The sequence below is a fragment of the Cryptomeria japonica genome, chromosome 7 (genome assembly GCF_030272615.1).
Source record: "Cryptomeria japonica chromosome 7, Sugi_1.0, whole genome shotgun sequence".
Lineage (NCBI taxonomy): Eukaryota > Viridiplantae > Streptophyta > Pinopsida > Cupressales > Cupressaceae > Cryptomeria > Cryptomeria japonica.
Window position 1 is genome coordinate 14,831,530 of NC_081411.1, and position 144,179 is coordinate 14,975,708.

General features: G+C 37.3%; 1 pseudogene; it reads right to left on the minus strand.

The window, feature by feature from the left end:
• Nucleotides 1–52,531: 52,531 nt before the first annotated feature.
• Nucleotides 52,532–100,307, minus strand: LOC131060706 (uncharacterized; annotated as a pseudogene).
• Between the last annotated feature and the right edge of the window lie 43,872 nt (nucleotides 100,308–144,179).

Consider the following 144,179-nt stretch of genomic DNA (forward strand, 5'->3'; position numbering starts at 1 on the left):
TCGAAGCTGTAAAACTCGACACTCGATGCTCCCTGGGCATCGCATCCTCATTATGCCTCTAGTAATACTCTGCCTCCTTGGCTCTCAAAGCCACCTCTCTCAGGGTATCTCTCATCGAGCCACCTACTGCCGCTCTCTCCAAAGCCTCTGATCGAGCCTCAAATCGACCCAACCGCTCCATAACTGTATCCCACTCAGTGGTTAGCCATGTAATCTATCGCTGATGTGCTAGTATCTATGTCTATAGGTGTTGCAATGATAAATGTAGTGACCTAATCTACGCGTCCTCCCGATGCGTCAGAATCTGCATCTGGATGGGTACCTATGAAGTGGTACCCCCTATCCCTCTCCTTGTCCTTGGTGCTAGTGGGGGTAACACATCAGACCTCCTCTTTTGAGTCAATCATCTAAACTCATCAATCTCTCCCACTGCTGCTATCACCTCTCCCACCCACTCCTCTCCCCCAGCTCCAATAGCTAAACCTCCTCTCCCTCTATCCACCATATCTCGTTGCACTGCTCTCTCCACTTGAATCCCTCTGTCATGACCATCACCACCCCTATCTCCTCTCCTCCCCCAATCTCCACCCCTATCTCCTCTCTTCCCTCTATCCCCTCGCTGACCTTGGCCACCTCCTCTACCATCTCCACCATCATCACCTCCATCATCCCCACCTCCCTCATCCAGCTCCTCTCCATCCTCTCCCCGTCTCCCTAGCCTCTTGGGCTACTCATCCTCATCATCATCAAAAGTGGGAATCATTTCTGCTGGATCTGATATCCTAGCCACAACATGTGCTGCAAATAGTATGGTGAACTCCTCTGTCATCCCTGCATCCACTATCCCATAGGCGTAGTCCCATATCTAGTCGGCTAAGTGAAAGAACTCCTCAACTACCACCATGCTATCAATAGTGGGTCCCCACTCTTGTATATCTTGTCTCCGTCGAGCATATAAGATGCTCACTATGGAACTCCCTGCTGACGACCATACTGCCGCAACACTCGACTATACAAGAATCTCTCAATAGCAAAGGGCATCCGCCCTATCAAAAATTAGGACATGTAGACATAGGGAATCTCCATCCCATCCTCTTCCCATACCTCTCACTCCATGTATGGTCTCCAAATGACCGTATCAATATTGTCTAACACTCTCCTCCAATGCTCTAGTTTTCCCAGCTTATGTTGGACAACTATCCTTGGATATCTGTATGCATAAGCACACCCAACATGCCTATCTCTGTCCACCAGTGGCTTGGCTATAGGAATATGCTCCCACACCCATACCTGTAGCTATGTCACTCCAAAGGATAGATTGATGTACCCCAAGTAAACCACCTGATGCAGCTCCCTGTATAAGTGGGCTAGCATAGCCGACCCCCATGCAAATTGGCAACCCTATGTCACCATGTCCTCCAGGACCAACCCCCATCCTACTGCCAGTCCCTTCGACCTATGGTCAAGACATAAGAAACCACCTATGAATCTTGCCAACACTGATGGTAGAGGGGCGTAATCCAAATCTATGAACTCCTACCAGGGGATCTCATATCTACAAACTGTATCATCCTGTAGAATCTGGTGAAGTGCCTCTATCCCGCCCTCCTTTGTCTGCTCATATGGTAACAATGCACCTACCACAAGAATTCGTAGAATCTGGTAGTAATCCTTCGGTGTCACTGTGATCTGACTTGTCGCCAAATGGAAGGTGTTGGTTTCACTATGTCTCGGCCAACGATGTCAATAAACCCTTGTTAATGATAAACCAGGGCATCTCTAACAAAGATGATAGGCCACACCTATCAATAATATCCCTATCAACCTGTGTCAATCACGGTATAAATGACCATGGTCTCAAAAATTGCTCTCATGACTGAACAACCCCAATGTGCTCCTGTCACAAACAAAGCAAGTCCAATATCAGTTTCCTCATCAAATCAATTCACATCCAAATAAAATTCATATCAACTTGAAACATTGAAAACCTAATCAAGTTCCACATCATATCAAAATCCATTTCCATCTCAAATCATATCAACTTGTAGAACAACTCATGTTCCACAATCATATCAACTTGTAAAACAACTCAAGTTCCACAATCATATCAGCTTGTAAAACAACTCAAGTTGCACAATCATATTAGCTTGTAAAACAACTCAAGTTCCACAATCATATCAACTTGTAAAACAACTCAAGTTCCACAATCATATCAGCTTGTAAAACAACTCAAGTTCCACATATATATCAACTTGAAACAATGCATATCAAATCAAGTTCATATCAAAACATCCATATCAAAAACCACATCAACATCAGATCAACATCAACTTGAAACATTGAAAATCAAATCAAGTTATCTATCCAAAAACCATATCAGAACTCATATTGGACAACTTATCAAAACAATGACAGTAGACACGCAGACTGAAATTCGCACCCATCTCGACAAAACTGACAAAAACCTACCTATTTTCTTCATCCAAGAATCCTACTTTCCCCAAATTTTTCCGCTCATGTGCTAAACAATCTTATCTGCATGCTAGACTGCACCTATGCACTATCTTGTGTTATCAATGCACTACACCATTAACCTGATGCACTAGCCTACACCTATGCGCTACCCTGTCCTATTGACGCACTAACTAGACTACCCTCTGCACCATTTCTATGCTATGCGCTATCCTACATGGTCCCTATGCTGCAAACCTAACCCTATGCATTATCCTACTCTACCCCTGAAAGCCCCTGCTAACCCTATGTGCCAGGTCTTTCCTACACGTTAGCCTTTTTCCCCTACGCGCTACCCTATGCTGCCAATGCGCTAACCTAGTTCTATGTGCTACCCTAACACACCCCTGTGCTATCCTAATCTACCCGAACGCTACCCTACTTCATTAAACTCTACGCACTACACAACTTATCGTATGCGCTACGATTTTTACCCGATGTGCTAAGTCATTTAATCCACGTGGAAAAATTCAAAAACATGCCTAAAAATGACAAAACAAAAATTAAAAAAGGGGTAAAAAATGATGACTTATCAGTGGTCCATATGTGGCGGGCCTCCGATACCTCTGAATGCGCTCAAATCGATGAGAGGCAAAATGAATCGACATTTTGTCTTTTTCTCCAAGTGTCACTTTCTCCAAAGTCAACAAGCACAGATGCGACAAAATAAATCACTTTTTACCTTTTTATAGGGTAAATGAAAATTAGGGTTGTGTGGACGAACACGTAAATTTCTCGTGGTCTCATTTCTAACTCTCGCAAACATTATTATTAGGAGATGAATCAATGTATCGCATTCAACATAGACAAAAATTTAAAATGCCATAAAATTTATCAAAACAAATCAAATTTTCAAAATTTTGATTCATCTCCCAAGGGGGCATTATCAACATCATTTATCAAATCTAGGGCATCAGTTATCAAATCTGGGGCATGGCATGAACATCTCGACATGACATCATATTGATCATAACCAAATCATGACGACACATCATTTTCTTTGAATCAACATGTGCACACACGTAACTTCAAAGAGGGGCAAAATGTAGACGTATAAAAATGACCATATTCCTAAATGAATATTTAATGTTCATTTTATTCTCATTCCTCTATTTTAGTTAAATCTAATTTAATTAAATCACCCACATTCTTCTATTTAATTAAATAAATTATTCAATTTATTTCTTTAAATTCACTTAAGTCCTTTATGTCATTTAATTGAATAAATCATTTTATTTAATTAAATCCCTCCTCTCTACTTTTTAATTAAATTAACATTTAGTTAAATAGTTTACCCCAATTAAATAAATCTAATTTATTTAATTTACCAACTTGCAACCAAATTGAAATAAATAAATTTTATTTTAATTCTATTTTCCCCACCCACTTGCATTTTCCTACATCTCCCACTTGTATCCTAACCTTCTTCCTAATTTCTTCTAGAATCCATCTAATCCTAATCAATTAGCCTAAACCCATCCATTATCCCCTTTCCCTAAATTTGAGGAGTTCACTTCTCAAATTTGGAGTAAAGTCTTCAAAAGGCATTAAAGCCTTTATGCCTTCAACAAGCTAACTTGTTGAATACCCCCAAATTTGGAAGGACTCTTACAAATTTGTCCCCAAAGTCTTCAAACCATTAATGGTTAACTAACCCTTAGTGACATGGTTAGAGACTTTTTTCCTAGCTTAATCCTCATCTAACCCAGGGATCTCATCAAGCATTCATTGCTTTGACAATGGTTATCCCTTTAACCCTTGCACAAGAGTTTATCCTTTGGGTAAAAGCTTTATCCATTGGATAACCCTAACCTAATCTTAGCCCTAACCTTCTAAGGTAACCATGAGGTATTCTCAAGCATTTAATGCTTCTTACCTCTCCTCTCAAGCAGTCTTATGTTGACAATTGTCACCATTTCATTGGTGTAAATTGTAAACATGGATTGATAACTTTCAATCCTGACCCTTGATTAACTCCTCCAATCTTGACCATCCATTGCCCTATTTTCCCTATAAACAAAGCTCTCATTCCTCCATTTTATAGGATCCAAGATTTAAGTATCTCATTTATGCTCAATTTTATCAATACATCTAGCCTCTCTTTATAATAGGAATTAATCTAATATGCATTTTAGAGTATTTCTGTTATCATTAGCTTAAATCATTAACTAGTATATCATATTAGGATAGTATTGCTACTAACCTTGTCATCTTATAATCTAGTTTAACTCATCTATAGAATCAGGCATAAATAAGATGTATTTAATGTTAAATTCAATCTAAAGCATCCCTCGTTATTGCATTTGTCATCCCTAAGTCACTTTGCTCAGTGATCTGAGAGAAAAGGTATTGGCATGAGAGACCTTGTGAGATAGAGAACCATGGGACCTACCTTGGGAAGTTGAGTCATTCCTCATGACTCCATAACTTGCACCAAGAAGTCCTGTGGGTGTGTGGACTAGACCTTTGAACAAAAGTTTTCACATTTGGAGTTTCATAGCCCCACTTTTCCCGCATATAATTACAAATGTATGTCCATAGACAAATATGACATAAACGCCAACTCAAACAAAATGTATGTCTAAATACGTGAATGCATGTCCATATACAAAATATAAATGCCAACTAGACATGTAAGGATCCCAAAACTATCTATAACATCCTAAGCTACTGATGGATCATCAAAATTGATCCTCTTCGTCGTACTGCTCAGCTCTGAAGGATCCTGCACAAGAAAAACAAACCACGATTAATATTAGTTATATTATATAATTCACATTCTAAAAGTTAACATAAAAATGAATTGTAATTGAACTATTCATGTTTACCTCGTCTCCACGTTGTTCGGTGTGGAGCCTGATTAGTCTCCAAGTGGGAGATTGTTGAAATGTGGCGACTGATCAACAAAGTACTGTACACTCTAAAAAGGCCAACTTTGTTTTTTTTGTTGATGAAAATTGACATTGTAATAAAACCCTAAAAAGGTCGACTTTGTTTGTTGCCCTAAAAATGCATGTTATAAGCGGCTGGGATGCTTAAGGCATTGTAAGGTTGATGTACTATTTTTGCTAGATAATAAGAAAGATTGGACAACTGTGTATGGTGGACGTAACCCATTTTGGGTGAACCACATTAAATCTCTGTGTTATTTATGTCCTATTTTATTCCTTTATCTTTTGTATTTAAATCTGCATATAATTGTTATTTCATATTTGCTTCGGATTTGCTTGAAACCCTAACAATTGGTATCAGAGCAAGGTTTTCTATAAATTGGCAGGACTTTCAGATTTGAGTGGGAGCAATGGAGGATTCCAAATTCAAGGTCGAAAAGTTTAACGACCAGAATTATCAGTTATGGAAAATGCAGATGGAGGATTACCTGTATCAAAAGGATTTGTGGCGGCTATTAGAAGTAAAGGCAAAGAAAGTGACCACAATGTCAGATGAAGAATGGGACATTTTAGATAGAAAGGCACTGGGATCCATTCAATTGTGCCTTGCACCGTCTGTAGCTTTCAATATAACAAAAGCAAAAATGGCTGTAGATTTGATGGCGACATTGGCTAAGCTGTATGAGAAACCCTCGGCTTCGAATAAGGTATTTCTTATGAAGAATTTGTTTAATTTGAAAATGAGTGAGGGAGGATCTGAAGTAGAGCACTTAAATGAATTTAATACAATTACCAGTCAATTGTCTTCAGTAAAAATTACTTTTGCAGAAGAGGTTAGGGCTCTCTTGATTTTATGTTCTTTGCCAGAAAGCTAGAATAGCTTGGTTATGGCTGTAAGTAACTCTGTCTCTGGAAAAAATACTTTGGTATTTGATGATATTGTTGGTGTTATCCTAAGCGAGGAAATTTGAAGGAAAAGCATAGGTGAGACTCCAACATCATCAAGTAGTGTTTTGAATGTGGAGAATAGAGGAAGATCAAAGGAAAGAGGAAAATGCCCTTGGAATGAAAAGTCATGAGGGAAGTCAAAGAAAGGACGCTCTCAATCTAGAGGAAAGAAAGATTGCTGGTACTATGGAAAGCCTGGTCATCTAAAGAAAAACTATTGGTCCCAGAAAAATAAAGGAGACAAAAATGAAAATGACAATAAAGAAGCTAATATTGCAAGTAATACTTTACAAGATGCTTTAATCTTATGTTTGGATAATGTTAATGATTCCTAGGTAATAGATTCTGGGGCTTCATTTCATGCTACACCCCATAGAAAATATTTTCTAGATTATGTTCAAGGTGATTTTGGATAGGTATATTTGGGTGATGATGAGACCTGTCAAATTTTTGGAAAAGGAAAGATAAATATCAAGTTGCAGAATGGTAATGACTGGTTTCTGCAGGAGGTAAGACATGTTCCTAACTTAAGAAGAAATTTAATTTCTGCAGGGCAATTAGGTAGTGAAGGTTGCATAGTTACCTTCTCAGACAATATCTAGAAGGTCAGTAAAGGATCATTAGTAGTAGCTAAAGGTGCAAAGGTAGGCATATTATATCTGTGTATTGGTAACAATTACTCTACCTTAGCTGCTACAGATAAAGTTACTACAGGGACAACAACAATAGATGTTGCAAGAATAGATTCGATAATGTGGCACCATAGGCTTGGGCACATGAGTGAGAAAGGGATGAAAATCCTTCACTCCAAAAATCTATTTCCAGGACTAAAGAAGATTGATTTAGAGTTTTGTGAAAACTGTGTTTATGGCAAACAAAAAAGAGTCAGATTTCTCAAAGTTGGGAAAGAGAAGAAGAGTGAGAAGTTAGAGCTTGTGCATTCAGATGTATGGGGACCGACTCAGGTATCATCTCTTGGTGGCTCTTGCTATTATGTTATTTTTATTAATGACTCAACCAGAAAAAACATGGGTATATTTCCTAAAACAAAAGTCAGATGTTTTTGAAACTTTTAAGAAATGGAAAGCTTTGGTTGAGAATGAGACAGGAAAAAGGTTGAAGTGTCTCAGATTGGATAATTGAGGTGAGTATTGTAGCAAGGTATTTGAAGATTACTGCTCCTTAAATGGGATTAGAACGTAGAAGACAGTTCCAGGAACTCCATAGGAAAATGGTGTGTCAAAGAGAATGAATAGGACTATCATGGAATGCGCGAGGAGCATGAGATTGCATGCTGGATTGCCCTTACATTTTTGGGTAGATGCTATACATACTGCTGTCTATTTGATAAATAGAGGACCTTCAACCCCTTTGGATGGTGGTATTCCAGAGGAGGCATGGACTGGTAAAAAGGTAAATTATTCTTTTCTGAAAACCTTTGGTTGTGAAGCTTTTGTCCATGTTGATAAAGAAAACAGAACCAAGCTTGATGCTAAATCTAAAAAATGTACCTTCATTGGATATGGGATAGATGAATATGGCTATCGGTTATGGGATTTTGAAAATAAGAAAATAACTAGAAGTAGAGATGTTATATTCAATGAGAAGGTTATGTATAAAGAACAAATGTAGGAAAAGAAGCATGAACAGGACAAGAAAGAATATGTGGTGTTGGATGAGATTCCTAAAAATGAAACACCACAGGTACCTGATGCTTAGCAACAATAGAATGTCCCACAAACTCCTGCAAGTGTTAGACATTTTACGAGGTCAAGTAGATCCCCTGAAAGATTTTCTCCTTCTTTGTATTCTATATTATTAACTGATTCTAGTGAACTAGAAGAATATGAAGAAGCAATGCAGGTGGATGCCAAACAACAGTGGGAGCTAAGCATGAAAGAGGAGATGGACTCCTTGATGAAAAATAAGACTTGGGACTTAGTCCCTTTACCTACAGAAAAAAGAGCCTTGCCTAACAAATGGGTTTATCGGCTGAAGGAGGAGGAAGGAGTTCAGAAAATATATAAGGCCAGACTTGTGGTAAAAGGTTTTGCATAGAAAAAGGGTATAGATTATGATGAAATATTTTCTCCAGTTGTAAAAATGACTTCAATTAGAACTATACTTAGTCTTGTGGCTATAGATGATTTACATCTTGAACAATTAGATGTGAAAACAACTTTTCTCCATGGAGATTTGGAGGAGGAAATTTACATGTTGCAACCACAGGGATATGAGGTCAAAGGTAAGGAGAACTTGGTGTGCAGGTTGAAGAAAAGTTTGTATGGCCTAAAGAAAACACCCTAACAATGGTATTTAAAATTTGATAGCTTCATGGATGAACACGGTTATCATAGATGTCATTCTGATCATTGTGTAAATTTTAAGAGATTGGATAATGGAAGTTATATTATCTTGTTGCTTTATGTTGATGACATGCTTGTTGCTGGGTCTAACATGGAACACATAAATGATCTTAAATATAAATTAGCCAAGTCATTTTCTATGAAGGATTTGGGTGCAGCTTAGTAAATTTTGGGTGTAAGGATTACACGGGATAGAAAAAATAGAACCTTGAATTTGTCCCAAAGTGAGTATATAAAGAAGGTGTTGAAAAGATTTAACATGCAGGATGCAAAAACAGTTAGTACACCTTTGGCTAGTCATTTCAAATTGACTAAGGATATGTGCCCAAAGGCACAGGAAGAGGTAAAGAAAATGTCTAACATCTTGTATTCATCAGCTATTGGCAGTCTGATGTATGCAATGGTATGCACAAGGCCAGATATTGCACATGCAGTGGGAGTTGTGAGCAAGTTTATGAGTAATCCGGGTATGGAACATTGGAATGCTGTGAAATGGATTCTTCGGTATTTGAAAGGAACCACTACGAAGGCATTATGTTTCAAAGGATCTAATGTTTCTCTGAGTGAATTTGTTGACTCTGATCTGGCAGACGATATTGATTCACGGAGGAGCACTACAGGGTATGTTTTTACTATAGGGGTAACTGCAGTCAGTTGGATTTCTAGGCTGCAAAAGGTTGTTGCACTTTCAACCACTGAAGCTGAGTATGTTGCTACTACAGAAGCCAACAAGGAGATGATTTGGTTAAAATGTTTTCTGGTAGAATTAGGTAAGACACAGGAGGATCACCCATTGTATACTAATAGCTAGAGTGCCATTCATCTTGTGAAGAACTCTACTTTTCATTCAAGGACAAAGCACATTCAGCTCAGGTACCACTTCATCTGGACTGTTTTGGAGGAGGGTTAGTTACGGCTTGAGAAGATTCACACAAGTGAGAATCTTGTCAATATGTTCACGAAGGAAGTTCCATAGGAGAAGCTGATTTCTTCATCAGTTTCTGTTGGTCTTCTTGATTGATAATTGTGGAATGTATACTAGTCGAGTCCTAGTGTTTTTTTCCAACAGATGTTGCATGTATAGTGGTGTCATGTAGTTTCAATCTCCAAGTGGGAGATTGTTCGGTGTGGAGCCTGATTAGTCTCCAAGTGGGAGATTGTTGAAATGTGGTGACTGATCAGCAAAGTGTTGTACACTCTAAAAAGGTCGACTTTGTTTTTTGTTGTTGATGAAAACCGACATTGTAATAAAACCCTAAAAAGGTTGACTTTATTTGTTGCCCTAAAAATGCATGTTATAAGCGGCTAGGATGCTTAAGGAATTGTAAGGTTGATGTACTATTTTTGTTGGATAATAAGAAAGATTGGACGGCTGTGTATGGTGGACGTAACCCATTCTGGGTGAACCACGTTAAATCTCTGTGTTATCTATGTCTTATTTTATTCCTTTATCTTTTGTATTTAAATCTACATATAATTGTTAGTTCATATTTGCTTTGGATATGCTTGAAACCCTAACACACATTTTCTCTTTGGCTTTGCAGGACTCTTGATGTATGTCTTCAATAGAGGAGGTATGTTTTCAATATTTTCATACACAACCTACATATGTTCAGAAACATGACATTGATACAAGTTAGCATATAATTATATCTAATAATAACAAATTATATCTACTAAACACAAAATAAAATAAATACACATGTACTCAAGGCATCTCTTCTTCTTCTTCTTCTTCTTCTTCATCTTCAGGTATACTAGGTGTAGTCATCAAGGATGTGAAGCCAAGAATTCTTTGTACATATACACAACAAGTATATGAAACTATCAATCTATTTCTAGATGTGTATAATCACTATAAGTTATTTAAACTATTCATTCAATCATATTTGCATTGAATTACCTTTTCCTTATCTCCAACTGCACTACCAGATCCTAAATCACACTGCCCAGCACTCGTGCTTCTTGTACCCTACAAGAGTAAAATAAGATATACATGCAAGTTAATACATAATCTAATTAATACCAATATAAATGATGAGCATGTATGTACAATAAAATACAAATGACTAGGTGTAATAATATATGTACCGTCAAGCTATCAAGGCCAAATGAAATGGCCGATAAGGTGCCCTCATGAATCTGTCTCAACTCCTCCTCAGTCATCAACTGTTAAATAGACCATGTAAATAAAAATTAGTACTTAATATTATCTAGATTATAAATATTCATTTAAAATATAGCATGAACTGTGAAAATATGAATCTTACCACTACATCATCAATGTATGATGACGGTTCCTCCTCGCCTCTAGCATGTGAGGACTCCCTAGGGTATCCTCTAGTCTGTGTCATAACATCTGGTGTATCATGCATCTCATGCACCTAGTAATCTGCATTGTCTGTAGGAGGATCAACAGGCTGTCCAACTGGATCCAAGCATATGTTCCCACACATGACACATCTATGGGACATGCATATGTATAGAGCCGAGGATGACGTGTTAGTGCCACCGGATGCACTGCTACCATCAAAAGTAGGCTAAGCTACTGACCCAGCCTGAGAAACCAAAATGCTACTCAAAGAATGAATAGTCAATATGGTCTGTAAAGTTGCCTCACAAATGATATCTGGATGTTGCATTCGAGGTGAGGGATCAATAGGAGGAGGGGGGACATATGGGCTGGTGCAGGAGCACCTAGTTGAGTAAAACTCCCATTTTTGAATATTTTATACTTACTTATTTGTAATGTCTTGTGTTAGGTTGTTATGTGTCATTTTTAGTGGTTTTGATCTCATTTTGGGCTCAAGAGATCAAGTTTTGCCTTTCAGGCTTTGAGTTGACAATTTTTGGCAAAAATGTGCAAAATTGCCAAAAAGGTTTTCTAATGCCTTCAAGAGAATTGAAACATGTTTGTCAAGTGTTTTTAAGAATGTCTAAGTTGTTTAGACAAGTAGATAAGGTTAGATTGTCAAAATTGCCTTTTGGAACAAGAAATGTTGTCATTTGGCTTGAAAAGTTGTCAAAATTGTCATTTTCTTGCAAAATGAAGTTATGGAAGCCTCATGTTCATACTAAGGCTCGATAACCAACTAGAAAAAATATAAAAGGCCTCCCTTTTCCTTGGAAAGGGTTAGTGATTGTATAAGCAAGAGCTTTTTAATAAAATTATGACATTTTGGCTTTTATGATTGGTTTTTCCTTCCTTTGTGAAATAGTCCATACTATAGCTCCATTGTCTATACTGTACCTTTGGGAAGTGTGCATAACAATTGTATAATTCTCTCTAGTTAATTTTTATATTGGTTTTCTTTGGTAATTGGTTTGCACAAAATAGTTTTACTTCTGTGTGCTCATTGCCCTGTCAAAGGTTTGAAGTTCCAAGATGCCACCACTTGACTAATCCAGGTTTGGGATCCCACATAATGGATTTAGTCAAGTTGGAATTCATGTATATACTGTAAATATACTCTATTTTGTGCCAAAAGTGTGGTTGGAAGAAGGACTTGAGCGAATACTAGGCAAGTGTTGATTGTTTGGCTAGTAGCATGAACAAAAACTCAAGATTTGCACCCAAAAGCAATTTGGAGTGAACAAATGAATGGGACAGAGGTTTGGAAATATGGCCAAGGATGTTAAACATCATATTGATGTGTTATAATAGCTTGTTCCATTTAATCATTCTCTTCTTGTAAGCAAAATAGTGAGTTCACTATTTTTGTGAATTGTATTTGTCAAATGCTCATGGAATGCTTCAAAGTATGATCCAAGCCTTGTAACTATGAAGGCTATGCAATTGGAGAGTTCATCAATGTTTTACAGACCTCATGGAAGTATACTTTTCAATTCAAACTCCTTGTCATGCAGGACCAAAGAGGTAGCAGCAGATTGACTGATAAAGGGACAGTTTTGACTGTGACAGTGACAATTTTACTAATTTTTCACTTGTTTGCCAAGTGTTTGGCAAAATGCTTGTATGTAAGAGGCAAGGAAAACATGTTGAAGACATGTTAGAGGTCTTATGAAGATCTAGGCACTTGTAGTGGTGCATAAGAATGCAAACCCAGTGATTACACTCCAAAACCCTCCAAAACCCTACTTTTAAGCCCAATTTTGTGGACAGTCACTAAACTAAGTTGGTGGAACCTAAAACCATGAAAATCTCCTTTCTATGACCTATTACACACCATCCAAAACAAGTTTGTGGGAGGAGAAGCCCATTGTTGGGTAGGGTGAACAAAAATTGGTCAAATAGCCCTCCACGGGCTAGTAGCCCTTGACTGCATAACACATAGTTTTTAGAACCCGATTGCAAGGAGGAGTTTGGGGCTCATGAGACTTTATGTGGACATTTTAAAATAGTAAAACAAAATGAGAAATAAGACCTTGGATAGTGCATAGCCTCAGTTGGAGTTTTTGACCCTTTGTTGGTGTTTTGAGTAAGTTAAGGGCTATGAGCCTTAAACCAAGTGTGACCATCAAACCTTGAACAAATCTTGCTGCTCCACATGTCCATGTTGGAGTCTCCTAATGTACTCTGAAATAGTATGTTGAATGCTAAAAGAACAGGGTTTGAGAATGAGTAGTTGGGTGGAGTGAGCAATTGAAGCAAGTTTGAGCATCGGTGTGAGCTATCACCAAAAGTGGAGGTTGTAGGTGAAGACTTGTAGATAGATCTATCAAGTGAAACTAAACTTGTTATTGTAAACCTCAGGAGCAGACACAAACAATACCTCTTCTTTTCAGCAAAAGTTTAGGTGAACTTAATTAAATAAATTGAGTAATTCATTTAATCAAATAGATGAATGTGAAGAAATTAATCAAATAGAATTTAATTAATAAGGAGAATAGAGTTAAAATAAATATTAAATATTCATTTTAAGAAAGTGGTCAGATTTATACATCTACACTATAATAAATGGGTTGAATGGGTTTATGGATTTTTCTTCTCTCCTTGATACTTTGTATTAATCAATAGTAACCCATGTGATTTATCCATTATCTAATTTGTTTTTGTTAGCATGGTTAATACATTAAGTAGGATGATCACTACTTTGTTCATGTCCAGTTCTTAAACTAGAATTAAAGTGGTTCCTTTGCTTCCCCCATTTTTGCACCATCTTTTTTTAAATGATACAATGGGCAGACCTCTATGGATGAAGCCACATGTATCAAGTAGGTATTGGAAGATTATTTTTTAGCATCTAGACAACACATTAATAAAGAAAATTCAAGGATTTTCTTCTTGAATACAGGACAAACAATGCAAAGGATAATCGTTGCAATACTAGGTTTTACAATCGATAAGCTTTTTACAACATGCTTGGGTGTGCCAGCTTTTTTTGGTTAAGTGAAAAAAAAAAAAACTATGCAATGAAGTGGTGGAGAAATGTGGGAAGAAAATTGAGTGCTAGAATGTAGGTGGCTTGTACCATGGCAGGATGAATAAGAATGATCAAGTTTGTGCTTGTTGCCATACCAATATATATGCTTTCTACTGTGGTAATCATGAACAAATTTGTGAAGGAGATAACCAATCAGCAAAGGAATATTTCTCTGGGATGGAAAAAAATGAAAAGCATAAGATCCCATTAGTAGCCTGAGATATTGTTAAATGGCCCAAGTATGAGGGAGGTGTGGGGATCAAAGACATTATGCTACAAAATTGAGTTGTGGGAGAAAAGCTCATATCGTGAATGTACAAAGATCCTTGTGCCTTATGGTGTTAAGTTATTTCGAATAAATACCTTGCTGAGGATTTCCCAGAATGGATCTTGACCATCACCAACCCACCCAACAGCTCTAGTATATAAAATTTTATGAATAAATGCAATAATATCATTACCGAGCACCTTCCGTGGAGGATAAAGGATGAAAGGAAGGTTGATTTTTGGACACTCTTAGAACATCTATAGATCATTAATTGACCTACTTGGTATGATTATGGCAAGAGAGATTACTATACTAATTATTAGAGAGAAGGTTAGGGATTATATTGTGGTTTCTTGGAATAACCGTATAGCTACTTTCAAGTGGAAGGATTTGGGTATGCTGGATGCGAACCGTAGAAAGATTTTGATGGATGAATTGATATCACGACACCTAGTCTTAGTTAGGAGGGAAGACAAAATATTTTGGTGTGCGGAAAAAAAAGGTAAGTATTAATTACCCCAAGATTGGCTATGAAGTGATAAGAAGAGTGTGGGAGCAGTGTGGATTGCAAACTGAGCTTTGTTGAGATTCACACATTCTCCTAGAGTTTGGTGCCTTTGCATGCTTGGCAGTTTAAAACCAAATCGTACTAGTGATCATCTGATTAAGCTTGGCTTCTTGCACCTCTCCAGATGTCCAATGTGTTGCAAACAAGAGGATACTTTAAACCACCTATTTGTATAGTATGAGGTGGCCCAAGAATGCTGGCAATTTTTTCTCAGGGAAAATAAATTACAGTGGGCCTCTCTCACGGAATTTAAGAGAAATATTCACAAATTGACAAGTGCTTTTAAAAAATGCAATGTGAGGGGGTTGTGGTATGCAATTTCGACCACACTGATTTGGTATCTATGGAAGCAGAGGAACTTCCAAATATTTAACAATAAGGTGACAAGCATGGTGCTAATTTTAAATAAAATTGAGGTGGTAGTCTGTGAGCATATTAATGTCAAGGTGGCAAATAAATATATCCATACATTCACATCTTGGAATGATCACGTGACTAAAGAATGGCCACACTTAATTTCCCCAAGGAGAGACACAATCATGAACTATAATAATCATAAGAATGTTAGATGGTATCTTCCTCCACATGGTTGTTTAAAACTCAATTTTGATAGCACCTTGCAAGAAAACCAGGCTTGTCTAGAGCTGGGTTCATAATGAGAAATGATTCTAGGAAGTTGATTTGGGGCAGATCAATTAAGCCACCCCATGGAATGAACAATGGTGTTGAATAGGCTGCCCTTCTAGCTGGTCTAAATTTATGCAAGGAAAAAGGAATAAAGTGAATCTCTGAATATGGTTTGTGTTGTTATCATAGGGAAAGCCCCAAGTTGGAAATTATGTATCTGGTTAGAAGCCTAGATGGTATTCGTGAGATATTGAATGATCTTGGAGAGTACACTATCAAACATGTTCTCAAAAAGCCTTGAAATACGAACACGAACTTTCCCTCCAATCATGCTATCAATCAAAATGAAATTATCTACATGCTTGGAATGGACTAATCCTTGCAATAAGATTGTAAGAGTAGATAATCTATAAGAGAATCTCTAGTCTCTCCATGCACGCATATAGGTTGAAAATAGTGAGTAGCAATCCACATAGCTCTGGGCCAAAAACAAAATGGCCTGAAGGGACTTATTGACCGAAAATTATTTATGCTTTGATTATAAAATGATATCGTGTATAAAGTATTGATGCATTGTTTGGTTAAAAGAGGCTTTCATTTTAAGTGGTGTTGTGGAGGAGGATTTCGTTCAAAAGATTATAGGGGATAAGATGTTGGATAACTCCCATTCACAGGATGTTGTTATCCTTTGTTTACAACATTGTGAGGGCTATTGGTGATCATGATGTTACTGAGAAGGCCATCAATCACCTAGTGATTCCTAGTCTATAGGAACAGACTGTGAAGGCATTGAAGAAGTTGATATCTAACTCTTTTAAAGGATTGGTGGCAAATTCTTTTAGACTTGAGGAGGTCATCTGAAACAAGGTTATGGTTGACATTATTGCAATCATGAGGAATAGTGTAATGAATAATAATTTAGAAACATCTGAAGTAAATGAGAACTTGGTTTCTCTTGAGCAGTAGGGAAGATACCAAGAGATCAATGAGGCTATTAGAGTCCTTGTTTTTTCTATCTACTAATATATATGCATGTACTCTTTTTTTTTTTAATGCAATGGGTTTAACCCCCTTGGTAGCAATTTGCCAAAGAAAAAGATAGATATTAAACAAAAAACTAACACAAAGGTACATATCTGTAAATGGGATGTAGAAAGGAACCTGTAACTTAAATTTGGGGTTGAAAGTGTTGGAGTATGGAGCTATGATATCTAGACCTAAAGGTGCTTCTGTTAGCTATGCTTTTAGATTCTAGATCTAGATGCACTATAAATTGTTCACCCCCAATTCAGCCAAAAAGTGTTCTACTATAGCTATACTTTTTACCTATTCAAAGTTTGTAAACATGTCTCAATTTTCTTTGTATAATTCTGCAACTTTTGGCTATCAAATCTATAACTTGCAAACAAAGAAGAGAGAAAATGATTGTGCTATATAGGATTTTTTCTAAGTCAAACCCCATGTTGGTGTTTCTACCTCCACTATAGCAACGTTGGATGACAAAGATATTATTATCCTGTGGGAAAAAGCCTGAAAACCTTAAAGAAAATGATTGAATGACAAATAGTACCTTTGATATGAAATTCTTCTCTTGAAGCCTTACACAAAGTTGATGTTTCTTGATAGGTGTTAATGTATGCCTCCATCATAGAGGAACACATAACTTAATCATCATTGTGGAACTTGAATTATTAAGTGCTTGTATGCAAATTTTCACTTCAATTTCCTTGAAGATGCTTGATTGAGTACCCAATTGAAGTGCTTGATGTGAAAAAAAGTGTGATAGGATTTCAAATGGGGGAGGTAGTTGTATTTATATACAGCTTACACCTTTTCAAGTTTAATTTCAATAGAAGGTCAAAATTAGGGGCACTTTCCAACTACTTGCAAACATGACCATCATGATTTAAAATTTGGAACCAAAATGCTTGGGCTAGGACACTATGTACTAGAGTCTAGGAGGTCTATGGTGCTAGGTTTAATAGTCCTAGCAGCATGGGCTAAAATCAAGGTCGATGACTAGAGGATTTCCATTAGCTTCTAGAAATAGTCATGAGCTTAGCACAATAATGCATGAGTCAAGGGCATGAGGTACAACCACCAAAGTGAGCCCAAAATAAATGAAATATTATAGAGGGATAAAATTTATGATACTACATTTAACCCCCACTTTAGTAGGAGTATGACCTTACGCTCATACTCTCAGTTTAGTATAAAATAGCATAAAAATATTCTCATCAAGACATTAAAGAGGTAAGACAACACCAATCCCCCAATTTTTAGGATCTTATCAGTCTAAAATCAAGATAAAAGGAGCAACATAATCAACATAAGTAATACATATAAACATGGAGCATGCAAGAATGGTATAGCATCATAGGACTAGTAAGGACCATAGGATACTTACTAGGATCCATAAGAGAAAAAAGAATGCCCTCAATTTTTATTAGAGAAGAGGGAGTCAAACAGGTCTAGCAAGTTTTGTTATGCTAGTTGACTCATGCTAAGAAATATTACAAAAAATATCCTATACTTACATGATAATCTAGAAATCTGACTACAAAATGGGTGTTGTATTTTGCACCAAGAAAAAATTGATATGAGACTGCAAAATGGGTGTTGCAATTGCACCAAGAACAACATGGCGTTTGGTCAAATTGTACAAATAAATCTTGTGGTCTGTGCACAAAGTGTATGACCCCATGTTAAAGTGGTTGTGTACGCCTTACCAGGAAAAAAATATTTTAGGTAGCATACATGCATCCAAAAGACAAGCACATTAGAACAATGAAATACCCTCAAGCATCGGAAAAAAAAATGCAGTGGTCATAGGACATGAAATATCACATAAGGGATCCACTATCTAGGGTTGGTATGTGCATCAAATAAATCATGTATATTAATATGATTATTATGAATTGACCTCATCCCCCAAATGTAGTATAACTACAAGAGAAATGGAAGAAGATCAACTTAGATGAGCAAAGTTATTTTGGGGTTAACATGGTAGAGACCAAAAATATCTCAATGCTTTGCATTTTCCCCAATAGACAACACAAAAGCATTTTTACAACAAAACAACACAGACAAAAACAATGTATATGACATATATAGAATAAGTGAGATGCAAGTAAAGTAATGTTATGACAAATTTGATCTCTTTGTATCCTTACATCAATGGAGAAATCAAGGGTCATCAAAAAAGTTCTTAAGAAGACATGCCAAATTATGAGAGATCGCATTACATTTAAACAAGCATACAAAATAAAGCTCAACTATTGTATAAATAAGCTAGTCTAGCAAATCTTCAACCTCCCAACATTTCTTATCACTATATACAAATGGTGGAAAAGATTGAAAAGGAGCTACAACTAGTATGGTAGATGGAGCTATTTCTTGTGACAAACATGGACTATACTCTAATGATAAATCACAAAGTGTGTCACTAGAGGCTAAAGTTAATACCTATGAAAACATTCAAGATAAATCAAAATTAACAGCTTCAATTATATCATCAAAATCATCATATAAATTGATCACATTAGGAAATTTGATAGAAGAAGAAGAACAATTGAGCTTAGAATCGATAACATTTTAAACGAGGTTGGCAAAGGTAAGGCTCTTCTCTGCATGTGGGTAATGGCAAGGGAGGTTGAGAAACAAGGATCAAATTAGCATTTGACTACTTAGGAGTGTAGGTCCTGGGGGCAACTGAGATGGGGGGGTGAATCAGTTGTCTAATAGATTCAAACCAAAACCTTATTAACCAACTCAATGCTTAGTACTGGTAAGACAGTTAAGTATGCTGGTAAACAGTGTTAACAGAAAATTGCTATATCGGTAAGAATTAATGCGTGAAACTTAAACATAAAGTCATCCACAACACATGACACAAATATTTGTATGTGGAAACCCTGTAAGGGGAAAAACCATGGTGGGAAACCTTACCCACAATCAAATGTTACTACTGCAGATAGTAAGTGTACAAAAGGGGTCTACACATGCAGAAAGGCCAACAGCCTAGAGCTCACTGCTCAAACATAAATGGGAGTCAAACTGACTACGGTTGGATGGTTAAATCCAATGAGAATGTACTGCACAAAATAGCATCTTCATATGCTGGATTCAATACCAGTGTAATGCTGATGTGCTTTTACAAAAACCTAACTTCACCTTCAAATGATGTCTTCGTGTATGCCTCTTCTTGATCTCGCATATACCTTCACTTAATTCTATTTCACATTCCACACACGATCTTACAAATAAGATCTTACATTTATACCATACCCTAAGACCAATTTTAGTAGGTCAGCTCTACGAGATATTACAATAAAACATTTACAAATAATATAATATCTGATGCAATAACTGATTGAACATGTCGGCTTAATGCATTTACAACAATAATAAATCACCTCCATAGCGTGCCATGCTAATCTGGAAAAGATAAACCTGTCGGTGTAACCCTAGATAACCTGGACCTATTTGTCGGTAAAAGCAAATATGCAAATAAGAATATGTCAATGATTATTACTTCAAAGAAAGGTGTCCACATGATTTCTTTGACATTACCAGGTGTCTTCTATGTCAATACAGGTATCAGTGAACATTATATCCTGCCGGTTAACCATATACCGGTGACTGTTTTGAACTATTTATTGATTGCCGGTGAATGTTGCTGGATCTCCAAAGTAGGTGTATTTAGTAGCTGTTGACATCAATGACAAAACCATACCAAAATACCAACAATCTCCCCCTTTGGCATTGATGGCAACACAAGATGGAAAAACCATCAAAGTGCCAAAACAGAAATGCCAAGTATAGAAACCAATTCTCCCCCTGGGAGTAATTATACCAAACTCTCATACCAATCTTTCCTCAAAAAGATAATGCATTTTTCAATATATCTTTCCTTAATGGTTTTCCATATATCTCTTCCCCTTTGACATCAAACGCCAAAGTCAAGTTCATACAAAATACCAACCAATTCAATATACCAACTACTCCCCCTGAGAAGTAGTTTCCTCATCAAATACCGGAATAAAAGATTTGTCCATTTAATTCTGTCAGTTGATGACAATCATCAACTGTCAAAGTCTCTACCGGTGGAGGTAAGACTCCGAGCTGATCTCTGAGATACTCAAAAGTTTCCTTAGGCAAAGGTTTTGTAAAAATATCTGCAAGCTATTCTTTAGTATTCACATAAACCAGTTTTATTTCCTTTTCTTCAACTTTTTCCCTTAGAAAATTTAGTTTGATAGAAACATGTTTTGTTTTAGAATGTAATATTGGATTCTTAGATATATCAATTGTTGCAGTGTTATCACAATATATAATAATAGGTTCCTTACATTTTACCTTTATGTCTTTCAACATTTGCTTAAGCCAAAGTACCTGTGTAGAGTTTGTTGCTACTACAACATATTCTGATTCTGCTGTTGATAAAGATGTACAACTCTGTTTCTTACTTAGCCAAGAAACTAATCTCTTTCCAAGAAAGAATTCTCCTCTAGTGGTGTTTTTTCTATCATTCACATCTCCTGCCCAGTTTGCATCTGTGTATGCATATAGATCAAAATTTTCATCTTTAGGATACCATAATCCAAGATTTGTTGTGCCTTGTAAGTACTGGAAAATCCTTTTTACTGCTGATTCATGATTTTCTCTAGGATTACTCTAAAATCTAGAAACTATACATACTGTATTCATAATATCAGGTCTGGTTTGTGTCAAATACAGTAAACCTCCTATCATAGATTTGTATCTAGTTGGATTGACAGGTGTAGATTCATCCCTTTGAGATAATTTGTCATTTGTAGTCATAGGTGTGTTTACCGGTTTAGAGTTTTCCATCCCAAATTTCTTAAGTAGTTCTTTCAAGTACTTAGATTGACTCAAAAATATGCTTTTATCAGTTTGTAAAATCTGCAGTCCTAAAAAGAATTTTATTTCTCCAATCATAGACATTTCAAATTCATGCTGCATTTTAAGAGAAAATTCTTTGCATAAACCATCTTCTCCTCCAAAGATTATATCATCAACAAATGCTTCTATAATCAAGATGTCATCATTAGTTACTTTGTAATATAAATTGCTATCTGCATTTCCTTTAGTAAAACCAATTTTTAAAAGATACTTATCCAATATTGCATACCAGGCTCTTGGAGCTTGTTTTAGTCCATACAGAGCTTTTCTTAATCTGCAAACCATATCATTGTTATCTGTCAAAGAAAATCCATCAGGTTGTTCAATATAAACTTCTTCTTCAAGATCTCCATTCAAAAATGCACATTTAATATCCATTTGATAAACTTTGTAATCCTTGTGAGCTGCAAAGGCCAAGAATAATCTAACTGCCTCAATTCTGGCTACCGATGCAAAGGTTTCATTGTAATCAACTCCTTTCTGAGAATATCCCTTACACACTAGTCTTGCTTTATTCCTGACAACCTTACCATCTTCATTGAGTTTGTTTCTAAATACCCATTTGGTTCCAATTACATTTTTATTTTCAGGCCGGGGAACTAATGTCCATGTATTATTTTTCTCAATTTGTCCTAATTCTTCTTCCATAGCTTTAATCCAGAATTTATCTTCACATGCCTCATTGATAGATAATGTTCAATTTGAGAAATAAGACATACCTCTTCATTTGCCAATCTTCCTCTTATCATGACTCCTTTAAATTTACTTCCAATTATCTGATCTTCAGAATGATTCAGTCTTACATACCAGGGTGTCTTAGTCTGTTGTTGTTCTTCAATTACTATGGTATCCTCTGATGATACCAGAGTAACTCGATCATCATTTTGTACCGGTAAATTTGTTGTTGGTTCATTTGTCATAATTTCTGTTACCGGTTCAGAGTCTATATACCTTGAAGTTCCTTTGAATTGTTCATCAATTTTTACATTTGTACTCTCAAAAAAATTTTGTAATCTTTTATTAAAACATCTATAAGCTTTACTCTTAGATGAATAACCAAGAAATATTCCTTCATCACTTTTAGGATCAAACTTGCCAATATACTCATCTCTTCTAATATAACATTTACTTCCAAAAATTCTGAAATACTTAAGAATAGGAGTATTACCAAACCATAGTTCATGAGGGGTCTTACCGATTTCACCTTTGATGTGAACTTTGTTGAATGTATAGACAGCAGTGCTTACTGCCTCTCTCCAATACACATGTGGTAGATTTGCTTCTGATAAAATACTTCTTGCTGCATCCAAGATAGTTCTATTTTTTCTTTTAACAACTCCATTCTGTTGTGGTGTCTGAGGTGCTGATAACTGTCTTTTGATTCCATTTACTTCACAGAATGTATTAAAATCTCTAGATGTGAATTCTCCTCCTTGATCTGATCTTAAACATTTAATTTTCTTACCGGTTTCATTTTCAACCATTGCTTTGAATAGTTTGAACTTCCCAAGTGCTTCTGATTTTTCTCTGAGAAAAGTAACCCAACACATTCTAGAATAATCATCAATAATTAGCATAAAATATCTATCACCTTGTAAGCTTTTAGTTCTAGCCGGACCACATAAATCAGTGTGAATTAAATCAAGAGCATTATTGGATTTTTCTGGAATACTTTTGAAACTAGCTCTAACTTATTTTCCAAATTGACATTCCTTGCAAATTGTATTCTGAGTTTTCACAATTTTAGGTAGATCTCTAACTGCCTTAGAAGTACTAATTTTTACCATGCAATCAAAATTTACATGACATGGTCTTTTATGCCATAGCCAACTTTCATCTATATGAGCAATTAAGCATGCCTTTTCACTGTTATTCAAATGAAAGATATTACCTCTAGTCTGATTACTGGTTGCAATTTCCAAACCAGTTCTATTCATGATTTTGCATTTTCCATTTTTAAATTGTAACTGAAAACCTTTCTCAACTAATTGACCAACACTTAAAAGATTATGTTTTAATCCTTCAACATAGTAAACATTTTCAGTGTTATGTTTACCATCAAGAGATATTGAACCCTTACCTTTGATTGAACAGGCTTTGTCATCTCCGAATCTTACTAAACCTCCATTGTATTCTTGAAAGTTCAAGAATTTACCTTTGTCTCCAGTCATGTGATGTGAGCATCCTGAGTCAATAATCCATTCATCCTTTGATTCCACTTTAGCTGCTAGGGCTTGTTCTACCGGTTGAGCAATAGGTACCGGTTCATCTTTTGTTATAGCAACAAAGACCCATCCATTGTCTGCTGAATCTTCATCAGAATCATCAGTCACACCTTCATCAGCAATGTAACAAGATTTATCTTTGTTTTTCTTAAATCCTTATCTCTGATACTCAAGATTAGGTTTGTATGTCCTTCTAGCTTCTTCTCTTAGTCTAGCATGTCTATCAGGGCATCTTGAAGCCATATGACCAATCTTATTGCAGTTGAAACATTTAAAGGGTGCTTTACCTTCATACTTACTTCCAATTGGACCTTTTGGCATTTTCCTTGCAAATAGTGCTTCAAGTTCTTCAAGTTCTTCATTCTCCTTCTTGGTTTCTTCAAGTTCTCTTGCATAAAAGGCTCTCCAGTCAGATTTATCAAAAGATGGGCAGATGATGTTGATGCTTTGAAGGCCAAATCAGTTTTTATAGTAGCAACAAGACCAAATTCCTCAATTTCAAAAGCTGAAAGTTTTCCAATCAATGTATCCCTAGTTACTGATGTATTAGACATTGTTCTCAACTCATTAATAGTAGTAACCTTCATTTTATATGCCGGTGGCAAACCTCTTAAGATTTTTGAAACAATCTCATCTTCACTCAAGGTTCCTCCACAACATTTGATACCTAAAACAATTTCATTTACTCTTTCCATAAAAGCAGAAATTCTTTCATCTTCTTCCATTTTCAGATGTTCATACCTGACTCGGAAGCTTTCAAGTTTTGCAATTTTGACTATGGAATCCCCTTCATTCGGTGTTTCCAAATGATCCCAAATAGCTTTTGCAGTAGATCTATCTGATAACCCCCTGATTTGTTGATCTGATAATGTGCTCAAGAGTGTTTCTCTTGCTTTGCAATCATTTTCTTCATCTTTAGCTAAAGTAATAGGAGCAGGCTAACTAGCTACAGCAGCAGTATAACCATTCTTAGTAACTTCCCAGATGTCCTTACCAATGCAATTCAGATGTGTCTCCATTTTGATTTTCCATATTCCATAGTTGGTTCCATCAAGTTTAGGAATATCCTTTCTGAAATAATTAGTAGACATTTGATCTCCTCAAGTTGTTAAACTTCTAAAAAAAGGAGTAGGCTCTGATACCAATTGTGGGTCCCGGGGACAACTGAGAGGGGGGGGTGAATCAGTTGTCTAATAGATTCAAACCAAAACCTTATTAACCAACTCAATGTTTAGTACCGATAAGACAGTTAAGTATGTCAGTAAACAGTGTTAACAGAAAATTGCTATACCAGTAAGAATTAATGCATGAAACTTAAACATAAAGTCATCCACAACACATGACACAAATATTTGTACATGGAAACCCTGTAAGGGGAAAAACCACGGTGGGAAACCTTACCCACAATCAGATGTTACTACTGCAGATAGTAAGTGTACAAAAGGGGTCTGCACGTGCAGAAAGGCCAACAGCCTAGAGCTCACTACTCAAACACAAATGGGAGTCACACTGACTATGGTTGGATGGTTAAATCCAATGAGAATGTACTGCACAAAATAGCATCTTCATATGCTGGATTCAGTACCTGTGTAATGCTGATATGCTTTTACAAAAGCCTAACTTCACCTTCAAATGATGTCTTCGTGTATGCCTCTGCTTGATCTCACATATACCTTCACTTAATTCTATTTTACATTCCACACACGATCGTACAAATAAGATCTTACATTTATACCATACCCTAAGACCAATTTTAGTAGGTCGGCTCTACAAGATATTACAATAAAACATTTACAAATAATATAATATACGATGCAATAACCGATTGAACATGTCGGCTTAATGCATTTACAACAATAATAAATCATCTCCATAGCGTGCCATGTTGATCTGGAAAAGATAAACCTGCCGGTGTAACCCTAGATAACCTGGACCTATTTGCCGGTAAAAGCAAATATGCAAATAAGAATATGTCAATGATTATTACCTCAAAGAAAGGTGTCCACATGATGTCTTCAACAGTACTAGGTGTCTTCTATGTCAATGCAGGTACCGGTGAACATTATATCCTGTCGGTTAACCATATACCGGTGACTATTTTGAACTGTTTATTGATTGCCGGTGAATGTTGCTGGATCTCCAAAGTAGGTGTATTTAGTAGGTGTTGACATCAATAACAAAACCATACCAAAATACCAACAAGGAGAAGACTCACTTCTTGCAACAAGCTCATGAGCCTTGGCACGACATCTTCATCAAAATTGTTTTGCACTATAAATTTTGTCAATGCAACTCAAAGCTTCTATAGGAGGAGGTTGGGTATCACTCATCATTGATTATGTTTCTTCATTTTCTCTACGAATACAAGGAACCACTAAAAGTTGAGAGATAGAACATGTCAAGTGTTTACCTCTTTATACTTTATAGGATGATGGAGGTGGAACCATAACATATATAGAAGGAATGTTAGGAGTAGGAGGACTCCCGGTCTAGGATGTGATTCAATCATTACCTAAGGGATAGGAAGAGCTACTTATATATCCAACGAGTTAAACGGCTCACAATTTCAAGTCCTGAGTAAAAAGTTAGGTCTAGTCAAAGTTAGGACAAATTTTGATATAGTTTTTGAAAATTTCATAGGTTTTGATTTTATTATGTAATAAACAAATATGACAGTTGAGTTTCAATTCTCAACAGGTTTTGGTGACCCTTGGAATCTCATGAATTGTTATATGTTGGATTTTCGAATAGAATGGATTACTTTTTGGCTTGCTTCAATTTTGTGTTTACCTTGTTTGTGTAAGCAAATCCACAATACCGCAGGTTCTCACTCAAATGTTGTCATCCGAATCCATAATTCGGATCATCCGTACTTTGGTATTTTCTTTGAAAGGGTTAAGTTGCTAAGAATTCCTTTGTCAGAAATGTTGCACTGAACGGTGTACATGTACTCCAGACTATTTGGATTGAATCTGCACCTTTTACGTTTGGAAATTGCATAAGTTTTAACGAGTTAATATTTTCTTCTGCGGCTGTAAAGCGTGGAGGTAATCACTTGAGAATTTTGACAGCTGATTTGGCAGGTAATTTATGAGTTACCTATTTTGAGGCTTTTGAATACGATCCAGAGCAAGACTCTTGATCAGAAGAATAGTAGGTCAAGTGATACCTAGTCAAGGTCGTTTGTGGCGGACAATTTCACACGTCACATTGTTCTCCTTTTTAGATGAAATACTGATTATCTCAAAGACTGACTGTGAAGAAAATGTGGACCATCAGAGTCATGTGGTGACCTCAACGATTGAGCAATGATGTACATGATGACATCCCCACATATTTCAAGGGTAACCTCTAGTTTGTATGAAATTGTCTTACGTTGAACCTTGTAATAGTACAAAATAATTATATTAGATACATTAATATTTTTAAGGAAAATAATGGAATCAAATGAATATGTGAGTTAAGATAATTTGTCTTATACTAATTACTAATGAAGAGTCAATAATAAGCTAAATATGTTCAAATGATCATGAGTGATGTTTGTTTTAAATCTCGTATTTTAATGTTTTTTTGAAGTGTTTATTTATTTATCTATTATATTTATTTTAAATCTTGTATTTTAATGTTTTTTGAAGTGTTTATTTATTTATCTATTATATTTATGATTTCAGCATAAATAGCATTATAAGTTAAGACATTAGCTAATAACATATGCACATAATAGAGCGTCAGAAAGATAAATGGTCATCTATTATGATTGTAGAATTTAAAATTATTAATAATAAAAGTGGCAAGATGCTAATAATGTTAAGTCCATTTTATCCCTTCTCACACAATAATAGTATTATGTTAAATGAATATGAATTTATTGAAGTTACTTTGCTCAAAATGAATAATCTAATAAACATAGACCTAAGATTAAGAGTCAAAGTCTTGGTAATCATTTTATAATATGTTGGAGTAAATATATTATTTATTCATTATGCTTAAGTTCCACTTGGGTATTAGTTATCATAATTTGATATTTCTTAAGTGTGTATGTATTTGTACCTAGTTAGTTGGATGTTATCTACTCCCTACCTACCCTTGCATCTCATTGGTACTTATCTCTCTTGTCATTGCTTCATAAGCGGGCTCATGTACATTGTTTTATCATCTCAATAGAATTATCTTTTTGGTTAATTATCTACTCTACAATGTGAAGTTTTATAGCTGTTTGCATGTCTTGGGAGGTTGATCAATTCGCTTGAGATCAAATCTAGGAAATAGATTTGTAGTTGATGTTTTTTCTTTGCACCAAATTAATTCTAGATTTTGTTTTTCTTGCTGTTTTTCATTTTTACTTGCAAACATTTGAATTTTCTTTTTTAAGTTTCAATTTTGTATTTTGATGGTTGCAAATTCAATATATTTCCTTTCATTGGTGGACTCTTAATTTGATGTTGATGAAGATTTGGAGAGGACATTTGCCTAAACCAGGAAGTTTATGTCGATGATAATGAAGACTTGGAGATTCAAGACATTTTTCTAGACCAAGAAGATAAGGCCAATATTGACTAGACAAGGTATGAAATTAATTGAATGGTCAACCTTTAGACTACGTATGTAGTAAGACTTCACAAAAATGTGATCTCTTGCACAAATTGAACAACTTAAGATCATTAAATTCATTAGAATCATAATTTTCACTTTTTATAACTAAAACTTAATAATCTTTTTCTGATATTAACTCTCTGCAAGAATTTGACCCAAGGAAAAGAATACAGGTAAAATTGGTATGTTATATTTTGAACAATCATTCAATTAAAATTTTGCATATACGATCATTATATACAAAATCATGGAACTTTGTTCTTTATTCCGCAAAAGAGGAACTCTTGTGCTTTTTAATGCCCTTTACACCTCTCGAGTCTCCACCGAGAAACATGAACATTACGAATTTTTTGAATAAATTATACAGTCAAATATTTAAAATCTGCTCTATGAAAAGAGCAGAATTTTGGTCAAAAGAACTTCTGCTCTATGAAAACAGCAGAATTTTCGTCCAAATAACTTGTCGACATCTTTCAGCAATCCAAACCACAAGAAAACCATTCTTCTAACGCATTCCTTGAATGTGCCCTTAATAAACACACTCCTCACTCTTGTTAACAATCCTCAATTTGGGGATCTGAATTTATTCCTAAAGGCAATACATGGCAGAAAAGAAGATGTTTTCATTAGTGTAAAGGTAAACCAGTGAAGGTCGTTCATAAAGGTGGTGGGAAAGAACACTTATAGAAAAGAATGATTTTGCATTTGATCTTATAGAGGCTTGGTAAAAATATTCCAGACATCGATTAACTTGCTTGCTATTGTTCTCTTATTCAACAAAAGTGAGAAAGGATTCATTACCATGTAATTCTCATTGACAAGTTGTTGGGAGGACCAAGGAAGGGACAAGTTGTTGGGAGGACCAGGGAAGGGAGATCCCCCAAACACACATTTGGGAGACAATTTGTTCCAATAAGTAGCCAAAGCTCTCAATTGCAAAAATATTTCAAAAGAATTTAATTGCTAATTGGAAATGGTGATAGAAGTAGAGGCATACAAAGAGTATTTGAACCATGTGAATAAACCAAGGGTTGAATCCAAGGACATGTAACACGGAAGGGTTGAATGTCAATTCAGTATGGTAATTAGATTTTGCAAATTCAATTTTGATAGAGATAATAGGTTGTTGGGAATAATGAGCCCAATGAATTCCTTTCCAAATGACACTTATATTATCTGAAATAAACTTGGATTTAATGGATTTGGTTTGTTCCACCTAAACAATTAAAAGAAGCATTGTGTAGAGCTTAAGGGCCAAAGTGTTAGTAATTATTTTGTAAGAGACATTGAGTAGTATGATCAACCACCAATTATTAATGTCTTCAGGGTTACTAGCCTTGGATATGAATTTAATATTGCCTTTATTTATAATTGTACCTAAAGAACCAAATTACATAGCTTTAAGGTAAAAATGTGGAGGTTGTTGTCTACCATATCCGAAAAGACTTTGTAGAACTCACATGAAAGACCATTTAAACCAAGTCCTTTGTCATTGGCCATAGAAAAAATGTCTCCTTAACATCTTCTTGAGAGTGGTGGTCCATGAAGAATGTGTTGGGTACTAGATAATTGAAAAGGGATGATAGCAAGACATTACTACAAGGCAAGATGCTTACTCAGAGTAGAATATTGAGACAATAAAATTGTTCATGGTGCCAAATAAATATTGAAGAATGCAAAGTAGCTCTTGGAGAAGTTGTTGGCCTTCCTTAATCTTCTTAATGAAATTAGAGGCATAATGAGAATGAAGAGTTTGAAAAAATGCCTTTGTGGCTTCTCCATGACCTTGAGCCAATGCAACTGAGCTTTAATTTGATCCTCTCAACCTAAATGATAATTAACAATTTGCTTTGTGCAAAAAAATGAGATACATGAAGTTGAGTAGTGAAGTTGAATGATTGAGCTTCTAAAGCAGTGTTGGTTTCATGTGAGCAATGACAAAAAATTGGGAAGTTGCCTCTTGTAAATTAAATGAAACTACAAGTATAGATAATTGCATCATTCCACCAATTGATCCACTTGACTCCATGCAAAGGACATGGCTCCAAATTGTAGATACATTGGATATGAGCTATTGTGGCTTTATCATTAAGAAGAGACATGTTTAGGGAAGATAAATTCTTCATAACATTAGGCTTGGAGATCTCCAACTTGATATGGAAATGTATTAGTAAGTGGTGAAATAGGACAACATGAATTGGAAAGGAGAAATAGTTGGCTAAAATAAAGAAGGAACTTTTTTTAGTTTTTCCATGCTATCTTATGTTTGTGATTTTAGAACTCTTTACAATTTTCATGTTATATTTAGAATCGGTAAAGTTATGGACTTGAAGATTCCAAGTACAAGGAATCACAAGATTGCAAGTACTTGAAGATTGCAAGTACAAGGAATCACAAGAATAGTGATCATTGTAATTGGCTAATAAGTAATTTCTCTTACTGCATATAGTAAATATGATTAGACGCATGTTGATAGAGGAATTTTAGTATGATTATATGTCAGTTAGTGTTACAAACAGACAATGTATATTCAGATTGTGTGAAGCAATGCCATAAGGAGCTAGATGTATAAAATTGACAGGTGTTTCTTGCACAAGAATATGATGCAAATGATCAAACATTCTAGGAAGATATGTACATGTTAATTAGTATAGGAGAGAGGAGGCCAATTTTATAAAGTGACAAGATGACGCAAATTGATGGATATTGTGCATCATCTTTCAATCCTCTTCAATCAAGAGGATAGTATTAGGTTTGCAATCAAAACTATCAGTTTTAAGTTAATAATATTGTGTTAGTCTAATAATTTATTATTAGTTAATGAAACTTTCTAATGAACAATTTCTTTGATGATTAGTTTGTTAATTATTCAATAGAATGATTGTATACACCAATATAAATAGTAAAGTGATTTAAATTACAATGTTCTTCTAGAATCAATTAGATATATATTAGGTTTCTAGCAACACAATCAGACCTACGATGCAAAGGCAAGATCAAAGACCAACATAATGAAATTATTTCTTTCATTAAGAAGTTGTTATATCTAAATGTCGCCTTTCTGCATTTAGCTTGTTAAGAGGACGACAATTGGTTGACTAAAAAATTTCTCTTTTCGTATAGCATTTTTCAAATAGTTGACTGTATAAATTATTTAAAACAACTATAATGTTCACGTCGCTAGGTTGATAGTAATAAAAAGGCATAAAAAAGTATAAAAGTTTCTATCCTAGGTCCCTAACCACGAGGCAAAGACCGATCACAGGAAGCTAAACTATTCTAGGATCCTAACCACAATGCATAAGGAATTACCAAGTGATCCAAAACTAATGGAGATGTGTCACCTCCTACAAAATTTTGTTTGCTTAAACTTGAATCTAGAGCATAAAATTATTCTAAATAGAAGCTTTAGTGAAAACCGAAACAATAGTACCAATAGAGCTATGAGGAAAATAATATAATTTGTATATTCTATAAAAAAAAATAAGAGGCAGTTAGTCCATGTCTTGAATCCAAAGGGGACGGTGGAAATTAATCCAACAATCTCCTCCTCTGTTTTACTCGAGGGGATTCGAACACGTGACTTGACTCTAATATCATTTGCTAGAACACATTTGCCATTGTACCAAAAGATCAACTTGTTAATGCGTGATAAAAATGCCAGACATAAACAGGACCATAGGAAGCAATTAGTCTATTTCCAAAATCCATCGGGGACATTGTTGACTAGTCCAATAGAATCTAACTCCATAGTTGCTAAGCATGATGAGAAAACCAAAAAAGATGTTTCAAATACTTATGTTGGCCACAAAACAAATAGAAAGGGTTTAAAATAACCATATGCTAAAGATCAGAGCCCACAAGAAAGCCTTGAAAAATAATACAAAAGAAAAAGTGGTGAGCTTAGGTTTAGTAACTGTTACTGTAGAATGAATTACAACAGCGGCGTTCACAACCACTAGCATCAAATAAATTTTTGTAGAAAGGAACCATTTTCTCTAATGAGAAATAATAGTGAAAATTTATAAATTAAATTAAATTTTAAAGTGTGAAATAGGTATTTTACAAGAAAAGTTATTGAAGAAAAAAAAAATTGAAATGGTTTGATAAACAATTTAATTCTTTTACAAATGAAAATAAAATAATAAGATATTAAAATTTAAAGAAGAAAATAATTCATTAGATCAATCAATTAGTTAAATCAATAATTTGCAATATATCAAAAGAAAATAAGTGTCTAAGGTCCAAACTTTTACTATGTAATGTTTCGTTTGATACAAATAATTTTCTATTATATAATGAAAACTTTCTAAGATAAAAAGTGTAAAGTTTGAGATAACAAAGTGTTTGAATCTATTCTGTTAGTGGTGATGATAATAATAAAGGATATTTTGTATATTGTTTGTTTAAGATGATTATGAAAAGAATGAATTATGATGGGGAAAATTTGGAAAAGTATGGACAAAGAAATAGAGAATTCATTGAACCAAAAGTGAAATCAAATAATGAAGAGTTTGGATATATTAAAGATAAAGAAAATATTCAATAATGGGCACAGCAATAGCACATTGATATCAAGTATCATTCCATAAAAAACCTAATAAATAATAGAAAATTTTATTTAAAGTTTTGTAGATCTAAGTACTAATTGATAGAAACATTGACAAAGGCATTAGTTAAGGAAAATATGTATCATATGTAATTTCTCCTAGATTATTAAATAAAAAGAGATATATTGAATAATTGTTTTAGATAATTTCTAAAAGAAGAAATATATTGAATATTTGTTAGTGCCTTCTAAAAAAATTCTATATCAAAACAATTGTAACACTTTTATCATCATATGATCAAATGATCAGTAAATAAAAATTGAACACTGTACAATCAAGTCAGAACAAAACTGAAGCATTATAACTTTTTCATATAGTCTTTTTCCACCTTCAATTCAAACAAAGTATTATCATTAAAAAAACATTAAATTTCAAGTTACTGCAACCGATAGATTACAAAGCGTATTTAAACAAAGTTTTCTTTCGGCCTTCTGCAATCCAAAGGTGGTTCCATAGACATAATTATGACGAACCATTATCTACACTATGTAGACAAAGAGTTAAAAAACATTTGTTGGAAACTGATGCTTCGACATGAGTTTGAGAGAGCATGCAATTCCACCGTCGAAACATGCAGTTCCATCTTCCACCGTCCAAAAGGATCGAATAGAAATTCAGTTTAATTAATAGTTTTAATCAAACAAATATCTTTATCATTTCTATCATTTCTTTAAATAAAAGAAACAATCTATCAAAAATTGTATACAAATTAATTATGGATAGAATAATGTATTTCATTTGAAAAAGCCACAATCAGGGTCAAAAAGTTGTACAGGTGTTAAAAATCAAGTTTGAATGTTGAGTTGAAATAATTGATAATTTTTTGTTATAATTGAAGGGAAATTATTTCTATATATCATTAATGAAGCAAGCAATAGCACATTGATATCAAAATAACATAATAAATAATAGAAAATTTTATTTAGAGTTTTGTAGATCTAAACATTAATTGATAGTTAAGGAGAATATTTATCATATGTAATTTCTCTTAGATTATTAAATAAATAAAGAGATATTAAATAATTATTTTAGATAATTTCTTAAAAACAGAAATATATTAAATATTTGTTGGAGTGTTTTCTAATATGTAATGCTAGTTGATTTATTTTTTAAATCTATATCTGTAACTCTTTTATCATCATATGATCAAATAATCAGTAAATAAAAATTGAATATTGTAACATTCTAGATTTGTTGTTTATAATCATTTACAATCAAATTAAAATAAAATTGAATTTACAATCAAGTTAAAAAAAACTGAAGCCTTGTAAGTTTTTTCATATAGCCTCTTTCCACCTTCAATTCAAACAAAATATTATCATAAAAATTAAAAAACATTAAATTTCAATTTACTGCACCAGATACATTACAAAACATATTTAAACAAATTTTTCTTTATGTTTTCTGCAATCCAAAGCTGGTTCCAGAGGCATAATTTTTCTTTCTGTTTTCTGCAATCCAAAGCTGCAGCACTATGCAGACAAAGAGTCAAAAAAATCTGCCATTACCATTGTAACTAAGGTACTCTTTCTAGTTACATTCGAGACCAATTGTGTACATCCATGTTGCTACAAAATTACAGAAGATTATTGCTACAAACATAACTGGCTCCAAAATATACAGACAAATAGTTACATTCGAGACCAATCGTGTACATCCATGTTGCTCCAAAATATACAAACTAAACTTTGTAATATACCTCTTTAACCTCACACTGGTCAAGCATTCGTTCTAAAGTGCCGTGTATTCATAAAACCTTTGTAATAAAAACGAATGGGAGAGGAGTCATGACACATGCGGCATTCATAAACATTATCCTTTTCTAAAATGATCCTAAGGATCATCAAATATCTTTATCATTTCTATCAATTGTTCTTCTATAGATAAAGTTAAAAATGGACAAACAAACTTTCCCTTTTCCCTTATCAGCCAGAGCATTTGTCTCTGTGTATGCTCTGTGGATTGTTCAGAATATCTTTATCATTTCTATCAATTGTTCTTCCATAGCATTTGTCTCTGTGTATGCTCTCTGGATTGTTCAGAATACATCATATTAGCTAATCAAACAAAAACTGAAAAATATTGGCGTCTCCAAGGCTTTCCAGTGTATCAAACATTTGATGGTTATAAACATCAAAAATGGTCTCCTTCTGCTGAACTTCGTATGTAGAAACACCGTCTGCAGGCGTTAGATGAGAAATTGGAGGCTGCGGGCTACTGTTGGGAATTGAATGAAATTTTAAATGACCTTATTCAATCTTTAAATGACTTTCATAAAAATCCTTATTCAATCTTTTAGAAGTAGTTGATGTTGAAGAATCATTAGTAGCAGATTTGGGTGATGGCCTCTTATTTCCAGTGAGGGACTGCACAACAGCAGAAAACTCGGATTCACTTGCTATAACCATTTTAGGGTTTCTAATATAAACCACCTTCACTGGTTTACCTTTAGACATGCAGGATGTTCCTGCTAATGAATTTCATTTCATTTCTGCCATGTATGAGCTGCTAATTAATCTAGATAACACAATTTTAGATCTCAAAATTAAGTAGGGTTGTTAACAAGAGCCAGAGATGTGTTTATTAAGGGCACATTCAAGGAATGTGTTTGAAGAATAGGGTTCTCGTGGATTGGATTGCTGAAAGATGTCGAAAAGTCATTGGAAGGGAGAACGTGTGGGGAAGCCTGAAATAGACTGCTCACCAGTGAGCTGTAAATTAAAAAGGTTGTTATGGATAAATCAAATTTAATAAATCCAGCATTTTGTGTGGTTAAGAGTTGTACTATAAAGAGATAACATTGTCTTCCCAGCTACTCATATGATACGTCAACAGTAAACTAAAAACTTAGCAATAATAATATGCGAAGCAACAGTTAAATCAAACTAGACACCAAAAGTAAAGTAATAGTAAAAACTTAACAGTAATATAAGACACAACACACCAAGAAAACAGTAAAGTGGTTTAAATTACAATGTTCTTCTAGAATCATATATATATATATATGGGGGTTTCTAGCAATACAATCAAACCTACGATGCAAAGTAGAGGCACAATCAAAGCCAAACATTAAGAAGCAGATATATCTAGATACCGTCTTTCTTCATTTAAGTTGTTAAAGAGGACGACAGTTGTTTGACTAAAATTCTTCTCTTTTCGTAGAGCATTTTAAAAATATTTGATCGTATAAATTATTTTAAAAAACTATAATAGTAGAAGCTTTAAAAAGTAACAAAAAGGAATAAAGATCAAAATTTCTAGGATCTGCATGTTCGGTAAATGTCAATTGATTTTTGATCGATTGTTGAAAATATAATATATTTTTTATGAATATGGATGAGCTTCTATAAATAAATAAAAATTACGTACATTCAAAAAAGAAAAGGTAGGAGTATACAATATCACTCTTCAGAGTGGGCAGTGCTTCAAAGTAAGATAATAAAAATAGCAATAAAGTCATTAAGTAGTGTGAGAAATGGGAGGCGGAGGGGGGTTACATCAGCAAGGTTTGGGGTGACATTTGGAATGGACCACTCCTTGTTTGTTTTAACTTCCCTCTCCTCCTTTTCTTTGTCTTCATTCCTTGTAGGTGAAATTGCTAGCATCATCCAAGGGAGTCACTTAGAGGAGTTTGGCCAACCACCATCACCAACTGATAGCCAACCGTTGTCACCACTAGTAGACAACCCCGCCTTACTCAAGGGCCACCCAAAGGGAAAACTTCCAAGCGGAGGTAAGGTAGAGCATCATCAAGCCGAGCCGCTCCTACCACCAAAGTGAAGGCGAGGTGCCTAAGATTGAAGAGCACTAAGAGGAAAAGATCTAGCCATGTTTGTGACCATGAGGTGAAGACCAATTGCAGGAAGTTGAACTATCCTATGAACGCTAACCACAATGCATAGGGCATTACCCAAGTGATCTAGTAACTCGAGGAGACAAGCCACCTCTTGCTCCACTTTGTTTGCTTAAAATTTAATCTAGAACATGAAATTATTACTGTGAGATTTTGCCAAGATCAAGAGCTCAATGAAATGTACAAAATAGAGACACAATATAGGACAAGAATAAACTGTATTCTCATCAATAGAAAATGATCAATAATAATTTAATAGTTACATACAATGTAGATGAGCTTGCTTATATAGGCAAGGCTAGGGATATGTGAGCACACAAACATGACATGTGGCTCAATAAGAAAAAAGGGTAGGTAGGAAATAGGTGTGGGTAGGTAGGAGAAATAATATAATAGTCCACATGAAGTGGATCACCCACTGAATGTGGAGTGTAACAACAAGAGTGGAGTGTAACAACAAGATCAACACCATAAAAGGTGGAATTTCTCCTACACACACTATCCCAATGTGGCACAAACACCCAAGTGTCTCATACCCAAACTACTATGAAATGCATTTCCTAAGTAAACTTAAGTAAGGTGTAATAATATCCATGATGAATAATTATTTACACCAACACCCCCCCTTAAGTGCAACTTAGGGGAATGCACTTAAGTCTGCAATGCAACTAAGCAATGCAAGATGGGTCCCGGCTACGAGGCCATGTTAGGTACCCATGTACAAATGCAAATGCATGCAAACCAATGAAATGAAATCTCTCACAAAGTGGGGAAAGAGAGAAAAACCCAATAGGAAAAAACCCTCCCCCAAAAGAGAGATGAAAAACATACAAGAGAACTCTCATAGAAGAATGTGAAGGGAAAAACCCCATGTGAGGGAAAAGTCCCCCCCATATGAGAGAAGAAGAGAAGCTAGGAAGCCCCCCCTCAATGTGGAATCTGCACCAATGATAGAAGCTCGATGTATGAAGAAACTGCTCCACGAATGTCGAACAACATTCCTCCCCTTAGGAAGAAACAGAACCAAAGGTGTATCCATGAAGTCTCCCCAATCATGAAGGGAAGATGTATGAAGAAAACTCATGATGAAACGAATCTCTGAAAAGTGCTCAAGTGTCCCCATGTCGATGCTGAAAGATACCCCCTCCAAAGGTGGTAAACTGTGCCACACTACTGAAAAAGGCACTCCAAGATCTAGTGGAGATGGATGTAGAACATGTCCCAAAGACTCACATGTCTCCTCAAAAAATAAAGAGACCTCCTCCAACTGTTGTACATAAGTATCCACAATCATGTCAACCTCGAAAGAATGATCATGTAGAGAATGAACAAGAGGGTCAAAGTGTGCCCTCGCAACAATCGAAGAAGGATCACCTTCATCAAAGAGAAGATGAATGTCATCAATGATGTCTCCCAGATCTGCAATGTAGGATTCCATAAATAAACCTACAATATCTGTCAAGTAATCATCCCATGAATCTGAAGTTGGAAGACAATGAATATCCTGCTGCACTGAATCACATGAAGGCAAAACTGTCGCACTATCCACATCATCAAGTGCAATAGGTGATGTGATATCAATATGAGGAGATGAAATACAAGACTCAAGAACGGGGTCACATGTGAGAATTCCCATGTTCAAGTGCCCAAAGTTCTCCTCAAAATCTGAACCATCACAAGAAGTGTGATCATAATGTGTAGAATCATCAAATGTGAAATCATCATCATCAACAAAATTTAAAAAGGAGTATAACCGAGATGCATGATCAACCACCCCAGTCGCAATGATAGCTCTAGTCTCCAAGTCTCTAATGAAAACTGAGTTAGGTGTGAACTCCACAACTCTCTTAGTTGCGCCATGTGTGATTTGATAGATAGAAAGGAGATTGTTTGTCAAGTGGGGTACACACAACACATCATTGAAGGAGTTATCCCCAATGTCAATAGATCCTTTCCCAATCACATCCATGTATGTATGATTGCCCATCAAAATCTGTGGCATGGTGCAAGGCTCAAATGTAGAGAACATAGACTGCGAAGATGCCATATGATGAGAAGCCCCTGAATCTAGAAGCCATCTCTTTGAATCATGACTAGTAGTAGCACATAAAGCTTTTCCTTTTCTTGTTCCAAAAGAGTGAGTCTTTCCACTCGTGGAAGCCATGAATGCTTGCCCTTTTCCTTTTGAATGTGAGGAAGTGGAAGTTGATGAATCATCCTTCTTGTAGACTTTAGGCAAATCAATGTTATGCTTTTTGATGATATGTGTGAGCTCATCAATCTTCTTAGAATGGCAACAATGCTCCTCATGACCAATCTTTTTACAATAAGCACAAGTAGGTCTCTCCCTCTTTGGTGAATTATCTCTCTTGGAAGAGGATGAATCTCCTTGTTGTGGAGAAGATGATGTTTTTTCTTTAGGCTTTGATTGCCATTTCTTCTTGTTTGAGTTGTCCTTTCCTTGATTTCCTTTGTTCCCTTGATTTTCCACTAATGCTTGAGACTTAGAAGCTTTAAGAATGCCCATGCTTATCAACTTAGTTTGTTCCATCATCAACATTTCATTGAAAGCATCAAATGTAGGCATTTTGTAGCTTGAACCCATTGTCATCCTATGGGTTTGGAAACTAGAAACAAATGTTGCATATTCTTGTGGAAGCTTGCCTATCAAGTTGAATATCAATTGAGTATCCTTTTTATCAATGCCACAATCTTTGAGTTGTGCCCTCAACTCATTTGCCTTAGTGACATAATCTTGTATAGTATCAAAGTTCTTGGGATCTAACATGGTGAGATCACTATCAATTTGATATCCCCTAATCTCATCAACTTGACCATACAAGTCTTGAAACTTTTGCCAAGCATCCTTGATTAGAGTACATTTCTCAATATGAAAAATGAGATCCTTTGATACATACTTTCTTAAGGTACCAATTGCCATGATATTTTTAGTGAGACAATCCAAGTGACCAACTGGATCAACCTTAGGATCAGCGGGAGCAACAATAGTTCCATCAATGTAATGAGTGAGTCCTTTTTCCATAAGTTTACTCCATGCATCAATTTTCCAAGTAGCATAATTATGTGGAGTTAAGAGAGGAAACTTAGAAGAACCCATAGCAGCAAAAAGGAAGGATCACAAGAGCACAAAATCACAAAAGACACCCCCTCAAATTCACTTAATCAAAGTACCCCCCCCAAAGTGATGATTTTGGCACTTTATACTTAGTGCAATTAATATGAGCCACTTGCAAAACAAGGCAAAGTGGACTTATGATGCAAATTTTACAACTTCCCAAATGAGATAAAAGAGACTTCAATCAATAGTGCAATGAATCTAACTGAGATTCAAGCAAATATACAAGTACCAAGAGAGCCAAAAATGGCCAAAATCTGAAAGTATAATTTCTACTTACAATGGCATCAATATGATAGAATCATGTGAAAGTAGACAAAAAAATACGCAGTTTCAAAAAAAATGGCACCTGAAAAGGAGGTCGTATGACCCCAAACGAAGCCTTTGAAGTTGCAAAAACTGGGATTACTCAGGTACAGTCACCAAAAACTGCATTTTCTAAAAAATCAGTGCATCAAAATCAAAAAATTCCTTCACCACTGTAGAGAGCACAAAATTATAGCTCATTTCAAAAAAAATTGCACCAAAAAAGGAGCAAAAATGAGCAAGTTATGGCCATTTGAAGTTGAACTGCAAAATCAAAAATACAAATGAGAGGGGCCTACAAAAAAAAATTTTAATGCTGACGTGGCGCTGGCGTCAGCAAGTCACTGTGTTAAATTTGACAGCCATATGACCATCGCAAAAAAAATTCGCCTCCCTGCTGACTGGGCGTCCGTACTGTACGGACTGATGACGTGGCAGATGGCTGTGCAGGCCGTACCGTACGGATTTGCTGACTGGGCGGCTCTGTGTGGCAGATGACGTGGAGGATGACTCGGCTGCCGTACAGACGGGTTTACCCGTGGGCCAGTGGCCGCCTGCCACGTGGTGGACGTGGGTCCTCTGGTCTGGGTGGTCGCCGGCGAAGGAAGCGGCCGGAGTTGAGGGCCGGTGGCGGAGGACTTGGGCGCCGGCGGGGACCTGCGGGCTTCGACAGTGGTGGGTCTCGGTGGCAGCGACCGGCGGGGACCTGCGAGCAACGGCAGCGGCACGGCTCTCGGCGCGGGTGGAAGGTACGTGGACCTCGGCGGCACGGAAAACACTGCGGCGAGCGCGGGACAAGGCGCAGGGTACGGACTCTACAAACCTGCAGGGTACGACGCGCGGGTGGCAGTGGCAGCAGGTCCGAACCTGCAGAGTACGACAGACCTGCAACACGCAACACGCAGGTACGGCAGGTCACTGGGGGGTCTGCGGACCCCCCAAAAATTGCTTTTTTTTTTTCATTTTTTGATTTTTTTTTTTTATTTTTCAATTTTTCTGAAAAAAAATTTTGATGATTTTTTTTTTTAATTTTTTTGACGAAAATTTTTTTCGAATTTTATTTTCGGAAAATAAAAAAATTTCGAAATTCATACAATATTAGCAAAATTGGCGAAAAAAAATTTCTCACCAAAATAGCCGACTTTATAACCAAAATTCATGGAAACGGCCTTCTGGACGCAATGGCGGGGTCGGATCTGGTCTAGGACGCCTCCAAAAGATGCTGCTCCTCATATCTACCTCTTGACGTCACAATAATGCCTCTTCAAGACGAATCAATGAAGCCCCAATGGCTCTGATACCATGTGAGATTTTGCCAAGATCAAGAGCTCAATGAAATGTACAAAATAGAGACACAATATAGGACAAGAATAAACTGTATTCTCATCAATAGAAAATGATCAATAATAATTTAATAGTTACATACAATGTAGATGAGTTTGCTTATATAGGCAAGGCTAGGGATATTTGAGCACACAAACATGACATGTGGCTCAATAAGAAACAAGGGTAGGTAGGAAATAGGTGTGGGTAGGTAGGAGAAATAATATAATAGTCCACATGAGGTGGATCACCCACTGAATGTGGAGTGTAACAACAAGAGTGGAGTGTAACAACAAGATCAACACCATAAAAGGTGGAATTTCTCCTACACACACTATCCCAATGTGGCACAAACACCCAAGTGTCTCATACCCAAACTACTATGAAATGCATTTCCTAAGTAAACTTAAGTAAGGTGTAATAATATCCATGATGAATAATTATTTACACCAACAATTACAAATAAAAGCTTTAATAAAAAGTGAAACAATAGTATCAATAGAGCTATGAGAAAAAATAGCAACATTTATATATTTCATAAGAAAAAAATAATTTCCACCTTGAAATCATTCCACATTTACGTATATTTGTAGGGGATGTAAGGCTCATCCCTCAAAAGAGCTATATGCCAAGAAAAAGGTTATTTCCAAAGGTGTTAAAAAGGTAATGAATCTATTAGAACAATTTTGCCGTTGTGATAAAAGATTGACCTATTAATGCCTAATACAAACTCTAGAGATAAACAAGTCCACAAGAGGTAGTTAATCCATGTCTCAACTTCAAAGGGGGACGCTGGCAATTAGTCCAACAATCCCCCCAATGTCAATTGATGGGATTCAAACCTACAACTAGCCTCTGATACCATTTGTTGGAACATATTTCCCATTGTGCCAAAAGACTAACTTGTTAGTTCTTGATACAAATGCCAAAGATAAGTGGGTCCATGGGAGGCAGTTAGCCAATGTTTTTTGTTGATACACCCAAGAGCCTATGCTGCAAGCCAAAACACAAACCTTGACCAAATAATGAGAAGTGACCACAAGTTATTTAACTAGTCAATGAACATAATGCATTGATTAGATTAAGACATTTAGAGTATAGACCTCATCCTTAAAAAGAAAAATTTGAGAGAGTAGTGTACAAACAACAAGGATAGATATTCCACTCAGCAAGAAGAGTAGGTACAACTACCCAGACACCAAAAAATGATATACCTAACCTAATAGATAATATACAGCTATGCATCTTGAAGATTACCTATCCTTAAGTAAACTTAAGAAATTATATATAGCCTAAATGCATACACCAACATCCCAAAATCGAAGGAGGACGCTAGCAATTAGTCCAATAGAATCCAACTACATAGTTTGAGCACGATGAGAAAACCATAAGAGATGTTCAAAATATTAAATCTAGCCACAAAAAGGATAACAAGGGTCTCTAATAATCATATGATAAATGTGAGAACCCATAGGAAAGTCTTAGAAAATAATACACTAGGCAAAGTGGGTGAGCTTAGGCATAGTAATGACCAACCAGATGTTGTGAAACTGGCACTACCAAACTATCAAAGGTGACTACAAATGCCACCATAAGTTTAGAGAAAGCACCAAAGGAAGGTGTAGAGAAAGCCAACAATAATTCTGACATGGCTTATAATTGTAGAAAGTGGTGTTGGGAAACAAATGCCAGTCTTTCCACCAAGGTTTGATGGTATGAATGCCAATTTTGTGAATCCTATCCTAAGAAAGAGTTGGCATAACAATGTCGAATGTCTCTCTATCTAGCTACGAGTCAATACTGGGTTTTCAAATCTTCCCAAGAGTAAATATTCATAGTAGCTTTGGAAAACAAATCATGAGGAGTACAAATCCGATTTTTGTGAAATCGCAAGACACGAACCCAATAGAAATGAGCTTTGTTAAAAAAAACTAATCATATTTATTATGTCAAAGATTAATGTTTAAAAATATCTTGGAAATTTCACTCTTAATAATTAAACAATCATTTCTATAGTAAAACCATAGAAATGAGCTCTTAATAATTAAACAATCATTTCTACTATAAGTGTAAGACTATACTCTTTAAGACCAATAATTAAACTCTTTAAGACTATATACTCTTTAAGCATATAAAATTTTACTCTTAATAATTAAACAATCATTTCTCTAGAAGTGTAAGACTATACTCTTTAAGACCAATCTATTTTTGTTGAAAAAGGAAACATTCTCATGCTCTTATACTTCTTGTAAGAAGAGCCTAGGATTGGTCTTAAAGAGTATAGTCTAAACCACCAACACTCTACTTCTTCTTAAACTTCTAGTCACGGGTTTGGTGGTTGTCTTGGCACTAGTGAATTCCCTCAACATGTGCTTTCTATATCACATTTTCTTGACACTTAGCCTCTTGATAAAGAAGAAAAAAGATAATGGCAACAATGATTGGGAGCCTCTTATTGATACTTTAGACCTCATTGACATATGGTATAAACAAAATGATTAGGACCTCTCTCCTCTTACTAGTGCCTTAACCATTCCCATGTAACAGTTGTCATGGGTTTGGTGGTTGACTTGGCACTAGAGAATTCCCTCAGCGTGCACTTGCTTTATCACATTTTCATGGCACTTAGCCTCTTGATAAAGAACAAAAATGACGATGATGGTATAATTATTGGAAGCCTCTTGTTGACACTCCAGACCTCACAAACATGTGAGATAAACTGAATGATTAAGAACCCCTCCTCTTACGTGTGCCTTAACCATTACCATGTAACAACTTGTTTTTATGTTTCATTAAAAAAAATCATTTAAATTATATAATATGACTTCTTCCACAAAACATTTTCTAATATTCATAAAGACAATTATTCATGAAAACGGAATCTTTATTCAATTAATTTTTTTAATCCAATATTTTAGATAGAATAAGTAATGGATGGACTAAAAAACCTAGATATAAATAAAGCAGATGAAAGGTTGAAATAATTTACATTAGTAAAGTTGTGTCTGGAAATAACTAGAGAAGAAATACCTAAGATTTTAGGTCTTGCAAAGGAAGACTTCAAGAGAAAGCATAGAGTGAATAAATAATGTTCGGAAGGGTAGACGAAGTAGTGAAAGACACTTAAGGTATTTTGAGAAAAAATTTAAAAGAGAATAACTAACAAGTTATTTCAAAGAAGGATGATTTCTAGCTGGAAGATCATTTAAGCAAAGACACTTCTCCTCCAGAGATCCATGTACAGATAGAAGTTCCACAAGATCGATCAATAGTACAAATTGATCCGGTTGAACAAGAAACCATTGATGATTCTACCAATGAACAAGCAATGGATAACTCTAGTGATGCTACTCAGGATCCTCCTGAGAGAGAAATAATTGCAGAGATGATAGCAGAGGAGTTAGGTGAAGTGGGAAAGACTCAAGATGATGGAAAAGAGGGTGAAATGGATAAGATTGCAGAAGTTGAGAAGGAGAAGGGTGTGCAACCATGACAAAAGCTATTATTCCTAATAAAGGAAAGGAGATTGAAGTTGAAGATGGTCTTTCTCATGGTATAGTACAGACTTAAGCACCTTATCCCCTCTTCAAGCACTAAAATTGGTTACTCTTGCACAGATCAAGGCTAGTGAGGACTTACTCAAGTCCGCATCAAAAGAGAAAGAAGTGATATCTTTGGATACTGTAGTTTTGGAGAAAGTCTTGCCTAACCTTAAGTAGATTTCCAATGACTCACCCTCCGGGAAGCTTAAGGATATGTTATAAAGTAGAATCAAAATTTGTATCATTAGAGAAAGTTGCAGATATAAAGGTTTTGAATAAGTTTCATGAGATGAGGCTTCAATGAAGACAATTGAAGTTGATAAGGAAGTTTTGAAGACTATGGTGAAGAGTGTAGAAGATGCATTAGATGAAGGCAGAAAAATATTTAAATCATGTCTATTTTTACTTGTTTACTATAGATAAGAGATCTTGAAGGGAAACTAGCCAGTATTGGTCATTCATTTGCCCCTCATTCAGTTTTTCCAAGTTCCCTTGAAGCTCAAATAATGGATTTTACTGACAAAATTAAGATATTGAATAAGGAAAAGGAGCAAGTGTTGAACAAAGTGGGAGAACTAAGAAGTTCGATCACTCCCTGGATGGACACTTTACTTGGATCTCAGCAAAATGCTATCAGTGCCTTAGGTAAACCAGTGCCATCTGATCTCAAAGGTTTTGAAGTTCATGCATACATGTTTAATGCTCTGATTAATGTTTTAGATTTTTTTTTGAGAGGATGGAATGGGTACTTGCAATCCTTGAAGGTTACTTATGCATACACTTATTGCATTCATTTGTACATAAGTTTTGGTGGATTCCTACCCTTTTCCATTGATGTCAAAGGGGGAGAGAGTTAGCAAAGAGCAGTGAAAAATGATGCTTATCCTTAGGGGGAGTCAGTTGAGTGTACAGATTTCAGATTATCAGATTATTTACAGTTTTTGGAGTTTTGAAACACTTATCATTTTTCACAGTGTTGCCATCAATGCCAAAGGGGGAGATTGTTGGCATAAGACACTATTTTGGTTATGCTCTAGTGAAGATTGATGATGTCTGGTGCATGAGATTTCTTAGGAGTTGCCATTGATGGAAACTCAACTTGTTGATCTTATCCAATATGAAGATTGGGATATTTGGTATGGATTTTTGGTGTAAGTCTGTTGATGATACTCAGTTTACAGCTTTGGTGAACAGTTCTCATTTTCGGTGATGTGTTTTTTGGTTTCAGTGATCTGAGTTAAGTTGATTGAGTATGAGAAGCAGGTTATCAGGCAATCCTATCCTTCGATGATATTGTTTCCTAAGCATGTTAGAAGGTCTGGTATCTAGTAGAGCAGTAAAACAGGGTTATCTTCATTGTTGATGGTGTAACATGTGCACCGGATTCTTTGAGATGATTCTGGTGGTTGTTGGTAAGCTCGAGGTAATTGGATCAACTTATGGCAAATGTGTGATCATATGTTTTGGATCTAGTATATGGTTTTGTGAAAATTTGGGCTGACTTGAAGTTACACGTTTCATAATTTGACATTGTGTGAAGCCGACTTGTGGGAGAGCAATTTTGGTGGTGCGGATATATAAGGTGGTGTTGGGTGATCTTTTTGTATGTATGTATGTGTGTGAAAAAAAATTGGTGCGATTGAGCATAGTTTCACTTGCGCATCTTGAGTGTTTATGATTCGGTATTTAGTAACAGAGCAGAACGGAGCAATTTATCAAAATAGCTGCAACAGATCATTCTTGAGCCTAACCGAGACTGACTTATGTCATTTGTAGATGCTATACTCCAATTCACATATTGTATTAGCTTCTATATCTTATTTGTAGGACAGTGAGTCCTTCAGGGTAGCAGCCCTTTTGTAATTTAGCAATGTGCTTGAATACATGTGCATTCCCCTTATGTAATATTGTTTTACTATTGATCATAGTATAATAATATTGTGGGTTCAAATCCCACCATGGTTTTTCCCTTTCCAGGTTTCCGCGTAAAAATATTGGTGTTATGGTTGTATGTTTATTTGGTTTTTGTTTCTGCACTTTGCTTTCAATTATTTGCATCTGGTGGTTGAAGAATTAGATTAACAAATTTACAAATACTAGAACACTAATTCACCCCCCCCCCCCTTCTCAATGTTCATTGATTCCAACAACATTGTCATATAAATTTCTACACCATAGGGCTCAAAATATCATACATACATAAAAAATTTAGGCAAGGATAACAAACGCTAGCTTTGACCCCCCTCTAACTAGGTTGGGGATTCTCCTACACCTCCTGCACCTTCTTAAGCGCTTGGTTCTCCCCCCTTTTAGTGGTAGTGGTGGTGGTGGATGCCCCATACCAATAGATGGACCTAACCGAACTAACCTTCATCGGCTAAACCAATTGCTCTCCATAAATCTCAAAGCTTTGTATCCCACTAACACCACATAATCATAAAGCTCTATAAAAGTAAAGTTCCTATGTCAATATTCCAGACTCACACTATGCCTATAGAATGTTTAAGAATGCCTAAACCATCCCTTATGCTTCCAACATCCCCCTTGTTATGTCCCTTGACGTCTCAACTAAACAAACTCTTCATCACTTCTCTACTAAAGGACTCTAGTTGCATCTCTCTCTACTAGGGTCATATCCCTCTCTTCCATATAGGCATCCCTCTCTATTGTAACCAAATATAGATCTATGATGGCTCAATCATGCTCATCTATGACCTGAGCTAGCTAACCACCATCTACCCCCAATCTGTGCTCTACCTAGGGATTGGTGTCTCCTACCTGCAAATTCATTGTAAGGGGATTGGTGTTTGATGGGTTGGTGCCAAAAAAAAATTGCAAGTTTCATGTCTTTGAGAAGTTAGATTTAGACAGTAGTTTTTTGCCCTTTCGAGCTTTCACATATATCTAGTGTTCTCTTGTGTAGATGTGTGTTTATCTTTATCATTTGGAGAGTTGTTTTAATGATAAAATAAGATCTAAAATTTTGAAGTTGCATATACTGATTCACCTCCCATTCCCCCACCCCCTTCAATATATGTGTGCCTAACAAATACTACATCAACAATAAGTAGGTAGTTTAATGCATCTCACTATCACCAAACCAACATTATGTCTTCCCATAAGTTGTCTTTGTCAATATTTGTAAAAGCCTTAAGATGAACATTAGCAAGTTGCAAAATGTGTCCTCTTATATGTCAATGGGTCCCTCAAATTTACCCTTCTATATCAAATATCTTGATTTCAAGCTAGAAGGATATAGAATTTTGATTGGATACTAAACAATCTTCAAGTTATTCAAACAACATCGACATTGATTTTTGTGATAACCAAAGTGCTCTCAAGATGGTGAATAACCCAATCTATCATGCCAAAACCAAGCATAGTGTATTGCATCATCAATATAGTAGTCAATTTATTGATAATAAGGATATTTATCATTACCATTGTCCTACAATAGATCAAACTCTTGATATATGACTCAACAACTTAGTACAATAAACTTAGAATTATTGTGCTATAGTCAATAAGGGCAAGTATTAGATTAATGTAGCTTTGTCATAATAATATAGACAATGTTCATATATTTTTTAATAAGGTAAGGAAGGATTTTGAAAGGGCTCAAACCCTTTAGAAAAAGACGAAAGAAAAGGAATAAATAAAGTGACAAAGTAGGTCCCAACCTATGTAAAGTTGTCATAAGGCAAGGCAATAAGCTCAAATTGGCCAAAAATAGAAAAGAAACAACACAACCAATACAAAGGAACAATAGCAACCAAGTTGTTAAACAACAAGAAGGGAATGAATGGGTTGGCCTCTTGCCCAACTCTTGAACATGAGTTTGGGGATATGATGTGGGAGGACCTTTCTTCCTCCTTACAATAGTCTAGGAGACACTAACATCTAAATTATTAGAACAAGGTGGGGCAGGGGGGACTCCCTAATATAAATTTTATTAGCACACAAGGAGAGCCATAGAATGGTGAGTTGAAGGGAGGCCATCCATCATGAGTAACTTGGAGATAGTCTCAAGCCAAAGGTAGATTGAGTTGTGAGGTCAAGGCAAGGGATCCTTAGTAGGGGCTGAGGGACACATCAGATTCACACTAGAAGCAAAAGTCTTGTGATCTTCCTTTGCATCTTTCCATGTAGTAGAGTCCTTACAATGTGAGAGAGGACAAACCATAGCTAGGTGGTCAATGGAGAAGCATCAATGACATTGAAGGGGGAGTCTCTCTTAATCAAGAGATTGAGTTCAAGGCCTATCCCCAACCATCAAAACCACATCGTTGTGAAGAGGCTCACAAATGCCAAAATCCACCAAGATACAAACAAAAGTAGAATGCCCCATGTATGAAGTGGAATCAACTTTCAAGAAATGGCCAATAGAGTTGCCTGTGGCCTCAAAATATGAAACCTCCCAAAACTGTAGATGGAAGTTTGGAATCTAACCCACATCAAACACACATTTAGTGGCTTAATAAGATGGTTCAAGGAGGTTGACCAATTCTTAGTGGAGAGGGAGTGCTCCCCACAAGCCCATAGCATGTAACATAATTTTTGTCCTCATAAGAGATAAAGGAAGCAATGAAAAAACCTCTACCACAAGAAAAGAGCTCAATCTTACTCGCCATAAGAGGCAAACAAAAAATCTAGCACCATTTGTAAAGATCAAAAAGAGAAGGCCAAATATTGAAAAATCTACACATCATACCCTTACATCAGTAGAAGTCCTTAGTTATACCCCTACCTTGGTAGAAGTCCTTAGTTTCCACCACATTCTTAACACAAACCACCACTAGAGATAATTTAGCATTAAGAAGAGGGCCAAATTTCTCCCTCAAAGGGCAATCAACACTAGAACCAATTGCCTAATAAAAGCTAATTCCACCAACCAAAAATGCAAGCATCAAAGGGGGGACACAACTGACATCCACAACACTAGAGCAAGGTGTGAGTTAACCCTAGGTGAAGAAGGAAGCACATCAGCACCAAAGCCACAACAATGTCAACAAAAGGATCTAGCACCAAAGAAATAACCTATGAAACCTAAGGATGTGGATCCTCGATGCAAGTCAAGGGCACATTGGGGCCATTCTTCTCAATAGATTTGAGTAAATGCATTCAAGAAAATGGTGTTGAAATGTTTCATCATTAAATTGACAATTAAGGCAACAAGTGGACCCAATCAATCCTTGTTTGCAAAGATTGTCTTTAGTTAGCACTTTGCCATGATATAGCAATCATATAAAGGCTTTGATTGATCCAAAACGGTTCATAAAATTTAGTAAGTTCAATTAACTAAGCCACTAATCTCATTTCACTAGTCAAATTGAATGAAGTGGGTCACTTTAAGAAACTCTTAGTAACTTTCTAACACAACTTTGCAGAAGAAACCAATCCTCCTCAAGGACACAAGGACGAGTAGAAAATATCCCCCCATCCCATCCTAGTTTTTGTTAAAATTTAGGACATCCCAAGGATGTCAAAAGAATTGCAAGGTATGTTAGGTGATCACAATTTAAGTTACTAAAAAAAACAATTGTGCCATGAAGATCTACGTGGTTTTGAAGGTGTTAATTTGGGAAGGGGGAAGGGTGGTGAGGGCTTACCCCTCGAACTCGCCCTATATCACATAGAAAATGTCAAGGATGTTGCCCCTAAACCCCATCGGGGTTATTGCCCCTAAACTCCATAGACGGTGTTACCCACAAACCCATATAAGTCTACCAAAATAATAGACTCGTGATGAATCTTGATAACAAAATATACAAAATATACATCCCCTATCACAAATCTTCATGTCTTCAAAATATACAATGTTGGCATGCTATAATTATTATACCATTGAATACGAGTTAAGTCATCTTTAGTAGGAAATGTCATTTTCAAAATGTACAACTATATTAATCATGCCTCCATAGATAACTCATAGGGCAATCCCATCTATTAGTATCCCAACTAATGTCAAAATGAAACATAACCAAATATCTTTTTACTTAACCATTCCAATTTGTTAATGAGTTTGACTACAAAACATGTAGTCTTAAAGGCTTCAAAAAAAATTATAAATAAATCCCTCACTTCAATGTACACACTAGTCAAGCATGTCTTTACTAACTCATGCTCATATGTATAAAGAACATCATAATTCCTATTCAATTACCCATGCTCACAAAAGTTCTATAATGTCTATGATCGATGCTTCTTCAATGTTATCATGGGTATGTCCTCTAAAAAGATGGCCAACAAATCCCCATACTATAAACATGTCCCCTATCATCCCTATCTCAAAAGCTTGGGGGAGCATAGGAAGAAACAAAGTTAGCAATAGACACAATGGTCTTTGAGACGTGTCTTTTTTTTTTTTCCGGGGGGGGCATCTCTGGGTTACTATTGCTAGTATTCAACATGTTAGGAAATCTTTTGTTGGATTTAACATGAGACAAGTGCCTCATGAATGATAAATGACTGCTCATGACAATTTCTTTCCCATTCTATTAGTCTTATGTCTAAGATAATTCAATATGGCATATTTCAAAACCACTAGAGACTTCGTGAATTCAAATGCTATGACATTCACCAATATCATCCCTGATCCTTATATGAGAATTCTCTTGCTAGCATTCACTTGGAAGAAGAGGAAGTCTCACCCAAAATACGACCACGTTAGGGGAGTCTTTTGTTGGACTTAACAAGTGAATAATGGGTTCCATCATAGACCATGGCCCACCTTGGAAAACCTAGTCCTGTATGGAGATAAAATGGCTATAAACTATCCCTTACAAATCACTAGAATATCCATAGGTACTGCAAATTTCTAATTTTCCTATACCTGGTCCTTAAAAGTCTTGGTTCAAACATAAGCCCCCATCAATCTGCAAACTGGGGCATGCAAGATTGAGAAGACAAAGGTGGTTTTCCAATTCCTATATAGAGAATTGGACCTTGGAATGGATTATCAGCCAGAGATAACAGTCATTCTCCTTTTTCAAAGGGAATAATAGTCCTTTGACAATGATGATGAATTAAACAATGTAATTCAACCTTGGAGATGTGACTGGTTTCAGGGGTGATTTTCATTCCCAAGTTTGGATTCTCTAGGAGAAAGAATGATGGCATGAGGTAACAGTCTAAAATTTATTAACTGGAGATAGCAGTCATTCTCCTTTTTCAAAGGTTTTCAAAGGGAAAAAAATCCTTTGAAAATGATGATGAATAAAACACATCTGATTGGTGCCATGGGCGACCTTCATTCCTAAGTTTGGATTCTAGGAAAGAGGATGATGGTAAGAGGTGGCAGCTATGAACCACTGGGCCAAGGCATATATGTATAACAGTCTAAAGTTTAAAATGTAACATGATGAAGTGGAGATTATTGGTGTAGGATGGTGCATGAACAGGGAGGAAAGAGAAGAAAGATCTTAATTTGGAACTATCTCAGCAAAATGCATATGCTTAGTGCTTGAAAAGGCTTGCATCTCTACCACTTCATTAATAAATTGCATTGAATGGTATCATTCAAAGAACATCTTCACTTATGAGATGTCTCTTGACCCCATTTTATATTAACTAGCCTTCTTTTTGAAGTACATTATATTACACCACCTTTTCTGATGTAAAAGATTATAATATTATCATATTACAAATTACAATATGCAATCACTTGATGGTTGACAACATAGGCACTTTATTCCACTTCTTCCTCGGCATCCATTTCTCCATCATTGCCCTCATCTGCTTCATCATTTTCCTCATCTGCTTCATCATTTTCCTCATCATCTTCTACCTGAGGTTTCATTGGCGGGGGTGGTAAAGTACTCTTGACCATTTCAAGGAATTCATCAACAGTTGAACTTGACATTCTCTCCTCATAGTCTTCTATTATCTGTTTGCCCATGATGCAGAATAAAATCATAGATAAGAAAATCCTAGTTTACTCATAAAGTAGCCAAAAGTTCAAAAGCATAGTACAGTGGCTCTGAAATATCCAAAGCTAGTTATAAAATGAAAATAAATATAGACCAACGAATAGGAGATCTACCATATGGACTTCAACTGCTGTGGAAGGTCTAAGATTTAGAACTTGAAGTCGTTCTGCTTTTGTAAGTGAAAACTTTTCTGCCTTCAACAAGAACTCCTGTACAATCTCCCGAGTCAGGGTTCCCGCTGGAGACTACACCAAGTAATCAAAAACCTGTTTGAAAGAAAAAGTCACTGCTTCCTATTAGATGCCATAGTATGCCCTTACAAACAAATAAATTCATAGTCCTTACCATGGACATTTATGCTACTAATGAGAACCAAGGTTGCAAAAACAATTACCTGGCATTCAGATTGAGTTGCAGAGCCAGATGAACCCAAAGGATCTTGAGTGGCTCCTCTGGATCGCAACAGATCCATCACTTCAAAGTTGGAGAGTAGACCAGCATTAGCATCCAGTCTACATAAATAAAGCATGTTAGGCACAACTTGCATGCAATCGGAATCCAGGACAACAGCTCATGTTATTACTTTGGAGTTATCAAACAATTTTTAAAAAAACATAGAAAAAATCTTTAGCATCTTTCAATCTTCAAAATGATTTCATAAGAGAATTCAATCCAAAAAATCTTACACTTTCATGATGAATGGAAATGGAATCCCATCCAATATCAATTCTGACCAGACCTTGAAAACCTCGTAATATGAATAAATTTATAATATTTTCAAAGACAAGATGTTTGAGGCATCCTCAATACCAATGAAACATCCATCTGCTACACATGTTCTCTACCTGAATGAGCAAAACAGCATTACAAAATCATAAATGGTATTGTTGAAATTCATAATCCTTAAAAGAAAGGTATGTCAAATTCATTGAATATAACTTTAAAGGTTGCAATCATACATCTAAACCTCAATACCTTGCATGATTATGATTATATGCCTACTGATAATTTGCATACCATACTTTGTTTGTCTGCGAATTGATCACAGATAATATTTATAATTGAACAGATACTAGTAACACGCATGTTTGTCTAATCTGCTCATCAAATCTTTGTGGGTCACTTCCAAGGAAAGAGCGTCCAATTTAAATTATATATGATAAGTAAATCATCTATTGTTCTTCAAAATCTTTTGAACAGATATGGATTGGGATACAGCTGGATACACATTTTATATAAAAACATGTATGTGCATGTTGTGTACCTGTGTGCATACATGTGTGTGTATTTGTGTGCATGGATGTGTGGTTGTGCACATAAGCATGTACATGCAAGTATATTTCATTATAGAAATGAGAAAGTATTGAATGAAATCCATCTGACTAAATGAAGGGTCGAGTTTGTAGAGGTATGAGAAGTTACCACAGTGAAAAAATGTTTATTAAAGGTCAAATCCCCGCTAAATAGTGAATGAAGTCTTTGATAGGTCATAGGACAGTTAGGGGTTCTGTTACTGACCATTGTATTTTTGTCTAATCAGCTACTCTGTAGCATCAGATAGTGGATAGGACTGTCTTGATAGATGTCACTCCTAGCAAGGGTTTGGGTAGTTCATCCTTTCTATATGAACACCAGAAACTATAAACAGTGAAGAAGACCTCATCACTTTCAAAACCTAAAGCCATAAAAAAAACTGTGCCATCAACAAGTCAAGCAAGCCATTGCTGCCTTGAGGGTTTACAGTCATGCTCCGTAAACAGAATAATTATGATTATTGAAGTCTGTGTGCAATGAGTAGTGTGTGAGCTGTTTCCTTAAATTGGTCTTGTTATATAATGATGTGAGGTTAAGGCCTAACAGGTGTTATTATCTCTGTCAAGGGATGCATAAGATGTTCTCCCAAACCATATATAGTAATAAAGGCCTTCACAGGCATGAATGCAAAGGAGCAGGAAAACGGTAGAAGAATGCAACACAAGGCCAAAGTATGGGAGTTGACAGGTTCAATATAAAAGTTTCAAGCACCACAGTTTTGCAGAGCTATCAAAGGTTTATGGCATAGTGAGAGGAGATCACTCTAAAACACAGTTTGAAACAACAGTTGTACGCAGAGTCAGTGGAACAGTTTAAGGACCCAATTTTGAAGTCTATAAAGGTGTGTAAGACCCTAAATTGCTTTTGAAAATCATGCTACAAGCCATTCAGATGGATAGTAGTATGGGATAGTCTAAGAGCGGTATGATGCTACTTAAGACAATCATCAAGGTCTACAAGAACATTGTAGAGTTGGAAGTATCCTTGAAGGGAGTCTAAGGCTGTCAAACAAGCATGGAGCCAGCTAGTATGCAAGGATGTTGAAGAGCTGTGAATACCATACTCTTTGATACATTATCCAAGACCTGCATAGTGGGTTAGATGACAAGGTGTGTGCTAGTGAAGATAGCATCTCTAAAGGGGAGTTTTAAAGGGCAAGTGGAGGTTCCATAGAGAGGTCTAGACTACTATCAAGCACAGAACAGCATGCAGAAGATGAAACTCATGCAATGACACACTAATGATCACCTAAGGGACAGATTAAATAAGAATAATAATGAACACTAATGATCACTTAAGGGACATGTTGTGACCTAATCACACATCACCCCATTCACAATGGGGACCCCCTACTTTTTAGGTCTTCTCAATCTTTTGGTTTTCGTTTTTGGGGTCTTTTGCGGAAGTCTCGTTGGTCTCTCTGAGTTTGCGAGCGGGGTCAATTTGATCAGGCCTGCAGCTCATTCGAGCAAGTTTGGTTAAGTCTAGGGCTGGTTTTGTCAATTTAGGGTTTCAAATTCAGTCCTAGATTTTAGGGGTTTCCTTTTAGGATTTTCGAAAATTGGAAGTTGCAATAAAGTTGGGACCCTCTAACGACCCAACACATGCAATTTGAATGAATTCTGAGCAACTTTCTATTTTTAGAAAGTTCCTATTTTTTAAGGATTTCACTGCCTCCCAAAATGTCTTCATTTCGTCGAAAATCATACTATTTTTAGTAAGTTTCTATTTATAGTAAACCACCTTGCATCCTATTTTGGCCCTAACATTGACATTTTGGAAACACTTTCTATTTTTGGAAAGTTCATTTGTGGCAGGTCCTCGCAAGCAGACACTGAAGATTGAGCATTCACGATCATTTCTAAATCCAAGGAATTTGAAAAGCAAGTAGAGTGATCAAGATTCACATCAGTCTAGGAATGGAAAGCTCAAAAAATCATCTTGTCCAGAAATTCACATCAATTCTTAAAATGGCATTCTAATCTGGAAGCATCCAATTTGACTAAGTCTGGAAAGTGAAGAAGTAAAAATCCTTCATCCAATGAAATCCACTGCCAAATGGGGCACTAAATTGGAGGTATCATGGAAAATCCAAAAGTTGCAAAATTCCATCACCAATGGAAATTAGCGCCCAAGAAGTGGATGGGACGCCAAATTGACTTGAGCATGGAAAATGAAAAAATGCCAAATTCCATCACCAGTGGAAATTAGTGCTCAAGGTGGAGATAGGGAACCAAATAGAGCCAAGCATGGAAAAATGAAAACAATGAGAATCCTTGACCAAGTAGAAAATGCGCCCTAGTCAGAGTCAGGGTGCCAAAACTAAGGTGTCTTGGAAAGTGAAGCAAACCATGAAATTCCACCACCAGGGCAAATTACCGCCCAAGGAGGTTAATAAGCACTAATACCTCCAAGTCATGGAAAAATAAGAAGTTGCAAAATTCCTCCATTAAATGAATTTGGCGCCCAGGGAAGGTCAAGGGCGCCAAAACCGGGGTGGCATGGAAAACTCCAAATGCACAAAATTCCATAGCGTAGGTAAAGCGGCACCCATGTCAAGAGAGGGGGCTAATGACTAAGGCAAGAAAAATGAGAATTCTTTCATCAGCTCGATTCCACGCCCAAGTCAAGGAAGGTGAAAATTTTCCAAGGCAAAAAGCGAATTGAGGGTCAGGAATAGAAAGAAAAAGTAGGAAATCCCCTCGGGAAATTTTTAGAAAAATCCATTTTTAGACACAATCTTATCAGAGTTTCAAAAATTTTATAGATTTGGACTCGTGAGAGAATTCTCTCTCCTGGACCTGATTCCTAAATTTTACGAAAGTTCCTAAAAATAGGAGATGGTAGAAAAGTGTTGAAAATCCCCTCCAAAGCCGGAAAAGCTAAAAAAACTTCAAGAAAGGTCTTCCCGAGTCGAAAATTCTCTTTCCTAAGATTTTTGCGCCAAGTGGATGGATGAATAAGATCAAGTCAAACTTTCAAAAAATCCCTCCAAAATTCGAAGAATGGAAGTTGGTGAGTTGGCGAGGGAATATTCTAAATCATGACACACAACTCAATGCAATAAAAAAAGTTTCCAATTTTGAACTCAACCACGGAGGTGGAGCCCATTTGCATGGCGTCTTGGAGAGGAAAGTATGATGCACAGTTAAAACAATTGCCAAATTTGATTCCTCTCAACGTAGCAGCACGTCAAAGAAACTCTATATAAGCATGCAAGTATAATTCATTTCTCATATGCAAATTTGGAGAAAGAAAAGTTGGAGAGAAAGTGAGTAAATTCAAACTTTAGAGAATTTTTTCATCCTTTTCAAGAAATTTTTCTTTGCAGGAAGTGCTGATTTATTTCTGAAATGGCTAAATCAAGCAAGGTGGCAATTGTTACCCAGCAGACGTAGATAAAGGTAAAGATGAAGGGCTTTCTTCCGGATTCCAAGATTGTTTCCAAGTGGAAGGAGATCCGTGATACAAATTTAGGAATGTTCAACATGGCTGCCTTCAAAATCATGATGTTTGGAGTAGCAAGACATAACCCATCTCCTACCGCTGCCAGGATAGTTGCAACAGCCAGGTTTCCCCCTTCAATTCAATGTCCAAACTTGATATTGGAATGTGCAAAACATTACAATCCGGAAAGGAGAACAATGTCAACATCAGGTGGCAAGTTGTTGGCCACCTTGACTTCGAAAGCTATCTGGGAAGCCTTCGGAAATCCTTCACATCATTCCATGACCTACAAGACCATGAACGAAGCAAAGGCAGTATACGAGGCAGGTCCTGACAGATATCATTAACAAGAATTGGTTGCAGAAGCCTAGACCGCACATCTCTAAAATGCCTAAGACACTCACCATTTTCAAATTCAAGCAAGAGTGTGGACCTGATAATGATGTTGAGCAGGATAATGGGGTGTTCACATAACCGTAAATTTTGAGCCATGGATGTTTTTCTACATTGGTGAAATCATGAATGCCAATGAATTAGTGGATTGGGCCAAGTTAATCAGCCACTACGTGCATGAGCAGCTGAAAGATTTGAAAGAAAAGAGGTCCAATCCTTCTACATGAGCTCCTATGTAATTTATATGCTTGCAAGGATGGGAGGTTTTAATGGTCTGTCGAGAAAAGGAGTCATGGGTTGCGGACCAGCACGGCTTAAAGTTCACGAATGTTATCCTCAACTACATCTCTACAATACTAATTCTTTCAAGTTGGCAAATGACACTTTCACCATGTACCTGACTAGGCTCATGCAGAATGAACTCCATACAAGGGTGTCCCCATAGGCCAAGGCTTTAGAGCAGAAATTTGGGGCCACATTCTTGTAGTTTCCAAAGTTTACTTATATTAGGACGCGAGGATTCATGTACTAGCCATATAAATTGCCTAGGTATCCATCTGACAAGTTGGTGCTACTAGAACTCATGAGACAACTGACAGCATACGATCAAATTCAGAAGAAGTTGTCTATTGAATTTCCCATTGTCCTGGATGACTATGAGGAGGTGTGCCTAAATTTGGCAATGGTTGAGAAAGCGATAGAGGAGTTGGCAATCTACTGCTTTGCATTTTACAAATCCAGAGCTCATTACAATATGTTGTGACATCTTCAAACATCACCCTATTGCAAATGGGGACCCCCACTTTTCGCTTTTTAGAGTAGAAGTTTTGCCTAGTTTCCTAGTGTTTGTCTTTGCCAATGAGAAGGTTTTTGAATTTTGAATAGGATCATGTGTTTAAAATGTCAAAATGAGAGTGATCCTGAGTTTTGCCTAAGTCTAGGGGTTGCCTTAGGGTTTTGATTTATTCTTGCTAAGTGTTGACCTTCTTGAGCGTTAACGTGTTTTTAAACACACGCATCAATGATTTTAAAGTGCCAAAGTATTCCCACACCTTTTGGAGTTGTTTTCTCGCTCCTAAGGTATTATTTAAGTTGATTTCGCACTTAATCTCGACAAATTTCCTAGTGTTTTGCTCAATTTTTTGGAAAATTTGCCTAAGTCCAACCTAATTTTGAAGTTTCTAAGCGATTTTGAGTGGTTAAAATGCCAAATTCCTAAGGGAAATCCATATTTCAAGGGTTAGAAGGTCAAATTCCATGCTAGAGGTGCTTTTCCCCTCATATTCCAGACTACCCACCCTTTTCCCCCACTCAAAACCCACACTACACATGGGTTTCCCCTGAAATCCATACTAGCTATGATTTTCCACCACTGTTTATCCATGCCTGAGTCGTTTTCCCCTGGAAGCATTAAAATTTGGCTAAGTGTCAGGATTTTTCTAGATTGCCTTCGTTTTCCCACCAAGAGTGCGGACTATAGTGCGGATGAAGTTGAGGATGATTCCATGCCTGGGAAGATTTTCCACCAAGCTGTTTTGTGACAAGTTAGTGCGCATTTTTGTGCAGACTCTCAGTCCATGCCCAAGTCGATTTTCCATTGAGAATGCATTTCATGATTTTGAGTCCGGATAACTGTCCAGACAGGGGTCGATTTTCCCCCTAGAGGCAAATTTGTGCAAGTTTGATGAAATTTTGTCGAGATTTTTATCCCAACATGGGGCGATTTTCCCCCAAGGGTTAATTTTGATCTATATTTTGGAATATTTTAAATAAATTGACCCCAAATTTAATTGTTTTTTACAAGTGTTGACGATTATTTAAAAATTAAAAACAATTATTTAATGACTTGCAATATTTTAAAAAATTAAAAAAATATTATTTCCCAGGCAAGTTGATTTTTCCAACACAAGTGTAAAAGTGCAAATGTTTTATCCCAGATTGCTTGTGTGATGAAAACTCATGGTGAAAACATGTTTAAAGAGAGGTGACTTGCATTAAAATATCATTATATTTGCTGAGTGTGATTGCTAAGTTCTTGATTTGGGTGATTTTCTCCGGCTAGGCGATTTTGGTGAAGTGTCTACTTGACACATTTGGAGCTGAAAGTTAGTTTTGTTGTTCATTTTCTGCCTATTCCCAGCTGGGCGATATTTCTTGGCAGCCATTGGAGCAATTTTTTTAGAGTAATTTTCAGATTTGGAAGGTGGCGCCATGGCTGAAGTTGGGCGATTTTATTTGGGAGGCTGATTCCTCCATATCTTGATGAATTTTGGTGATATTTTTGAGTGTTAAGGGGCTGCCATTATTTTCAGACCTTGCTGGGTGCCATTGCTAGGAGTGATTTGACCTCCATTGTTGGTTGGGAACACATTTTCAGAATTATTCTTCATTGCCCAGCTCATCCATACTAAGGCGATTTTGGTTAAGGGTTGTTTGGAGGAGTTTTCAGTGCATTTTCAAGGGCTGCCATTGTTGTTACAGTCTGAAACTCCATAGTTGCAAGTTGTCTTCAGACTGATTTTCATTTCCAACCATTTGCCAACTTGGAAAAATTTACTTGGACGTCATTTCTTATGAGTTTTTTGGACATATGGTGGAACTTCCATTGCTGATCTAAGTCTGAAACTTCACTTTCAGATTTGTCTTCAAACTTTGATATTTTTTACCAACCCTTTGTTTGTGCCCAGATTTGACAAACTTCACTTTGGGAAGGTGAAATTCATCAAATACAAGTGTTTCCTATGACTACGACAAGTTTAAATGACTGATTTATTGAAGTTACAGGTTGTCTTCAGACATTGAGCAGCCATTGTTGGACCTTGGAAGGGTGTCTTCAGACTTTAAGAACTAAAAATCAGACTTTTCCACTGTTGGCATTTTGATGATGTTTTGATTGTCATTGATGGACACATACTTTCTTTATGATGGACACACACTTTCTTGATGTATGAGTTATGCTCAACCGGTAATTGTTCTAACCGATATTATGTATTATAGTCTTTAGACTATCAGTGTTTTGCAGAAGATGTTTACTGGTCACAAATTGACTGAAGACCCAAGTGGTATGGAGACCTCAAGCAGTATGGAGAACTCAAGCAGTTCGAGGATCTCAAGCGGTACAAAGGAACAAAGCGGTAGTTAACATTTTCCAGTCTTCATTTCTGACAACCGGTAATCAATATATTGTATGAACCGGTATTACTCTGTGATGAGTTACCAACCAGTATTTTTGTGATGAGTTATCATCCACCGACACTTTGGTGGTGATTTTGTGTCGTGTTACCAAATGTGTCTAGATGCACTGAACCTAGGAACTTGTAGTTTAATTCTATTGGACGGACATGAAATCAGTTTCCTTTATAAGGACATCATGTCTAGGGTTTGCATGTAAGAGAGATGTATGATGTATGAGAAGGTTATGTGCGATCTTTGCATAGAAGATTAGGTCTGTGTGAAGAGTTAGTGTGGAGATATTGAAGACTGAAGTAGTGCTGAAATGCATTAACAATGAGCTATCAAGGATCTAACCAAGCATACTGTGCTAGTATCTAGATCACTCACATCTTCGACAAGTCTGAAACCCTTAACCGGGTAGGCCCAGCAAAGCCTTTTTAAATCCTCTAACAAGGTGGTTCACAACTATGGATCCGAAATCCTTTAACAAGGTAGTCTTTAACAGGACTTATCTCCTAATAGAGATCTAGATTCCTAACAGGATCTGTTCTGGTGAAGAACATTGTATGACCTTAACCGGTCTGGTTTCTATTCTGCAGATAGTTACTTGTGAGTTTCTGCTCACCGTGGTTTTTCCCATTTGGGTTTCCATGTCAAATATCTTGTGTTATGGTGATTGTGCTTTTGTGGGTGAATGCTTTGTTAGCTATTTGGTTTGCATTTGTCTTAACCGGTTTATTAGTAAATCTGTTGTACCAGTTATCTCCTAAACTATTTAAGAGTTTGTTTACAGTATTTTTTGGTATACTAATTCACCCCCCCCCCCCACTCTTAGTATTCATCATCCACGCCCTTTCCCAAGCATTTTCAGAATTGTGGTATACTTATTGGCACAAATTGTGATATTTTTCTGAGTATACCAGGTTGTCTTCAGACTGAAACTTCATTTCCAGCCACATAGTTGTGCCCAAATGTGACCATTTCTGGGTTTTGAAGGTCAAAATAATTCAAATGCAAGCATGTGACATGGCTGTGACCACTTCCAGCCATTGATATTCATCATTTTCAGAGTGTCTTTAGACTTTTTGGAGCCATTTTCAGACTTTCAGAGGGTGTATCCAGATTTGAGAATCAGAAAATCAGACTTCAATACACCATTTTTTGAGTATTTTCAAGCATTGGAGGCATATTCAGACTTAGTTCTCAGAAAATCAGACTTCTATCACAACTTTGATATAAAAAACCAGTAACTTTCTGGGTGTTTTCAAACCTCCAAGTGATATTTTCAGACCTGGACATTCATTTTTGGGCTCCAAGTACTTAATTTTCTGAGTTTACATGGGTGTCTTCAGACTTAGCAATTGTGATCAGACTTATCCCAAGTCTGAAAATCAGGTTTTCTTGAGGAGAATTTTCCAGATTTCAATCCGGACCTTCATATTTTCCAAAGTTGGTGTTACAATTTTCTAAGACTACCTATCACATGTTGGGACAAATGTCAGGGACAGAGTCCTGATGGTGTCCGGATTTCCACTCCATGGAATGGTGATCCAGTCAACACAAGATTTTCAAGGACAGTGAGTCTGGATGAGAGTGGGATTTCCACTGCAAGGCGGAATTACAAAGGAAGGAAGTTGTCCGGATAGGCATCAAATTTCCACCAAGTGAAGAATGGACAAGGATAATGTGGATGGTTTTGAGGAATGATCAGTCCATATGTGGATGGATTTCCCACCAAGGTTGAAATCAAATTTATCACATGGTTGTTTGATTCAATGCTTGTCTGTTTTGCAGGACTGTTACGAGGAAAGGAAGCACAATGATCAAGGCTTGAGGTGAAGGAGGATGCACGCAATGCAGATAAGGAGGATCAATACTTCAAAGATTGGATGAGGAATTCAGGATAGAGATTCCAAAAGGTGAAGATGAGGACTAGATCAATCATGAAGAAGACTTCACTTTGATGGTGAACAAATGAAGGTTAGCAAGTTCAAGAAATGAACACAAAAGATTTTACATCAAGAAATCCAGAACTAGATCAAGGAATTTCAATATGAAAGAGCGCCAAGGAAGGAAATATTTCAGGATTCCAAGATTGGGAAATTTTCCAAAACATAAGGAGGGAACAGTTCATGGAATTCCTTAACATAAGGATGGAATGTAAAGTATCATAAGGGATTCCAAACATTGTGAAGATGAAGAGTGTACAAGGCAAGATGAGGTGGCATCCTAGTTACCATTCGTTCAATCAAAGGGTGCCAAGTCAACATTCATTCAAGGAGGGAATAGGTGACACATGGTGCTACATCAAATATTATTTATCTTACCTACCCTTGTTTCTTATTGGCCAATGTAATGGTGTTTGTACAAACCCTAATTAGGGTTTTATCTTGTAATCTTGGTCGTTGATCTTGAATCAATCTGAGCCATTCATTTCTTTTGAGGCTCTATATAAACCTCATTGTCTCTCATTTGTAAGAGAGTTTTTGTAGAATTGTTGGTATATGTTGCAGCTATTTGAATCATAATCATTGTTCAATTGTTGGTGATTTTGCTCTTCAAGTGTTGAGTTTGCATTCATGGTTCTCAATTCCTCCAAGTTAGATTAGAATTTATTTTCATGTATGTTAGATTGAGTGAAAGATTTGTTGAATATTTTTGTCTGGAATCCTTAATCCATACCACTAGCCTCTTGCCGCTCGTAAGTGCGCCTTGTGTGGTCAACTGGAAATTTGAGTAAGCTTAACTTCAACTATTACGCGTCCCTTGACAAGCATCAACTTGGATGGTGTCAACGTATGATGGTGATAGTCTGAAAATCCTTAAGTATACCTTAGACGATTGCACTAAGCTTGTGTCAATACCTGTTTATGAGACCTCGCCTAGTTTGAGTCCACTAGATCTGTTCATCATTTCCTATATTCCTAAGCTTAAAATAGATTTCCTCCTAAACCCAATTCCTTTTGCCCATTTTTTAGTAAGAATTAAGTCTGGAGCTTCATTGCCAAATCCTAAGTTATCGGCATACCTATCCTGATCCATGATAAGATTGAGCATTCATGTACAATGTAAGTCCCCTTGTGATTCTAGCATTATCACATCAGACCACTGAACTTATCCACAAGTCAAGACCTGACATTTCGTAACCTTGGAGTTGTCTCATTTGATCGTGAAGCATAGCATATGAGAGACTTTGTTCAAGAGAGGATAAGATACCTTGGTATTTTATTATGTGTTCGCATGTGCATAAAAAACACATCAACACGATCCTCATTGTAAAATCAGGAAAGTTGCCGGATTAAAATTTGTACATAAGTTCCACCTAGAAGACTATTGGGCATGTGCCAAGGATGACCTTGAGGTCACGAAGAAGATATATTCCAGGTTGCCCCTTGACACCATCAGAATAGGTGAAATAATCCAAGTATCGGATCAAGTGAAGGAGGATTCGGACTTAACGCAGCCGGAATTTGAAAAGGTGAAAGATCAACCCATTTAGCTCCCAGACTGGTTGGAAATTGAAATTGACGATCTAGACATTTTGGCCAGATCTATTTTGAAATTCACTAGACATTGGGTTGATCGACATATCAAAAAATTCAAAGGAAGTGTTCGCTTGAGCTACCAGTTAATGGGAAACCTGGATTCCCATAATGAAGCTACCAAAGGATCTTCACAGGCTCATGCTAAAGAAGGAGAAGTTCGACAGAAAGGAGTTGAGCTTGATAAAGGAAAGAGTGCTCCGAAGAGGCAAAGGACAACAAGGAAGAAGGAAGCCCAACCTGAGATTCAACAGGAAGCCCAACATGAGATCCAACAGGAAGTTTAACAAGAGGAACCACCACAGAAAAGAGAAAGGGTGGAAAGAATGCAATTGCCAGCTAGCTCTTCTAGCGTGCAACAGGTTGAAATGTTTGCACAAGAAATTCTAGCCAATCCACCTAAATGTAATGTTCCTGGCAGTGCCCCAGGGCAAGATGTTGGCCTAATCAACCAAGAGTTGAAAGTCAACAACTTCCTCTCCATCCAGAAGAGCCACACCAAGATAGCTTCGTAGAGGCCATCCTAGGGGAGATGGAAGAAGTTTCACAGGAGCACAAGCAGATGGAGATTTATAATCAATCCATTCCCACCCCTGATTGGCTAAAGGATGTGTTAAGAAAGGAGCCAGAAAAAGAAATTGATCCAGCATGAGAATTAGAAGAGCTTTTGAAAAGAATGGATCAGCCAGCAGAGAAGAAGGCTCCCCGAAAATTGTCCAAGGTGATAAGAGATGAATCTGGATCTCGAACCTTGCAAATAGCTAAGCCTCCAGCAAACAAAGATAGAAATAAGATCACGTTGAAAGAGTACCAAATCAAACAAATTGATCTAGGGCATGCTTCCACAAGGCAGGTGATAGAAGACTTTGAAGGATATTCCCTGGTTATGAAAGAAAAGATGCAAAAAACAAAGGCAAAGTGTAAAAGGTTGAAAGAAGAAAACAAGGCCTTGAGCGAATATATCACGAGGCTCAAGCAACCGCTTAGAGAAGTAGATCCATCCTTTGTTCCTCCTTCCTCACTCTCTAAGGAAGTCGTTGATGACACGAAGACAATCAAGGCAATGGCCCAATGTTCCAGGGAATGGGTGGAAGACGTCTTTGCTGCAACTAGAAAATTCATTGAAAACTTGGCTCGTCTTCATTCCAGATTTGTTGCCTTTCTGAATAGATTAGAGGTAGCAGAAGGTCTATGGGAGGATGTTCACATCTATCAAGACTTAACCATTATGCGGCTCAGAGCTCTAATGAAAATTCCGAAGCAAGCGCTAATTGATGGGAAACTGATTCAAGAGAATGCGATCTATGATTTTCCTCGATGGTTTTGCGTCGTTTGCATCGGAAAGAATACCTTTGAAAAGTTTAACATGAAGTCTTTGACTTTAAAAGACTCAATTAGAAGGGTGCAAGAAGAGATTATCAGTGTGATCGAAGCATTGTTCGCAAAGAAGTTGAATGAGGATGGAGTAACAGTCAACTTCCTGAGAACTCAGCTGCACGAGTTCTTCTTCGTAGGTTCATTCTCCAAGGAACATTTTGAGAATGTTTCTTCATTTTCTAGCATAATGAAGAAGACACGGGAAACAATGGTGGAATGGGAGAACTTCTCCAAGAGCGAAGAGGAAATCATCTTGATGGAGTTCGACATTGAAAGTGTGCCAAGTGTCTCCGTAGGAGAACTGGAAGCTATCATCGCCAAATTCATCACTTATGCAATTAATGAGCGAGACAACAGTCATCCATTCCTGGACAAGAATCTTTTGACTAAGTAGTGGCGGCACACTTATTGCTGCAATATCTTGAGTAAGTGGCGGCCTAGTCAATGCATGTTGAATTCATGAAGAATCTTTTGCATGCAACCGCCATATTTATGATTTTATGATAGATTCCTTCCGAATGTCGTCGTCGCATGGAGGAGTGATGGGCAGTTATGTCTGCATGAACATTTCTGCATGGGGAATGTTCATGGTGTGTTGGGCGAACTTGATGTAAATGGTGCATTTAATGCACAAGTGGATGCCATTTTGGGCATGTTTGAATTAATTGTATATGGGTTTCATGGGCATTAATTGTTGATTCCCACCTTGTTGCATCATGTGTGGGGAATCTTTTAGGGTAATACCCTAATTAGGGTTTGCATGTCCTTATGGCTTGAGGCCTATATAAAGGGGTGACCCCCCTCATTTGTAAGGAGGAGAGATTGATTTCAGAGATTGTTGCTATAAGTTTTTAAGCAAATCACTTAATACATTATTCAATTGTTGGTGTATTCTTGTGTTGCCTTAAGGCTTGCATGGTCTCACTCTCTTCATTTAGAATAGATTTTCTTTTAAGTTATTAGATGAATGGGATTTGATAGGATTGCTTGTTGTAAAATCCGAGCTCATACCTTTTGTTTGCAGCTGATTGTTGTCTACTTTGTAAGGTTAGTCTAAGCCTATTTTATGTGTGGACTTAACTTTGATTATCAAGTGCATGTTGTTCGAATTGATGGCATTCATTGGTAATCTGAAAAAATTATTTCACAACCCCTGAAGATTGCACTGCCTTCGTGTAGTTGTGCTATGCTGGCAAAGCGAAGCGTGGTTTGATTTTGCACTTGTAATCTCGTCTCTTTGTTCTTAGGATTAGACTAGATTTAGAATAGCTTTCTAAAACCCTATCCCATTTACTTTCTACATATTTCAACCCCAAAATCCAAAAGGAGAGCTTTTATTGTAAAACATTCGCGAAAGTTATCCTTGAAGCTACAAATTTGTTGAAATCTCCTTTGAATATAAGTAAGGCCCCTTAGATTACTAGTAAACACATCAGCCAACTGAGTCACATCCGTGCATAAAAGAACCTTGGAGTTAGCGGTTTGATCTTTTTTGCAATCTTAGCATACGGTCTAACCTTGATCAAGAGAGAGTAAGGTGACCGTTGGTAACTTTATTTTGTGTTAGACATTGTCATAAAAAACACATCAACATGACAAAGATTAAAGAGAAGCAATATACTATAAGTCACGATTCTATTATTTTAGAAGGGTCAATGATTAGCATAAAGGCAAAAGAAACAACATTCATATTATGCTAAACAGTGAGGCACCTGAAGCAACGATTAATAAGTAAACAAGGCAGCAGTTGGTTTTGATTATGAAGAGGCATCATTAAGAAAGCTTATGACCATTCTTAAGGGTCAGCATCTTTCAAAGGGTGTGTCTCTCTTCATAGAGACATAAAGATATAAAATATAGAGCACATTGGAGGAGGGCATCAAAGAAGATAAAAAGAAATGAGTATTGCGGAAAGAGATCTGCAATTCAGAATACAGCCATATTCCATATAGTAAATATTGTCGTGTGCATGAGAATATGCTTGATGTATATGCCTAGTGTATGCAATGTAGATAAACATTATCATATATATTTATGCTCTTTAAATATCTCTTACCAAGATATTAATAAACTTTATTATGCTTCTTTAATTAATAAATAAGTTGTCTATTCTTTATTTCTAAAAGCAATCATTAAGGAAATGGAGGGAAATATGTTAGGGAGAGGTATTAGACGGATTCCCCCAAATTAAGTAGACCACCCCAAGGGATGGAATTATCAAAGAAGGATGTTCCTACCACTTGTGGGCCAAGGGGCGAGTTGTCTTAGTTGGATGCTCCGTGCCCTTGGGCTTAATAGGGTTGAATAGTCTTCCTCAATAGACCAGTTCCCTTGAATTAAGTAGACCCCCCCAAGGGATGAAATCATCAAAGAAGGATGTTCCTACTGCTTGTGGGCCAAGGGGTGAGTTGTCTTAGATGGATGCTCCATGCTCTTGGGCTTAATTGGGCAAAACAATCTTCCTCAATAACCTAGGTTCCCTCGAAATAAGGAGGCCACCCCAAGGGGTGGAATTATCAAAGATGGATGTTCCTGCCGCTTGTGGGTCAAAGGGCGAGTTGTCTTAGTTGGATGATGCACGCTCTTGGGCTTAATTAGGTTGAAAAATAAACGGGTATCCTTTGTGGTTTTCCTCTCCAAACCATACTATGATCAATTATGGGAGATGGAACTATTGATGCCTGATTCCTAAAGTTCAAAACCCATTGCATGATTATCTAAATAGATTAAGATAATTATTGATATATATGCACTTATATTTGTTGTTGGTTCCTGTTGATGTGTTTTTTAGGCACATGCGAACACAAAATAAAATACCATAAGTATCTTATCCTCTCTTGAACAAAATCTCTCAAATATTGAAGAGTAGCTTAAGAATCACTTGAGAAGACTCCAAAGTTCATGAATGTAGGGTCACTACGTGTGGATAAGATCAGTTGGTTTGATGTGATTATGCTGGAATCACAAGAGGACTTACATTTGAATGCCTGAATGTTTGATTTGTTGGAACTTAGGTCCTATCTACTCAATTGGAAGATAAAAAAGAGCAAAAGAGAAAGGCTTTGTCTCACATTCGTCATGTTTCGGTCTTGTCAATATCTTAAGATACCCTTTTATATCTAGTTCCTTCATTAGCATTAAAAGTTCTTGCATGAACTCACATCTAGATATATCTATTGTAAACATTCTTCCAACCCTATACCAATGATCACTACCCAACAGGCTAGCAAGGAAAGTTGTGCTCTGATACCACTATAATGACCAACCTTGATTTTTTTTTAGATATGTGATGCTAAAATTCTAACCAATGAAGATAGATTGCCATTTATTTTGCTTCAGTCTATATTCATGATAATAATGAACAAAAAGCAGGATATATTTGCATAAAGGCATAGAATAGCAACATTAGATTGTAACTAAACCTCAGTCAAGATTCATAGGACAATGCAAAAGATTACAAATCAGATTTCAATTAACAGTGTTCTGAAAATCAGATTAAACATTCAAATTGCAGACCTGATACAATCACCCTTCACTAAAACAAGTAGCTTAGAGATGTTCCCAGAACCAAAGCAGGGCATAAACGGACTAAGGCGATTTCTTGAATTAATAAATACGTCTCTAGCTGCTCCAAATCTGCTCTAGCAGTCACTATTTGTTAACAGCAGTATTAAACTCAGAAATTTACCACTTTCTGATGCTTGGAAAACCCCTTAAACATTCTTCTCAAAGCCCATGAGCTAGCAAGGGGATGGCGCCAGGCTTCTAGGGATGATTGGCATAAATTAATCAGTTCTTCAAATCTTGCAAACAATAACTAAAAAGACAACGCCCAGTCAAGAGGAGCACAGTGATCTCTAAACTCACACCACATTATCAAAAACCACACACTACACCAAAACCAACAAACCCATATCAAAATACTGAATATATCTTCATTTATTCAACTCCAAAATCATCCAAATCAGGCCAAAATTAGTGTAAGATCTGATTACTGAGCTCCAACCAGCTAGGGTTGGTCTTTTACCACTGAAACCAGCGATCTAGCAGAGGGTTTTTGTTATACAACCAACAACGATAAACTTTGGAAGCATTCCAGCAGCATTACTTTATGTTGTCAAAAGCAATCATGTCAAATGAGCACTCAAAACATGAATATATAAAGTGAAAAGGAAATTAAAGTTGCAAGGTATACGCCCTTGGTCTCCTTGTGTTGTGTAGTGCAATGCTCAGGTTTGCGACGTGGCTTAACCACCTCCCGTGGATTCATTAAGTCTCACGATTGCATCAGCCATTAACAAGTTGATCTTTTGGTGCAACGACAACTATGTTTCCAACAAGTGATATCAAAGCCTAGATCATGGGTTCAAACTGCTCGCTTGCACTAGGGAAGATTGTTGCAAGGTGTGTGCCCTTGGTCTCCTTGTGTTGTGCAGCAGAGGGCTCAAGTTTGCAACACGGCTTAAATGCCTCCCATAGATTCATTAAGTCTCACGGTTGTATTGGGCATTAATAGGTCGATCTTTTGGTGCCACGACAATTGTGTTTCCAACAATTAGAGCAACCATCCTTCAATTTAAAACCTTTTCCCTCCAAAACCAAAAGTTGAAAGCAACTTAAAATCCTCATTGAAGTTCGAACCTTTTTGAGTGCTCAAATAAAACATTCAAAATTTACTTTATGTTGTATTATTCCTCCTTGACATTCCCTTTCGAAGCATAATATAAGCTCAATAAAATAAATATTTTTCCTCTTACTTAGGCATCTAGTTTGGATGTCAAATGCCCCATCTGTTAAAAACTTCATGTTTATAAGCCTGAAAAATAAATTGAATGAATGATTCAATAATTGGATGATTACATTGAACAATATACAAGCGTATATAAAGAGATTGCAAGGACGATGTTCTAAATTAAGAACAAGTCATTTAAAGTGAACTACTAAAAAGCCAAACGCTAAATAAAGCTTAAAAGCTAATTACCTAAAAAGCTAAATGCTAAATAAAGCTTAAAAGCTAATTAACTAAAAAGAAAAAGCTAAATGCTAAATAAAGCTTAAAAGCTAAATGACCATTAAACAAGGAACTAAATATAGGTGACTAAAATATAATTAAATATTCTAATACCCTCCTCCCTTAATGGTCATTCTATCTACTAACTACCCTACAGAAGACACTGCAGGTCTTTTGATCACAACCGAAAAGAACACTCTGCTGCAGTGGAGACCCTCCCTGGATCTAAAAAGTGTTAATGACCAAGAATATCAAAATCCATCCAACTTGACGTTGGGTAACCAAACTAAAACCTGAAACCATGATTTTGAGGAAAATCAACAAACCCTTTTGCAGAAGAGTATCAACTCCAAAACTGACAGCAAGATACCACGATTGCAGATGTTTGCCCTGGCATGTGCGACCCAAACTAACTGCAACATAGCACAATTTTGAGGAGAAAATCGAAAAACCAAGAAATCTGAGGTTACAAATCATCGTTTTTGTGGAAAAAAAGGGTAAAAACCCTTGAAACAATTTTTGTGAAAAAAATTGAACAAAACCCTGAAACTTTGCATGGCAAGACCCAAAACACCACATGGTAAGACACCAAACATCACGCAGTAAAACATCAAACATCATGCAGGAAAACACCAAACAACATCACGTGGTAAAATACTAGACATCACGTGGTAAAAAAGCAAACGTCACGCGACAAAATAGCAGACATCACATAGTAAAACAACACTCCCTGATTTTTGAGGAAAAATCAAGCAAAACCCTCCCATGATTTTTTTGTGGAGAAAAATCAGAAAACCCAAGCAAGCTTTGCAGATGACAAATAATAATTTTTAAGGAAAAAGTTCTAAACCCTACAAAAAAATTTTGAGGAAAAAAAATGTGAAAACCTAAAACCTGTAGGACGAGGTCTGGCCTAAATCAATCTATCAAGGCAACGATATTCAAATATCGTGAACATGCACAGTTTCCAAGTGTTGTGGTAGCTATTGAACTTCTGTCTATGTTCCAACATGATGCTGGTCAAAGATGCCATCACAGAATCCGAGGTTGATCGAGGTCAACTCAGTGAAAGCAAGAGACAGAAGAATTTGATATTTTTTTTTAAATCAAAACAGAAGCAGCTGCTGAAAAAACTGAAACCTTCGGAGGAGAATTTTGGCACGAATTCCAAAGTTCCAATTTTGAGGTTTGGAAGAAACCCGGAAATTAAAATTTTTTGCAAACTTAAAACCTGAAATTTTTCTTGAAAATAATCAAAAAATAATAATAATTTGCAGAAAATAAAAAAATAACTCTGATTTTTTTTGTAAAAAAAACCAGAAAAATATTGACGATTTTTTTTTCCAAAAAAGGGCAAAAAAAATAGGGTAGAAATCCTAGGTCAGATGTACAACATAAACGGCACCCAGAAGACACCAAAATTCCCAACGTCCGCAGAATTAGCAGAAATCGCTGATTGTTTTTAAATTCCAAGACAAATTTGCTAGCACAAAATTTAAGGCACAGAAAACGAGGCACCTAGAAAAATATGGGACCAACCCTGAAAAGCTCTCGAAAAACACACCAAGAATCTGAAATCAAAATGCAGATCTAACGGCTCAAAATTGAGGCACAAAAAACGATGCACCTAGAAAAATATGACGACGACCAAGTTGAGGTCTCGAAAAACCCACCACGAATTTGTATCCAAAATAAAATTTCGACTTGAACTGAAAGGTCAAAACCCTAGTCGAAAATTGCAGAACCTTAGGAAAATTTTCAATCTACAAAAACAACCTCCAGGTTGCAGGCCTGAAAATCTGCAGAACCCTAAAAAATCATGAACTGTTGCCCGTACAAAGAAATTCGCCCACGAACCAAAAACCCTCAAAACCCTAAAAAACTTTCAAAAAGGCAAAATTGTTTTTTATAAAAAAACAATAAAAAAATCTGGAAAATATTCCAAAAAGAAGGCCATGAAGTTTTATTAAAAAATTCGCCAAACTTCAAAGAATCCCATCAACCCGCTCTGATACCATGAAAAATAAATTGAATGAATGATTCAATAATCGAATGATTACATTGAACGATATACAAGCGTATATAAAGAGATTGCAAGGACGATGTTCTAAATTAAGAACAAGTCGTTTAAAGTGAACTACTAAAAAGCCAAACGCTAAATAAAGCTTAAAAGCTAATTAACTGAAAAGCTAAATGCTAAATAAAGCTTAAAAGCTAATTAACTAAAAAGCTAAATGACCATTAAACAAGGAACTAAATATAGGTGACTAAAATATAATTAAATATCCTAATAAGGCCAAGGGGGGAATGTAATGTCCCCAATTTTAGCCTTTAGGCTAATAGGTGTTATAAGGAGAAATTAATTAAATTAATTTCTTATAAAGTCATTAAAATAAATTATTTATTAAAAAGTGACTTTATATTTAATTAATTTAATTAAAAGTGACTAAAGTATAAAAATAAAATAATAATTAATAGTCACTTAATTAAGAATAAATATATTGTACCTACCTCCTTCTAGAAGGTGTCTCGTGACGGGTTATGGAAAAGGTTAAATAGAAGAGGGTAAGAGAAGGAAAGAAGACTTGGAATTGATATTGTGGAGTTGAATTGGTTTTGTAGAACCAGTTGGTGTCTGCATACTAAGGGTCTTTGGGAATGGAAACTCCCATTGATCGCATAACTGAGAGGGTGAAAGATCTCTTGAGGGGTTGCATAGAAGAGGTGACATTTCAGTCATCTCACTTGAGCTCAATTGAAGATTTAAATCAGATTGTTGGAAGATTGCTTCAGATTTCAGATATTGCTGTTAGGTTTATTAATGATGGTGAATGTTTTCTAGAACATTAAGGCAAAATTCATTGATGATTGGAAGAGGCAGATTGAAGGATTAAGGGACTGATTTTTTGTTTCAGGTTGCAGACCTCTCCTACCATGATTCCTGTTTATACATCTCCATTGTACAATGATCCTCACATCAGAAGGCAACAGTGACAAGAGCTGGTAAGGGCGATCTTTTAGAGACAATATTGGAGGTGATTCGAAGTCATCTTGGCCTCTGATCAAACTCAGATCAGAAAATTATATCAGACTGTCCAAAACCCGATTTTGCTCATATTTCTCTCAAGGTGCATCAATCTTCACAAACAAGGATTCCAAATTGCAGTGGAGGATATGGCAATATTGTTTGGACAGGTATAGGGCAGTTTGGAGTTTATTTTTAATTCTTTAGAGGGGCCGAACCTTGGCAGGTCCGCCACCCTCTAACTCCTTCAATTTCACCTTTTGAAGCTTGTGATTGGCCAAAGTTCTTCCAAGGAGCAGGCGCTATCATTTAGTGTGGAGACCAATCAGGTTGGACACAGATTGGGTGACCTTGGTGTGCAGTAGTGTTGACGTGTATTTTGTACACAATCATACACAGAATAAAATACCCAAGGGTACCTTATCCTCTCTTGAATAAAGTCTCTGATTGCTGAAGATGTCGCAAAAAAAGGATCAATCAAGGTGACTCCTATGTTCTTTTATGTAGGGTCTCTACGTGTGGATAAGCACCAGTGGTCGTTGTGAATGCTGTTTCATCAAGGGGCCTTACGTCCTCTAAGCTGTAGGAACAAGATTTCTCTAAACTAACAAGTTCTCAAAAAAGATCAAAGGGTAGAGTTTGCAAGGGATAAATTCTAATCTAATCCTATGAATGACCTAATGTAGGCTAGACTTGGCAAGATTCTACCAATTTCAATATTGCCATGAAATAACAACCCAATTGAAATTGATGTGATCTTCTAAGGTAACAAATGATTTTTCAATTCCTCAAGGATCATAGACACTACCACAAAGGCACATATCCAAAGCTCAATGACGATTGAAAGTTTAAGCAATTCAAGTCTCTCCAGTTGACCACACAAGGCATTCCTACAATCAGTAAGAAGCTAGTGGTTTGGAACGTGAATCTCACCAAAGATCAAGCCCAACACTTAGTCCTTCAAACTTAAATACTACTTCGACTGAGAATGATTCAAAAAAACAAACAACCATGAAGATAGCCACAAGAAATGCAATAAAACACCATAACTTCAATATTTTATTGATCTCAAAGCCAAAATAGGCAACAATTGCTTGAAATTCTTTCTTCAAAACTCAATCTTGCCACAAAATAACTTTCTTCTCTCCAAAAGCTCTAAACTTCTAACTATTTCTTATTGCTCTATTTCTAATTACAAAATGAAAATGAATGAGGGTATAAATAGCATCCTCAATTACAATGAACAGCCCAGATCAAAAGAAGATCAACGGCTGAGATTCTGACACCTAAACCCTAATTAGGGTTTTATTACAAAAGTTCCCTTTTTATTGCACAATATTAAATGCATAGCCAAATATTTAATTTGGCACAAAAATCTAGGAAACATAGACCAATGATAATTAAGGTGCCATGTCATCTATAACAACCTCTCTTCTAGAATCTTATTCCCTTTCCAATGCTCCTTTTTAGCATATGCAATGAATCTAGACACGATTCCCTCAATCTCAGCAATAGGAATCTCGAGAAGATTCCTCATCCGTTCTTCCAAGTGAATAATCTAATCAAAGGCCTTGAGAAGAGCTGCGTCCCATTCAAGTTCGAGTTCCTTGATTTTCTCAATCAGGAGCATAGTAGCAAACATTTGATCTCTTTGCTCATCTGAAATAACATTCTCATCTTTGCAAAAGATGACTTTGACCCTTTCTTCCAACTCTTGAAAATCGACATCCGTCTCAACTTCGATCCTTCTACCAAGAATAGTGCATAAAACCCCAAAAACCTTGTCCTGGATTGGATGGATGACCTCCTCCACTTGATTGCATTTGGCGCTGGTATCCTCAAAAAGAACTTCCTTCATCTGGAGTAAAGTAGACCACTAGAGTAAATTATGAGCTCCTCCATCCATTATCTTTTCTTGTGCTAAGGTCTTCCTTGATGTTTGCCTGATTACTTGAAGAACAGGAATGATAACATCTTTAGTATGAGCAAAGGTGGCTACTGTTATCATTAGGTTGTGGATGATCTCAAGGACCTGGATAGCCCGATGAATGGTCTGCATCATTCTATTTGCAAACTCAACGACAACTGTATGGGATTTGTCAATCCAAGAGCTCATAAGTTGGACCAAGCTCTTAACTCTCTCTGCCTCACCAACTGATTCAAGGGGAAGTGCTTGCACAGGAGATACTGCTGGATCCTGCCGTCCCAAAGGCTGACTGAGGTGGCTAAAGTAGCCTCTCCAAGCACCGACCTCTCTCTCAAGTTTTCTATTCTTTTCCATTTCTCCTCTAAGCTTGTCTTTAAGTGCCTCAAACGAATCAGTTGCCTCATCCAATGCCTGCTCGGTGGTGAGTGGACCAAGCTCAACGGTTTCTACATCATATTCTTCTGCAAGGATTTCACCCTCGTACTTGTCCACTGTTGGTGTAGCTATCTGCAACTTCCTGGACCCTGTCTCATCTCTGATCATCTTGGACATTTTGGCGGCCTTCTTCTTTTCTGTTACTCCCTGAGAATTTCCGACAAGGCTATCTAAATCAATCACATTATCTTCATCTTCGATCACAATCACCCTTGTTAGTCTCTCCTTCAACCAATCCGAAATGGCGGACCTTGTCTCTCTAACTTGTATTTCTTTAGGTAGTGGTTCTTCTTTCCGGAGAGGAGATGTCGCTTCATCGTCATTCTGGTCTTCATGTAGCTCATTGACCTGGGGAGATTGACTTGATGAACGTTGAGATGTCTGTCCTCCTTCATGTTTATCATTTTGGACCATTGATTCCATAGACTCCTCCACTTCAAGTGTCTTCTTCTCCTGTCGAGAAGATGTGCCGGATGAGCGGTCTCGATTGGCTTCTTGCTTCTTCTTGGAAGATTCTCTTTTCTCAGGTCTTTCCTTTCTCTTCGCACCTCTAGGATGAGGATTGCCTTCACTTACGCTTCTGGGGTGAGGATTGCCTTCACTTGTGCATCTAGGATGAGGATGGCCTTCACTTGCGCTTGTTCCTCCTTCTGTCGTCCTTTCCTCCAAAGTAAAAGTCATAGATATGTTTTGCTCTCTCAACTTTTGATGTTGCACATCAACCCATCTGCGAGTACAGGACAAAACTGGGGCCATCAAAGCCTTTAAGTCCACCACCTCAGGTTCATTCCAATCTATCTTTACTACCTTGTCCTCTCTATCATATGATGACTGGAGGTGCCTGCCACTGTCTTGAGCTTGATCGACCACTCTGTAAACTTTGCATTTCCTGATGAAATCCAAAGGCAATCTGGAATGCAACTTTCTTTTCACTTCTAAATCATCTGAGAGATTCATCCAAAAGTCCTCTACCTGACATTCATGCTTGTATTTCCTACCAACTATCTCTTCTATATATCCATAAGGATCAAAATTCTCCCTCAATGAAAAGAATGAAAATGAATATAAGGCCAACTCCTTTTCTGCATCATCTAAAGCTGAAACATTAGGACATACCTCAACTAAATTCCCTAGCATGATAGGTACAGGGATCCCATTTCCATGCCTGTGTCTGAATGCCTTCGCATAAGCTGCCAACTGCCTAGTCACCTCAAGTAGTACTATCCTGTCTGTCGGATATCTTGGCAACATATATGGAGGTGAAGGACACCCATGAACTCTGATATATGTAAACTTCTGGAATTGGATAAACCAAGCACCATACCTCTTTACAAGTTCTTGTGCCTCTTGAGATAGCCGATTGTGAATCCCGCCTTGCAGTGTCCTGGTGATGTTCATCGTGAAAGTATCATTGACTAACTTGTAGTTGCTTCCTGGTGGATGATGCAAATGCACATAAGAGTCACAAACTCTAACCTCTCCAGGTCCTCTTCCAATCGCCCCTCTGTGAGGTAGTCCTGCATACTCAAAACTTCTGATCAAGGCATATATGATGTATGAGCTCATGTGGAATGACTTGGTAGCCTTTAGTCTTCTCAACTGCACGTCCAAGCAATGGCTAATGATTCTAGCCCAATAAATTGTTCCTTTTCCTTGAACTATCACTTGGATGAAGAAGAACATCCACTTCTCAAAATAGAAGGCTTGAGGAGCCCCTATAACTCGATTGAGTAAGGTTATCAAATCTCTGTACTCCTCCTGGAAGTCGATCCTATGTGGTGTGTTGGGAATCTTGCTCAGGCGAGGACGACTTTTGAGTAACCAATTCTTGTTGATGATGCTCAAACAAGTGTCTGGATCATCTTCGTACATGGATCTTGCTCCTTCCAAGCTTTTGTAAATCATATCTTTATGTTCTGGCAGATGGAGAGCTTCACTGATAGCCTCATCTGAAAGATAGGCCAAAGTGTTTCCTTCCTTGGACACGATCGATCTTGACTGTGGGTCATAATGGCGGGCACACTCGATCATCAGCTCATGGCACTGGACTGCTGGAGGGAAGCCGGCCGCCTTGATAATACCACTTTCAATTATTCTCCTTGCGACAGGTGATGGCTTTCCAATGTAGGGGACCTCTCGAAACTTCTTCACACTGAAGTTTCCCAAGTTGGTATCTCCAATGTTGCTCCATTTTGACACGATCTTGGTCTCCATTTCTTCATTCCTTTCATCTTCCTTCATAAGGGCTGGATGACTGGTGGATGCTCCCGCCTTTGGGGTCGCCATCTTGACGCCTACACAACATTTCATAATGATCAATATACCTTGGAACGTAAAAAAAATATAGATTGGACTTTAAGTTTTAAATTTAGGAAACTTCATGATAAATCTTTGAATTATCATTTCCTAAATACGAATATGCAATTGGAAATTCAAAATTTCAAAATTTAAACAAGGGAGATCTTGCCATACCTCTCTTTGAGAACTAGCTCTAAAAAATGATGCAAAAATTAAGAAATTCGCTAGGCAAAATGAAGATCGAAGTCTTCTGGCAAAGGCGCCTCTTTCATCAACTTCACCAGCTTGGGTTTTCAACGCCTTAAGGGAAACTCGCTCCACCTCTAACAAAGTTCGCACTCCTTCTTGGATTGATTTCGCTCCTTCTATTGCTTCTCCAAATTGCATGTAAACAATGATTGAATGATGGATTAAAATGCTTCAAAGTACCTCCCATATATAGGCGCTTATGCTTTGCAATTGCCCATAGGCCGACTTAGAAAATAGGCAAAAATAAACAAAAATTAAATAAAAAGGAGGCCGACCTTTATTAAAATATTTAAAATAAAACCCCAAGCGCTCTCTTTTTTATTTAATTTAATAATTAATTAATTAAATGCCTTTGCAATTAAATTTTGATTTTTTAAAAGGCTTAATTAATTATTAAATGCCTTGTGCGAACTCATTAAATGCCCATTTTAATTTAAAAATATTTCAAAGTTTTATCGAATTTAGCATTTAATGCAATTCAAAAAATGATGGCGCCTAAACATGGGAGGAATAAGGGACGTCTATTAACATCGCTCTGGTCCCTGGGAGAGGGACAGGAGCGCCCCTTCATTTTAGTCTTCCATCTTTCATTTTTTTACATTTGAAACTTCATCCTTGATGTTTGAAATGGCATTTTCGCTTGGAATCTTGGGTTTGATTCATGTGATCTTTGGAAGGGGCGAACCTTGGAACATTTTCGCCTTGGTCCCTGGGAGAGGGACACGAGCGATTTTCACATTTAGCCTTGGTTCTTGTCTTTTCCAATCGCCAATTCATGTTGCAAGGCAATCGATGATCTTCCTTGTTTGCTTTATGTGTGCCAAACTCATTTCTTCAATACCAAATGAGCTCTTCCAAGGATATTCGCCCTGGTCCTTCAGTGAAGGACAGGAGCGATTTTTGCTTTTGAGCTTAAAATTGTCGACTTTTGACGTTAACTCCTTGTTCATCGTCTTCCTAAAGACATTTTGGACCTTGCAAGACTTCGCCTTGACGTGGTTTTGGAAGGAAATGACTGATTCTATAGAAATCGCCCTGGTCCTCCAGTGAAGGACAGGAGCGATCTTTAATCCATGGCACAAATCCTTAATCATATCAATATCAAATCATCCTCAAGGCGTAAAATGTTGTTCCTTAATCCATCTCGAGTCCTGCAAACGAAAGTAGCACTCCAAAATGTTAGGCAATAAGGCAAATTTGAAGATTTCGCTCTGGTCCCTAGGTGAGGGACAGGAGCGCCTTAGCCAATTCCATCAAGTTCTCGTGGTCTTTGCAACTTTGTTCCTCTTTGAAGCATTCCCAATATCATCTCCATCATGTGCCTTGGCTTGGATTCGACCAAACTTGGAAGGGAAGTCTTGATAATACATTTTTCGCCCTGGTCCCTGGGTGAGGGACAGGAGCGCCTTGGCCAAAATAGGCTCCACTTGTGTTTTGCAATCTTCCAAAATTATCTTCAATGGAGCGATTACGCCTTCCTTTACTCATTCCAAACATAAAACTTGCTTCACTTTTGCCAAAAACTTGTCTTGAGGGAAAATCGCTCTAGTCCCTGGGTGAGGGACAGGAGCTTCCTTTGAAATTCACCTTGGTCCCTGAGAGAGGGACAGGAGCGCCTTGGCCAATTTGGATCGATTTTCTCCATTGTGGTCCATTCAAGTTATATTCAATGAGAAAAACGTACTTTCCTTGATCTCTTCCAAATCGCGAAATCATTTAAATCTTGCAAGGGTAAGGCAAACTTGGAATTCAAGCTCCGGTCCTTCAGTGAGGGACAGGAGCGATTTTGTCATTTTAGCATATTTCCTTATTAGTTGGTCGCTCAAATTATATTCAATGGAAAAACATGCCCTCCTTGATCCCTTCCAATCAAAAAATTGTCTTGATCCTGCAAGGACAGTGCAACTTTGAAAAACAAGCTCCAGTCCTTCAGTGAGGGACAGGAGCGATTTTGGTCCTTAAGGTCAAATCTTCATAATTTTCATCTCAAATTTCCTTTGCTGGGGAAGATACCATCATTTCACAAGTTATGAACAAAAGTCCAAATCCAAAAAATGTCCAAGAAGGTGTGTTTGAGGAAAATCGCTCTGGTCCCTGGGTGAGGGACAGGAGCGAACTTGTCTTGTTAGGCCCAAAGTTCAATCTTTCGTTGCCAACGACCAAGTCTAGATACTCCTTTATGCTTGTTTCATCCTTCATTGCATCCTTATTCTGTCTGTTCGATCAAATGAGGCCCAAAACGATCTAGATGAGCCATTTCGCCCCGGTCCTTCAGTGAGGGACAGGAGCGACTTGGCTTTAAACTTTTAAAACTTGTCATTTTGAGTCTTCAAAATCTTCAAAATCTTCAATTCATGTTCGATTATATCCCCTGGCGATCCTGCACAAAACAATTAAAACAAGTCAATAACCAAGATGCATAAAATATCACTTTCGCCCTAGTCCCTGAGAGAGGGACAGGAGTGATTTTGCCCTTATAAGCCAAAATATCAAAAATTAGGTCCTCAAATCACTTCATCATGCAGGGCTAAGTCGTTTTTAAGTCCAGAAATCAGTTACCTTGCTTCCAAAATTTTGGTTAGAGTTTGCCCAGACAAAATGCATAATTTAATCATTAAAATGCTATTACTTAGACCTAACTTGAATTTGCCCTCAAAATCCTGACTGGACTCATCCTGAGACATACTCAACTTCCTAATAGACTCAAGCTATTTCAAAATTGCAATCTCAGCGAGGATGCTTAATAATCTTTTAAAATTAGACTGGACTCAGCTTGAAAATATCAAAAGGCAACTCCTAAAGCTTAACCCTAGTCCAGACGACTCACTCACTTACTCAAAACCCTAAAAGCAGAGAGAAGAATAGGCAAAACAAAATCAAAAAAGAAGGGGTCCCCATTTTAATGGGGCGATGTGTGAAATGGTCACAACAAGTAGCAGCAACATCTCTGAGACAACCACTTATAGCAGTCATGGTGGGATCTAATAAGGGCATCTTTACACATTGAATTTGATCAAGGATCTTCCTTGGTGTTTAGCGCTATCCTCTAGTTGGCAACCAAACCATTTGAAGGAAGAATTTGGGATGTTAACAGCTGATCGCTTAGCGTTCTCAGACCTACAGTTGCAGCAGCAGGGCGTTAGAGAAAGGAGTTCAAATTGGCATAGTGAAGGCTCTTTGGTACACAATTTGCTTGCCTCTTCCTTTGTTCAACAAGGCAATACATGTCAGGTGCCACCAATTAACATTCCATGTATTATTTCAGTTAGTTATAGAAACATGACTGTCAGAGTCTTCAGAATTTTCTGTCTTAAAGTAGGCTATTGTAGGATCATTATAAGGATCCATTGCACATGTTTGGGAGATAATTAAAGAAGGAATCAAGTTGCACCCCCTTATGTATGAATGTTAAGAGGATGTTAGCCAACTATTTGTCAAAATGTCAGCAAGCTGTTGGTAGGTGCTTATGGGTCAATATGGGCATAGAACTCTATGATTTAATGACATGCATCTTGACAATTGTCTAATCTACTAGTCATCATTAGTTTTTGATGTTTCATGAAATATGCGTTTGACAACCTCCCTCGAAATCTGAAAATTCTGTAAAAGAAGACATATCAGCAAGACAATAACTTGGTATCAGCAGATATTCCTTGTGTACTTAGTCATAATTCTTCAGTGAATATTACAAGGAAATTTTTAAAAAACACTTTATAAAGACAGTGAATAAAATAAAATAAATCTCTTCTGAAAGCCATATAACTCACCAAGTCCAACTAAAACCCATTGTATTGAACTGAGAGAGAAATATAGACCATGACCAAGTGTTAAAAATAGCAAGAATTGCCCAAATTCTGCAACTAAAGATGCTGCACACTAAAAATAGACCTGAGTGAATCCATGGAGCAGAGTAAAGAAGCAGAATCGAATTCATAAATAACATCAGTTGCAACCCTATAGTTTGGATTCCATCCACCATTAGAGCAAAATCTTGTAGCAAACACGTCAGAGACTGATTTGCTGTGAGGGTGAAATTCTGATATCTAGGTACAAATTGAACAGACCAGGTTCTGATTTTCAAATCAGACCTGAGTGAAGGTGGGACACAAGGAGATACGAAATTCGAACATCATTCAAGCAGTCCTAATTCTATGCATAGGCAGAGCAGAGTGAAATACTTCAGGTCAAGCAGCGATCTTGATCATTTCATTGATCAAACTTACTTCAAGGTGGTGCCATTTTGTTTAAGAAAGTTTGAGCTTTACTTGGAGACATTTTTTGTCCTCTTTGAAGATGATCTCGGCAGAATTGTGTGAAGTTTCATACACCATCAGACCTGTAGCAGAAGCAAAGCTCAGACCATGAAGTGGCTAAAAGCATGAAAATTAGACTTCAGGGACTTCAATCAGACCTAAGACATCATTTGGTCAGACAAATCAGAGCACATAAGAGATGAAAGATGGATGAAATTAGTATGTATTTTGTGTTTGATACCCTCTTGTTTATTTTGCAGGTAAAAGCAAAGGATCAGGTCTGATTGTGAAGGATCAAAGCAGCACTTCTAGGAAGGATTTCACCAATAAGTAAAGGCAAGGAATTGAGTGAAGGAACTCAGCAGCATGAAGAAGATTCAATGAGGAGAGAGATTTTGTATCAAGGAGAAGCTTTGCAATGACAACATCATGACAAGAACAAATTTCAAGATAAAGAAGTTCAGCAATGCAAGTGCAAAGATCAGCATGTTTAAGGTGATGACAGAAGAAGATAATACAAATAAAGGCTATGAATACAACAACCTTAAATTTTCTTTAAAATCCAAAAGGTCAAGGTCAAGTTCATCCGAGGTATAAGAAGATGATGAAAAGAAAGATCAAGGCAAGAAAGATAATCAAGAGGAAATAATTTTGCTAAGGAGGTAGAAGAACTAGCAAAGTTAGAAGGATTGCTTGACCATGCTTAGGTGATGCCTGCATCGTCATCACACCTAGCTTGGCGATGTTGAGTATCAAGAGATACCCAAGGTATCAACACTCCATGATGATTTATCAAGTCTACAATGCAAGTTGATTTGGCATACCAGTGTCATTGATCAACCAATTGGAAGGTTCCAAGTCAAGATGTCCAAATACAATGCATCTAACTCATCCATGGAGGCACAAACTTCAAAATACCTAACCTCATTTTCTATTGGTTCGCATTCAATATTGGACCTAAATGTAATTTTCTCATTGGCCGAAAGGGTGTTGTTGTTACATACCCTAATTAGGGTTTTATTGTTGAATCTTGGCCATTGATTGTGAATCAATCTCAGCCATTAAATCATATTGTAAGCACTATAAAAGGCTCAAATCTCTCATTTGTAAAGGTTAACAAGAGTAGAATAATAGTGGAGTAATCGATAATAGTTCATAAATAGCAATCAATAGTTAGCAATTAGAGTAAAAGTTAGATTAGGAGAAGGCAAAGATTGTTGCCAAGACCAAATTGTAAAGAGCATATGATTTCATTGAAGCTATGGTGGATTTGATGTGTTATTTCAACAAGTTGCATGGTCTCTACTTCTCATTTGCTTTCATGTTGATTAGATGAATGAAAGGAATTGTGAATGATTAATGGTGAAATTTGTTTATCCATACCACTAACAATTTGCTGATTGTAAGTTTGCCTTGTGTGGTCAACTGGAATCCTTAAATGAGCTTAACTTCAATTGCTATTCATACCTTGATATGCATCACCTTGATGGAATCCTTCTTGTTAATAGTGATTAGAACATCACGTGCTTACCTTAGAAGATCACACTAGCTTTGTGGAGTTGTTCGTTGATGGTGAAGCAAAGCTTAGTTGAATTTCATCCAATCGCTCATTGTCTCTCGCATTCTTACGAGTAGCACAATCTTCTTAAACCCTATCCTTTTGCCCTTTTAAATCAAGTTCATTTCCAAGTTCCAGCAACATCCAAACATTTAACATTCAAGTACTCAACGTAAGTCCACTTTGTGATTCTAGCAATATCACATCGAACCATTGAGCTATCCATATGTCAAGACCTAACAATAGAAACCTTAGAGTCGTCTTGGTTGATCATCTAATTTAGCATCCGAGGAGATTATGATCAAGAGAGAATAGAGTGTCTTTGATATTTTATTTTGTGTTGCATAGTGCATAAAAACACATCAAGTCCCGAACAAGAAACAGATCTATCAATTTCAAGGGACTAGTAAAGACGATGTTTGCATAACTAGTTCCCTATAATCAGCTAACCAAGTAAAGCCTTTGTGATCAACAACTAGAATCATATCATCAACACTCTATCTTTGACTGTCAAGGGAAGAAACTCAAGTATGCCAAGAAACCCAACTCGTTGCAATAAACCAATCATGATCTTGAAGCATGCATACTAAAAATCATGAAATGACTGCAATGACCGAAACTCTCCCAAGTGGAAGTGGAAAATAACTGAAATATACCCAGAGGATCTCCCACAACTGGTTGCACTGAAGTTTGCAAGAGCTCAAACCCAAATTCCCCAAAGACTAATGTCAAAACAATGCGAAAAAACTAGGACAGCAGTAGACAATATGAAATCTCACTAAATACATAGGAATCATGAGTATGAAAGTTGCTGAAAATTCATCTCCTATGATCAACCATGTCCATCATGTCCATCAACCAACCTCCACCATAAAGAACTCAACTGTGGGTCTAAAGAAAACATACAACACAACTGTGCGTCATGAACTGATGTCATGTGTAGGCTGATCAGAAAGTGGACAGCAGTGCTAATGCTCATAGTTACAATTCCAAGGGCCTCTAAAAGATGAACCATAGTATAAGGAAGTTCGCTGTCCCGAACCAACTCCAAGGGTAAACTATCAAAGCTTACAACACAAACCTTCATAATGTGAACTCCTTGAGTTTGGAAGGTCTAAAATAAACAATAACTACTACCGTAAATGACTGTAATCAGCAAAGTCCAATCTGATTTAAGTGCTTTACACAGAGGACAACAGCTGCAACAATGGAATCTCCAAGAACAAGCATGAAAGTTGAGCATTGCAATGGTCAAAAATAACTCAGAAGTGGCTAGAAAACACCTCCAAGCAATCTCCAACTAAAAACCATTACTTCCTTGACAAAAGAAATTGTACCAACTCCCTTGAATGAGAGCAAACCATATAGTGAAGTGACTGATCTGCAAACAAATAGCAAGCTCCAAACAGAATAACAGATCTATCATTTGCCAAGGAATACTCCCAAGAGTGGCCATACTAGCAATGCTCCAATATTAACTTAAAATCTCTCTCCAATCCATTTGTAAATGAATGAACAAATGGAATCACAAGATGGCTGGTAAGGAATAGATTAGCACTATCAATTCAAAAATTTAGATCCTTATCCCTCCAAAAATCACTCCAACTATCCCCAATAAACTCAATCAATTCTAGTTGAGAATCCCAAGCATTGATACATGTTGCGACCTTTTCACACATCGCCCCATTTCAAATGGGGACCCAACCTATTTTTGTTTTTTAGGGTTTTGCCTTGGCGTCACAAATGCTAATTGCCAGTCTTTTTACAATGAGGATGGTCATCCAAGTCAATTGGAGAAATCATGCTCAACATGTGTCTGGATGTCACAGAAGTGCTTAGAAGGCCTGAAGGACGACAATCGCAATTGCTTAGAGTCGAATCTGACACCTTCCTATTTTTTAGGGATTCTGTTTTTTTTCTTTTTTACTTTTTTTATTTTTGGCACTTTGGGACCAATTTAGGAAGTAGCTTTTTTGGCCTGCTTTTTTTCTTTTTCCAGCTTTTTTGAAAGTTGACCTAGGATTGGGTCCCTCGGGTCATGGCAATAGCATTGATATCTTTGGAGTCAAAAATTTGTCTCCAAGTGTAAAAAGCAAGGTGAAATCTCCAGACAGGGTTTTGTTCTAGATGTTCTAGATAAACATGAATGGTTGAGCGAGAAAATCTATTAAGTGTTTGTGCCAAGAACAAGTTCGAATGGAGATAGCAATGGAAGAAATTCAAAGTGTTTGGCCAAACGTGAAGTTCGCCATGCCAAAGAATGGATGGCAAATCATGTGCCAACTCTGCCCAAGGTAGTAAGCAAAAATGGCACAAGTATGGAGAAAGTCCGCCCAAGGCAAGATGTCCAAACTATCTCAAAGTCTGACCTAGCCATGAATGGCAATGTCTAGGACAAGTGCCAACTCCACACAACCTTGGCATGGAAGTTAGAAAGTCTGGCCAACCTTGGAAGAACGTCCAAGCCATCATGAAGTCCACTCAAGGTAGGAGTTTCCAACATCTTGGACAAGTTCAAAGTCAACTCGAGAAAATGTCCAAACAAGGCTCAACTCCACCCAAGGAAAAAATTCAAAAAATTGGCGTTGTTTTGATACCTTGGGGAGAAAAAAAAAATCAAAAAATTGGCTAAGTGTCGATACCTTGGGGAGAAAAAAAAAATCAAAAAATTGGCTAAGTGTTGATACCTTGGGGAGAAAAATTCAGAAAATTGTCTAAGTGTTGATACCTTGGAGAATAAAATTTTGAAATTTGGTTAAGTGTCAAGGAGATTCCCCAAGCAATGAGTAGCTCCGCCCAACCTTGGCCTGCTGATCTCAAAGTCCGCCCAAGCAATGGGCAAGCATGGCCTAAAGTTCATAAAGTCCGCCTTGGAGGAATGAGAGAAAAGTCCTGCTAAACATGAAGTCTGCCCTCCCAAATAAGGATTGTCCAAGGCAAACTGAACTCTGCCCTAGCATAAAAGGTTGAAATGGCTGGCCAATGATAAAGTCCGCCACAAAGTAGCTTGCTAATGACAAAATCTGCCCAAGGGGAGATGACAAAATAAGTGCCAAGTCTGCCCAACAGTTGGCTTGCAAATATTCAAATCTGCCTAAGGGTCAAAGCAAAAATGGCACAGCAATCATGAACTCCACCAAAGAATGGCTCTCCAAGCACCAAGTCCATGAAGGAAAGAATCAAGGGAAGTGGCATAAGCATGTCAAAGTCCGCCACCTCTAAGACACAAAAATGGCACATAAGTACAAACTTCGCTCAAGCATGGCCTAAAGAAGGCAAACTCCACCAAGGAAAGAATAGAGGGGAGATGGCATGCCGAGTACCAAGTCCGCCTAGCACTTGGCTTGAAAATGTTAAAGTCCGCCAAGGAGAGATGAAGAAGAATGTCTTGCCAAACATTAAGTTTGCCATGGCAAGACGAAAATTGGAAAGGAAACATGAAGAATGAAGAAGAATAAAGAGGAAAAGTAAATAGGAAGTGAATAAAATCCTCATCCAAGGATGGAGTTTGTCCTACTTCAATTCAGAATTGAAGACAAATCCACAGGCAAAGTTCGTCCAAGCATGGAGATGGCCAAAATTTGGCTAGGTGTTGAAAGGTCCGCATGAAGGTGTTACAAAATGAAATTGAATAGCCAAAATTTGGCAAGTATGAGAAATACTTCACAGAGAAAATTCCAATTTCCTCCATTGTGGCAAAAGCACAGAGGAATTCCAAATTCAAGGCACTTGAAAGAATTTCAAGGCATCAAGAAAGAAAAGTCCTCAAATTTGGTGGAAATATAGAGAAAAAAAAATGAATTTCATACTTCTTGAAGGATTTCATCTCCTGAAGAATTGAAGGCAAGCTCCCAATCAAAATCAAATGGTGTCAAGAGGAGTATTCCAAACAAGTTTCCATACTTAGGCAATTTCTTGACACAAATTGGAGGAAATCCAAAGGAATAAAATCAGTCCAATTCAAGCATGAGGAATTTCAAAGCAATCAGGAAAGAAAATTTTAATAACTTCAAATCCAGAGATTTGCTCCAAGGGGAGATTTCTAGACCTCAAAGGTTCCAATGCAGTTGAGAAGAAGAGATCAAAATCTCGAAAGCTAGGAAGAAGCAAGTGCAAAGGACAGAGTCGTCGGCTAGGAAAGATATTCTAAAGCAAATATGTGGAAGAACAAAGTGGCCAAGGAGGACATCCAACATCCTAAGGTGGTGCCTCGTCATCTCCCAACCAATCAAATTGTTCCAAGTCAACATGTCTAGGTTCAATGAACCTGACTTATCCACAGAGGCTTCTACAAGGCATACACCACAATGCAACAACCTTCTATTTTATTCTTGGTTTATATTTAGCAAGAAGGACAGGTGTCCTCAAACATAATTTTCTCATTGGTCGAGGGGTAGTTAGTTGTAACAAACCCTAATTAGGGTTTTATATTATAATCTCGACCATTGATTCGAAATCAATCTCAGCCATTGAATTGTAATTAAAGAGCCTATAAATTGAGCTCGCCCCTCATTTGTAAAACATGGGAACATGTTGCAAAACATGTTGAGATAAGCAAATCATTGTTTATGACTACCAAAGTAATAAGTAACGCATTGTTCAAATTGATGGTGATTACTTCTCTTATTTTGGAGTTGCATGGTTCTTATCCCTCATCATAGTTTAGATTTTATTTCATGTATATTAGACGAATGCAAGATCTGATAAGTATTGATTTATGGTGAATCTTTCGCTCATACTTTTGATGAACAGATGATTTTGTTCATTGTGTAAAGTTAGTCTGAGCTTACTTTGTGGATGCTTAACTTTTGTCTGAATGAATATTGTTCGATTTGATGGTAGTTATTTATGATGTGAAAATCATAAGCACATCCCTTGAAGATTGCACCCACTTTGTGTAATTGTCCCAGTGTGGCGAAGCAAAGTGTGGTTATTAGGTTCACCCAGTCAATACCGTCTCTTGAATTCTTAGGAATAGATTAGAACTTCTAAACACTTATCTCCTTTTCAATTTTCTTGAAGTCCATGATCCAAGACCTAAATGATTGAGCTTCATTGTCTAGACATTCATTGTGAATTGAATGAGCCAAGTGTAAGTCCCTCTTGTATTTCAGCAAACATCACCAAGGAAGTTATCCAACATAAAGTCGCCCATACGTACATATAAACCTTGGAGTTGTCATGTGGTCTTTCTGACAATCTTGGCACACGTAGTGATTTTGTTAGAGAGAGGGTAGAGTGTCCTTGACATTTTATTCTAATGTTCAGTGAATGATAAAATGTACACCAACAATACCCAACCAAGAATGGTTTTCATAATTCCTACAAAGGTGCACAACATAACTCCAAGTGCATTACAAACCAAAGTACACATCCTAGAAGTTTGTGGTTTCTTTGTTAATCCCTTGTAGCCTATCCATGAGAGAATCTACAACTATAGTGCAAGGAGCAATTTATGTAAAACCAATCCCAAAGAAAGATTAGTATGATACATAACATCACTCAATCCAAAGGATGGATTGACAAGTATGTAGACATCATATTTAGGTCATTTTTCCAAAGCTACATAAGAAACAAGTTGGAAACTACCTTTCCTTTCTACTGTTCTGAAATTTTCAGCAAGCTCAAGAACAAGGTTTGGAAACCTTTCAAAATATGAAATGTAGAAGTCTTCAAGAATCAATATATCCGGTGAAGAAAATGCATCTCCAATTACATATCTAAGGCATGCATAACAAACGAAGTATGAAATGTCCCACTTGTTGGTCAACTTCAAAAACCACGACCAAACCTCATATCAAAGTGAAGAACTCAAAATAAATACGAACAAGGAAATAACTCTCACCTGAAATCATTAATTTGCATACTTAAGTTAGATTCCAGTTCCTCGTGGGGTAAGGAATGATGATGCCTCCTAGATTCATATCACTCCAAATGCAACCTTCATTTGTCTCCATATTCGCATATGTCATATCTGATGGTTTCCCATTCCTAGGAGGGTAACCAATCGCCTCATAATATGAACTAAAATCAATGTCAAGCTGGAAATCACAATCCAACTCATGTCCCGAATCATCTCCCAAGTCCCATACCTTGCACTTTTCACCAAGTGCAATTCTACAACCAAGAGTTGTTTCATCATCCAATGCAAAAAGTGGATTGTCATATATCATGTCAACACCCATCTCAAACAATGGGTTATCAACAGTGTTCCATGGCCGTTGGGGACGGAGGGACAAAAGGCTTAAGTTTGGGGACGGCGGGGGGATGGCGGCGAGGGGATGGCAGGATGGTGGTGTTGATATAATTATACATATACTTATAGTACTTGAAAAACTAGTATTGAAAAGAAGTATGACAGTATAAGAATTACATTTCAAATAAACTATAGGAAATTAGTAAAATTACAAAATAGCAAAATTTGAAATATTAAATCTAAATACAAAGATTTCTTGAATGCTAATTGCTAAAAGAAAAATTGACAAATGAAATTGTCAAATTGGAGATTTCTATTATTAAAATATCATATTAATATCTGATATCACAAAGTCTATAATGATGATTAAATAATACATCATTACAATGAGTAGCAAATAGCAATAGTATTACAAAAAACAAAATGGCAAAATGCTCAAATCGCTCAAAATTAAAATAAGGATTTCAATTGCTTTTTAAGTCTAATGTGTTCGAATGGGAAACTCCTGCAAGTCTCCTTGCCCCTTAAGAGACGTTTGGGAGTCTCCCAAGGAGTCTTGGAGACATCAGATGGGAGATTCCTGCAAGTCTCCTTGCCCCAAGAGACGCCTGGGAGTCTCCCAAGGAGACTTGGAGATGCCTGGGAGTCTCCCAAGGAGACTTGGAGATGCCTGGGAGTCTCCCAAGGAAACTTGGAGACGCCTGGGAGTCTCCCAAGGAGAGTTGGAGACACTAAGACATCTCCCAAAGAAACTAGGAGATGCTCTCCCAAGGAAACTTAGAGACACGGAGACGTCTCCCCGTCTTTGGCGGAGCTCCACTAGCAGTAGCGAGACGGCGGGAGACATCGCGTCCCCATCCCCTCGTCTCTGAGACGCAGCCCAAAAGGGGGGAAACGCGTCCCCGTGGAACACTGGTTATCAGCAATCACCACAAATTGATTCTTCCAATCATTTCTTGCAAAGAAGGTGAATTGTTGCTATAATGAGTACTAAAATCAGAACTTTCATACTTGTCATCAATGACTCCAAGGCTATCCCAAATCCCTTGAGCCTCCCCAATATCAATGTAATGAGATAAGGAATCATCATTGTTGGCTATTTTGAAGACTAAATCTCTTTTACCTTCAACAAGCCCATCATCTAAAAGTGAACAGAATTAATGATCTCATCTATGCCAACTTTCAAACCAATGTCAACAACTTCATTGGATAGTGTTGACGTGTCTAAAATCGCATTGCTATGACTCCATCCGGCCAACTCAGAATAGAATGTACTCACTGAGTATCATATCCTCTCTTGAGATAAGGAAATCCCTAATGTTGTTTTGGTTGTTGTTGTAATACCCCCGATTTCCGTGTTAGTACTGCTGAAATGCATTGACATCAGCAGGCTGGTTTGGGTCTGCCACCTCATTTTCATCCTGATTAGGGAAGAAAAACGGGGGAATATAGGTCTCTAAGACAAGCACTATATCATATCTTGGTGATGGGACTAACTCAAACCCGGTGGGAGGAAGCACTGGTTGAGGCATTGTGTTCTCAACTTCTCGCTAGAATATATTTGTTGCCACTTGAAACTCATCACATTGCAGCTCTGAGTGCTGGTTAGTATTATGTAACCTGCACCAATTAGATAGGGTTGCCTCTGCCAAAAATACCCTATCTATTGGCCTGTTTTCTGATGCTGGTGGGTTATCCAGTGGAGTGGGGACTCCTCCATTGTTAGGACAGGTGTTCCATGTCCTCGTGGGCCGTTGATATCCTTGGTTTTGGTACTGACTTTGGTGCTGATCTTGCTGCTGATTTCTCTGACTACTTTGCAGTTGATTATTCTGATTTCGCAGATAGGTAACTTCAGAGGAAAGTTTTTTCATTTGGTCAGTCAACTCCCGCATCTCATCCTTCTCCTCTTGAGTTCTGGACGATACTATAGTATTTTGCAGATACACGGGTTGTTTAGGAGGGATTTGAGATAATAGGCGGTCCTGGGTGGAGCACCAATTGATTTGTAGGTTGCTGAGGCTGATATGCTAATTGTGGAATTGGATTCATAATAGGCGTTTGTTGAGCCAAAGCCTGGCTGATTTCTTGAATTTGGCTAGGTATAGCGGGAGGTCCTAATTGCATCAATGGTCCGGCGATGTTTTGGCCTAGTCCCTTGCTAATCTCCATAGCCTTAGCATAGGCTTCAGTTAACGCGGTCGGTGCGGGGTGTGACTGTCAGACAAACATAGCTGTCAAATAGTCTAGAGCTGAATAGTAGATCTCTCTTGCCGAAGCATCACTTACCACATACAGGTCTTGCAATCAAGTAAAAGCTTTATGGAACTTGTTGTTGAAAGAACTGATTGGCTCATGTCCCTGTCTCTTCACTTCTGCAAACTGGCTGTATAGCTCTGTAGGGGTTATAGGGATACCATACTTTCCCATAAAAGTTATCTTCAGCTTCTCCCCAGAGTCGATAGAAGATACTGGCAAGTGGATAAACCAGTAAAATGTGTCTTCCCCCAATGAATAAGGGAACTGTCTGCATGCAACGTCTGCATACTCAATTTGTCTATTGCGCAACACATCTTCAAATATTTTAACATGCTCTTTTGTTGTTCTATTTGGGTCATTTGCGTGAAAAATAGAACATAACCTATCTGGGCTTTTGGGCATATCATGGTAAGCTATAAAAATTAGTGGTGATGGATTATCTACCAGCCAAATGGCACCATTTGGAGCAGGTGGATTGTGCCCCATCTGTGGCTGATTTAACGGGACTACCAGAGGAACTAGAGTTACAACAGCTGGGGTTGTAAAAACTGTGCTTGCTGGGATAGAAAACTGTGCGCTTGAAGAACTGGGCTCACTAGGGTCTGCAACCCGGCGATAACTTTTGCGCCTATAAAAGTGAAATCTAGCAAATCTTTCTTGCTCAAGGCTAGACTTTAGGACTCTTTCAAATCTCTCCAGAGAGAAAGATCCAATTTGTTCCAGCGTGAGTTACTTTCAATGTCAATTATGTGGATGCAGTACAGGAGTAGGTGCAGGAGCTAAACTAGCGTCTTCCTGATCTCTTTGATTTTGTGCATCAATGCGATCAGCAATCTCCTGTTCTTCCTCAAGGATAAAACGCATTCGAGACCAATCCGGATAATTTCTTTTTATCGACCAGGCCAAGCTATATAACTCTATGATAAGATTCTCTTGTTCATCGTTGAAGTTCAAATCCGGCTGTATTACTGGCTCAAGATCCCTTCCTAGCTTAGGATGATTAATGGGCAGACCCATCACTTACCATATTAGCGGACTAGAAAGAAAACTGTCGGATTTCTTTAAGAACTTGCTTGTGGAGGGCAGCAATCCTTTGTATATCTAGATTTCCCTTGATCACAGTCTCTATTTGCAGACCCTTTTCTTCTTCTTGATTAATAGTGCGACTCACTTGTCTGAAATGAGGATAATTTATATCTAATTTCCAAGCAAGTGCTCGTAACTGATCAGCAACATATGACTGATTCAGTCCTTGATCAGGCTGTTCAAGGGGAAGATCGAACGGGAATTCATGCAGCACTACCATACTGCATTAGGCCCTCCTAGCGCCAATTCTGTTGACGTGTCTAAAAGTGAAGTAGTGTGCCATGAGATTGTAAGAGTGGTGGTCTGGTGGAATGGTAGACTTCTCCTTTGCAATGCCTATTGTTTCAACCATTTGTTTGTTGGCGTTGTCTTGTTTTGGCTTATCTTTATTACGTATTGCAACTTTGTGACTTCGCAAGGAGCGAGCGGTTTTCAAGTTTGAGATAGATAAAGATGTAGTTCTTTGGGCTGCTGAGCTTGTCATAGGCGAAGTAATTGTATTGTTTGTTGCAACATTCTATGAACCAATCCAATTTCATTGACCATAATTACTTGGTTCAAAAGTCAGTGCATCTGGTAACAAGTCTAGGTTTCGTTGAAGTGTAGGAGGTAGTGTAGATGCAGATGCAGCTACATTAACTTGTATCAAAATAGGTTGCCTTGTATGCATATTAGCTATTAGTTGTTGTTTTTGTAAAGTGGTTCTTAATGACAATGACGTGAGTTGTGTTGAAAGCAAATCAAGTTTATATTTTTTTCTGTTATATGCAATTGCAATATACCTTATCTTTGGGTTGTTCAGTTGCTTGCCATACGTATATAGTTGCATGAAATATGTGCGAAAGCTATAACAAACAAAATTCAGAACCTTCAAGTTTACTTTCTGCATATGGTATTCCAATCTTAGAAATGAGTGATTGCAATTGCAATAGACAATTGTTCTTTGTTATAGTAGGTTTCTCATACATGTCAACACATGCCAATGCAAATTTGTTCTGCACTTTCAATGCATTGGCTAAATATTGGGCCATATACAATCGTAAAGCAATTGCATCAAATCATTCTTCAGATAGTAAAGCAATAATAGCAAACATGCTTTCACCACATGGAGTAACAGATGTAGCAAGTCAGCAAAGTCCAAGTGTATCAAATGCATTTGCAACTGTACTCCAGACATTGTCGTATTCGTAACATGCAATAGACAATTGTGATTACATGCTTTGAAGGAAATTGTATGTGCTTATCCTTGAAAAGATAGGTTCATAATATCCAGTAGTTGGATTTGTATCATGGAAAATAATTAATATTGTAGGATGACGTGCATCTCTATTGAAATGCAAATATGTTTTTTTGCATGTAAGAGACCAAATGAATATGGGTATATTTAACCAGCGTGCTAACCATTGCACACAAAATATGTCACCCCAAAGTCCAACTTCACCGTCGGCATTGATTTTTGTTGCTGAAAGTCTCATTCCACGTAAATATATATTTTTATCATGTATATTATGCAAATCATAAAATATTGTTGGATGTAATTCATGTTCAAAAGAGCTCAATGCTGCAGGACAACCATTGTGAAGACAATGTAAGAAATGATCTATAAGACCATTACGTAGTTCATTAGGTGTATATTTACAATGGAGCAAACCATGGACTGTATCAAATGAGCAATCACCAACTATGTAGTTGAATGAGTCAGTTCGTAAACAATTTACGTTGTCTAGAGCCTCATCAATTGACATCATAAGTGGTTGGTCATGTGATTTGTATGTTTCTACTATAATTGGGTTTTCTGATGTATTTTGTTTGTTTAAACTAGTGTCTATAACCATTTTACTCGATTACTTACTTAGACTAAGAAGATTTTTATCTATTGTGGTACCCAATTAGAAATATCGAATATAGACAAAGAGGAAAGCAGTTTATGTTTGAAGAACTGAACAAGGAGCAACTTTAAGAATTCATTACTGACCTTGGGCAGCAAGCATGTCGAAGCTAGAAGATTGTCCCGTGCAAAAGATACTCTGCAAGACAAAACCACAATCAAATTGTCAATCCGTATCAAAATCAGAATTTTTGAAAACAAAAACAAAAGTGTTTCTAAAAAGCATTTATTTACCAAACTTTCTGTTCTATGGAGGAACATATAGCTATGACAAGTTGTTGTGCTGATTCATATGGCTAACTATGAACTTTTCAAATAATACCATAAGATTTCAATAATCTCATAAATCAATACCATGTGATTTCATTTCAAAAGCAATAGATATATGACAATAGCTAGACTATATTATAGGCATGAACATCAATAATACTTACTGCTTAGATTTCATTTATTCCCCTAAATGTTAAGGATTTTTTACACTAACTTTCAAAGCATAGTTGCTAAGATTAAAAATATGAGCAATAGGTTGTAGACATGAACATTGCATTTATCTTTAAAATCTAAATCAATGATGCAGTTTTTAAACAGTGCCATAAGACTTGAATAATCTCATAAATCAATACCACATGGTTTCATTTCAAAAACAATAGAAAAATCGCAATAACTTCTTTTCTATTAAAATTTTTGGTTTTTGGTTAAACTAGTAATAGCAATGGAATGTAGACCATCAAATAGGTACTTTAAATATGTCCCATGAATTTCTCTAAATGGTTGCTGGTCCTATAATAATTAAGAATAGTTACTAGGGAAATCTGGCATGAGAATGTGCACATAGCTGCAAAGAACATTTATACAGGGATCTCATAGATATAAAAAGTATAAGTAATAAGCTGCAATTTTTTGGGACAACATTTATATACAAATGCCATAGAAATAAAAAGTATAACTAATAAATGTATACTACCAACACGTACAACTAGTCAGTGTTCTATTTTGTATGGAACCTTAAGGTGATTTCGATGCTTACAAAGGTGGAAAACCATATTTTCCTAGAAATCTAATTTGGGATACATGGTCTAACAACTATGTAATATCTTATCTTTTATTTGGAAAAGAACATTGAAATTATGCTAATGCTCTTGATTGAATGAAATCATTCAATTGGTGAAAATCCTAGCAAAAGGTAAAAGATAAATAAGAAAATGTTTCTTATCTAAACCAATTAACTTGGCAAAGAAAGCAACATGACATGAAATGAACTAGAGTACACTACAAGATGAGCTATCTAAAGCCTACAGTTGTCTTCATGCATCTTTAAATGTTGAAGAGTTTCACATTAATATTAAACTATCTTTGAGAGAGCAAACCATTGTGTATTGTTATTGTCTTCAAACAACTTTAAATGTTGAAGAGCTTCACATTAATATTGAACTATCTTTGAGGGAGAAAACTATTGTGTACTGTTATTGATACCTCAGAAGTGTCACATCACCTATCAAATTAGCATGGAAAGCTACATCTCTCTAACTTATCAACACTGGTAGAAGCAAAGATATGACCTTAAGGTAATTTCAAAAGACATAGAGAAATTTACTATTATTCAGATATCACTTTAAAAACTGTATCTATTTCTTTATTTAAATTAAAAGAATTACACTACACTTGTTCAACAATCTCTCTCTCTTACAGAATACAAGAACTCTAGGATTTACAAATGAATAAACTCCATCTCAGTGAATTATTACCTAGGCTAGATGAAAAAAAAACAAAGCCTAATATTTTGGTCATATATGTTTGAAGAACAAATCAAAAGAAACAACTTTAAGAAATAGTTACTTACCTTGAGCAGTAAGCATGTGAAATTTGTAAGACTGTGTTGTGCAAAGGATACCCTGCCAGACAAAAACACATTTATATTGTCAATTCATATCACAATATTATCCTTTACAAAGAAGAAACGCTGAGTTTGGGAATCCATTTTTCTCTATTGGGTGTTTCTTACCTAACCCACTTGTCTAATAATAAAGAAAAAAAAATAACACAACTTCAAGGAAAGTGAACCCCAGTTTCCCTATATTCTGCTAAAATTTATATGCCCCCGAATCCATTCAAAAAGCGTTGCATAATAAAACTATTAAAATACTGAATATCCCTATCAAACTCCATGAATGGTAAAGCCAGATGTATGCTCACTCAAGTTTTAGCCAACTGGAAAAAGGAAAAAGGAAAAAGAGGAAGGTTCAGGAATCCACTTTACTCCATTGTGATTTTTTTATCATACCCACTTGCAAAATAATTACACAACTTCAATCTCAATGAGCCCTAGTGTCCTTGTATTCTGCTTAAATTTATAAATTTATAATCCTATGATTAAGTTCAACAAGGATAGCTATTATCCCTATCAAATTCACACGGGTTTCATTTAAAGAATACTTCATTCAATATTCGATACAAAACCTCAAATTCAATTAGAAATGCAAAATATCAGTACAAAATGAATTTGAAAAATAAACACGGAATGCATAGGATAGGCGTAGTGCACCAGTAGGCAATGTAAGAAGGCTACAGGCCATGCTGATACTGTAATACTATTATGCAAAGGGAAAAAATGGAGCATGCCCAGGTTTTGTAACTGCCATGAAATGCAATGGTTGTAATATACACACAAATTTTGTCTTGAGTTATTTGTTGCAACTGCACAAACAACCTTGAAGGTGAAACCCCTACCAGTTGCAAGGAAATAAGAATGGAATTGGTATTATGCAGATTTCTATCTACATTTGCAAAAAAGAGTCCCGAGCTTTAACCTATAAGTGCACACCAATGGAAGGGTCAAATTGAATAGGATTATAGAATTTTCCCTACAAATATTTGATAGGCGAATGGCTGACTTGGTGGGAGGATGGTTTGCCCCTCGAAATTGTTTGTTGGGATCAAAGAGTAGTTAATGGGTAACAAGACCAGCCTGTAGTGGTGTGCAGACTAAAAAAATTCCTCTTAATCACGGCTTTCAAAATTCATAAAGATCGCTAATGCAAGTGGACAACAAAACTGTCCAATCTGATATTGATTTGCTGGATAAAAAAATTCATATGCATTACAGAAACACCTCAAATTCCTGCCATTGTTGTGGCGAATTTTGTGGACAACGGAATATAAAAAAAAAACATTTCCGCTCTTCTGCTTCGTTTCAAGCGAGAAATCTATGATTTTGTAAGGAGAACTTTTCTCAACACAAGAACGACATTGAGGACAAAGTGTCTGTGCAGAAGGATATCAGTAGCCTTAGCCTATGCATTGGCCATAGAGCCAAAAGTCTTGAAAATGAAAATGAAGCTAAATGAAAATTCTTCAAATTAAGTCACAGTAAACAAAGCTCCTGCAAAGAAGTCTGGATACTATTCTCTAAAACCCGTCAGTGAACAAATAAATGAATGAAAGTCTCAGGCAATAATCAACGATTCTGGAAAATACCCACATTAGTAATAACAATGAAGTTGAGCAATAAAAAAAATAGGGGTTTTAATTAAAAAACAAATAATGAAATTTTTTACTAACAAAAACAGAGAAACAATGGTAGCATTCTGCAACTAAGAATTGCTGACAAATCATACCTGTATTTATGCAGTCTTCTTAGGAAACTTTTCGCAAACAAAATGGTCTGCTTCCTTAAATCTTTCACCCTGCCAAATGAGAATGCAACAAAATTGTAGAAGCAATGAACGCAGTGTAGTTTTTTTAATGAATGACACACAGATTAAAACTGCCACGAATGCCAACTGGAGTCATTAAAAAACCTGTACAAATCCTGTTTCAAGTTACAAAATCATTAATGAAATTGTACAGAGCACTTGCGGTAAGCACAGTGCCAACTAATTTCCATATTTTTTGTTATTGAAAATTTATTTAAGCCCCCAGGAAAATTCTATCAGCCAATAATGTTTTTAGGAAAAAATTAAAATAATTTGAAAAATAAAAAAAATCAAAAGAATCATACTTAAAACTTTAGAATTAAATATTTTTTATTTCATTTGACAAACTAATTGAGTTACATGAAAACATTAGTTCCCTGCTTAAGGCAGGGACTAACAATATAAGTTTTAAAATTTAAAAAAAATAAATAAAAATTTAATAATATATAATAAAAGTGTTTATTGAATAGATTGATAATAAGAGTAGATACATTTGGGATGAGGGGTTGGATCTTTAAGTTGCTCTTCACGTGAGCGAGGGTTGGATTTGCGCGAGCGGGCTTTTGCTTCGCTCGAGCAGTGACTCTTGGACTCACCAACCGTAGCCTTGAAGCATTGATTGCAGTTGTACTCCTACTGTTGGAGATTTTTTATGGCCCAAGTTTCACCCAAGCTGGTTCATTCGGCATCGGAAGAGAAGACTTTCAAGGAGGCTCTAATCGATCAAACGATTGTGCCGGGTGGAGCAATGTTCATCCCGAGGGAGGCAAACTCGTCGATCAAACCCAACGATGGAGGAGGTAAGGGTTCGGAACTCATTAGACTTACCGTTATTCCTAATGAACCCATGGCTCATGTGATTGCTAATGAAAATGATAGGCTTAGGAAATCGGCCATATTTCTTGTTGCATTGGATGTGAATATGTTGCCTTCTCACAATCACATCAATAATTGGATTCAAAATATTTGGGGGAAAAAACTAGGATTTCTGATTTTGTTTTGTAGAATGGTGCAAAAGGGATTGTTTATAAAAAATTTCAAAAACCCTAGGCATTAGGATGAAGTGGTTAGAAAACAATTCTGGAATATTGGAAAGTGTTGTTTCAGAGCAATGAGTTGGTCTTCGGAGGTTAACAAAGATGAAGTTTTTCTATTTCTTGCCCTAGATGGCTCTTTGTTCATAATGTCCCTCCTATTTTTGGGCATTTCTTGTCGAAGGCTCTTGAAAACTTAGGTGATGTGCTCAGAATTGATAACTCTCTTGCTCTTCTTCCTCACCTTGATGCTAGGGTTCTTGTTGCTATCTCTCTAGGCAAGGACCTCCCGAATGAATTAATGGTGGATATGGGTGACAAGTCTTTCTCGTGCCCTGTTAAATACCTAGGTGGCATTAATACTTGTTTTTTATGCCAAATGGAAGGGCATGTTAGATGTAATTGTCCTTTGTTGGGAAGAAAGAAGGCTCCCCCCCTTGGCTAATCTTAATCCTCCAGTCGTGCCCTCGTTAACCTCCTCTTTTGCTATTGTTATTGACTCTCCATTATCATCCCCTCCTGCCACACCGATCGAGATGGTTGTCACTCCCAGCCCTCCTACTCCTTCTTAGCCACCCCCCCCTCCCCAACCCAATTTCCCTACCTTCCCCATTGATGCTTGATGCGCCCTCCCCTGCAACTTGCCCCACCCCCCTTCTAAGTCTATGTCTCGGCCTCCTAATGCCTAGTAATTGGCCTTAATGAAACTGAGAAACATTGAAGCAATTAGAAAAATAATTGAGAAGATAATTTATAGTGACAAGGATGTCAGGAATCCTAGTAACTTTTCTCGTGGTTGCTCCTCTACTATGGATGTGAGTGGTGCCTTGAGGGTTAAGGATCTCAACATTGAGAGTGTTGAGAAGGAACCTACTGGGGGGGCCTCCTTGGATAAGGTTACAGTAACTCCTAGCACTTCTCTCTCAGCTAGTGATCTTGATGAAAATTTGTTTGTTATTAAGAGGGCTTATAATCCAGAGTTGCCTCTTATTGATGTTCTTATCCGAGCTAAACCATCCAACACCCCCCCCCCTTAAGGTTTCCTATGAAAACTATTGGTGCTACTATTCTTGACAACCAAGATAGCACTAACACCCCTTGTAGAAAGGAGGGTGTCTTGATGGATGATGATATGAGGATGGATATGCAGAAGGATGGATATGAGAGATGGGAGAAATGGGCCATTGTGCCTTACAATTGACATACTCCTAAGGATGAAGTGGAGGATGTTATGATGTATATTGGGCATAAAAATGCCTTAGCAGGTAAAATAACTCACTCCAAGGAAGGAAAACATTCCCATGCTCCTTCCCTAGGGGTTGAACAAGACCATGTGTTTAAGAGAAGAAGGGGGATACCTATTGGGTTTACCAAAAAGAAGCATGACTTTCCTAGACCTAGAACTACTTTGCCCAAATGCTACAAGACATTTAGGGCCCTAATGGATACCACACCCTAATTCCTCTCATGGATTTGAACTGTGTTTCATGGAATGTGAGTGGACTTGAATCCTCAGATAGTAAGTATGTTATAAAAAGATTCCTAAAATTGAAGAAGAATATTAATTTTTTAATGCTTCAGGAGGTCAAAGCAATTAAATTCTCACTTGACATTAACATGAAGAGTATATGGAGAGAGGCGTCATATTTTGTCACCAATCATTACAAAGGGAAAGGGGGAGCTACTCTCTTAGTGAGTAAAAGATGAGCTAAATTTGTTAAAAGTTGGGGTTTCTCACCATGCAACAAGGTTGTGTGGATTACTTTGGCCGATAAAGATCAGAGGGTTGTATCCATTTATGTTGCCAATGACCATAGAGAGCATATTGATTTATGGAACTAAATGGATAGCCTTGAGGATATTCCCTGGATACTGGGGGGAGATTTCAATATGGTAGAACATCCTCAAGATAAGGCCAAAGGAAACAAATTTGAATGGAAGCCAAATGAGAAATACTTTTGGATGAGAATGGTTAACATATTGAGAATTTGGGAGCCCTTGGCTAGGAATAAGCAAGATTGTAGAGATATCTGGTACACTTGGTGCAAATTTCAGTAGGGCGGGAAGAGGATTTATTGCAGATTAGATAGGTTTTATTTGAACATAGATGCATTTAATATTGTGCATGATGATAACAAGAATTGTGTCAAAGTGGTTCCCTACACTTTGTCTAATCACCACCCCATTACTACTACCTTTTGCCTCAAGGACTCCCCTTGCCCTTCCTAGGGTAGAAGGGAATTGTTCTATCTAAATACCTCTCTCTCAAGTGATGAGGATGTTGTTTTTGCCTCCTATATCATTAGAAAGAACAATTGTTGGCACCCTAATCTCAATAGCCCCATAGATAAATGGAACCAAAATATTGAGAGCTGGAGGGTACTATTCCAGACTATGGGTAAGAAGAAGGCCCTAGAGAGTAGAAGAGTTGAATCTAATCTTTATGAATCCTTGGTTGAAGTAGAGGATCTACTCCAAAGGAAACCTAATAATGTAGATGCTTCAGTTAATCTCAAGGTTGTTAAGGATAACTTGAGAAGGCTCCAAAATCAGAAGATATAAGGTGCCAAGGTTAAAGCGAGAATCAATTGGATTTATCATGGGGACAAAGGTTCCAATTCTTCTTTGAGCTTCTCAAAAGAAAGGAGGCTAAGGAAAATATTGAAGATATTTGTGAGGAAGGGAATATTATCACTATACAGGAAGATATCCTAAAATCCTTTGCTCATTATTACCAAAATCTGTTCACTTTAGAGGATCATGGTCCTGATGTAGAGGAGGCTAGACATAGAATTGGGTCTATTTGCCAAAAAAGATTGACCAGGAGGATGTCATGGTGATTAGCATACCTCTTACTGTGGAAGAGATTAGGATGGCAATTCAGGCCCTTGAGAATGATAAGGCCCTGAGGCCTGATGGGATGCCCATTGAATTTTACAAAAAGAATGTTGATCCTTGGGAAACAAGATTGTTACTACTTATCAAATTGCCATTAGTTTTTTATATTCAAAGTCATACTATATACTCTAGTTGGTTAACACTACCGAATCATGCAGTCGGTATACACAGAGAAGTCGGTATGCACAGTCTAGTCGGTTACAAAGGAAAGTAGTCACAGAACGCAGTATACACCGAGCTGTCTACCGAGTATCTTTTCATGTCTACCGAGTAGCAAAGATGACACACCGAGTTGATATACACCGAGTGAAACGTGTTACCAGATACATTGAACCTGGACATGCACATGAAAACATGTTACAAGATCGAGGCACATCTAATCGTTATCACATTGGAAATTGCACCAGAAGATTGTGTATGATTTTGAGATCAATCTAACCAATGAAATATTTTGTATAGTTATTCATTTGATAAATCATGTTTGTAAGATCAAAGAAATGAATTGGATCACCATCTTAAGAGATCTATTTATACAGCATGAGTTAAAGGTGTATGTATATGTGTAAGAAGACTGTTACAGAGACACAGAGGTCACCGAGAAGGTTTTTAGAGAACAGTTGAAGAATAGAGTAAACAGAAGGGTTTACCGAGTTACTATATGGGTTACTGAGGTATGCTATAAGCAAGGTAATCTATTGTGAGCACATAGAATCTGCTATAACATTTCAAATGTAAAGTTGTAGATATTTGTAATGATTTTATTGTAATATTGTGAAGTTGAAAGAGAAACCTTTAACAGGGTAAAATACTCTAATCAAGTCTATAAATTGTAAAGCCTCTAACCAGGTGCAACATTTAGATTAAGTGTTGTAAAATCCTTTAGCAAGGTAGATCTAACAGGGTAAGCTATTAGAAATAGCTAATATGTAGCTCTAACCGAGCACTCTTTATTATTGTAGTAGTGAAGTTGTGGGTGCCATCCCCACCGCAATTTTTCTCTCTAACCAAGAGTTTCTGCATAACCAAAATATATGTGTTATGGAGTGAATCATGTATGATTGTTATCTATTTGTTTTAGCTTTATTTTATGTTACTACAGTATTATGTTTATGCATAACAGTAAAGTTATTATTCAAGAAAAGTTTTGGAGTACTGATTCACCCCTCCCCTCTTAGTACATTAGCTTTCCATATTAGGCCTAACAATTGGTATCAAAGCTTGAATCTTGGAAAAGGGTTTAACTACCTAAAGAGAAAGATCTTATCAATGGAAGGCTACAATCAATCTTAGAGGATTGTGTATCTGCAAGAAGAGCTGGATCATGCTAATCAAGTGATTGCAAACATGCAAAGGCAAATGCAAAAAACTCTAAAAGTAAGAAGAAGATTATCTGATGATTTACAGGACTCTCAAGAGTTAGTGGAACAAATTGAGACATCATCTGAGAATAGTATATCTGAAGAGACTGAAGAAATGATTGGAGTATTGAAAGAAAAGAACAAAGCACTGGCTGATCAACTAAAAGCAATGAAAAGAGAACATGAACATTTCAGCACACAAATGACTGAAAATCTAGATGCGCTAAGGACAACTAAGGATAAAGCAAGAGATCTAGAAAGAGAGAAACAACAACTTGAAGTCTTGGTATCTGATAAAAATGATGAAATCATAAGGTTGACTGGGATTCTACAAAATATGACAGATCAACTAGGTTATGCACATCATGAAGCAATTCTGAAGAATGATGAAAATCAAGCATTGAAACTTGAAGTATCAAGGTTGACCGATGAACTTGAAACAGAGAAGAAATCCCAAAAAACACTAAAGAAGAGTTATGAAGCATCAAAGATGTTGGATGAGCAACTGAATACAAGAAGACCCAACAGAGATGCAGGACTCGGTTACAAAGGAAAAGACTCTACCGAGAAAGGAATTCACTCTACCGAGAGAGGAGAATCATCAAAGCAAGCTGGAAAAAGGAATAACATCAAAAGAAAGAAGCCTATTTGCTACTACTGTGGAAATCAAGGTCACACTGCCAACATATGCCAAATTAGAAAAGGTAAGCAACCGAATATCACTAAGTCCAATGGTTATTGTTACAATTGCAATAAATATGGTCACACATCTAATCAATGTAGGACAAAGTCTGTTAACAACTATCAGAAGGCAAAATTCAAAGGGTTTTATAAAAACTGCAATAGATATGAACATAGTACTGAGAAATGTTGGCTTAAGCAAAAGAACTACATGTGGTCTACACACTGAGCAAACACTAGAGGTTACCGAACTCACACAGATCCTTACCAACAATATGCAGCAGTACCATGGGATTACAACACAAGGATATGGTGCGAATGTTGTGGAAGATATGGACATATTAGTGCCAATTGTTTTATAAGGTTTGGAATGAACAACCGAAGATCATGGAGAAATCCTGGTATGGCATGTTTTCATTGTCACAGAGTTGGACATTTAGCTGGAGATTGCAGAGATCAACCTAGAGGAGACACTGAAGAAATAAAAGAAAAATTAAAGATGATTTGGAAAAAGAAGGAAATTGTGTCAAATGAACAAAGCACCTTACCTACCAAGTTAGGTGCACCTATTACAAATTAATCAGCAAAGGTATGAAGGGACTGCATTCTCTGAAGGTTAAAATCATAACAGTTCCTATTCTATCATGTACTAAATTCAAAATCTACATAGTTAAGATGCATTAGTAAGTTTGAAATTCTATCAAAAGTACTTTACAGGAAACCTGTCAAGTCGGTGAAACAGGAAGCCTGTCAAGTCGGTAAATGAAGGAAATTTGGTTACTCGGTTAAAATGAAAAAAGAGAGTAAATCGGTTAAAGGTGAACCAAGTGCATTTAATATTTTTGACCTAACCCGCACGGAGCCCGATAAGGTATTTTGTGTACTTAAAAGCATTTTTGCAGTCATTTACATTCACCAAGTTTTTGAAAGAGCAGAGCAGAGAAATTCCAAGGTGATCAAACCTCATTCAAAGTGAATCCAAGGTATTTACATCAAATCTCATCACATTGTTAAGCTGGTTTACCGATCTTATCAAATTGTTATTATCTGCTGAGTGTGAAGTGTCTGTCGTTTGTAAACCGTCAAACCCTAAGGATAGTTTGCTAAGTTTTTACCTGAAATCTACAATGGCGCCCAAGATCCAAGATCCCATAGTTGTCAAGAATGTAGAGAAGCCCTCACTGAAATACACTTTGACTCCTAAAGTCGTCTCTAAACCGGATGACAAAACTGCCTTTTCACTCATCCTGGATCGAGTCTTGTTAGTCGAAGATGTGAGATTCTTTACCAAATGTTGTGTTGAAGAACTCAGTCATGTTGAGATAAGAGACACCTATGATGAACTATGTACCGATGGTGTATTAAACAACAAGTATGAACACATCAAAATCAAAGGATTGACTAAAGCCCTAACCTATTCTCGTGTGTTCAAGCCCCAATGGGTCAAGTTTGTTTTGAGCAGAGTTCATGATGATTTCATGTGGCTAGAAGAGCAACCATTCAAAATCACCAAGGAAATCATTCATGTGATCACCGGTTATCCTATCTATGATCATGCACAAGCTCAAAAGATGATATCACAGAAGGAATTGATCAGTTTAACCAAAGTTGAATTTGATTACAGAGAACTGAAATTGAACAATGTCACTGATGCAGAACTTAAGTTTTCCATTATAGTAATTGGTTACTGTTTCTTCTAATCTGCAAGGGAAAACAGTGTACCCTATGCCGCAGTTGACATAGCTTATAAAATTGTGAAAAAGGGAATGAAAATTGATTTATGTGAAGTGTTATTGAAGAACCTGTTTGAGAACCTGAACATAATAAGGAAGCTAAAGAAGAACAACTCGGCAAATACACTAAAGTTTGGTCCACTTCTTGTATGCATGTTTTTCTACTTTGAAAAATCCTTTCCATCAGTCGGTAAAGTAGTTTGGGAGCTACACCAACCAATCACCCATCAGATTAATGACTTTATCAAGAAACTAGGTGATAATTTCAATGATATAATGGATGATTATTTCAGCAGATTTCAAGAGAAGATGCACAACAGGTACCAAATTCCACCCCAGCTAGTGGAGAAATATAAAGATGACATATGCTTTGAGGTAGACACTAATTACTGTTATGTGAATGTTGTGGAACCAAGAACTCGATCTTTGCCACCTATGGGTTACGAGATTGACTTTGATATCACATAACAGCAAATTGATGCACATCTTTCATTACCAAGGCATGCTACCGAGTTGAGATATGGAACCTATGAAGAGGTGAAGGGAAAAGTAAAAATGAGCATTGTAGTACCCACAACTACAAGAAAAACAACAAAGATGATAAAGGTTTTAACGGAGAAATTAAGAGAAGACTCTTCCTCTACACCTGTCAAAGGCACTCTTGCCATCACCGAAGAGGAATCTGAAGCTCAAGAGGCAGCAATAACATTGAGCACCAAATTGCCTAAGGGTAAAGTGTTAAAAAGAAAGAAACAGGACACTTCAAAGGCCCTACCGACTCCTCCAACAAAGAGACCTAATACAAGAGCATCAGCTGCATCACCGAGTAAGAAACAAAAGAGTGTTACTGCTCCCAAGGTAACTAAGACAGACAAGAAATCTACTCGAAGACTCATCTTGGCAAAAGAGTCTAGTGATACAGAATCTGAAGATGCAAACAAATTCTAGATTGTCAAGAGCAAGAAGGTAAATATACATAGTGTTGAAAATTTTTGTGCCAATCTGAAAGAATATGGCGGATTTGGTTCTTTTAGATATGTCAAGTATGAAACAAGAAATAATGATGAGAAGAGACAAATTGAAGTTGTCATCTGCACACTTCTAAAGTTTCGGCTAGCTCCATTAGAACTAGTAAAGTCACTTCCAAATGAACTTTACTTGCATATTGATAACAGGTGGAAGTATGCAATGGACTCAGAGAAACAAATCAGAGAAAGAAGTCTAGTCCATCTATTTCCTGATATGTCTGTAGCAAAAATAAAGGAACATTTGACAACCTACAATTCAAAATTTCTTATCAAACAGAGAGCCTTAAAATTGATGAATGGGCTATATATTGATGTAGAAAATGAGACAAAAACAAAATGGCAGGAAATCTTCAAAATCAAAGATGTCGGTGAACAATCTATAGTTGAAATCGTTGATGTCACCGAGCATGATCCTGATGTCACTGAGCACGGTCCTGATGTTATCGAACAAGACCCGACTGACACTATTCAAATTGACGAAGATGTCATGGATATAGAGGAACCAGAGTAGGAGATGATAGAAGGCACTACATATGCAAAACTTGTATCTAGTGAATCTGTTTTAGAACAAGTTCAGCCTTATCCACTGATCACTCAACCTATCTCTACCGAATCTCCTCAGGATACAGCACAAGGCACCGAAGGTCACAAGTCTGCAACAGGAGAAGATACTACTCAAGAACAGACCTCTCAAGCACTGTCGAGCACTGAAAATGTAGCAGCTGAGACACCCAGTACCGAGACACCAAAAGACACCACAACGGCTAAAGGAACTGACCAAAGTGTTGCCTCTACCGAGCAACCTACCGAGGGTCAGCAAGCCTCTCAAGCTATTGTCTTGGTCCAACCAACTAAAGTTAAAGAGAAGAAGGTGAAAAAGCATAGCTTCAAAGTTGATTTATCTAAACCAATAGTGTTGCCCAATGTGGATATATCAAAATTAAAGGGGTAAGCACTCATTGATTTCGATGAACTATGCAAAGCAAAGGCCGAACAAGAAAAATAGATGGCCATACAAAAGAAGAACAAAGTACTTCAGAAGGTGAAGACACTGCTATCCGATATGCTACCTACAGCTACAATGTCAACCGATGCAGCCATCCACATTCAACTAGATGAACTCCTTAATCAAATAGAAACGTCCGGAGTTGATGCATCTGAGCATTTGAGCAAGATAAAAGACAAAGAGCTTACTACAAAAATGATAGAAGAGGTACAGAAAGCTCTAGCTATTGGCAAAGTCAAACTTGTCAAATTCATTGTTGAGTTGTCCCCTCAACTCAAGCATATTCTTTATTTATTTTAGAAACTCTGTACATTTTCTATATTCATTAAAGACATCAAGAATAAAACTAATGCAATTGAGAAAGAGATCACCGATCTCTCCAATAAGTTGACCCCAGAGCCCAATTCAGTTCAAAAAATTTATACCAAGCTTCAACAGCTCATGGCTCAACAATTGGAACTAAGAAATGAAGAACATAAGATCATGATGGATATCATGACACTCCAGACATTATTCCTTCCTCATCTTTCATCAGTTCAAGAATAGATTAACCAAGCTACATGCCTATCTACTACACAAGAGGGAAGCACTCTTGATGGCTTAATATCACTATTGGCTAATATTCAAGCACAAAATTCTTTAATGGGAAGTGTAAAGGATGCCCTCTTTGTCGCACTCACCGACACCCGAAAAAAGTACAAATCTATTTTTGACCAGTTACCACCCCCGGATGGAAATTAATTTTTTGATGTTTGTCAAAAAGGGGGAGTGATACTATATTTATGGAGTAATACGATAGTCTTGAGTGATACAATTTTGATATAAGTATTCAAAGTATTGAATACAGGGGGAGTATACCAAGTAGAGTATGCAGAGTATCCAAGGATAGTAAGTAGAGCATACAAGCCCAGAACCGATCATGCAAAATCAGAGTTATGTACAGTATAATGATAAGGGGAGTATATCTAAATATACTATTTCATTGACTATTGTATATACTGTCAAATATAGTCATTTTGCAAAGTATATAGATTTTTGAGTTATGACTTTGAAAGTAGTTTTTGTCAAACATCTCAACTAATGTCAAAAGGGGAGATTGTTACTACTTATCAAATTGCCATTAGTTTTTATATTCAAAGTCATACTATATACTCTAGTCAATTAACACTACTGAATCATGCAGTCGGTATACACAGAGAAGTCGGTATGCACAGTCTAGTCGGTTACAGAGGAAAGCAGTCACAGAACACAGTATACACTGAGCTGTCTAATGAGTATCTTTTCATGTCTATTGAGTAGCAAAGATGACACACCGAGTTGATATACACCGAGTGAAACGTGTTACTAGATACATTGAACCTGGACATGCATATGAAAACGTGTTACAAGATCGAGGCATATCTAACTGTTATCACATTGGAAATTGCACCAGAAGATTGTGTATGATTTTGAGATCAATCTAACCAATGAAATATTTTGTATAGTTATTCATTCGATAAATCATGTTTGTAAGATCGAAGAAATGAATTGGATCACCATCTTAAGAGATCTATTTATACAGCATGAGTTAAAGGTGTATGTATATGTGTAAGAAGACTGTTACAGAGACACAGAGGTCACCGAGAAGGTTTTTAAAGAACAGTCGAAGAACAGAGTAAATAGAAGGGTTTACCGAGTTACTATATGGGTTACCGAGGTATGCTATAAGCAAGGTAATCTATTCTGAGCACATAGAATCTGCTATAACATTTCAAATGTAAAGTTGCAGATATTTGTAATGATTTTATTGTAATATTGTGAAGTAGAAAGAGAAACCTTTAACAGGGTAAAAGACTCTAATCAAGTCTATAAATTGTAAAGCCTCTAACCAGGTGCAACATTTAGATTAAGTGTTGTAAAATCCTTTAGCAAGGTAGATCTAACAGGTTAAGCTATCAGAAATAGCTAATATGTAGCTCTAACCGAGCACTCTTTATTATTGCAGTAGTGAAGTTGTGGGTGCCATTCCCACCGCAGTTTTTCTCTCTAACCAAGAGTTTTTGCATAACCAAAATATATGTGTTATGGAGTGAATCATGTATGATTGTTATCTATTTGTTTTAGCTTTATTTTATGTTACTGCACTATTATGTTTATGCATAACAGTAAAGTTATTATTCAAGAAAAGTTTTGGAGTACTGATTCACCCCTCCCCTCTCAGTACATTAGCTTTCCATATTGGGCCTAACAAAGATTAATAATGGTGTGATTAAGCTAATTCCTAACAATGGTGATAGAACCCTCATAAAAAATTGGAGACCTATCACCCTTCTAAATGTTTCTCATAAAATCTTGGCCAAAATTCTTGTCAAGAGGCTTGATAAGGTGTTACCTAAGGTTGTGAATAGCACTCAGACTATCTTTGTCAAGGGAAGGTATATCCTAGAAAACTTACTTACCTGTTGGAAATCTATGCATTAGGCTATGGAATCTAACCAAAATGGTGTCATGATGCTCCTAGACTTTGAAAAGACATATGGCAGGATTGAGTGGAAGTTTGTGTTCATGGTTTTGGACAGTATGGGATTTCCTAGTTCCTTCTATCAAATGGTTAAGACTCTAATGAAAGATGCATCAACCTATGTGGAGGTTAACGAGGAAAGGTCTGATTTTTTCAACCTCTCTAGGTCCATTAGACAAGGTTGCCCCTTGGCCCCTGCCCTATTCATTCTTGTTGCAGATGCTCTATTTTATTTACTCGGGGACAACTCTCTCTCAGATAAAGTTAAGGGGATCAAATTTCCCAACGGAGATGAAATCTCGAATATTTAATTTGCTAATGACATAGCTATTCTGATGGCCTTGGAAGAAAATAATATGGGGGAATTAATGACCAAAATTGATTTGTTATGCAGATTGTTTAGGAGCAAGCTCTCCCTTCTGAATTTTGTCATGTTGGGATGGAATGAGAATCCACCAGGCTAGTTCTTTGAGTATCATATTCAATGGGGAGGCCTTGAGCTTCAGGTCAGGTATTTAGGTATAACATTTGCAATCAACCCTAACCTAAAGTCTATATGGAAATGGGTTAAGCTAAAGGTAGATAAAAAGCTCAGAAGATGGAATAAACATTATCTTTCACTAGCTGGCAAATTTCAAGTGTGCCAAAAAATTATGTCCTCCTACAATATATATTACTCTTCAGCCTAGTTGTTTCATAACTATCAGTTCTCCTTCATTCAGAAGTTGGTTAGAGAGTTCTTATGGTCAGATGGGAAAGGGGGGAGAAAGAGGCAACCTATCAAATGGAAGTGGTGTACCATGAGAAAATAGAAGGGAGGCTTAGGGCTTAAAGATCTGAGGACGCAGGGTATAGCCTTAGCAGCTAAGTGGATTTTTAGATCATTAGAAGGTGAGGAACCATGAAAAGTTCTAGTGAGGCATAATATCTCTAGCTCTTCACCCAAGAAAGCTTTTGCATGGAAAGGGCTTCCTTTTTGTGACCTAGTTGCAAGGAACTTTCCAATCTCCCCTGGGGATCAGTGGTCTTTAAAGCACTTTGGAAAGCATGGGAATGGGTTTGAAAAATTTATTAAAGGGAATGACATTGTGGATGAGAATTAGAAAGTTTGGGGGCAACGATCTATTTGGTGGAATTTGGTACACAAGGATAAACCCTTGGCATTAATTCAAGGTTGCTCGGCAAAAACGTGAGCCAGGAAAGGCATTAGGACGTTTGTTGATATCATTCAAGATGGGAGATTGTTGTCTTGGCAAAGCATCATGGATATCTTTGGCATTCCCCAATCCTAGTTTAGAACCTACTCCCTGCTTTGCTTGGCCTATGCCACCCTTCCCCAGCTAATGATATTTTGTGACAACTCCAACCCCCTTTTCTCCTTCACTTGGACTGATGGATCTGCATTAGTTGTTGTCAAATCTAAGTCTATTTACACTAACTTGGTGGACAGTGATGAGATTCTTGTTATTTTGAGTTGCATTTGGTTGTCCAACCTCCCTCCCCCTGCTTTCTCCTCTTGAGCCTAATTTAAAGTTCTTTTGGTGGAGACTAATTTTGAACCAGCTCCCTATTAAGCTCCAAAATGGTGAATTGAACATTTGTAATTATTGTAGGGTGATTGATTCTATGAACCGCATCTTCTTTGATTGTTTGATTGCTAAGGAAATTTGGTACATGTTTGGCATTGTGGTTAAGAGTAATATTGATATCACAGAGATCATTTGTGGTCATGTTAGCAAGATCAAGAAAAAAATTAATGATTTTTGGTCTGTTCTTTCTATTAGCATTCTATGGGCCATTTGGAAAGTTAGAAATAATAGTGTGTTTAATGGATGTTCTAGAACTCTTACGAAGTCTCAGAGGAGACTCATATGGCATGATGTTTGCTTGTGGGTTACTATGGTTTTGAAGTTGTCTAAGAAGAAGTTTGAGGATCTCATGACTGATGGAGTTGCCACTGTCTTTAAATGGGAGGTCTCCCATGGCTTTTCCTAGGTCAAGAGAGATGAAGACAAAGCCTCCTTTGAAGATGCCCTCCATAACTTCATGAGGGAACTTAATGTTAATAGGCAAAAAGATACGCAATAGTAGGTAGCAGTCATACCAGTGGTAGACTGGCTTGAACACCCATTCCTAGAACATATTCACATTGGAGAAGAACTGATTTGGATGGAAGGCCCGGAAAGGATGGATTGCATGGAATGAAATCAGCGGTGTCTTGGCCCCCATAAAGGGAAGTTACTAGTTCACTTGATACTTTTTCTTATGTATCCTTGTTTTTTGTAATCTAATGCTCGAATCTACTATATAACCAGTATGTAATCTATACATAAGGCCTTGTTGACTGGAGGTGTACAGGTTGGGTTAGGGTGTAGTCATTTTGTTGGGGTAGACCTTCTTCATAATGTGTAATAGGATTAAGCTATTTTGATTACTATGATTTTGTATGGTGACTTCTTGATATTTAATTTAAAAAAAAAGTATTTATTGAATCAAGTTTGACTAATAATTGTCTATTTTAAATTATATATGAGCGTCAATAGATATTTATATTTATATTATGAAATCAATTTTAAAAATAGTGATATGACATGAACAACTAGAGTTTACATCTTATCTACTATTGATGTGATATTTATCCAACTTGCAATTACATATGACAATATAACCTTGCTTAATCGACTCCATGTTCCACCATGCCCAACTACTCCCTCATTTACCGTATATAAACCTTGCAATGGATAAAAAAGTATTCTTAAGCTCACTATTAAGAAATATTTTACAATATAATAGCAATTAAAAATATTATAATCAAGGTCGGTGAATTCATAATGATACATGTTATTTATTTCATTACATCTAAATATTCAAATACAACCCAATTTAAATATTTTTACAACACCTCTCAAATTATAAATATAAATGCTATTAAGTCAAGATTTCAAATCGTATCAACCATTAATTAATATTGTCAACCTTCATTCAAATATTTATTCATCTCTCAAATTGTAATGATACATGATATTCAAATTCGATTTCATATCACTGCTAACATTAATTTTAGCTAAGCCTAATAGAAATTCCCCTTGTGAATTCAAATCTTTCTACTTGCTCAACATATTACCCAATCAAATACATTTAATTTGAATATCAATCAATGAGATGCAACCACACTAATTTCAAGACAATAAAATGAAACTACATAAATAATAAATTGAATACTCAAATGTCTATAATGTATATAAATACAAGTATTATTCTACATTCTACATTTTATAGTTGCAAACACTTATTGTAGATTAAAACATGCCTATTGTAGCTTCCAAAGTATGTATATTTGTAATCATTCCATACAAGTGCATGATTTAGTTTTACAAACGGATATATGTTTATGCTACATGTATTAAATGCATTTATAAATAAAGTTACATACATTTTTATATGAAATGGAAAAAAAATTGAGTTCTAAACATGATGCAAGAGGTTGGCAAAGAAAAATACAACAAAGATCAAAAGAAAAAAACTCCTTATTTCAACTCACTGAGTTGCACATACAAATGAAATAGAAAATTGAAAAATAACACAATTGTTTTTATTGAAAATGTGCCAAGTAATTTAATACACACAATAAAACTCTACTCTCTAACTCATACAAATGAAATAGAAAATTAAAAAATAACACAATTGTTTTTATTGAAAATGTGCCAAGTAATTTAATACACACAATAAAACTCTACTCTCTGTTTTTTTGTTCTTTCCTCTGCGTTACAATTGTTTGCTTTGCCAAGCCTATATTCATCTCTTAAAAATCTTCATTTCCTCAATGGTCATTTGTACAACTACCTTTTTCCTCTTATTTATTATTTAATTTAGTTAAAAATTCTTCACGCATACTAGTCCTTCACAACTAGTACAACTATCCTCTAGTATTAGTTTATTTTCTTACCTTCATGCTTTATATCCTTCTTAATATTTATTCAACTTATGTTTTGTGCAACCATCTTTTTGTCAGCTATTTCCTCTCCACACCAAAAACTCCTCTTTTGTTTTCTTCCTATGCAACAAGCTACAATTCCCTTGTTTTTGGTGCAATTCTTGGTCTATTTCAAAAACAAAAAGAAAAACCTCTCAATTTATTTTGTTTCTCACTTACTTGTCCCTGCACACCCTTCCACTTCCTCTTCCCATGCTAGCATCTCATTTCTTATGTTGAATTCTCCACATTCCCCACACACCTTGTTGTTCACCTTCCAATTTCCATATTAATTCATTTTTAAAAAAAAAAACATTTTGTTTAAATAAAAACAAATTAACACATGGTACTGGTTTTTAAATTTGATCACCCATTCTACTCTCCACATCTCTAACATGCTTCCACACTAAAAAAAAGAGAGAAATTAATTTATTTATAAAATCTTGAATATTTGGCAAATGGAATTTTATGCAAAAGGTAATGAAGCCATAAATCTATTGTAACCAACCGTAGACTTCAAAACAAATGCACACCAAAATTTAAACTGAAATCTCCTTTGTTTTTGGTTGAACCTGGGTGCTCTTGCACCAAACATATTGGGTAAGTGAAATGTTCCTTGAGTTGAGAATTCAATAATAGTGGGAGATGCATGGGATGGTAATCCCATGTTTGATTCTAATACACTTTTACTCCTTGTCCATAGGAGCCTTCCCTCTTCCACTTTTCTATCCAACCTCAACACATAAGATGTCTTTATTGGTGTTATTATATGTATCTCTGAGCAACTTCCCACCACATGTCCACACCTCTAACTACCATACTATTTTGGATTGATATTCTTGTTTTATTTATTGCACTATTGCAATAAGATGGATTCTAATCTACCTTTTCCCCTTAAAATTTGCCCTTTGATTATTTACAAATCATTGTGCTTGGCCCTTTCCTCTTCCTTTATCCATTATTTTCCATAACTATAGTATACTATGGATCTTGATTCCTTTGTTCACCTCTCTTTCTCCTTAGAGGATTCAACATATACTTTTGACCATCTTTCTAGACGGTGTACACATTCTTACAACCTTCGTGAATGACCTTCCTATTAAATTGACATGGTCTTCCCAATAACATATGACAAGCACTCATAGGCATCACATCACATAACACTTCATCTTTATAAAAACCAATCTAAAAACTAAGTAAACACTACGCATTCACATTCATCTCATCTCCCTCTTGTAACCAAGAAACTTTGTATGGACTAGGGTGTTTACACCTTTTCAAACCTAGCTTCTCTACCATCTCCTCTAAAACTTGATGATATGATGAATCAATAAGGATCCAAACAACTACTGAGAGGGTGGGGGGTTGGATCAGTAGATAGAAAACAAACTTAAATTTCACCAAACTCAAACCAACTCATAAATCAATCACTGAACTAATCAGTTTAACACTGAGTTATAAACTGTAACTGCACTGTCAAGTTTACCAGTTGACTGGAATACCAATATAACAGTGAAACAGATCTGAAACTATCAAACCATTTAACCAAAACATCAAAACACTTTACTAACAATAGTAATAACATTTTTCGGATCACTTTCGGTCATCTTAACACATCTAAGTGGCTTTACCAGTTAAACATATTAACAATATCAAAACATAACCACAAAAACCATTCACCACTTGACACAAAGATCTCATAGAGATTACATAACCACATAACCACAAATATCTCATAGAGATTACAAACAAATTGGTTTAAACACGATTGTTGGATTACATAGCAATCATCTACACATTGTCCTAGACAACCTTGACCACTCCTTGATTACTGCTCATCGAATCCTGTAACTCATCATGCGGTTTCCACTTCATGTAATGTACTCACTCATTCCCAAAATAAAATAGTTATCTCTACGTGCCAAAAACCACTTGAAACTAATCACGTACATCATTCATACATGGCATAATCATCTTCGATCATCATTCTATCATAGATCAACATAACCGATTCACCAAGCTCCATTAGTTAGGGTTTGGCATATCAATAGGTAAGGGTTACCCGTTGATCTCTCTGCTACAATAGTAATACCGATTTCCTTCACTTCTCAACTACCGGTTGCATTACTGCATCACTACTAATTGCAATACAGCTCCATTACCGGTTACAATTGACATCAATGACAACACTTATACTTGATTAATGCAATTATCATGAAATGCCAACAACTAAGTTATCTGTAATACCACTATATACTATAACTTTGAAATGCTAACCTCTATCCTTGCACATAATTTGAAAGAGACTCCTTTGAGATGGTTTCTCCCCAGTTACCTTGGGATTCACCAACACTCTCCTCATCATGAGAGATTAACCTCATTTGGGGTCTTCTCATTTTAGGGATGCATCACTCGCTTCATCCTCTCATGCCAAGTGGTTTCTCATTGCACTCCTCTTGCTACTTTCTTGTATTTGAGGACACTCATAATGATGACGAAAAACTTCTCCACATTGGAAACATTTGCCTTGGAACCCTCTGATGTTGCTCTCTTGTCCTCTTGATGGGAACTCCTTTTCCTTTATGCTTTGCCCACTTCCTTACTCCATTTGGGCTTAGATTCTTCTTCAATCTACTTTCTTATGTTGTTGCTCGCTAGTCCCTTTTTTGCTGCAAATCTTCCATGACTTTTAGAGTTGTTTATTTGTATTCTTATTAAATTTTCCTCAGCTTTTAATGCATATTGATACTTTTCTTCCCCAATCCTAATCTGAAACATTCTAATTTCATCTTAAATATTGGACTGCAAGCCATTAACATACTTGGCTACCTTTTCCCTATCAATCTCACGCCTTCTTGATCAAATGGCCAACTTGTATAACTTTTCCATGTATTCCTTTACACTCATATATTTCTACTTCAAATTTTGCAGCTTCTTGAATAACCCCATTTCATAATCTCCAAGAATGAATTCTCTCTTGAACCTGGTCACCATCTAATTCCACCTTGTTATTCTAAGGTTTCCATTAGCTATTTTCTTTCTTTGCAATTCTTTCCACCATAATGCAACATTTCCCTTTCAATTTTTTTTGGAATAACTTTAACCTATTTGGGTCTCTGATTTCCTCCTCTTCAAAATATTCTTCCAGCTCCCCTATCTAGTCAATCAACTCATCTTTATTTGATGTTCCAAAAAATATTTGTATATCCATTTTATTTATATTCGTGATTCTCGAAAGAACCCTAAAAGATATTTCTTCTCTAGCATTCATAGGCTCTTATTCTTCTCTTTTGTGTTCTTCCACTTCACTTACTTCTTCACTCACTGAATTTCTCACATTTTTGGTAGCTAATCTCACCTCATTTCATATATCATCTCTAATGTCATTTCTTATCATCTCTCAAAATCATTGTAGCACCTCCTCTATTTTGGGCATTCCTCTTCAAGGTGTCAGCTTTATCACTCTTACAATCAATGACTTCAAGCTCCTATGGTTCAAGACCTCTCTCTCACCTACAACAATTCTCTTGAGCTCTTCTTCTTTATCATGCTTCCTCTATCCACCCACTAGTATTGACATAAGTTGTCTCACATTTGACACTTTCCTTATGCACTCAAAACCTCTAGCTTGTTGGCTTCATGATGATTTTTGTAATGGATGACTTTCTGTGTTATCATTGATGGCACATGTATACACACACATATGTTCACATTGTCATAGTCATCTTAGTTACGACAAACCAGTACTACTCCTAAGTCTTTGTATTGCAAAACCGATATTATTTGTATAGAGAAACCCAATCGCTTTTGAAGGTGTCTAACCGGTATAGGTAGACAACCAGTATATGCAGGAATGGCATGAAACCGGTTTGGAGATACTGCGGAGATCATCAAAGAGGAAAATGGAGGATAATTGGTCTATGAGTTGGAAGAGGTTAACTCTTAACCGGTATCGGTGTTCCAATTGATTTCACTGATTGTGTGATGAGTTATCACCGGTCGTGATGAGTTATCCCTAACTGAAAGATTTGGCGGCAATCTGTGATGTGTTATGTTAGATTGTCCGGATACACTGTACTTAGGAAATTGTGATGTGATTCCTGAGCCGACATGAAATCTAATGTCTATATAATGACATTGTGATGAACTATTTTCATGATGCAAGATACAAGTGTTAAGTTGTTGCGATTTACTGAAGGTGTTGCAGAGTATGTCGGTGATGTAGTTTTGAGTAAGCAGAAGAGGATCTATTCAAGCAAGATGTGCTACTGCTAGATCACACCACCTGTTGTTTAATAATCATTACAAAAATCAAATCCTCTAACTGGATAAGCTCTAACAAGATTCATTGTACAAATCCTCTAACCAGGTGATATATTAATTTGGGTTTGAAATCCTCTATCGAGGTTACTCCTAACAAGGTACTACCTTTAACAGGGTATAACTCCTAACAAAGCTTTCGGATCTTTAACATGATTCTCTCCTAGCATAGCACTTTTGTAGACCTTAACCGGTTAGTTACCTATTACTACAGATAGTTAACTTGCAAGTCCCATGTCACCGTGGTTTTTCCCAGTTGGGTTTTCCACGTATAAACACTTGTGTTATGGTGGATGTTTTACTTCTTATGGATACTTTAATATCATTTTGGATTGCATGCATAGTATTAAGTAAACTAGTTAACTATCTTTACCGATCTATGTTTAAAGTGGTATCATTTTTATGGTCACTGATTCACCCCCCCCCCCCCCCCCCCCTCTTAGTGCTTTATAAGTCTATCAATTGGTATCAGAACCTAACTTCCTTAAGGTTTAATCACTTGGAAGGAAACCCTAAAGCCACCATGGGGGATATGAGTTATTTAGAGATGGATAGAGTGCTTGATGCTACCAAGGAAGAGCTTGAAACCCTAAGGGTCAGATTTAAAGCTTCAAAAGTTAAAAGGAGACAGCTGACTGAGAAAATATTGGAGATATCTGACGATAGTTCTTAAGATGAGGCCAACATTGATGCATTGCCTGAAGAAGTTGAAAAACTGAATGGTGAAAAGCTAAATCTGAGGAGAGAACTAGAAGCCCTAATAATCCACATGAGCCAAGAGCTTGAAGCAAGAAGGGTAGCTATGATAGACTTATAAATCACTCAAAAGGGGGGGTGAATCAGTGACAACAAAAATAATACCACTTCAAACACAGATCGGTAAAGACATTTAACTAGTTTACTAAACATTATGCATGCAATCCAAAATGATATTAAAACATTCACAACAAGTAAAACATCCACCATAACACAAGTGTTTATACGTGGAAAATCCAAATGGGAAAAACCACGGTGAGATGGGACTCACACATTAACTATCTGTAGTAATAGGTAATTAACTGGTTAGGGTCTACAAAATGCTCAGCTAGGAGCAAATCCTGTTAAAGATCCCAAAAGCCTTGTTAGGAGCTAAACCCTGTTAAAGGTAGTACCCTGTTAGGAGTAACCTTGGTAGAGGATTTTAAACTCAAACTAATGGATCACCTTGTTAGAGGATTTTTACAATGAAGCTTGTTAGATCTTACCCAATTAGGGGATTTGACTGTTGTAGTGATTAGAAAACAACAAGTGGTGTGATCTAGAAGTAGCACAACTTGCTTGAATAGATTCTCTTCTGTTCACTCAAAACTGCATCATTGACATACTCTGCAACACCTTCAACAACTTAGCACTTCTATCTCGCATCATGAAAATAATTTATCATAATGTCAATATATAAACATTAGATTTCATGTCAGCTCAGGAATCATATCACAATTTCTTAGGTGCACTGTATCTGGACAATCTAACATAACTCATCATAGATTGCCACCAAATTTGTCGGTTAGGGATAACTCATCATGACCGATGATAACTCATTACACAATCAGTGAAACCAGTTGGAACACCAATACTAGTTAAGAGTTAACCACTTCCAACTCATAGATCGATTGTCCTCCATTAGCTTCTTTGATGATCTCCACTGAATCTCCAAGCTAGTGTCATGCCATTCCTGTATATACCAGTTGTCTAAAAATACCAGTTAGACACCCTCAAAATTGATTGAACTTACATATACATATTGTATATGGTGAAAATGGATAACAATAATAATGATATTGAAAGGCTAAATGAATTCAACCACAAAACCCTAGCCTAACAACAACAAAGATCCACCATAACATATGAAGATTACCTAAGACAATGCAAATCAAATGAAATCACAAAGATTATACCATCACATGTTTAATAGGGTTTGGATCTCCATTCTTCCTATCTCCATTGATCTTGCTTGATATAATTGCTCTCAGATTTTATGTGCACAAGAGCTCAACAAAGAACGGAATGTGGTTGCAAGTAGGATTGCATATGCCAAGTAGTCAATTGATCAAGTAGTTAGAATGATTGATTAGCCAGGGTTTGATAATGAAGGAAGCATCTCCTTATATAGAAGACACCATATGAAATGGAGGGATAAGATTGAGAGGTGTAAAAGGAGGTCGGCTATGATTAGAGGGTAGGTAAAAGAAATAATAAAATAATGAAAGGGGTAGGTAGTGTATGAATTAAGAGATGAATGACATGTGTCATGGGTAGAAAAGGTTAATGAATTAATTAAATAAATAAAGATTTATTTAATTAATAGAAGAAGTGGGATCAATTAAATAAATAAAATATTTATTTAATTTAGGAAAAGGATAATTTAAATAAATAAATGTATTTATTTAAATGAGAAATAAGGCTAGAAGAGTATAAATGAATGAATTAATTAAATAAAGATTTATTTAATTAATAGAAGAATTAAGCTCAGATAAATAAATTAGACTGGACAATTTTGGGTGTCTACATTTTGCCCCTCTTTGAGACAATGCGGCTTGTCACGTTGTTTCAAAGAAGATAAGATGAACTGATACAGAGTTGCCCCAAGATGGGAATGATATGCCCCCTCGAGAGATTGGATGAAAAAATGTCTGAAAAGATTGCAAACAATCTCTCGATAAGAAAGACGGGATAGAATGGACTAACCGGATAAAGTGACAGAGTCACGGAATAATGAAGACTGACTCAGGAAACAAGGGCTAGGGCAGTCTATAAGATAGACCATGAGGGAAATACATCCTCATTGTCATCTACACCTCCAAGAGATTAGAGTGCAAAGAGAGAAAAGAGCAGCAATAGTCAGCAGCGATGACTTTGGTTCACAGATTCGACCGCGTTCGCCGATTCCAGAGTCCAGCAGAGGTAGGAGAGCCGGTAAGTACCACAAAACCTCCTTGTACTTTGATGCATTTATTGTTGTCATTAATGCATGATAGATAGGGCAATAAATGCCCTTTAGGTTAGGGTCCAAAAATGTCAAAAAACGTCCAGGCGCGTCTGTGTTTGTGTCAGGCGCGTTTGTGATGAAAAACGTGTTTGTGCCAAATGTGGCCGCGTCTGTGCTGTGTAGGCACGTCTATGCCAAGAAGGCACATTTGTGTTGCTCAGGTGCGTCTATGCAGAGCATAGGCACGTCTATGTGTTTCAGGCGCGTCTGTGTAAAACATGCGCGTTTATGTAGTCTTCAAGCGCGTTTATGTCAGGAAAGCGCGTTTGTGTCCAAAAATGTGAATTTGTGTCTTCTAGGTCAAATCAATAGTTCTGTGATGAACATACGTTGTCGATTGGATAAGTTGCTGAGAGGATACACTCAAGCAGGTCCTCTAGGGAAGACTAGGATAACAAATAGGGATAGGATTGACAATTCTGTGATAGAACATACGTTGCCAATTAGGAAACTTCTCAAGAGGATTCACTCAAGCAGAGGCCCTAGGATAGGATAGATCAAGGCACTTTGTGATGAACAGTGAGTACCAAGATATAGTACTTTGTGATGAACAGTGAGTGTAAATGTGAGCAACACTTTGTGATGAATAGTGAGTGCCACACATGTAGTACTTTGTGATGAACAAGGAGTACTACTAGGATAAATAGCAACACTTTGTGATGAGCAGTGAGTGTCACTAGGATAGATAGCAACACTTTGTGATGAACAGTGATGTCACTAGGATAGAATGTCATATGCACTTAGATAAAAAGTAGCATTTTGTGATGAACATTGAATGCCACAATGACTGACATGATTGATTTGCTTGACTCCAGGAGTATTTGCCTATGCTGGAGTCACGGGAGAGATTCCCGTCGACTCAGAGGTTGCAACCTGAGTTGACAGTCGAGGACCGATCTGCGATTGAGGCTATGGGATTGAGACATATTCTATATGTGCCTGAGTTTCAAGCGAACATGGGACTGCTAACTACACTGGTGGAGAGGTGGCATTCTGAGACTTGCACTTTTCATTTGTTGATGGGGGAGATGACAATCACCCTAGAGGATGTATACAGGATTCTACAAATACCGATCGATGGGGAGTTGATTCTATACGATCGAGATGGAGACAGGGATGCCCTTAGACAAGTGTTCTAGGATCCGGGACTGGAGATGAGGGTGGGACATGTGGCATGGGATACCATGACATGGACAAGATTAGCACTACCAATAGTGTTGGCAGGAGTTATCAGTGGGTTCCTCTGTATCAGTTTTGTACCATTTTTTATGATGATGTAGAAACCTGCGGGTGATTGTAGCCATATGATTTTGACATCATTGTATCATGACACTTATGATTTTAATATATATATGAGATGATTCATCTTTGCGGTAGCTATATGCATGTGTACCTATGTGATGTATGTTTCTATGTGATGCCTATGATATGGATGCAAATATGTATATGATGCAATGCAATATATTTTTTTGTTCTTTTATGTTTTATATGTGTATGCATGATGCAAATGTGAATGTAAGTAATGCAGATGAATATGATAATGCAAATGTAAATTGTGCTAATAGGTGTTGTGTGCAGGATGTGATGCACTTGTGATATCTATATGTATGTATGGAATGCTAACATGTGATAATGTAGGTGAAACTACATGAAATGCAAATATTTTTGGTGTGTCATTATACTCAGTCATGTGATAGTAGGCTACGCGGACTCGAGAAGGACGATGGAAGTCAATCAAGAAAGGGGGATGGAAGACAGAAGATATGAAAGTGAAAGAGCTTCTTGTGCGTTTATCATATTGAGCTTTATTATGGCAAAATAGGTTATGACAATTAAGGCATATGTTCGACCCAGAAAGTCATTGTACCTATTTGCATGGAGATAAGATAGTCACAAACAAGGAATGCCCTAGTTCATACTAGACTCATAGTGTCCTCATATCCTTGGACAAGTCATAGCATTACTAAGAGACAATTCACAGATAGCAAATACAAATAGGTGGCGATACCCCATCCTCGCCTTTCTAGTCAAAGACATCCTGGAGATAGAATCTCTAGTCAAAGACATCCTGGAAAAGCTAAAATACATCTCACTAAAAGATAAAATCAAAAGAAAACCAAGACTCGACACCAACATCCACTGTAGTCCTCAAGTTTAGTGTCTCTTGTCACTTGTATAAGTCTTATTTGATTGTGGTCACAATGTTTACTTTCACAAAATGGATAGATAGCACCGAACCATATGTTGTCTGAGTCTGTTGAAAGATTTGATTTGTTGAAGCCCATTGTTGCTGCTGTGTCTCATCTGAAACTGACTGAATCCATGAAACTGATACTTTATTGTGGAGAAGATGAAACTTTATTGCGGATCTGTGATGCAAATGTTGCTTTATTGTGGATTGTGCACGGATAGACTGAAGAAAGCTGGAAGAAACTGTACTCCTCCGAACATGTGATGCTCTCAATTCCACACCCATCACCAGTCATAGGATCTGCCTTAGCCATAGATAGGAGCTGATTTATTATGGATGGAAAGGGAGGTGAAAAGGGAGGTTTATTATGAATGGCGAACCAATCTTGGGTAGATCAATAACAAGCCATGATGGGAATGGGTAAGTTTATTATGAACGAATAGGTTGTGAGTGTGTGTAAAGTGAAAGGATGAAAGTGAATCCTGAAGAAGGGAGGAGCAATGTCTCTATGCATGGCGCTGGTGACCCAGTTTTCACCATGGTACTTGCCCAGGGCGCCACCGAAGTGGTTTTCACCGTTGGATGAAATTATTTCTCTTTACTTTTTTCGTTTTTTCAATGTTTTTTGTGTCACAAGGCACCTGTTTAATAGGTTTTCACCAAGTAACGATTTCTTTTGTTTTATAATTTTTTTTTTGTATTTTTGTATTTTTGAAATTTTTTATTTTTTTGTATTTTTGAAATTTTTTATTTTTTTTTTGTATTTTTGATATTAGGATATTCCAAAGAGCTATGTGTAGAACCTACAAAGGTGCATGTTGTTGATAGGATCCTCCAAAGGTTCACCTTCTGTAGTTGAGAGCTGATATGCCCCAGATCCATATGCTGTTGTAATGATGTAAGGACCAAGCCAATTTGGTGCGAACTTGCCCTTCTTCTCTCTGTTTTGCTGATTTTTGGGGTTTTCTCTGAGAACCAAGTCACCTACCTCAAATGTGCAAGGCTTGACCTTGTGATTTTAGTTGTGACTCATTTGTTGTTGATAAGCCTTGAGATGATTAAAAGCAGTTTGTCTTCGTTCATCCAGTAGTTCAAGTTCTTGTAAGTGGGAGACCCTATAGTCTTCATTACTGATAATGTTTTGCAAAGAGACTCATAAAGAGGGTAGCTCGACCTCAATAGGCAAGATGGCTTCAACACCGTAGACAAGTGAATAGGGTGTGGCTCCTATGGGTGTGCGAACACTTGTGCGGTAGGCCCAAAGTGCGGGATTAAGTTGGATATGCCAATTACGACCAGCGTCGTCGACTATCCTTTTAAGGATTTTAAGGATTGTCTTATTAGATGCCTCAGCTTGACTATTACCTTGGGGGTAATATGGTGTGGAGAAACGATGAGAAATATGGAAGCGGTCACAAAGTTCACAAACATCCTGATTTTTGAAGGGGCGCCCGTTATCAGTGATAATGGAAACAGGAATACTGTATCAGCAAATGATATAGTTGAGGATGAACGTAGCAATATGTTTTCCAGTGACTTGTGTGAGAGGCATGACTTCAATCCATTTTGTGAAATATTCTATGGCAGTGATAATGAATCTATGACCATTGGAAGAAGGAGGGTGAATCTTGCCTATGAGATCGAGTCCCCACTGACAAAAGGGCCAAGGAGACGGAATTGGTTGAAGTTCTTGCATTGGCGCATGTATGAGGTCTCCATGAATTTGACATTGCTTACATTTCTTGACAAACTGATATGAGTCCTTTTCCATATTGGGCCAGTAATATCCAGTCCTGATGAGTTTCTTGGCTAAGGTAGGACCACTAGCATGCAGACCACATATCCCTTCATGTACTTCACGTAATGCAATCTGAGCTTCATCGCTTTCTAAACATCTAAGAAGAGTGCCATCTAGACCTCGCCGATATAGGATATCAGCTAAAATGACATATCGAGAGGATTGGCGAATGAAAGTGCGACGTTGGTTATTGGATAAATTAGGAGGTAGGGTATTGTCATGAAGGTATGTGAAAATGGAACCATATAACTGGGACTCAGGACCGATGACACATATCATCTCAGTAGGAATGATTTCATATGAAGGAACCAAAAGGTTATCCACCAAGAACTCATAGCGGGTCTCATTCGGAAGTAGATCGATCAGTGAAGCAATTGTAGCCATGGCATCTGCGGCTCGATTCTGCTCTCTTGGTATCTGCTCAATATCTATCTTTGTGAAGTGTTGTTTCAGGTCATCCACCATTTGTTTGTAAGGCATTAATTTTTCATCTTTTGTTTGGTAATCATCAGTTGCTTGACGGATTACAAGTTGAGAGTCCCAAAAAACATGAAGTTCCTGGATCTTCCACTGAACTGCAATCTGTAATCCAGTTGTTAATGCCTCATATTCCGCTATATTGTTAGTGCAAGGAAATGATAAGCGGTATGAATTTGGTATAGAATCCCCTTGAGGAGTTATAAAGAGGATGCTAGCTCCTGCCCCATGTTGTGTGTATGAGCCGTCAAAGTACAGTTGCCATGGCTTTGCATGTGACATTGTTAAAATGGATTCATCTGAAAATTCTGAACTTAGAGGAACATCATCTATCGTGGGGGCATCTGCTAATTGATCTGTGATGGCTTGTCCTTTTATTGCTTTTCTGTCCACATACTCGATGTCGAATTCACTCAGGATCATTACCCATTTGGCTAGTCACCCAGTAAGTGTTGCTTTATTGAGAAGGTATTTCAATGGATCGATTATTGCAACCAACTTAGTCTTATGAGTGAGCATGCAATGTCGTAATTTCTACGAAGCAAAGACCACGGCGAGACATGCACGTTCAATTGGTGTGTAGTTTAACTCATATCCCACCAATGTACGACTGATATAGTATACTGCTTTTTCCTTGCCCTCAGCAATTTGTTGTGCTAAGAGTGCCCCCAGTGTTGTTGGAGTAGCTGATGTGTATAGTAATAGAGGCTCATCTGAAACTGGTGGCATCAAAACTGGTGGATTCAAAAGATAATCTTTGAGTGTTTAGAAAGCCTGTTGACAGTTATCATCCCATTTGAATTTGATGTTTTTATGTAGCAAGTGCTGAAAAGGATTACACTTATCTCCAAGTTGCGCTATGAATCTTCGTATGGGCTGGAGTCTGCCTTATAAAGACCAAAGTTGACTGATATTTCTTGGTGGTTGCATCTCCAAGATGGCCTTGACTTTTGCTGGATCAGCTTCGATTCCTCTTTTGGATACAATGAATCCTAGGAGCTTCCTAGAGGTTACTCCAAAAACACATTTCTTGGGGTTTAATCTTACTTTGTATTTTTCCAATCGATCAAAGACGACTAAAAGTATATCCAAATGTGTATTTTTGTCTATTGATTTTCCCAAGAGGTCATCGACATAATCTTCCACAGTTACGTGCATGAGATCATGAAAGATAGTAGTCATGGCTCTTTGATATGTAGCACCTGCATTTTTTAGCCCAAAGGGCATGACATTCCAGCAGAAAGTTCCCCAAGGACAAGTGAATGATGTTTTGTGTTGATCCTCGGGCACGATCTTTATTTGATTATAACCAAAGAATCCATCCATCAATGATAACATTTCATGACTTGCTGTGAGATCAAAAATCAAGTCAATATTTGGTAATGGGAAGTCATCCTTTGGACAAGCTTTGTTGATGTCTCTGAAATCTGTAAATATTCTGATGCTGCGATCTGGTTTACTGACAGGCACTAAGTTGGAGATCCATTCAAGATAATCAATTGGGCGAATGAATCCGACATCCAATAATTTCTCAAGTTCTGCTTTGACTAGTAATGCCACTTGTGGATGCATCTTTCTTAATTTCTGTTTCACTAGTTTTGCCCCTAGTTTAACTGTCAAATGATGCATTACCAAATCCGGATCTAATCCAGGCATATTAGCGTATGACCAGGCAAAGTTGATTTGTCGTTCTTTGAAGAAACTTATGAATTTTGACCTTTCTGACTCTCTCAACGATTGAGCCAGGAATATGTTGTGTGGAACCTCTTCTATACCAATGTTTGTTTTGATAGTCTCCTCTACCAACATGGATGATTTTTCCTCATATGATACTGGGAGAATGTCAAGCCTTCCATCTTCGGGTGCCTCAAAGAGGTTTTCGCCCTCAGATACATCCTTTCTTTTTACTTTTTTGGGGTCAGACAGTGCCACAGTGTGGTTTTCGCCATAAGACCCTTGGTTTGTTTTTATTTTCACATTTTTTCGACTGGAAGGTCCGACACCCTCACCAAAATATGCCACGCTATTGAGTTCTATAGTGTATCCTGCTTTATGGTCCCCAAGAGGAAGATCATCTCGTATGCCAAGATAGTCAATAAAAGCTTCATCATTTTGGAATGTGTCAAACTGTGTAGGTCCTTCATGATCCCAGTCAATGAGTTGGTGGTGAACAAGGGGAAGGCTTTTAATGTCTTCGAAGTTAGCGGGACTAAGAGTGAAGATGCAGTTATATTCGGGTATGTCAAGGTAATTATCGAGGTCATCGATGATACTCTCCTCATCAGTCTTGATCGCAAATGAATCCAAATTATCATCACTATTAGTGCATTCTAGGACAGGTGTTCTCATCCTATGTGATTTCAACCTAGAACCTTGAGACAAGGACTGTGTGGAATCCTCATGGGTTGCTTCTTGACCAACTTTGAACTTTTTATAAAATTCCTCTTCTTCTGTGGGTTCATCTGGCTCTTTGAATATCTCGGTGAGCTCGTAGTCACTGGAGGATTTGTCTGAACCCCATTCCCATTCGTTGAAGTCTGTGGAATAGTGACCTTCTTGTTGAATTTTGGTAGCTTTGATTTGTAAGGCTTCTTCTGTCTTTTGAGTGTGGATCTTGGAAGTCAAGAAACCAAGTCCTTTCAAGCGTTCCTTTTTGAAAGTCAATTTAGGCTATAAAGGTTCAATGATGCCTTCCTTTCGTAACCTAAGAGGGATTTTTCCATCATACCCGAATTTTTGTAGGATCTTGAAACCTTTGCCATATTTCTCACATGGTAGACTAATGTGTTCTTGTGTATCATCTTCAATGTCTTTGTAAGGCATTTTGTATAAGTCTTCCTCTTCCAGTTCACCCCATCTTTGAAAGGTAGTAGGGTCCCATTTGAGTACCATTATGGATACTTGCTTGTTAGGATGTGGTCTTCCATATTATTTTGGTGAACTCATGACTTGTCGTAAGTACATGGTCTGATTTAAAGTGTATTCCCCCATGCCCTTGTCCTAAGATTTGCCTTTAAGCTCACCTTGTTTTGATGTCGAAGGTTATAATGACTGAGGATCAATGTATGCCTAAGAAGGAATAGCTTCGCGATTACTGGGAATGATGGTCTCAGTTTTTGATCTCAAGTTATTGCAGTATATGAACAGATTAGGATCACTGTTAACTATTACCTCCACTCCATTGTGAGGAAACTTAATGCATTGGTGATATGTAGACGGGACTGCCCTCATTTCATGAATCCAAGGACGCCGTAGCAATATATTGTAAGTGAGATCTAGATTTAGGACTTGACAAACCACATCCTTGGTAACTGGCCCAATTCTGAGAGGTAAGGTGACTGTGCCCTTGGATGAACGCTCTTCATCATCATATGCCTTGATAGTGATTTGATTTGTAGAATTCATAGCTTTATCAGAATATCCCAATTGTTTAATTGTGCTCAATGTACAAATGTTTCGAGCAGCTCCTCCATCTATCAGGACTTGTTTTATTCGATGTTTGTGTATGGAGGCTTCAATGTGTAGTGGTGCATTATGTGGCTAACTTACGAAGGCGTCGTCGACTTCTGTGAATGTAAGGGAATGTGGAATGGAAAGGTATCCCAGCATGGCTTGAAACTGGTCCACATTCAGATCAGTAGGAACAATAGTGTCTCTCAAGATTTTATCAAGAATGGCCTTATGTGCGGGGGATATGCGTAGAAGCTCAAGGATGGAGATGAGCGCGAGTGTTTTCCCTAATTGTTCTACAAGGTCATACTCATGCTTGGTTGATGAGAAAGCAGTGTTTTTAGCTGGAGCACCTTGCAAAGTGAATTTACCTCGGCAGGTTGTAACATGACATTCAGAGGTAGGTTCGAAAGAAGATCCAACACCTTTTAAGACAATCTTGGGTCTCTGGGTAGAATTCTCAGGGTTTTTGTCCTTGATGATAATGGTAGAGACGTAATTGTCCATCGAGATGTGATTGATAGTTGAATCATAGTTGTAGGATGCTCTGGTATAGTTGGTTTGATCATCTGTGACTTTAGCTTTTCCTTTGTCATGTTTTGGGAATGGTTCCTTAAACATCTCATGTTCTTGATTGGATGAATGCCCTTCAATCTCAATGTCACGTCTATCAATAAAATCTTGTATGATGTTCTTCAATCGATGACAATTTCCTGTCTTATGACCTTTTCTCTTATGAAATTCACAATATTCATCATCATTCCACCAATTTGGTTTAACCTTTGGTTCATATGGAGGAAAATCTGGAACTGTGATTACTTTGTTTGCCACTAGTTTTTTGAAAACTGACTCAAGTGGTTCTCCCAATGGAGTGTACTTCCTCCATGATTTGGAAGTTGTTTGAGTATTCACTTGATTGTTTGTAGAACTTGATCTCAAAAAAATGAATTTGGGTCACACTGTGTTGGCATCAACAACACCATCATTGACTGTGTTCTTGTTTTTATTCCAAAATCTTGGCTTATCTTTTCCTTTAAAGTCATCTTTGTTTTCCTTGAATATCTTAATGACTCCTTGTTCAATTAGGACCTTTTCTATCGCTAAGCCTTTTTCAATGACGTCCTTAAAGGTGGACAAACAAGCTTTCCTTAGATCATAGCCAATGTCTTTGTTAACATTCTGGGTGAACATTTCTACCATTTGTTTTTGTGGAATTCCACAAGAGCATCTGCTGGCTAGATTTCTCCATCTTTGTAAAAATGATGAAAAAGATTCTCCATCCCTTTGCTTGGTGTTGCACAAAGTAGTGACTGATATGCCTGTCTCTATGTTGTAGGAGAAATGTTGAATAAATGCCTTTGCTAAGTCACCCCATGACTTAATACCAGGTGGAAGTTGGGAGAACCATTCCATAGCTTGATCACCTAAGCTTTGTGGGAATAATCTCATCAAATATGTCTCTTCTATTGCTACCTCAATGCAAGCTGTGAAAAACTGTCTTATGTGTGCCTTAGGATCCCCTTTTCCTCTATACTTATCAAACTTAGGTGTCACAAAGTGTGTAGGAAAAGGAGGCATTGGAATGCTCTTGTCAAATGGATAAAGACATATGCCTCTCATTGTGTATGTTGGCTTTGGTGTATTTATGTCCTTCATTTTCTTTTGTAAGTCCCTGATTTGTTGCTCCAAATTGCTCTTAGGTGGAGATCGACTTCTTGGACCATACCCCATGCATGAGGCACCAATTGGAAGAGAAGCATGTTGCATATATGGATGATATTGATCATACACGTTCATATGGAGGAGGTCTATAGTGATGCTGCATATATGGAGCACTTGGTATAGATTCATGTTGAGGAACGCCATACCTATTTTGTCCATATATACCATACTCTACAGGCATGCCATGTTCTAATGTGTTGCCCCCAAATTTGACACAGGGTTTCCTTGTGTCCAAATTTTGAGCATGCCTTTGAATATCCAATTGCTTTGGTGGTTGATCCTTAGCGTTGATATGTGATGGAGCATATTTCTCTACATAAGACTTCCATAATGGTCTGCGAAGATGAGTATCATATGCTTGACCATGTGTATGTGGGATCTTTGGTTTTCAAAACAAAGATGATGGTGATTTAGGCACCATATGTGGTCCTCTATTGCCTTCACTATTAGGCCTCCTTTGATCCATGTTGGAGTGAGTTTGTTGCAAAGGTCGATTTTCCATTATTTGAGATATGTCAAAATCATGAGGTATCTTTGCTCCACTTTGTGCCATCATTTGTAAGAAGTATTATCTATCTCTACTCATTATTTTCTCAATCAGTCGATTGAAGCGGGGGTCCATAATGGATTCTTCCACATCTGCTGAATGTACAGAAAAGTTGTCCATATTGTCATTGTGTGTATCATTGTTGTTTGTAGTGTCCATGTTCTCAACATTTGGAATGTTTCTATAGGCATCCATGTCAGGTAATGTGTTATGATCAGAATTGAAAAAGATATCATTGTCATACTCATAAGAACTCATGTTTGCGGACTCTTGAGCCTCTTTAGTAGCTGTCCTAGATTTTTGAAGACGGGTTTCAAGCATGAACTAGGTATTGACCAAGATGTGTTAGACTAGATGAAAATGGAAAAGGTATGGAAGACCAAGAGTTGGATGGAATGTAAATGAATCTGAGGTGTATGTGCAATCTTGAAAGTGTAAGACCAAGTATGTATGTAGTAGAGTAGGTGTGACTTCCAAAGAGAGGATAGTTTCTCTTGATGAGGTAAGTTGACCTTGACTCTAAGTAAGACCAAATGCGACCCAAAGATGAGAGACCTTGATGAGGGACCACTTAGCAAAATGTTGTTGTATGTAGTGTGTTGACAAAGTATGATGAGGACAAGCAAGTGACCTTTTGACTCAAGTTTAGACAAATGTGAATGTAATGTGAGGTGTGAAGCAATGATGGACTGTGTGAGACCCAAAGATAGGTTGAATGCTAAATGAAACCCTGGAGAAATGACCTAGGAAGCTCAAGAATTCCGAAACTGACTATGTTTGTTTACTGGACTGTAACAGTTTTTTTTTTCTTTTCAATTCTGATCACAGACGCGCTTGTATACTTCACAGACACGATTTCCTGACATAGACGTGGTTCTGTTTAACATAAACGCGTTTCTGAGATTTTTGTAAAATGCACTGTTGATTTTGGAAACATAGACGCGTTTCTGCCCTTCACAGATGTGGTTATACAACATAGACACTATTATGTCCGACACAGATGTGTTTCTGCAAAATTTGTGCATTTTTTTCCAATCTGTGAAGTCATTTTGTTGTGACTAAATCTGACTGTTTGACTATTTTTCGTGACAAGAGGACACAGTGTTGATGAAGACCCAATGTTTGCAAGTGTCTAGACTCAAAATGACTCCAAGAAAATTGTGTTGTTTGATGTAAAATTGTTTTACATACACTTGAAGACACAAAAGACACAATGTTTTGCTGTTTGGTCTTGAATGTTTTGAATGTTTAAAATAAGTCAAGCACAATTCTTATGGCTAGCCAAGACAATAGTTGTTGATCCCACATGAGGTTTTACCCCCGAGGCTACGCTATTCAGAGTGGATACTTAGATGCTTGACCTCACTGGCTCCACCCTCGACACTCACTTCTCGGGTCAGCCAAGCATCAGTCCCCACGAAAACTCCCTGTGGTGAACTTCGTATCTCTACTAAGAACTGTATGTGTGTGGGCCGCTACCAGAGGTCCGACCTCCTGCCTCAACAACTAGAAGGATTTGGGTTTCTAAAACAAAAAGGTGCTAGTAAGGGCATCTCCTCGTGTGGCCATACATGCAGTACTTTCAGCTCTGTAAATATAGAAGGCTCCCAGTCTGTAGGGGTTATGCCCTACAAATGATCAAATAAATTTGATCAAATGGGTTTATGGGGAGACATAGTGTCGGTATGAACTAATCAGCACATGTTATCCATAGTTTTCACCATGAATACAGTTATTTATAGTGGTTTGGAAGAAGATGGCTTTTCTTTTGCTACCACTTAGGTCGTTCTCTTCTCACTAGTAGTCCTAATGACCACATGGGAAGACATGCCTTCTAAAGATTAAACAAAAAGAGCCTATTACTCAAGACACAAAAGACAATGATTCAATTTTAGTGCACCAATTGAAGTGTTTGCTAGTCTATGAAAACAAGGCACACAATAAAAATCCAAAAACCCTTGCCAAGGACCTGCAACAAAGAGTTGTTAGTAGTTTGGATTTGTTTGAAATAATCACCCCTTCCTGCAAGCACACAAGTTAGGTAAATTTTAAATCCAAAAGACTTTGTGAAAATAGGGGCCTTCAACAAAATGATTTTGCTTTCAAGACAAGCTGCACCAATTTCGTTAGCTAGATCTGAGAGTGTTAGCCCAAAATAAACCGGATCTGAAACCTTAAATGCAAAACCCAAAACCAAGTCAATAAACCCCCCCCCCCCCCCCCCAAAAAAAAATGAAACCGATGCACACAGACGTGGTTATCTTCGACATAGACGTGACTTCCCGACTCAGACGTGGTTCTGTGAGACATAGACGCGGCTCCAGAACCCAGACGCGACTTCTGGACACAGACGCATCTAAAAACACCGCAGACACGATTGAGGAATACAAACGCGGTTTCCAAAATCTATAAAATAAGATGTTGTCGATAACATAGATGCGATTCCAGATGTCGCAGACGCGCTAGAAAATCAAAAACGCGATCCGAAAGTACGCAGACGCAAAAATATAAAAATGTTGTCGAAAATGCCAGATCTGCAACTTCAAAACACAAAATCTGCAACAAGGATGGTAAATGCAAAAAGGGAAAAGAGTCCCACCGGGCATGCCAAAATGTATATGGTGAAAATGGATAACAATAATAACGATATTGAAAGGCTAAATAAATTCAACCACAAAACCCTAGCCTAACAACAACAAAGATCCACCATAACATATGAAGATTACCTAAGACAATGCAAATCAAATGAAATCACAAAGATTATACCATCACATGTCTAATAAGGTTTGGATCTCCATTCTTCCTATCTCCATTGATCTCGCTTGATATAATTACTCTCAGATTTTATGTGCACAAGAGCTCAACAAAGAACGAAATGTGGTTGCAAGTAGGATCGCATATGCCAAGTAGTCAATTGATCAAGTAGTTAGAATGATTGATTAGCCAGGGTTTGATAATGAAGGAAGCATCTCCTTATATAGAAGACACAATATGAAACGGAGGGATAAGATTAAAAGGAGGTCGGCTATGATTAGAGGGTAGGTAAAAGAAATAATAAAATAATGAAAGGGGTGGGTAGTGTATGAATTAAGAGATGAATGACATGTGTCATGGGTAGAAAAGGTTAATGAATTAATTAAATAAATAAATATTTATTTAATTAATAGAAGAAGTGGGATCAATTAAATAAATAAGATATTTATTTAATTTAGGAAAAGGATAATTTAAACAAATAAATGTATTTATTTAAATGAGAAATAAGGCTAGAAGAGGATAAATGAATTAATTAAATAAATAAAGATTTATTTAATTAATAGAAGAATTAAGCTTAGATATTTAATTAGACTGGACAATTTTGGGTGTCTACACATATAATACCGGTTTTGCAATACAAAGGACTTAGGAGTAATATCGGTTTGTCTTAACTAAGCTGACTATGACAATGTGAACATATGTATGTGTATACATGTGCCATCAATGACAACATATGAATTCATCTATTACAATCATCATCAAGCCAACAAGCTGAAGACCTAATCAAAGAGAGAGAACATGAGATTGCTAAGATCAAACAAGAGAATGAAACTTTGCATGAACATTGGCATGAGGAGAAGGAAGAGAAGGAAACTTTGCAGCTAGATCTTGAAATGGCTACATCTCTAAGAGAGACTTTGACAAAACACAATGAAGATCTTACCGTCGAGCTCACTAAGGCTAACGAGAAGCTTTAAAAGTTCAATAAGATTTCTTCTATGTTGGATGAGCAGATCCAATCTCAAAGGATGAAAGGTGACACATCTGGACTAGGTTTCAATACATCTGAGAAAGGAGAATCTTCTGGTACCAAGAGAAACATGCACAAGGTAAAAATTCTCCTAAGGATAACAAGCCTACCAGTAAGAAAGCTTTCAAACTTATTTGCTTTATCTATCACAAACCTAGACATATTGTTAATGTGTGTAGAAGTAGACCCAATGTGAACAAAGGCTATAATGCAAATGCTAGGTATGTGCTAGAAGATTTAAAGGTCATTGTTTCACATGCAACATGTATGGACATAGATCGATTGAATGCATATATGGAGTGCAAATAATCCATCACCTCACATGAATCCAAGACCTAATGGTGATTGGAGAAGAACCTATGACAACTGGGGAAACATGAACTGGCAGAAACCCTATGTCAACCGTAGTCCATATGAAATGGAAAAGGTAACAAATGTGATTTGCACAATTTGCAATAATTATATTCATGTGGCTATGAACTGGAGAAGGAGAACTGGAAGAGGTAATGCAGGACCTAAGAGATCATCTAGGATGGCTTGCTATCATTGTCACAAACTGGGACACATGGTAAAGTTTTGTAGAACTAGGAAGAACAAACCGATTAACCACTATGAAGATCAGAAAGGTAAGCAGAAGGTCGATGTTGAGGAAACCAGAGTGGAGATGAACAAAATCTAGAAGAAGAAGAGTGAGGACAAGCCTGCAGAAGAATCTATCCCTTCACCTAGTGTGGAGAATCCTAAACCGGTGAACTAAGCTTTTGAACAGGCCTAAGGAGACCATAATGGTAAATCTACTTTTGGATCCCTTTAAGAATGTGTGGTAAGAGAGTTTTGCATTTTGAGTTGTTTTATGAGAATTCTTGATATCATTGTCTATCGGTTTTCAAAGGATTATCAACCGGTTATATACCTATCAGTATAAGTGAGTTTTGTCAAATGGTATATTAGGGTTTGTTACCCTATCAATTGAGCAATTAATGCAGTGGGTAAGTTTATAAAAGCGAGCTTTACTATGTTATTATTACTCTAATTGCTTTCAAAGGAGATTTTTTGAGCACCTGCAAAGTGAAAAAGAGAATTGCTAGTCGATTGTGAATGAATTTGTGTTGTGGATTGAAATATTGAATTAGATTCGAAGATTAGTAAAGGTGAAATGGGTGTACGTTTGAGAGATCAACTGGAAACCTTGCTAGCGTGAAGGAAATCGGGTATTCTTTTGTTACTCTCTCTCAAATCAAGTCTATCCAGAATGGCATCGTCGTCTAAGCAAGCAGAGAGACTTATGATTACTATTGAACCTATGGAGTCTATGGAATCAAACAAAATAGTATCATACAATGCATTGTTTCAAGTTCCTGATGGCGTTATGATCAAAGGTGATTTATCCAATTATATAGACTATAAAATTGAGAATTTAGGATCACTATCAATCTATTCACAACTCAAATCTTTGTGTGATAAAAGCAAGAAAATCAAACCAGAGTACATTAGGGTTTATGAAAAAGGTTTTCATAATGTGACATATTTTCTTGAATATTTTGAAGAAGAGCACATTAGGATAATTCTTAGTCATGTACATGGAGAGAATATGTATCTTGATAGGTTGCACACAATCACGAAGGAAGTAATTCATGCAGTGACTAGTGTATATAGTGAAAATGGATAACAATAATAACGATATTGAAAGGCTAAATGAATTCAACCACAAAACCCTAGCCTAACAACAACAAAGATCCACCATAACATATGAAGATTACCTAAGACAATGCAAATCAAATGAAATCACAAAGATTATACCATCACATGTCCAATAGGGTTTGGATCTCCATTCTTCCTATCTCCATTGATCTTGCTTGATGTATTTGCTCTCAGATTTTATGTGCACAAGAGCTCAATAAAGAACGGAATGTGGTTGCAAGTAGGATCGCATATGAAAAACGTAGTGTAGTCAAGTAGTCGAGTAGTTAGCATGATTGATTAGGGTTTGATAATGAAGGAAGCATCTCCTTATATAGAAGACACTATATGAAATGGAGGGATAAGATTGAGAGGTGTAAAAGGAAGACGGCTATGATTAGAGGGTAGGTAAAAGAAATAATAAAATAATGAAAGGGGTAGGTAGTGTATGAATTAAGAGATGAATGACATGTGTCATGGGTAGAAAAGGTTAATGCATTAATTAAATAAATAAAGATTCATTTAATTAATAGAAGAAGTGGGATCAATTAAATAAGTAAGATATTTATTTAATTTAGGGAAAAGGGATAATTTAAATAAATACATAAACGGATAATTTAAATAAATAAATGTATTTATTTAAATGAGAAATAAGGCTAGAAGAGGATAAATGAATTAATTAAACAAATAAAGATTTATTTAATTAATAGATGAATTAGGCTAAAATAATTAAACAAATAAAAATATTTATTTAATTAGACATGACAATTTTAGGTGTTTACATTTTGCCCCTCTTTGAGACAATGCGGCTTGTCGCGTTGTTTCAAAGAAGATAAGATGAACTGATACAGAGTTGCCCCAAGATGGGAATGATATGCCCCCTCGAGAGATTGGATGAAAAATGTCTAAAAAGATCGCAGACAATTTCTTGATAAGAAAGACGGGATAGAATGGACTGATCGGACAAAGTGACAGAGTCACGGGATAATGAAGACTGACTCAGGAGACGAGGGCTAGGGCTAGGGTAGTCTATAAGATAGACCATGAGGGGAAATACATCCTCATTGTCATCTACACCTCCATGAGATCAGAGTGCAGAGCAAAATAGAGCAGTAGCAGTCAGCAGCGATGGCTTTGATTCACAGATTTGATCGCATTCGCCGATATCAAAGGCCAGCAGAGGTAGGAGAGCTGGTAAGTACCACAAAACCTCCTTGTACTTTGTTGCATTTATTGTTGTCATTAATGCATGCTAGATAGGGTAATAAATGCGCTTTATGTTAGGGTCCAAAAAATGTCAAAAACGTCCAAGCGCGTCTGCATTGGTGCCAGGCGCGTCTGTGTTTGTGCCAAGCGCATCTGTGCTGGACAGGTGTCTGTGCAGAATGCGGTCGCATCTATGCCGTGTAGGCGCGTTTGTGCTAAGCAGGCACGTTTGTGTCATCCAGGCGCGTTTATACAGAGCATAGGCACGTCTGTGTGCTTTAGGCACGTTTGTGTAAAACAGGCACGTTTATGCATTCTCTAAGCGCGTTTATGTTAGGGAAGCGCGTTTATGTCCAAAAATGTGAATTTGTGTCTTCTAGGTCAAATCGGCAGTTCTGTGATGAACATACGCTGTCAATTGGATAAGCTGCTGAGAGGATACACTCAAGCAGGTCCTCCAGGGAAGACTAGGATTGCAAATAGGGCTAGGATTGACAATTCTGTGATAGAACATACGTTACCAATTATGAAACTACTCAAGAAGATTCACTCAAGCAGAGACCCTAGGATAGGATAGATCAAGGCACTTTGTGATGAACAGTGAGTACCAAGATATAGTACTTTGTGATGAATAGGGAGTACTAAAATATGAGCAGCACTTTGTGATGAACAGTGAGTGCAAATATAAGCAGCACTTTGTGATGAACAAGGAGTGCAAAACACGTAGTACTTTGTGATGAACAGGGAGTACCACTAGGATAGAAGCAACACTTTGTGATGAATAGTGAGTATCACTAGGATAGAAGCAACACTTTGTGATGAACAATGAGTGTCACTATGACTGACATGATTGATTTGCTTGACTGCAGGAGTATTTGCCTATGCTTGAGTCACAGGAGAGATTCCCATTGACTCAGAGGTTGCGACCTGAGCTGACCTTCGAGGACAGAGCTGTTATTGAGGCTATGGGTCTAAGACATATCCTGTATGTGCCTAAGTTTCAGGTGAACATGGGATTGCTGACTGCACTGGCGGAGAGGTGGCACTTTGAGACTTGCACATTTTATTTGCTGATGGGTGAGATGACAGTCACCTTGGAGGATGTATACTGGATCCTGAGGATACCGATCGATGGGGAGCTGATTCCCTATGATCGAGATGGAGACAGGGAGGCCCTGAGATGAGTGTTCCAGGACCCAGGACTGGAGATGAGGGTAGGGCATGTGGCATGGGATACCATGACACAGACAGGATTGGCACTACCGGCAATGGTAGGAGGAGCGATCAGTGGGTTCTTGTGTCTGGATAGAGCGACATGAGGGTTGGCTGTGGGCTGGGGAGGTGCATTGGAGACACTGGTGACACAACACACCAGATATGTCTGGGGACTGTGCGTGCTAGCGCACTTATATTACGAGCTACATCAGTTTGTGTACCATGGGTCAGTGGGATTGGGCTGCGGGGTCACATTGTTATAGGTGTGGGCTTATGAGCATCTACCGGTGACGTGACTGATACACTTTAGGGGCAGAGGTCACGGACACAGTTTCGTGCATTTGTATGACATGATCACCTCGTAGCCATGGATTGGCAGGTTAGAGCACTGGCGGCGGGTTATAGATGATACTGATATGGTTATATGGAGGTCGTACCTGGGATGCGAGCAGTGGAAGGATGATGCAGTAGAGCTTCCCTACACCTTCTGGAGCAGGTATTTGATTGGGCGGACGCCCTATGTACTAGAGAGGTAGCTGGTGGACAGGGTGGGTAGGCAGTTTGGCAGGATCCAGCGGATGCCACAGGGTTCAGGCATGTATGCACGGATTGTCAGGGATCAGGCGCAGTTTGGGCCGCTACTATCATATGATCAAGTTGTTACACAGCTAGTGGAGATGATGCCCTTACCCTGGGACATATGGCCAGAGATCGAGGATGCCGGCATGGCTGCAGAGTACATGACATATTGGGCCGAGCATCCATTCCCACGCCTGACGGATCTAGGAGAGCTACTAGATGGAGATGGTGGTGGGGATGGTGATGATGATGGAGATGACGGGGGTAGAGGCCGACGGAGGAGGAGGGTGGCGCCGTGGAGGGAGGGTGGAGGGGACAGACAGGCTCGGGTGGTGAGGGGTCGCGGTGGATTACCACTATAGGTGCCAGCAGCACAGGGTCCCAGACAGTTGTAGGGACAGGGACAGGTACAGGTATAGGGATAGGTACAACTACTAGTATAGGCATAGGCACAAGGGCAGGCACCCATACAAGGGGAGCCACAGAGGGCTGAGGCGGAGGAGGATGAGCTGACTGAGCTGAGGGAGATCTGCCAGGGATAGGTAGATGAGATCCAGGACCTGGAGAGGGAGAGGGATAGACTCAGGAGGCGGCTCAAAGATATTGAGCGGGAGCGGGACCAGGCCATTCAGTGCTACATAGAGGCTAAGACAACACTAAGGGCGGGGAGGGAGGCGACAAAGGACATAGGGGTTGGATATGCCTATGTCCTGCGGGCAGGGGAGGGGATTGCCTACTGGCGGGATCTCTATTATTGTGCAGTGCCAGCTCATCAGCGGGTGAGGAGCTTCCATCGACCATCGCGGACAGCGACAGCTACAGGAGGGAGCCAGAGGAGACAGACTTTAGTGGTGGGGTTATGGGTCCTCTACCACCACCAAATAGAGGGGACAGGAGGGATGATCCTGGGGCGGGTCCTTCGGGGGCTCAGATTCCATCGAGGCCAGTGGCTTTGAGGGAGGGGGTTCATCATAGCCGTAGAGGGCTCCCTATGTATCAGCATTGTACCATTTTGTATGATGATGTAGACACCTGTGGGTGATTGTAGCCATATGATTTTGACATCATTGTATCATGACACTTTTGATTTATATATATGAGATGATTCATTTTTGCGGTAGCTATATGCATATGTACCTATGTGATGAGATGTTTCATGATGTATGTTTATGATATGGATGCAAATATGTATATGATGCAATGCCATATTTTTGTTCTTTTATGTTTTATATGTGTATGCATCATGCAAATGTGAACGTATGTAATGCAGATGAATATGATAATGCAAATGTAAATTGTGCTAATAGGTGTTGTGTGCAGGATGTGATGCGATTGTGATATCTATATGTATGTATGAAATGCTTATATGTGGTAATGTAAGTGCAACTACATGAAATGCAAATGTTTTTTGGCGTGTCATTATACTCAGTCATGTGATAGCAGGCTACACGGACTCAAGAAGGACTATTGAAGTCAATCAAGAAAGGGGATGAAAGATAGAAGATATGAAAGTGAAAGAGCTTCTTGTGCATTATCATCATTGAGCTTTATTATGACAAGTAGGTTATGACAATCGAGGCATATGTTCAACCCAGAAAGTCATTGTACCTGTTTGCATGGAGATAAGATAGTCACAAACAAGGAATGCCCCAGTTCATACTAGAGTCACAGTGTCCTCATATCCTTGGACAAGTCATAGCATTACTAAAAGACAATCCACAGAAAGCAAAGAAAAATAGGTGACGATACCCCATCCTCGCCTTTCTAGTCAAAGACATCCTAGAGATAGAATCTCTAGTCAGAGACATCTTGGAAAAGCTAAAAGATATGTCACCAGAAAGATAAA